The following is a 144,179-nucleotide window of genomic DNA, read 5'->3' on the forward strand; positions in this document are numbered from 1 at the left end:
CAAAAGGGTCTCGACCCACCGGTTGAGAGCCACAGCTTTAAAAGCTGACCTCCTTACAAACTAGCCTGGAAACTGGCCTCAAGGCAAAGCTGCACCTTGTTTTCTAAGGTTGCTTTGTTTTCTCAAAAGTTATGATTTGGGTTTTGAGAAAATAATTTAGACTCAAAATGAATGTCATCAAATGATGTCGGATATTAAGTGTGTGAGGGAGGCAGATTCTGGTTGGAGAGGTGAGCACAGGGTTGGGATGAGAAGACTGAAATCAGTTTCTGTGTCGCTGGGTCATTCTCCGACCCCCTGAAGTCTGTTTCGGAGGAGAGGCTTCAGTTCCTGCTTTTGTAAAACCAAGAAGATGGAAGTCCTCACCTACGTACCTCTCTTCGTTGCACTGAGGATCTGCTGAGGTAACAGACAGGAGGGCTGGCTGCCCATCCATCGCTCTGCAAACATTGCCCTGAGTGTGCGAGAGAGCAAGCCGCAGTTGGGGAATGGCCAAGATGGGGAAGAAAAGTATTTGACCTGGAAAGAAAAGAAAGAATGACTTTGTTTCTTGCCTGTCAGAAAGGCGCTTCGAGTCACGCCGTCACCGTTCATGTTGGTGGCCTGAGAAACCCCGTTTAAACTCATGACTCACTCATGGATGGATCCTATGGCTCTGGTAAGTAACTCAGACAGCAAGGAGTATCATCACAGACTCTGCCCACCTCGGGTCTTCTGTGCCTCTTATTTTTGGTTAAATAGTTGCTTAAAGAGAAGATGAATCATAAAAATGGTGTGGGTGACTGTTGAGTTAGCCTGTGCAGCACGGTGCATTCCTTTCCCATCTGGTAATAGTTTTCCTTTGCTGGAGAAAGTTCCTTTGCCGTGTTTTTACAGGTGATTCTGCTGATGGTTGTGTGTGTGTGTGTGTGTGTGTGTATTTTGGTTTTGTTTTGTTTGGCTTTTGGCTTTTGAAAGTCTTGCTATGTCTTTATTCTACCTTTGCGTTCTAAAGCTATGTTTGCAGGGTATAAAAGATGCTGCCTGCCTCACTGTCTTCTTGCACACATTGCTTCTAAAGAGAAATTTACTGACATTTGTTCTACTCTCTGTGGAACATCCCCACCCTCACCCCTGCCTTAGACAATTCAAACATTTATTTCATAGCACTGATTTTTGATCTGTTTGTTTATGATGTTCCTTAAGGATGACTTTGTGGTCTTCAGTGTTTCCATTGCCTGGAGTTTATTGAGGGCCTCAGATCTGTGTGTTTGTGGGTTTCACCATGTATGGAAATTCTTTAGCCATTATGTCTTTAAATATGTTTTCTATTCTCCCTGATTCCTTCTTCAGGCATCCTGTCTGGTAGGAAAAATAAGGATATATTTCCCATGGGGTAACTGAAATCATTCTTGGGAGATGGATTATGCAGGAGATGTGGCTAGAAGATTTGGTAGCTTATTTAATTTGGTACCGGAGGGACCAGAGGACGTCAAGGTTTGTGTCATGCCTGAGTGCCCAGGACAATAGTGGTTACAGAGGAAGATTACCTTGGAAGATCTAGAGTTCGCTGTTGAATGTGTTGAGTTGAAAGTGCTTTTGCAATCTTTAACTAGAGACTTCCAAATTCACAGATTCGGGAATCAGTAATATAGGGTAGTAGCTGAAGTCTACTAGTAGTAGATAACAGTTCTAATATAGTTGATACATTATAAATCAGGGAAACAGGAGCAAGCTGGAAAGATGGCTCAGCAGTTAAGAGTGCATACTGCTCTTGCGGAGAACGAGAGTTTAGTTCTCAGCATCTAAGTGAAGGCTCACAACCATCAGTCACTCCAGTTCAGAGGGACCAGATGCTCTCGTCTTTCCTTGGTGGGTACTAGATGTTCCTGAGGTACACACACACACACACACACACACACACACACACACACACACACTCACACATACCCATATGCATAAAATAAAAATAAATCTTAGCCAAGCATGGTGGCACATGCCTTTAGTCTCAGAACTTTGGAGGCAGAGGTAGGCCTATCTTTGTGAGTTCAAGGCTAGCCTGATCTATAGAGCTAGACTCAGGCTAGCCATAACCACACAAACCTTATCTCAAAAAAGCAAAACAATAACAAAAGCCAATACAGCAACATTAAAATAGATTTTTTTTAAAAAGAAAAGCCACCCATAATTTATTCCTTAGTCTTGGTTAAATAATTCGGTTTTTTTCCCCGCAGTTGCTCACAGGCATCTGTAAATCAGACCATTCATTATCTTGCTTTACCCAGGGGGAGCCTGGTGTGGCTGAAGAACGGGCACCTTGCTGGAGAAGGTCAAGGAAGGCTACTGTGGGGAGCTGATGCCCAACACACAGCAGTCTGTTGTCAGTCAGTGAAACAGAACACAGAAAAGCTTTCCTCTTAGAATGAGCGGGGCCAGGCTGTTTCTTCTGCAAACAGTCTACCGTGCCTGTTGACCACCCTGCCACAGTGATTCTAAACACCAGCCAGGTCTGGGAGCCTGTATCTTTCAATGTCTCAGTCCTTTCTTTGACCAAGAGCCTTCATGCAACATGGTTTATTTTCTGGAGCAACCATTCAGGCTTTGTCCTTGTGTTCCTGGTGCCTCAACTCAAGGAAGCCTCACAAGGCAAGGCACAAGTGGCCTCATCTCTTCATCTACTGCCTCTCTCCCTTGAGACACCCTGTTGGCTTTGAATTTGATTTGTAGTAGAGGATGACATTTAAACTTCCGGTCTTCCTGCTTCCGTAAGTGTTGGGATTACATCGCCCTGCCATGCTGTTTCATACGGTGCTGGGGATGAAACCCAGGACTTCATACATGCTAAGCAAATACTCTACTAACAGAGTTACATCCTCCGCCATTTATTTTTTTCCTTCATGCATGTGTTTATGTGCATGTTCATGTATGTAAGTAAATCATAGGTTTGTTACATCGTTGGGTGTGGAGGTCAAAGGACAACCTCCAGTGTGTTTCCTGACCATCAGTCCACTTGAGACAGGCTCTCTTTGTTGTCTGTGAATGTGTCCCACTAGTAGGAATGCTGGGGTTACAGACGTGTGCTAGTGAAGCCAGCTCTGTGTGAATTCTGGGCTTCAAAAATTCAGGTCCTTACACTTATGTGGCAAAACATCACCCACCAGAGCCATTTCCCCAGACCAACTCTTTTTACAAAACCACTAATGCCATCACGGCAATGTCTCCTCAAGACTTCTTTTAGGTATAATTATTTCCCAAATGCTCTACTCTTAAATACTATCAATACAGGACCTTGAGGATTAAGCTCTCAACTCTCAACTTGAAGAGTATATATTCAAACTACAGAAGTGTGTTCCTGTTATCGTGGGATCAGATCCCATAACTTCTTGTTTGGCAACACTGAAATCTCCTACCTGTTATACAGCTCCCACTGCCTACCTTCCCTGTCTCCCAGGAGGCACCATTCTACTGTTTCAGTGCAAACATGTTTTCACTACTTTAGATAACCCATGTGAACAGAATCATTTCCAACTTGCCTCCTTGTGACTGGCTTCTTTCACCTTGCAGCATGTCCTCCAGGTTCCTTTAGTATTAGAATTTCATGTTGGAAATTGAATTCATGTATGTACTCATATATGCAGTGTGCTGGTTAGTTTTATGTCAACTTGACACAAGCTAGAATCGTCAGAGGAGGGAGTGCCAATTGAGAAAATGCCTCTATAAGGTCTGGCAGTAGGCAGGTGTGTAGGACATTTTCTTAGTTGGTGAGTGTTGGCCCATTGTGGGTGGGGCCACTCCTGAGCTGGTAGTCCTGAGTTCTATGAGGAAACAGGCTGAGCAAGCCATGGTGAGTAAACCAGTATGCAGCATTCCTCCATGGTTTCTGCATCATCCCATGTCTCCTGGTTCCTGCCTTGAGTTCCTGTCCTGACTTCTTTCAATGAACAGTGATGTGGAAACACAAGCCATAAATAAACCCTTTCCTTCCCAAGTTGCTTTGTTCATGGTGTTTCATCAGAACAATTGTAACCCTAAGAAGTGAAGATACACATCTTCTGTGTGTCCATTCGTCCAGAGGGCACTGGATTACTTCTGTCTCTTGACTGTTGCACAATCTATAGGAGACATGTAGACATGTAGGTTACATTGTAGGTGGATGGTAGAAGGGCAACGGTCACTGGCAGAAAGACAGGATCGGATCTGTTGGGATTCACGCTCACTGCCTTGTTTGAAGACCAGGCTCATCCCTGTTCCCCTGCCTTTACAAGCCTTCCAATTTACCCAGGCCACTTTTCTAAGCCACCACTTCCCCTTAGCAGCACACACACCATCCATGCGTCTTCTCTCTCGCAGTGAGTTGGGGGGGGGCTCCCCTGAGCAGTTTCCTGCCCTGTGCTCATCTCTGTTTCAGAGAAGAAGCCGGTTGTAAAAGACAGGGTGTTCTTCCAGCAAACCGGAGGCTCTCTGGAGAAGTGTATGTTTGATTTACTATTCCTGGTACTATAAGTTCAAATGTTTATGGATACATTGAAACTGGGATGAAAGCATCCTATTCATGATGCTAGAATGTGTGAGCCCTTTCTTATTCGAAAAAAAAAAAGATGACTTTCTTGGCTGGAGAAAGGTGTGTTGTGTGAGACTCTTGCTCTTAACCGGGAGTCAGGCTCACCTGCAGGTGAGTGGGTACAGACCCCAGGCGTTTGTCAAATAGGACCTGGGAAACAGAACTGGCTAGCACAAGAGGGTGGAGCAGGCGGCCCCCTAACTCCAGCCGGGTTTTACAAGGAGGCAATCGGCCAGGAGGCGCCCAGTCAGGCCCACCGGACTAGGCGGGCGGTGACCACCGTGCCGCTGGCCGCCTAGCCCCAGACATTCCGCTCCTGCCACACTGGAATGCTCAGACAGAGCTTCTTGTTGGCCTTTGGCGGCTCCAGGGCCCGGGTGGCAGGGCCTTCCAGGGGGCGGAGTGGGGCGGAGCCTCAGAAGCGGGACCTTTAAATTGACTGCCAAAGTGCGGCCCCACGCCAGCGCCTGACCTTGTGTGCCCAGGCCACCTCCCGGCTCACAGACCCCGGCAGTTCTTCGAGCCCATCATGTTGCTCCCAGCACCCGCCTGCCACCTCCCGGGACTTCTGCTGCTGCTCTGGCCGCTGCTGCTGTTGCTGCCCGCCGCCGCTCCTGGACCTTTGGCCCGCGCGAGTGTCCGCCGACTGGGGACACGTTTCCCCGGGGGCAGCCCGGGGCATCTCCCTGCTCTGGCAACTCCCACCCGAGAACCTTATTCTGGGGCCCGCGGTGCAGGTATAGCAGGGCAGACGGGGTACCGCTTCGTAGGAGAGGGAGTCATAGCCCAAGCTGGAGGTGGGAAGAGAGGCGGGGATCCCCAGAACGCAGGCAGCATGTCATATTCACCGAATGTTTCTTCATTCTAGCACCCCAAATGGTGTGCTGAAGGAGGCATGCTCGCGGCAATCCTATGCAAAAACTAAGGATCCGATAGCCAAGGGGCGGGGGTAGGAGTTGGGGGTGTAAGGTCATGCGCATGACTACGATAGCATCTGGTATCCTGAAATTCAAACTTTCTTGTGAGCTGGGAAGGGAGCACGGCGCACACGTGGGAGCTCCAGTCAGGGAATAAGATGAGGGCTCCCAGCTCTACCTGGCCCGGATTTCTTGGGTAGGGAGAGCAAACCCTTCTTGACACCCTGTTTGTAGTTATTTGGAAATCTCCATCTATTTTGCATTTACTGTGTGAGCCTTTCTCCCTACGGGGGAGGGGGATGGTAAGGGGGGGGAGAAGAGTCTAGAAGGAAGGCAAGATCTGGAAGAAGGGAGACTTAGTGGAGGATGGGGGAGGACTAGGAAGGAAAATCAAACTGTCGTGTCCTGAAACTATATTGGTGCTTTACTCGGTTCTGCCCAAGACCCCAAGACCGAGTAATTTTGCTTACGCTTACTGGGCCCCCACTCCAACTCACGCTCTGCCAGATCACCAAAGACACAGTCAGATCTGGTCTTCAATGAGCAATTCCATTAATTTTGCTCTGAGGAGAGCAAATCTACACAGAGAAGCTGATAGGTGTCCTTCATGTATGTCCACAGCACATACAGGGACCCCTTAGCATGGTGAAATAACCCAGAATCAGCATCAGATCCCCTAGGGAAACTCGGAGCCCTAAGAAGACAAGCAAGGGCTCCTTCCACTTTATAGCTTGCCAGGATCTCCATAACATCTACAGAAGGTTGTCTCTTCCTTACCCTAAGATCCAGCTCTAGTCTGTCTGGTCTTGAAAGAGGCTGTAGCTAATCCTGCTCCAGGTAACCAGGCTCATCAGTGATGCTGTCAGACCAATTTTCATGGTTTGTCCCCGCCCGTGACTTGCTGGATATACCAAGAATTGGCTCAGGAAACTCTTCCATCATCCATGATTTGTAATTCCAGATTTAAAACAGCAAGAGCCAGCTATGTGGGGTCAAGCAGGGCTCATGAGGGTTAAGTTGAGCCAGGTGGTTAGCTGGTTGCTTCAGGCTGGGGTAGAGGAGAAAGACTTTTCTATGGAAATAAACATGACTTCTATTCTTCGCCCTGGGGGAATAGGACTGGGAGAAGGATGCTAGAATTTGCACATGGTGACTGACCATGGCCCTTTATAGTCTGGCCTGCAAACCTGATCTCAGACAGCAATCTCTTGATAAATGCCACATTCTACTCCTCCAAATCACTCTAGCAACCAGAAATTGGTAAGCTTTACTGTTGGCTTTTACTACTGACAAGACTGGCAAAGATGGGCGAAACTGTGGAATCTCTCCCTCTCTTTGTCTCTGTCTCTCTCTGTCTCTCTCTATCTCTGTCTCTATGTCTGTCTCTCTCTCTCCCTCTCTCCCTCTCTCCCCTCTGTCTTACATAGCCCAGGCTGGCCTCAAACTCACTATGTAACCAAGGATGACCTTGAACTTCTGCTGGGATTAGGGGAACGTACCACCTCACCGTTGGTTTGGAGGGACACCAACTTGGGTTGTAAGTGCTGAGTTACAAGGCTTGCACCATAGTGGAAAGAAAAAGTATACAGACCTATATTCAGTTAAGATTTTCCACACGGATCCTCTTCCTTGTTCTTGATCCCTCAAAATCTTGAAGGAAATTGTGGAGCTGCTTAAAAAAGAGATTTGTAATTCCTCTTGACTTAAACAAATACATGACATATGGCTTCTTTTGGGTGGTGGCTCAAAGTCAACATGCAAACGTTGGCTGGGCACATGAGATGATGTTGATTTTTGTGGTGGAAAACATTGCCTCAGTGGGAGCAGCTGCTATGTACTAGAAAGGCCTTGGGGCTAGGAGACAGGAGTCATGGAGGCCAGGCTTACTCCACTGCTTATCAGGGTTTGCTCCCCTAAACCTCCACCAGATGTGTATGACGAAACCGCTGCACTGCCCAGTTCACAGGATCCTGTGTTAGCATTCTACGATGCCTACAGGTCTTTCAAAATAGGGTGTAGTTTTTTAGCAGAGCACATACAGCAGATACAATTAAACCAAGAGGTTAAAATTCCCATTTCTGAAAACAAAACTGAAGGCTGTGTGTGGTGGTACATGCCTGTACTCCTAGGCACGTGGGAGGTGGAGACAGGAGGATCAAGGTCCTCCTTGGCTTTGTAGTGAGTTGGAGGCCAAACTCGGCTACTGGAGATCCTCTCGCAAAGAAACAATAAGTAAGTAGTTAGATAGATAGATGGATAGATAGACGGATGGATGGATAGATAGAAAGATAAATGGATAGAAAGATAGATAGATAGAAAGATAGAAAGAAAGAAAGATAGATGGATGGATGGATAGATGGATAGATAGACGGATAGATAGATAGATGATAGATAAATATGGATGGATAGATAGATAGATAGATAGATAGATAGATAGATAGATAGATAGATAGACGGATAGATACATAAATAACTGAGGGGCTGGGGATGTAGCTTGACAGCCGAGTATTGCCTAGTACACACAAGGTTCCAGGCTTGGTCTCCAGCCCTTAAAATGAAACAAATAAAGCCCACCAATGACAGAGGCAAAAATCCCTCTTCCAGACAATGCCTTTCCTCTTAGAAATGACTTAGTCTAAATACTTTATTTTTTAAAAATGTATTTCACTTGTTTTTCTGAGAGTACCTCACGGTATATCTTGAACTAGCCTTCCTCCTTAGCCCCTGAAGTGCTTTGACTACAGCTGACATCACCACTCACCGCTACTAATTTGTTTTGGAACTACATACTGCCGGAGCAAATAGCATTAATCTGTCCTTTTATTAGGAAAGGAGGAGCCGTGACGGACACCTCCTAAGGACCTCATTTCTACCTAGGGCTGTGGTGTGTGTGTGTGTGTGTGTGTGTGTGTGTGTGTATGTATATGTGTGTGTGTGCACACGTGCATGTTTGTGCGTGTGGATTGAAAGTGGAGAATGGACTGAAAAAGAGATGTGCTAACTGGATCCTCTCCCATCTAGTCCTGGCAGTGACCTGGCTTTGGGCGGCTAAGGGCTGTGCAAATCAGGTTAGAGGAAGCATTGTGAACTAGAAAAGAATAAATGACGGTGAACTTGTGTTGAGTGACTGGAGGGCACAAGATGCCTTTGTGTAGAAAGGATGTCGGAGCTTTGAAGGTGAGGGTTCTTCTTTCCTGCCATTGCAGCTGATGTGTAGCCAGCAACAAGTAAAAAGATGCAAAGAGAAGTGGCCGAGAGTCTAGGGGAGGAGGAGAGATGCCAGGTCATAATCTGCGATCCTTAAAACAAGATACACTCCCAAAGATGGAAGGGCAGTAGCTGTGTGTTGTTATCCCATTGTCTCAGCTGAGACTCACATTTCAATGTGAATTCTCACTAGGGGATTCTGAAGGCCCCGTGTTTTCAACACTCAGCACAAGGATGGCTTCTGGGAAGGAAGCAGGCAGTGATACTGCTGGGATTAGGGGATGCTACCAGACCTGGCTTCTCAGAATCCCAGCGTTCTCTGGGAGTGAGGTCTGTCCCGTTTCTGATCGTGGTCTGACTGCTGCTTAGCCTTTTGTGTTCCTCACACCCTTCCTTGCAGGTGTTTGCAAGAGCAGGCCTTTGGACTTGGTGTTTATCATTGATAGTTCTCGTAGTGTCCGGCCTCTGGAATTCACCAAAGTGAAGACCTTTGTGGCCCGCATCATTGACACCCTGGACATCGGGGCAGCTGATACGAGGGTGGCTGTGGTGAATTATGCCAGCACTGTGAAGATAGAGTTCCAGCTCAACACCTACTCAAACAAGCAGGCTCTGAAACAGGCTGTGGCCCGGATCACACCCTTGTCAACAGGCACTATGTCAGGGCTGGCTATCCAGACAGCGATGGAGGAAGCCTTCACTGTGGAGGCAGGAGCTCGGGGGCCCATGTCTAACATCCCCAAGGTAGCTATCATTGTGACGGATGGGAGGCCCCAGGACCAGGTGAATGAGGTGGCTGCCAGGGCCCGGGCATCTGGTATTGAACTGTATGCCGTGGGTGTGGACAGGGCAGATATGGAGTCCCTCAAGATGATGGCTAGCAAGCCCCTGGAAGATCATGTCTTCTATGTGGAGACCTACGGAGTCATCGAGAAGCTTTCCGCTAGATTCCAGGAGACTTTCTGTGGTAAGTTGGTAAGTCTTAGCTTCCAGCTAGCAAGGATGTTATAGTTCATACATTGTGTTCCTGGAAATTGGTTTGGAAGGATTTATTTGTTTTTAAGTTGTGCGTATGTGTGTGGGTATGTGCACATGAGGCAAGAAGCCTCAAATCCCCTGCAGTTGGAGGCAGTTAAAGTCACCCCAGATGGGCAATGGGCACCAAACTTGGGCTTTCTGCAAGGGAAGTATGTGCTCTTAACTGCTGAGCCAACGTTCCAGCCCCCTGGAAAATGCAGTATATTCATTTTTGGGGAGGGGGTAGAAATTTTATGGAAGAATTAAACACATGCAATGCTTTTTTGGGAGGTCTCACTCTCTTTTTTTAACCAACCTAAACACATGGTGTTGGTTTAGAAATACAAGGCTGTACTATATGTAACTCGGTTTGTTCATAAAACCTTCATGTTTGCATTAGACGTGGTAAGTTCTGGAAATAACCAGAATAAACAATCCCGCTGCTCCCTGATGGGGTCAGAAATAAAACCCCAAACCCAAAACCCAAACACTCAAACTCAAGACATCTCTTCAGTGCCCTCTTCTCCACCGTTAACACTCCTCCCCTCCCCTCCAAATGTTTGCCTTAGCTTGACATCTCCAGATTTAACCCTGCCTCTCTTGTTCTCCCGCAGAAGCCAGAGTGGTGTCTGCCCCTGGAAGGACCAGTGGGCTGGATCCCAATATCACTGTCCATGATTATGCAATGAAAGCTCATTTTCGGATTTGACTCTTTCTCTGCTTATTCTTTTGTGGAACAATTGGATTAGGGACAAGAAGGGTTGTGTTTTCTGATTCACTTAGATGCAAGGAACAGTTTAAAAACAAATCATTTTGTTCATCTTCTATTCTTCCTTTTGGATGGAGTTTGAATATGATCGTGCTAATTTTATTAGCATTTCTTTTTTGGCATGAATTAATCAAATGCAACTGTATGAATCTATTCCATGCTGGAAGCCTTTTTTTTTTTTTAAATCAGGATGTGACCTGGGCGTGATGGTATTGCCTGAAACCCCAGAATTTGAGAGGTGGGGTTCCAGGCCAGCTTCAGATATATCCCGAGTTTGAGGTCACCATGCACACGATGAGACCATGTCAAGAAAAAGAAAACAGAAATCTATTTTAAAAACTTTAAAAAAATAGAATTATGGTTTGTGGGTGTCACAATCTAAAAAATCATTTGGAGACGATCATTTGAAAGCCTCTGTGGGATGTTGAAATGAGTGTGGACACTTCCAATTTAGGTGAATTCCTAAAAACGACACTTTGTGCCATGCACATTCTGTATCTATTCATACTGACCACCACATACCAAGTCAAGGAAACTGCTCCCAGCCTTCAGATACTGTTATGGAGTTGGTGAAAAAGACAAGCAAGGGAGCCAATGGCTACAGTTGCAAACATCAATGAGACTCTATATCTAAACGAATGTGGAACTCAGCATCATCAGTGGGTCAGGAAATGGTACATGAAATCTTGGCCGCATTGCGGTCATTCCTGGCTGAGATCCCCTTGCCTTCTGTGTCCTGGGACACTAGGCTTTCACAAGACACCACTGGCTATGATGGCAACTACTTGGCATTTATTAGGCTCTAGAAAGAAAGTGCCTTTTTTTTCTCCTTTTTTCCCAGAAAACCCCCTTGACTGTGGGTGAGAGCTCTTCCGTTAGGGCTCTGGTCTGTGGCTAGGTTGGGTCTTAAAGTTAGCAACTAGGGGTGGGCTCCAAGGCTGTAAAGTGGGGAGTGAGTGGCAATCTTTCCCTCACTTACAAAAAGCCTGCTTGTTCTGGGGGCAGCAAGGCGGGGGGGGGGTGTCCTCTCTGGAAAAAACGGCTGAGGGACAGCTTGTTGTAGTCAACGGGCTGGAAAGATTATTGCATGAAAAGGCGCTCCTTGGGAAAATATTAGCCTTGTCCTATTGCCAAGGGCACTGGAGGCTGCGTTACCTGCTACAGGAGTGTTAGTCTCCTCTAACAGACCTTGGCTTTATAGAAATGACTAAATTCATTGATTCGTCTTTTAAAACACGTCACTGGGTGTATGTGTGTTGGGGGGTCATTCCAATGAGATATAAATGTTTCCAGGAGCAAGGAGGTGGAGATATGATTTAGCCAACGTAATCTTATACCTTTCTTTTTATCTCTTTGTGTTTATAATTTAAATCCATCATCTTTGAAGCTACTAAGAAGCCAAGTAGATGTCTGGGCATTGGCCATGTGATGGGCATGCAGAAGGAGGCTGTTGGCTGGATGGCCTTGCACCATTTGCGTGCTCAAGCAGATCCACTGCCCAAGTGTGAGTTAGTTCCAGGCTGATAGGCACACTTGTGTTCCAGTGCCCTTTAGGCACAAAATGTGGAACTGTTGCAAGCAAGGTCCCAGCTATGCAGGGTCCCATAGCTCATAGCACTCTTGAAGGTACGTTATTATTCTCCACAGCTCTTATGGTCGAGAGGCAGGAATCTGTCTCATGGGTATTCAATTTGGCCAAATAAAACATCAAGTTGCCTGATTGTTTGATTCCAGCAACTCCAAATTCAGAACGTCCTTTCTCTTTTGAGAGATGGTATGGCCAGATCTATAATTCTAAATTTACAGCATCTCAAATCAAATATTTAATGCTCCTCCATCCCCCGTTTTAAATAGTGAAGTCAAAATGGAGTCCGAAAGAAACCTAGAGAGGCAGAAGAAGTGACTAAAATGATCCTTTGGTATTGACGTAACTGCGGTGCCTGTTCTCTGCCTAGCTCTGGACCCGTGTGTGCTTGGCACACATCAGTGTCAGCACGTGTGCATCAGCGACGGTGACGGCAGGCACCATTGTGAGTGCAGCCAAGGGTACACCTTGAACGCCGACCGGAAAACATGTTCAGGTGAGGCTTCCTTAGGGTGCAGTGGTGGAACAGGAGCTCTCTGACGCCTCTTCTCCCGGGGTGGGGTCTGTCTGAGCCTTTGACTTCAACCTCCTTTTTCCTGGGTGCCTTCTGGCAGACTTAGCACCGCTCAGCAGCTTTTCTTGATAGAGAACATGATAGAAAAGTGAGAACCTACTCAGGGCAGTCTAGCCTAACACAGGCCTTGATACTATTTTCTTTCTTTCTTTCTTTCTTTTTTTCTTTCTTTCTTTCCTTCCTTCCTTCCTTCCTTCCTTCCTTCCTTCCTTCCTTCCTTCTTTCTTTCTTTCTTTCTTTCTTTCCTTCTTTCCTTCCTTCCTTCTTTCTTTCTCTTGTTTTTTGTTTTTTTTTTTGTTTTTTGAGACAAGGTTTCTCTGTGTAGCTTTGATTTCTGTCTTGGAACTAGCTCTTGTAAACCAGGCTGGCCTCAAACTCACAGAGATTCCCGTGCCTCTGCTTCCTGAGTGCTGGGATTCAAGGCATGTGCCAGCACCTCCCAGTTTGTTACTATTCTTTAAAAAAAAATTAAGCCAGGCAGTAGTGGCACATAACAGGGCTACACAGAGAAACCCTGTCTCGAAAAAAAACAAAAATCAAAACCAAACCAACCAGCTAAACAAACAAATAAATAAAATAAAATAAATTTAAATTATATTTGTGTCCTTATGTGGGTATGTGTGTGTGAGCGCAGGTACCCGAGGGTCTCCAGGAGCTGGAGTTACAGGTGGTGAGCCACTGCCTGTGCTGTTAGGAAGCAAACTTAGATTCTCTGCAAAAGCAGTATGCCTCCTTAAACACTGAGCTGTCTCTTCAGCCCCTTCTTTTTCTAAAAATTAATATTTTAGATTAGTATGCAGATAGGTTTTATCATGGCATTTTCATGTTTGTCATTATATTTTGCTTTCATTTCCCTCAGCACTGCCTCTCTCCCCAGTTTGCCTCCCTCCTTCTCCCATTTTAACACCCTTTCTCTTTCCCATTCCCCTCTCTGCTTCTCACCTCCCTCAAGATCTCTTCCTCTTCTCCCATGAACCCTTCGAGTTCTGTGATGTACAAACACACACATCCAATTTTAGTAGATTCCTCATGAGAGAAAAGATGTGATATCTTTTTGAATCTTTTTTTTTCTCTTGCTTGACATAGTAATTTCCAGTTGCATCCATTTTCCTGCAAAAATCCTGGTTTCAGTTTTCCTTACATCTGTGTAAGATCCCATTGTGCGTCTGCACCACATTTTCTTTATCTGTCCATCTGCTGATGAACATTTTGTGGTTCCATTTCCTGGCTTCTGTGAACAGCTGTGGATGTGTTGTGTTGACTTAAGGTCCTTACTCTGCTCGTTCTTTTCTTTGTTATCGGTCTTAAAGAAGACACCGATAAAAGGAATGGTGAGAAAAAAGGGATCCAAAACTCTTTAAATGTTTTCCTTTATTTTATTTCTTTTCGTTTTTTGAGATAGGGTTTCTTTATGTAACCCTGGCTGTCAAGGATTCACTTTGTAGACCAAGCTGGCCTCGAACTCACAGAGATCTGCCTGCCTCAACTTCCCAATCCTGGATTAAAGGCGTGCACAACCACCACCCTCTATTTTTCCAAATTTATATGCTAATTTATAAATTTATTTAAGTGTTACACACATAGACATAGGCATGCATGTACATCATCTTCATGCAGTGCCCATAGAGACCAGAAGAGGTTCGGGGTCTCTTGGTACTGGAGTTATAGACAGTTGTGAGCTGCCATTGGATGCTGGGAGTCGAACTTGGGTCCTTGGAAGCACAGCCAGTCTTCTTAGTCAGTGAACCAAGTCTTCAGCCCTGGGATCCAAAACTCTTGATACTTTTGGAGATTTGACACCTTTTCCTGGGTTTTATTTCATTAGACACAAGCATCCCAATTTTTCTCTAGGACAGTACACACTCATGGACGCTAGAAGTAGAGAGAAAGCCCGAAGGTCCTGCTCAGTGGTATCTAAGTACCACACAGAGTCAAGGAGGAACAGGAATTAGCCTTTTTACCCTTCTTTAATCGTAGGAGAATATTTGTGAAGAAAACAGACATCATTTAGTTCAAACTGCTAATTTTATAGTTAAGAAAATTGAGATGCAAAAAAGGGAAGAGGTATATGTATCAGTGGGTCTGTTGGCGAAGGAACAGGACCAGAGAGTAGGATCCAAATTCCATCAATGCCTGTGCTCACTCCCTCTGTTAGTGTGTGTGTGTGTGTGTGTGTGTGTGTGTGACAGTGTGACTGCTAAGGGTTTGCTCGCCTCATCCTTTCTTTGTGTCCACATCTGCCATACTCATCTCTTGACAGCTATCGATAAGTGTGCCCTCAACACTCACAGATGCGAACAGATCTGTGTGAACGACAGAAACGGCTCCTACCACTGCGAGTGCTACGAAGGTTACACCTTGAATGCAGACAGAGCCACGTGTGCAGGTGAGTGCGCTGTGCACACGTTCACCTGTCAGCGTGCCCAGTGTTGAAAGGGAAGCCTACGGCTGGAACTTGATCAGTTTTCCATTTTAGCCACCCTGGGGATTTTCTGTTTCTTTTCTTTTTTTCTTTTTCTGGTTTTTCCCAGGCTGGCCTGGAACTCAGATAACCACCTACCACCACTGCTCTGAAGGACTGGAATTTAAAGTGTACACCACCTCTGCCCAGATGTATAGTCTGTATAAAAAATTAGAAACGGAGGGAGGGAGGAAGAGAGAGAGAGAGAGAGAGAGAGAGAGAGAGAGAGAGAGAGAGAGAGAGAGAGAGAGAAACTCTGTAGTGGGGAACCTGGCCAATACCTTATCAAGTAATGAGAGATCAACATCACTAGAGATGACCTCATTGCTCTGGCAGTGAGGGCTGCTGATTCACGGAGTCAGGATGAGTTAACCAGGAAGCAGATTCTGGAGACCAGCATGGGGTGCAGATCTAGCTTGATTCGGAAGTTCACTTGCACATATACATATATCATCCAATCAGCTAAGGACACTCCGTGCTATTACCCAATGATCCTGAACATGCGTGTAGCCGGCATCATGGGAGGGTGTACATGAGAAACAGCGTGTCCTGGCAGTGTGTAGTGGACAATGGGCAGGAAGCAGGTGACACTCTGGGCTTGGTGCCATTCTGTGGGTCTTCAATGTGCCCGGATCCCATTATGTGTCCTCTAGGATACTAGAGACCCTGCTCAGAGCAGCAGGAACCGTTGGCACTTCTCAGGTTCCCTGTCTTTTAGAGACACCAGCTGGACAGCAACTGTTCCCTCCCTCCCTGACAGTCTCACCTGATGTGGCAGCACAATTGGTGTATTCTTGCTAAAACTTTAGAAGCATGAGGAAACCTCAGACAGACCCAAAGGGAGAGAGTCTTAGTCCACCATGTTTTCCGGTTCTTCTCAAATGTGTCAAAGTCATAAAAACAAAGGTAGACCAATAAAATATCTCAGTATATGACAACTTCATGTCATTTGGGATCTTGGATTGGATCCTGGACCAGAAAATGGACATTAGGAAAGAACTGGGAACATCTGAATATTGAGTGAAGATTAATCATCCTGTATTGGTGATTTTGGTTATCATAGTAGACTTATCTAGATTATTGGCATTTGGGAATAGAGGCAGTAAGTTTTTTTAAAAGCCTGAACTTGCCTTAAAAAATGAAATTTTAAAGGTCAAAATAATAGATTAAAGCGGAATATGTTAGCTCATGGCTATCACCCCAGCACTTGGGTAGCAGAGGCAGGAGGGTCACTGTAAGTCCAGGTCTTCTTGGGCTGTAGATGAGACTCTGTCTCAATCTTCCCCCACCAAAATAGTTTCAGATATGTCAATACAAGTCTCTTCCCTTCTTTCTGGGTGTCGTGATCAATGACAGCAATTCCAGTGTTCAAGAGGCTAAAGATTAGCCAGGTAGTGGTGGTGCATACCTTTGGTTCCAGCACTTGGGAGGCAGAGGCAGGCAGTGCTCTGTGAGTTTGAGGTCAGCCTGGTCTACTGAGCAAGCTCCAGGACAGTCTCCAAAGCCACACAGAGAAACCCTGTCTTGGGGAAAAAAAGCTGAAGATTTCGTGCCATAGTAAGACCCTGTTGCAAAAACAAAAAATGTACCTCTACTGTATACCTGCCTTTCTGTTGTATATCTCTATTTATCTGTATTTATTCTGTATGTGTATTCTGTATTTATTATTTACCTACCTACCTATTGCCTGTTCATCTAATTCTCACAGGTAAGTACACTGAATAAAGAATTGGGTCCCAGACTCTTATTCCACCCTAAATTAGTTGGTCTCCTGGGTCTCTTGTACCTTATTTATGACACAAATGTTAAAATAGAATTTCTCCAAACTCTAATTTTTCCCTACTCCTGGATCTAGTGCAATTAGCTGCATAAGTGACTGGTCTATTTCTGGGTTGGAATAAGTACAATAAACCTAAAAGGAATGCATTAAGTATTAATGAGATGCTTGGGTTATAAAAAACTCAACACTGATGATATTGAAAGAAGACCTGAGTATAACTTCGGAGACTAATTATCATGTGTGAAGGATCTTATTAACTCTGCTAATTTCTTGTTAGAGCAAACAATGCTGACAGTTTTGTCTCACTTCCAGCCAGCTTCCCTCTCCTATATTTCAAGCTGTTTTAAAGCAAGCATGTTTCTGTCTCTGGGTACTGAAAGACTCTTTGACTTTTAATTTTAAAATTCCCCTCTTGGACTCTCTACTGGCAGCTCAGGATAAATGTGCTTTGGGTACACACGGCTGCCAGCACATTTGTGTGAACGATGGAGCCGGGTCCCATCACTGTGAATGCTTTGAGGGCTACGCTCTGAATGCAGATAAGAAAACATGTTCAGGTAAGGTCCATTCCACAAACCCTTCCCTGCTTGACTCTTTCTATGGTGGTGAAATGAACCTGCAATTCGCAGGGAGAGAGGTTCTTGGGGGGAACTTAAAGACCCAGGCTCAGGCGTCTGGCCAGCTTACATGCTTAGAAGCATGTTGCCCCGGGGGGTTGGTGAGCTCATTGGCTTTTCCAAACATAATAACTTCAGAAAATTACTGGGAAATGGGTAGGGAATGGGGGATATGAGAAACGCTAATGATATATGAGGTCCCCATCCAGGAAAAAATTTAGAACTCTGTACACTGGGGCCTTTTTAAGCAAATAGAGGAAGTCAGCTGGACAGTGATTATTTGCTGTGATAGGCTGCACTGATCTTTTTCCAGTTGAAACTTGGCCCCAGGGACTCTACTGTAGCGTTGATCTTTAAGCTGGATTCTTTTAGCAAAGGAGACTTTGTGAAGGGTTGACTCAGACCCACACAGGCCTTCCAAGGTGTTGGAAGCGGGGACATTCTTGACTGTTTCTAGCTGATCAATCTTCAGTGACTCAGGCCTTGTGACTTGGCTAACGAGCCCCTGCCGGGACCATTAATCCTCATTAATTTGATTTAGGTTCGCTGGTGGAACAGGGCGGCATTTATACACATCAAAGCTGTCCATCTGGAGAGGCATTTCTTGCTCTCGAGGTGCTGCTGAGTTGGGCACATTAGCGCTTTCAAAACTGTTCCATCTGCTCCTCTTCCTCGGGGAACTAGATGTGGTGGGATCTTGTCAAGATAAATGAAGGGACGCGGCACATCGCTGGCTCTCTTGATTTTGTGCTTTTTTTTTCTTAATTTTTGCTTTTGTTTCTGTGAGACCGTGATTCCTGCATCCCCAGCTGACCTGAACCTCACTGTGAAGCCCAGTGTACCTTGATTTGCAGTAACCCTAAGTGCTGGGTTACCGTCTGTTGAGTGCATGGGTATCCCATGCCTGGTTCTTCCCCTCTTTAAGAAATGAAATCAGACATTGCTTCTAATCCCAGCCACTACGGAGATGGGAGCAGGAGGACTATGATCAATCAGTACAAGACAAGAAACAAGAAGAGGGCTTTGGCCCTTGTAACGGCAGAGAAAGAATCTGTGTCTGTCTGGAGTCTTTCTGGGTCCAATAAACTCTTTTCACTTGTCCTAGGCCATTGGACACAGGACCCACAGTGTGGTGTCTCCTCTGTTCCCCACTGAAGTTTGGGCATGCTACCTTTATCTCTGAAATGCTATTTATGTGATAAGCAGAGCACTTCAGGATTTAATTGAATATATCATCATTCATCTTATTAAGTTATTGTTTTTCTTTTTCCATATGAGAAAAAGAGAGAGAAAGGGAGGGAAGAAGATAGATAGATAGATAGATAGATAGATAGATAGATAGATAGATAGATAGATAGATAGATAGATAGACAGATAGATAAAATGAACATTAGTGTTCAGGTCACCAGTGACCAATGTTTTTTTTGTCCCACCTCGTAAGGTATCAGTGGTTGGTCTTTAGGCAATACAGTCCTTTGTGTGTGTGTGTGTGTGTGTGTGTGTGTGTGTGTGTGTAGCATCAAACTTAGCTCCACAGACAATGATGTCTGAATTAGTGACAAAATGCCCAGCCCAAGCACCTGAAGGCAGGCAGGCAGGCAGGCAGGCAGGCAGGAAGGAAGGAAGGAAGGAAGGAAGGAAGGAAGGAAGGGAGGGAGGGTTTATTCTCTCCACAGTTGGAGGGTGTAGTCTGTAATGTTGAGGAGGCCACAGCAGCTGGAGCTTGAAGCTGCTGGTCCCCCTGGAGCTGATAGTTAGGAAGCAGAGAGAGATGAAAGCCCAACCAGCCTTCTTTTTTTTTTTTCAGTTCAGTTCTGGACACCAGCCCATGGGAACGGTATCACCCATATCTCTAGTGACTCCTCTTATCTCAGTTAGCACTCTTTAGAAACTCCTTCACAGACGTGACCCCAGGGATTCTAGATTCAGTCAGGCTGACTCCCAGGGTTATCCACCACAGGCTTCCTAGTCGATTGTTTTTGATGATCATCTATAAACAGCATTGATAGGTTTCAGAAATGCCTATGGTAAGCTCTGTACTGCCATTGAGACTCAGTGCCCTCCAGTATATTGGGAAGGAGAGAAGAGGAGTCCCCTCAGACAGATGCCGGAGAGCGAAGGGGAAGGAACAGCCAGGCGTAGCATGGGGAGGAAAGCCGGTTTTTTCTTCCTGGAACGTGAATCCGGTGACGACTCAAGGCTCCACTCTCAGCGCTGACTGGGACCAACAAAGCTTTGTATTCCAGAAGTTTGTGTTTAGGGTTCTATTTAACTAACAGATAAACATTTTCTTTCCTGCATGGTTTGGGTCAGTCCGAGACAAGTGTGCGCTGGGCACTCATGGCTGCCAGCACATCTGTGTGAGCGATGGAGCGGCATCCTACCATTGTGATTGTTTCCCTGGCTACACCTTGAATGACGACAAGAAGACGTGCTCAGGTGAAGACCGGTCCTCTAAGTAGATTTCGTTTTAGGAAAAATCAATCTAGGAGGAACCACTTTTTTTTTTTTAATTTATCATATTGAGTTGCTGTCCTCTTCTGCTACACAGTCTATTTTCTATAATTTGATACCATTTTCTTCTCTCATTTTTCTTTCTAATTAATGTCTCAGCCTGGTTTTTATTGCTATTGTGGTAAATTATGCATAACAGCAAACTTATTAGTCTGACCGTTTTCAAGTGTTCCGTGTCAATGGTCGCCATGGTTCATCTTCAGAGTCTTTCACCCTCCTGTCTAATGCTCTGCAGTCACGGGAGAGTGACTGGGGACTTGCCGGTTTCCCCCAGTGCAGTGGGGGCTTTGATAGGCATCCTTAGATCAATTTAGGGGAGCACTGACTGCCCCTTTCACAGTCTTGCAGTGCCCTCAATACTGCCTTGAGTTCTTTCCGCTTGTTTACTTTGTCTTTAATTTCTTCCAACAGTGTTTTGTAATTTTCAGTGTACAAGCCATATACCTGAAAACATTCCTAAATGTTTCATCTTTTTTTATTTTATTGTGAACAGATCTCTGTTGGAGGAGTCCACTTGCTTGTTTACCAGCTGCTCAGCCCCAAAATAATCACACAGAAACTGTATTCATTAAACCACTGCTTGGCCCATTAGCTCTAGCTTCCTTTTTTTTTATTGAGAAAAGGAAAAAAAAAGTTTCCGCCTCCTCCCAGCCTCCCATTTCCCTCCCCCTCCTCCCACCCTTCTCTCCCTCCCCCCACTACTCTCCCCCTCCCTCTCCAGTCCAAAGAGCAGTCAGGGTTCCCTGCCCTGTGGAAAGTCCAAGGTCCTCCCCCCTCCGTCCATATCTAGGAAGGTGAACATCCAAACTGGCTAGGCTTCCACAAAGCCAGAACATGAAGTAGGATCAAAACCCAGTGCCATTGTCCTTGGCTTCTCATCAGCCCTCATTGTTTGCCATGTTCAGAGAGTCTGGTTTTATCCCATGCTTTTTCAGTCACAGTCCAGCTGGCCTTGGTGACTCCCAATAGATCAGCCCCACTGTCTCAGTGGGTGGGTGCACCCCTCATGGTCCTGACTTCCTTGCTCATGTTCTCCCTCCTTCTGCTCCTCATTGGGACCTTGGGAGCTCAGTCCGGTGCTACAGTGTGGGTCTCTGTCTCTATCTCCATCCATCACCAGATGAAGGTTCTATGGTGATATGCAAGATATTCGTCAGTATTGCTATAGGATAGGGTCATTTCAGGTTCCCTATCCTCAGCTGCCCAAGGAACTAACTGGGGACATCGCCTTGGGCACCTGGGAGCCACTCTAGGTTCAAGTCTCTTGCCAACCCTAAGGTGGCTCCCTTAACTAAGAATTGTGCTTCCGTGCTTCCCTATCCAACATTCCTTTATCCCAATCATCCTGTTTCCCCAAGTTCCCCCCATCCTCCCCTTCTCACTTTTCTCTCCCCATCTCCCCTTACCCCCATCCCGCCCCACCCCCAAGGACCCAATTTTCTCCCCGGCAATTTTGTCTACTTCCCATAGCCAAGAGGATAACTATATGTTTTTCCTTGGGTTCGCCTTCTTATTTTAGCTCTAGCTTCTTATTGGGTAACTCTTACATATTAATTTAACCAATTTTTGTTAATCTGTGTATCACCACGTGGCTGTGGCTTACTGGCTAAAGTTTCAGCATCTGTCTCCAGTGGGGCTACATGGCTTCTCTCTGTCTCCAGCTCCTTTCTCCCAGCATTCAGCTTAGTTCCTCCCCCCAGGTCTATTCCCCTATAGCTCTGCTATAGGCCCAAAGCAGTTCCTTTATTAACCAATGATATTCACAACATACAGAAGGGAATCCCACATCAGATCTCTCTGTCTCAACTTTCAATTTTGCTATACCAGTGCTCTGTAGTTTTCTAAGGGGTGTTTATAGTAAGAATATCCCATTGAGCATGTGGCTTCACAGATCTTAGTGTCTGTTAAGCAAGAACACTGGGCCAACTGTCCATCCTATACTCTGTACAGAGATGATTGGCTGATTTTGGCAGATGCTTTCTGGCCAGGTATGGGCAGGAGGATCAGTAGCTCAAGCCAGCGTGGGCTGTCTGAGCTGTCTGAGACTCTGCTTCAAAAATTAAACAGGAGGTGGCTGAGGGAAAGTGAAGATGTGGGTTCAGATCCCAGGCACCCACTAAAGAGGCAGGTGTGGAAGTACATGCCTGTAATCCCAGAATTCTGTGGGCTTGCTCACCAATCAGTGAACTCCAGGTTCAGTAAGAGCATCTGTCTCAAAATATGAGGGAGGCAGTGATAAAAGAAGACACTTGATCCCTGGCGCCCCCCCCCCCATGCGCACACACTTCAGGTTATCTAGGTTGGCCATCAATATAGTTCTGAATTGAATTTTAAGCTCCATAGTATGTAAGGATAAAAAAAAATTATACTTCTCAATTCAAATCATTTGATAGAATAGCAGTCCTTTGTAGGAAATCAGGAGTGACCTAGTTTTAATCTTTGAAGTATTTTGGTTGTATAGATAGATAACTGTTCTCATGTCCATGACATAAGAGAACCAGTAGGATAGGAAGACTGTCTTCTTTCTTTCTTTCTTTCTTTCTTTCTTTCTTTCTTTCTTTCTCTCTCTCTCTCTCTCTCTCTCTCTCTCTCTCTCTCTCTCTCCCTCCCTCCCTCCCTCCCTCCCTCCCTCCCTCCCTCCCTCCTTCCTTCCTTTCTTAGACAGGATTTCTCCATATAACCGCATTGGGTGTCCAGGAACTCACACTGTAGACCAGGTTGGCCTTGAACTCACAGAGATTCCCCTGTCTCTACCTCCTGAGTGCTGGGATTAAAGGCGTGCACCACTACCTTGTGACTGTCTTGTTTCTTTGTCTCTGGCTTCACCAACCACCTTTAAAAGCTTTGTATCACGGCTGATTTCAGACAATGACAAAAGCATGAAGAAAAATACAATGAACTCTCATATGAGCCTAACCCAGTTTTGACATATATAAACATTTCCCTAACGTTTCCTGAGTCTTCTATGGAATTAACTTTAGCAAATATTTTCTCTTTCTTATTTGCTTTTAGATGATTTTACGTCCTGAAAGATGCTTTTACATAGGTGGCAATGTTGAAGTGAATTATAGATTTCCTGATTTCTGTCATTCCTTTGTTTTGCCTCTCATGCTAGGCAGGTGTTCTCCACCCCCACCCCTAGTTTGTTGTAATCACTGGTTAACTGTAACATTTTGTGTGTTGTTATTGTCTTCAGACATTGAGGAAGCACGAAGCCTCATTTCCATAGAAGACGCTTGTGGCTGTGAAGCCACTCTGGCATTCCAGGAGAAGGTCAGCTCCCATCTCCAGAAGCTGAACACCAAACATATCCTTTCTGGAAGGTTTTCTTCCTCTTCCTCCTCCCCCTCTTCTTCATCCTCCCTTCCTCCTCCTCCTCTTCCTCCTCCTTCTTCTCCTTCTCCTCCGCCTCTTTCTCCTCCTCCTTTTTCTCCTTCTTCTCCTCTTCCTCCCTTTTCTCCTTCTCATTCTTCTCCTCCTTTTTCTCCTCCTCCTCCTTCTCCTTCCTCTTCCTTCTCCTCCTTCTCTTCTTCTTCCTCCTCCTTCTCCCCTTTCCCTTCTTCTTCTTTTTTTTTGAGACAAGGTCTCATATAGTCATGGATAGCTTCAAACTTGCGATGTAGATGAAGACAGCCTGAAACTTCTGGTCCTGCTAACTCCACCTCCCAAGTGCTGGGATTATAGGTGTGTACCACCATACCTGGTTTTATGAGGTACTGGGCGTTAAACCCACGATTCAGGCAGGCTAAGCAAGCACTCTCTCTTATCAACTATGCTACAACTCAGGTCCTGTCTTTGTTTAAATTTTTGTTTATAAATTTCGATTTCTGACTGATACATTAACTGTACTGCAATAGACATTGTGCTAATGCCATGGCTGTGACTTCTAGAAGCCAATGTAGATACTACAACTGAGCCAAACATTTTAGGATACTCTACCAGCAAGTATCTTATTCATTAGTGTAAGTTAAGCAATGGTAATGTATTTGAAAAGAATTCAAGCCAGGTAGTGGTGGCGCACACCTTTAATCCCGGCACTTGGGAGGCAGGCAAATCTCTGTGAGTTCGAGACCAGCCTGGTCTACAAGAACTAGTTCCATTCCAGGACAGGCCCCAAAGCCACAGAGAAATCCTGTCTTGAAAAAAAAAAGACAAAAAAAAAAAAAAGAATTCAGAGTTCTTTTTCAATGGCACAATAGATCATTTTTACTCATTCAACAGTTTTTTGTTTTTTTTTCTTTTTTATTATTACTTAAAAGAATACCAATCCAAATTCCCACACTCTTCCCTCCTTTCAGTCCCCTCCCTTTCCCAGCACAGACCCTCTCCCCACCCCTCCAACCCTGAGGGAGTGCCATGCACCCCACCCTGTGGAAAGTCCAAGGCCCTCCCTACTACATCTAGGTTGAGCAAGGTTTACATCCAAAGAGAATAGGATCCCACGAAGCTGCCATATGCAGTAGAGGCACATCCCAGTGTCACTATCAGTGGCCCGTCATCTGCCCCAGATGTCAACCCCCTTCAGAGAGGCTTGGTTGTTCCCATGCTCATTCACTCCCAGTCCAGGTGGAGTTGGTGAGCTCCCATTAGCTCAAGCAAACTGTCTCAGTAGATGACCCACTCGTGGTCTTGAATTCCTTGCTCATACTCTCACTCCTTCCACTCTTCAACTGTATTTTGGGAGCTCAGTCCGGTGCTCCAATGTGGGTGATTGCCTCTGTTCCCATCTGTTGTTGGACGAAGGTTCTATGGTGATATTTAAGATAATCATCAGTCTGGCTAGAGGGTAAGGTCAGTTCACACACCCTCTCCTCTATTGCTTAGAGTCTTATCTGGGGTCATCCCTGTAAGTTCTTGGGCATTTTTCTAGAGCCAGGTTTTTTGCTAACTCCATAATGGCTCCCTCAATCTCTTTCTTTTGATATAATCTCTTTCTTTTGATATAATTGAGATACGAGACAGATTGCTCTCATATCTGTCCTTCCTCCATCTTGACCATCCCATTCCCTCAAGTTCTCCTCAACCCCCCATTCTCCCCTCCCTTCTACTCCCTGACCCCTGCTCCCAAATTTTTGTCTGATTCTAATTTTCAGGTGGGTCTTGTATATGTTTTTCTTTGGGTTCACCTTATTACTTAGTTTCTCTAGGATCCTGAGGTATAGGCTCGTTGCCCTTTGTTTATGACTAGTATCCACTTATGAGTGAGTATATACCATATTCTTTTTTTTAGGGTCTGGGTTACCTCACTCAGGATAATGTTTTCAACATTTAAATGTAAAAAACTGCCTATTTCTTTCCCTAGTGCTATTTTTCCCCCAGGGTTTCCCATGTAGCAGTGTCAAACAACAGTCCTGGCTGTCCTGGAACTCACTCTGTAGATTAGGCTGGCCTTGAATTTATGCAGATCTGCCTGCCTCTGCCTTCCAAGTGCTGGGATTAAAGGCTTGTGCTACCACTGCCCAGCTCCCTAGTGCTTTTTAATAGCAATTTATGTGCCTAATTGAGCTCTTACATAAGAGAGCAACTAAGTATGATTCCTTAAAGTAACTTTTTTACTTTTTAATTTAATTTTTATTTCATGTGTGTTGGTGTTTTGCCTCTTTTTATATCTGTGTGAAGGTGCCAAATCCTCTGGAACTGGAGTTACAGACAGTTGTGAGCTGTTGTGTGGGTGCTGGGAATTGAACTTGGGTCCTCTGGAAGTGCAGCTAGTGCTCTTAATTGCAGAGCCATCTCTCCAGCCCATTTAAAAGTAACTCTTAGCTCAAAATCTTCCTATGTCCAGAAAAAAAAAATCAGTCGATCTATTGGATGTTGAACCTCAGACGACACATGGTTATACAATTTGGTAAGCCAAGATGTCAAGAAATGGTTTTCAAAACGTAACATGACACTGTCTCACAAATTTCAAAGTTAGTACTCTGAGTGCTAGCTCTGGAAAAGAACTTCATCTCAGCATCGCTCAACGTAACAACTCTATTCCCGTATACCGCAGAGGAATGGAATTCAGACAGGGGTAGGCACTTTGAAGGAGGTGTGGGCAGCATGGCGGAATCAGCTTCCAAACCTTGCACATGCGTACGATGGTGTTTGTCCTTAGCCAGCATTACTCTCCACTGAGAAATATTGTTCCAATTCAGTTTTGGGTGAGAAAAAAAGAACTGAAGATCTCTGCAGGAGTATAGTTTCGTGATGAATTTTTGAATTTTAGATTAGGCTTTTGATGAGGCAATCATTCTGTTCACTTATAGTGGGACATAATTTTCTTTTGTGTGGAAGTTTTTGAAAACATGCTTATATTTTCTAACGTGTTAAACATAAGTCACTTTGGCCTTAACGTCTAGCCACTTGACAACATTTTGAAGAAGCTGCAAGTTAACTGAATATGGACAAGTACATCGTCAGACTGCTCAGAAATTCTCGCCTGGAAATGGGGAGTGCTTAGTACCTGCAATATGTTTTCTTTAATACACTTTATGTTCGACGTTCCTGATAATAATCTGCCGCTATAAATGCTTGGCTGTTTTTCAGTAAACAGTATGAAGGTTTCCTGGAGGATCAGTTTTCAAGGCAATAAATGTGCAGACCTTTATAAAGAGCTTTAATGCCTCTAAGCTATGACTGTGAAATCATTAATAAGACGAAAAGTGAAAAATTCAATGTTTTGTTATTGACTGATTGAGGCTTATAAGTTTTAAATGTTTATATTAATAAGGTGAGCATATTCACAAAACCTCATCTCTTTTCTCTTGGTCATATTTATAATACAAACCAGCCTTACTATTGAGAGTGCAAATTTTATGAATATATAAAACATTCAAATAATTAAACTGAGATGAATATATTTAGAGTTGTTTAATACTTTTGTTTTTTGCTAAAATGTTATTGAAGGGATTATAATACAATAGATAATATAAAACAATCAAGGGATTATAATGCATGTATCTAAAAATAATTTACAGAGATTAAGTGAATGCTACATGACACTTTTAATTCATTAATGTCATAGAAATGAGCAACTAAAGAGAACTGGATATAAACTTACGGTGCTAAGATTTTTGCCAAGGAGGAAAAAAACCCTTGAATTCTATCATTTTGTTTTAGCATATAGATGACAAAATTAGGTATTTATAAAACTAGTGTAACAAGCATCAAGATCTAATATTATCTTTTAAAAAATGTTGGTAATAAGTCTAAGTTTTTTTTAACTCAGAATATACCTAATATGTGTACTTTTAGATGCAACTTGTAACTTTTGGAATAAAATAATTCTCTAAACGTTGGGCTATTTGATCTGTTTTGGTTTGTGTTGTTTTTAATATAATAAAGTTCCTATCCTTGTACACTGATGTCATGGCTGATTTCTTTTGGTGGCTCTTGTTATGATTTCTATTAAAAGTATGTGTGTTGAACTGAATTAGTAATTCTTGAATGTGTAACAGGTGAGAAACAGAAAGAACAAAATGAAGATACGCCCTCCATAATTTCATCTCACACTGTTTTGAGGCCTAAAATGGCAGCCAGTTCAGGGTAAATGGTAAGGAAGTTCCTAAAAAAACTCAGTGAAATATTTAAATGCAGTTTTGTGTGTTCCCTTGAGTGTGAGTGTGTGTGTCTGTGAGTGCACCTGTGCCGTGCCACACTGCACATGTGGAAGTCTGAGGACTAACATTTGAAATTGCTTCTCTCCTTCCAGCATCTGTGTCTGAAGAACCCAAGTCAGGTCATCAGGAGATGGGTGCCTTTCCCTGACGAGCCACCTTCGGCCAGCCCCTCACTGACAATTTTAGACACACATAGAATGAATGAACTTCGATCACACCCACCTCCATTTCCTGTTTCCACTCTTGTATTCTCCTTCTGCTCTTTCTCTTCCTTTTATCTAAAACTCACCTTACTATTTTCTGCCCCCCCAAACAAACGAGAGAAACCATGTGATACTTGTCTTCCTGACTTATTTTACTTAACATGATTTCCAGTTCTCTCTGTACTCCTGCAAATGATATTATCTTCTTGATGGCTGAATAATCATCCAGTGGGTATACATGCCACCTTTTTAATCCATTGATGGGCACCTAGTCTGACTGTGCCGCTTGTCGATTGTGAATGGTGATGTGTTAAATACGGATGTACAGGCATTTCTGTTGTGTGTTGTCTTGGATTTTTTGGATATGCACCCAATACTGTCATGGCTGGATAGTATGATGGATATATTTCTAGGGTTTTTTGTTTGTTTGTTTGTTTTTTTAAGGACAACCAGGACTCTTACATTGTAGATGTGGTGAGACAACAGTGTGGGGTCAAAGGCTTCAAAGGTTTTGTGCTCTGGATGGGGAAAGACTCCAATGGGGAAATTAACACTTCTGCGTAAAGCACATGCTATACAACATAAATCAATGTTGATAGCTGCAGATTAAGATAAAGAGAAAACCATAAATAATAAAAAGATAATGAGACCAAATAACTCTACAGGAGTGGTGGGGCTTTGTTAACATTCAGGTTTCCAAAAACGACAATGGGGGCATGGGAAATTGGCTCAGCGCATGAAGTGCTGGCTGCAGACATGAGGACCCGGGTTTGGATCTCTAGCAACTCCAAGAGCCTGGTTAGCTGTGGTTCAACTCCCAGGATTGGGAGTTAGGGGCAAATGGTCCTGGAGTGTATGGACTGGGAATGGTGAGTTCCAAGTTTATTGAGTGATGATCCCGCCTTAGGAGGGGGTTAGAAGATGGCACATGGTATGAATTTCTGATCTCCACATGTGTGCCTCCACCCCTACTCACCGTGAGACGACGTCTAAAAAAGTTAAAAATATACAAAAATCGCTCTCCGGACAGAAAAAGCCCGACAGCTCAAATATTTTAAGTGAGAGGGTATGCTCCAGTGCAATTATAGCGTTAATGGCTCACAGGTCCTTCACCCTCCTTTATAAGGGCTGTCGGGGTTTGTAAGGCGTTTTAGGTATTCTCTGCTGGCTAGTCTTATGGCAGCTTGACCCACTAACTAGAGTGATAGAAAAGGAGAGAACCTTAACTGAGAAAATGCCTCCATAAGATCCGGCTGTAAGGCAGTTTTTAGTGATTGATGTGGGTGGTGCCATCCCTAGGCCCACTGTGGGTGGTGCCCATCCCTAGGCTGGTGGTCCTGGGTCTGTAAAAAAAGCAGATTGAGCAAGCCATGGGAAGCAAGTCAGTAAGTAGCACCCATCCAAAGCCTCTGCATCAGCTCCAGTCTGCTGCCCAGTTTGAGTTCCTATCCTGACTTCCTTCAGTCATGGAGTACCATGTGGATGTGTAAGCCTAATAAACCCTTTCTTCTCCAACTTCCTTTTTGGTCACAGTGTTTCATCCTAGCAATAGAAACCCTAAGACAGATTCCAAAGCAAAATAAAATAGTACCTACTCCTAAATTGCTTCCGAGGGTTCATCAGGTCCCTCCCTCAAAGAAGGCAACCATCAAAATGCACATCTGCGCGGCCATTTATTTGTTCAATGGTGTAGCCTATCAAATGCAACAAAGCGACTTTTCTTTTCAAAGATGTTGGGCCGGGGTGGGAGTTGGGGGATGAGATTGAAAACACAGACTTCTCTCAAGACCTTTTGGGAAGGGGCTCCATTCTTTCGCCTATACTGACACCTGACGCGCGCTCCTGTCCAGGTGTAGCGTGGCGGTGTAGCATTGCTGCGCTGGTGATGGGGGTGAAGGCAGGGCGCTAAGCCGGTAGCTGGCCAAGAAGGTACAGACCCAACTGCAGTGCAGAACCCGCCGACCTCGCCCCAGACCGATTCCACAGTAATCCATCGCCCGCGCAGGCGCACGACAGCCAGCGCCAGGCTGGAGGGCCACACCGGATGTTCTCTTAGTGCCCCGGATGCGACTGGGTGGCGGCGGTTGCCAGGCGACGGGAGCTTCTCTGTGCCGCCGGTGCTCGCGAATGGAGGTGTAGAACTCGTTATACATTGCGGGCCTTGACCGCTGAGGGTCGTCTTCTCCGAGTTCCCACGATGTTCTTCTATCTGAGCAAGAAAGTGAGTTTCCTCGGGGCTCGCCGTCGCGCCACCTCCATCACCGCGGCCGCCGGTGCCCGCATCCTCCCGGGACTGCAGACAGCTGCCTCCTGGCTGAATCTCCATCTCTCTGTCATCTCTTCAAGTGGGTTTTTGAGCCCGATAGTCCTTGGCCGAGCTAGTTTTTTTAAGGATTCTTTCATATTCCTGTCCTGCCTAAACTCTTTTGAGTGACAGAACGTGACCACCAGTCGCTGGTGGGTTTTTCCTCGGCCACTTGTTGATCCAGATGATAGATGACCACAGGCTGCCCGCCAGAGGAAAGAAATTATAAGTGTTGTGTGGAGAGAAAGAGAGTCAGAGCAGTGATGCGGACTTAGGTCTCAGTTCCCGCATTTTTGAATCTGTGAGGTGGTTCCCTCCTCTCCTCCCCCCTTTGTTTTCTTGTCAGTCACTCTCCTTCCCTTATGTGCACTTCTTTACTGAATTCCAGAACCTGTGACTTTTGGGGGGGGGGAACACCCATTTTTATAATAGCTCATTCCCCCCTCCTCCCCAGGGAGTTACTCTTTCTCTCTCCTTTCATCCTCCCTTTTTGAGACAGAGTGTTGTGTAGCCCAGGCTGGCAAGTAACTTGAGATTCTCCTGCCTCGGTCTCCCAAGTGTTGGGATTGCCAGCGTGGGCCACAACAGGTTTATGCAGGTTTCTTCTTGGAAGAGATTCATCCGTCTACATCTCCTGGTTGGTGACCTTCCCAACTCCATCGTGAAAAAGCAACTAGGTCACTACGATTCTTGTTACAGATTGCTGTTCCCAACAACGTGAAGCTGAAATGCATATCCTGGAACAAGGACCAAGGGTTCATAGCTTGTGGTGGTGAGGATGGATTGCTCAAAGTGTTGAGATTAGAGACACAGACAGGTAAGTGATGGTCGCCAGTCCATGTGTGAAGCTGGTAGAAAAAAAATGGCTGGTGTTATTTCTTCCGTGATTTGTCATTATGAAGTTTTAACTCTTTTTGAAAAGAAACTCAAGTATTTGGTGGTGACTTTTTCCAGAGTACCTTTGCAATAAAGGGCAGAGAATGTGTAATGTAAATATCAGACAGTTTTTCCTGAAGCTGTCCTTTTCACGTTCTCTTTAATCACAGTTTTGCATTTCTTTTACCTCTCTAGGGTTGCTCTAGATTGGAAAAAAAACTTAAAAAGTTTATTATTTATTGTGAGTGTGATGTGTGTTGATAAGCATGCGCCACAGCCTGTGGGATAGAGGTCAGAAGACAACTTTCGATAGTTGGCTTTCCCCTTCCTCTGTGGGATCTGGGGATTGAATGCAGGTTGTCTGGCTTGTATGGCAAGTGCTTATAGCTGTTGAGCCATCTCGGTGGCTCTAGGTTGAGGATCTTGATAGTACTAATGTAGTTTGGGCATCAAGACGGAGAGACGCAAGGTGAAATGAATGTGTCACATGACTGGTGAATGACTTCCAGCAAGTTACTGATTGTCTTTGGATTTTCACTCTTCTGGAAAACGAGAGGGAGTAGGCTAAGCTACAATTTTAGGCTTGGTATGGCATCATCTCTCCAACTTCATCGGCCAGAAGGATTACGGAAGAGATAAGTACTGGGAAGACATAAAAATTTGATCTCTTGTAATGCTAGTGCTGTGTACTTTGTACTAGGAGCGCTGGCTTACAGCTCTTACTGTGGGATAAATCACATTTACTGGATATTTGCCATGTTTCCGGGTGGCAATTTGACGTTAAGTTGTTTTAAGAAGATGGTATTTGAGATGAGAAAATTGAAGCCCGGGTCAGTTAATAATTTGCTCAAGGTCTTGTGGCTAGTAAGTGACAGGAATCAGATTGGAAAGACGCTTGTCTCACTTTTCAGTCCTTGTTTTCCGCCTTTTGTATCAATGGCTTCTGGATAGACTTAACCAAAAGGAGAACGATAGCTTTGCTGTACTATATTTAATAAAAGGTAGATCCCCTAACTCCCTGCAGTTTCTCCTGGTGTACCCCTGGCTAGACCTTAAAATGTAGACCAGGCTGGCATTGAACTTCTTCTCCTGCTTATGATCAGCAAAAGGCAGAGGTCTATTTGGAAGATAGATGCTCAGTACTAGTTAAAGCTTGGCTTCTGACTCGTATTGGGACCTCCCAGTTCTTAGATTTTCTTAACTGTGTATGAAAAGAAAGTGCTTTTTCTGCCTGTTGTTTCTTAAATATATAAGTATGTAACTATGTGTGTATGCATTATTTACTCTGCTTAAAATATATAACACATTTTAGTTATATCAAGAAATGCATTCATTTTGTTTACCCTTAAAGGGTGATTATTATTTTGAGACAAAGTTTATGTTGCCCAGGTTGGCTTTGAACGCTTAGGCTCAAGCCATCTAAGCCGTCTTCTTGCTTCTATCTTCTAAGTAGCTGGGGACTGTATCTGCTTTGCAAGTTCATTTAGGGAAGGCTAAAAAGAAACAAAATTCTTTTCCTTTTTTTTTGTAAACCTAGCAGATAAGAGGCAGAGGCAGGAGGATTATAAGGTTAAGGTCAAATACAGAAGCAAGGCATTGCTTCAATGAAACACTATCACCACCGCCACCACCACCACCATCACCTTTGTTTTATGACTGAAGTTTTGATGAGCTGCAGTTAGCATGTGGGAACCAGAGCAATCCATGAACTTAGTGAGAAAGCTGGGAAGCAGATTCTTAGGAAGTTTGGGAATGAAGAAAAGTGTTGGTTTTGTAGTTTAATAATCATGGTGGATAGTGTTAAGAGACAGATATAAGAACTATGGTTGGGCGGTTGTAACTGTGCCATTGTATTAGAGTTAATAGTAACAGTAGACACCCACCAGACCCGCCTGTAGCATTCAGCAGATATTGCATATGTACTGTGTGCCAAGCTCTGAATTGTTCTGAAGTTGTGACTTTGTGATTATCGTGTCATAGCTCATCTGAAACAAAATATCTCACGGATCCATATCCTTCTCATAACCCACGATATGTTAAAATCTTGTAATCTTTTCCTTTTATATATTTAACTATAGGCTTTTTTGCTTGTTTGTTTTAGATGACTCAAAATTGAGGGGCCTAGCAGCCCCTAGCAACCTTTCCATGAACCAGAATCTTGAAGGGCATAGTGGTAAGTAATTTAACTTTTTAATTTTGTCATGTTTGAACAGCATTTAGACATTTATGTCATCATCTACTTAATGTATATGTTAAAATATATATTTAATCAAATGCTATTATTTGGACAATAATAGTATTGAAGTAATGATTTTTATTGAATCATGTTCCAGAATAACTCATTTTGACAGAAATTAAATATCATCTCTGATAAACCTGAAAAAAAAAACACCTGGCTCTTAGTTTATACATTACAAACTTGTGTTATTTATCTGTGGGTTTTTAAATGTATATTATTCTCTTGAAGGATCTGTTCTGTGATTCCAACTTAAAGGAGACTAAAAGAATATAATACCTGAAAAGCCTTGGAAGACCCTAGCGTGAGAAGGAAAGTCCTATTCAGGACAGTTTCTAGAGAGCTGATGATGTTTAAATGGGCTGTATTAGATGGTGTCTCTCCAGTGTTAATTTCTTAATTTGTAATGTGGGTTGTAAAGGGAATATCATTAGGAAATACACACTAAAGTGTTTAGGGATAAGAAAATGGAACCAGTCATTCATAGAACATAGAGCAGTGGTTCCCAATCTTCCTAGCACTGTAACCCTCTAATACAGTTCCTTATGTTGTGATGACCATGACCCCCAATCATAAGATTATTTTTGTTGCTACTTCATAGCTGCAATTTTGCTACTGTTATGAATTGTGATGTAAACATCTGATGTGCAGGATATCTGATATGTGACCCTGTGAAATGGTGTTTGACCTCTAAAGGGGTTGCCATCCACAGGCTGAAAACCACTGACACATATTGTAGGTGGAGCGGCGGGCTGTGTCCCGCCCTGGCGGCTGGCAGGCTGCTTGTCCTCCCAGCCACCCGGCTAGCTTATGCCCGAAATAATCACATGGAGATCTGTATTAATTAAATTGCTGCCTGGCCCATTAGCTCTAGCCTCTTATTGGCTAACTCTCACATCTTGATTCAACCCATTTCTAATGATCTGTATGTCACCACGAGGCTGTGGCTTACTGGGAAAGATTCAGCATGTCTGACCTGGCAGCTTCATGGCGGGCGGCTCTCTGCCTGCCTTCTTCCTCCCAGAATTCTGTTCTGTCTACTCCACCCACCTAAGGGCTGCCCTATCAAAAGGCCAAGGCAGCTTCTTTATTCAACCAATGAAATCAACACAAATGCAGAAGGACCTCTTAGATCAGACAGAGAGGCTGAAGCTGTACCCAGGAGTGTGGAACAGAATGGAAACTGGGATGGAAGGAAAAGAGAGAATAAAATATGGGACAGACCAACCAAGAGCAAACAAAATACCCCAAAGGACAGTTCGGCATCCTTATGACGTTTTATGCTTTTAGGCCAGTTTGGTGATGATGCCTCTATCTGCTCCACAGGAGCTCTATGGCAGCGCTGTCAGCTAGGAGAGAGGCCTTTGGAGGTGTGAGATGGGTACATATGAAAGAATATTTGCATTGTTGCAGACAGTAATATCAGCAACTGCAACACATGAATATTTTTATATTTATATCTTACTTAATACTAAAGACTGACTGTACGCTAATATATTGACATCCTCTTGGTTTTCATTTACACAAAGGTACAAACTTGAAATGAATTATAGACATTTTAGTTTCTGAATTGTTATTTTAATGTTCTAGGTGCTGTTCAAGTTGTAACATGGAATGAACAGTATCAGAAGTTGACTACCAGTGATCAGAATGGGCTTATCATTGTCTGGATGTTGTATAAAGGTATATTAGGAGAGATGCTTGAAAAATTATTTTACTGTTGTGTGTATGCACATTTGTGTGAGTGTATGCACGCTCGTGTTTGTGTGTATGCACACTTGTGTATGGTTACCCTTGGAGGTCAGAAGAGGATGTTAGATCCCCTGAAGCTGGAGTTACTGGCTGTTGTGAACTGCTTGCTGTGCATGCTGGGGACTGAACTCTGGTCCTCTGCAAGAGCAACAAACGCCCTTATCCACCGGGTCACATCTCTAGCCTGTGAGAGCTGCTTACGTTTTTTAAAATTACACTTTATGTCTCTCATTTGTGTATATGTGTGCGCATGCACATGTACCACACATGTGGCGCTTGGAGGACAATTTGTGGGAGTTGGTTCTCTTTACCATGTGGGACCCCAGCATTGAACTAAGGTCGCCAGCCTAGACAGCAAGCACTTTTACCCTCTGAGCCATCTCGCTGGCTCAGGAGGGCTGCTTTGATCGTTCACAAAGCAGAGTCTGAACAGCGTTTGGATGGGGAAATAATATCTCTGAAATAGACTTGTAACCAGCAGAAAGAGTTCATCCTGTTCCTTTGATCTGTGACCCTGTGTTAGGAAAATGAATCAGGTGACTGCTGACATCGCCACAATGAGCCGAGACACTTAGAATAGTTTCCATATGAAGCAATTCCTCCCCCTCGTTTCCAATAGGAGTTATGCCTGTGTGGTCAGCTGGAGTTAGTATTAGATAAAAACACATTTATGAAGAAGTCAAAGGCAAGACTGCCTTTATTGTATTTCCTGTATTGAGCCTGTTAGCTTTTTTTTTCTTTTGTGGATTCAATTCCTCTCATCTCTGATGAATGACTCACAGTTTCTGCCTCTTGTCTCAGAGAGAACTCCAGTGGAGGAGGATGGGGTGGGGCGCATGGAGGTTAGGGGTTAGGGGATGGGAGAGGAAGAGAAGGATTAACTTAGATGGGTCTCTATTACTGGAAAAACAGCTCAGTACTTATTCTTTTGGAGACTAGGAAAGGCTTAGTTAAATATGTACAGTTGTAAAAAGATTCAGGACATCCCTTCTATAAATTATTATTAAATATTTATTTTTAATTATGTGCACGTGTGCCCACTGGATGGGAGCGTGTGCTCGTGAGAGTAGTTGTCAGGTCCCTCTGGAGTTGCAGGTCTAGGCGGTTGTGAACTCCCTAGCATGGGTGCTGGGACTTGAACTTGGGTCCTCTAGAAGAGCAGCTGTACATGCTGTAACTGCTGAGTCATCTCGCCAGCCTCCCATTTACCAATTCATTACTACAGTAGCTTTTGCTTGAGCTTCACTTTGAATTGTGTGCCTCTACTTATGTGTGTGTGTGTATAGGCACAACATGATACAATGTATGTGCTGAGATAAAAGATAGCTTTCGAAAGTCACTCTGTCCTGCTGTGTGAATTCCAGGGATGGAACACTGGTCCTCAGCCTTGGTGGCAAGCACCCTTACCTGTTGAGCTATCTCTCTGAAGTCATGTGAAAACAATTTCAAAAGCAGGCCGGGCAGTGGTGGCGCACGCCTTTAATCCCAGTACTCGGAAGGCAGAGGCAGGCGGATCTCTGTGAGTTTGAGGCCAGCCTGGTCTTACAAGAGCTAGTTCCAGGACAGGCTCCAAACCTACAGAGAAACCCTGTCTTGAAAAACCAAAAAAAAAAAAAAAAAATCCCCCAACCCCCCCCAAAAAACCAAAAAACACAAACAAATAAAAAAACCAAAAGCCCAAAAGAAGGCTTAGAGTTTTAAAATAATAGTCTACATGTTTTAATGGAATATGCTTTTATTTTAATCATAATTAATGATGACTCATAGAGAGCTCATGCATATGTGTAAAGCTGTTATTGTTACTTTTTCCCTCACTGTCTGAAATTTATCATTCATGGGAAAATCTGAGCTTTCAAAAAATCAGCTATTTTAACCCTGAAAAAGCAAATGAAATTTCATTTTCTTTTTAAAAAATTATTTAGTTTATGTGCATAATTGTTTTTCCTGCATGTCTGTCTGTAAGGGGGTCGGATCCCCTGGAACTAAGGTTACAGGCAGTTGTGAGCTGCCATGTGGATGCTGGGGATTGAACCTGGGTCCTCTGAAAGAGCAATTAGTGCTCTTAACTGCTGAACCATCTCTCCAGACCCTGTAATTTCATTTTCTTAACTGACAAGAAGAGAGAAATAAAAATAAAAGATGTATATTTGTTGTATTTTCTATGATAATTTTGGAGTAATTAGGAAAAATACCTAATCAAACTTTTAGTTTTGTTCACGGTGGGTTTGAACACTTTAAAGTTAAATGCCTTACATTATAGACACCTTTACAATAATTTATCCAACAGTGAATTCTTAGAATGTTAGCAACTTTTTATTTTTTCTTTCTCAAACAGGGTCTTGCTATATGTAGCCCAACCTAGCCTCAAACTTTTGATCCTCCTGCCTCAGCCTCCGAAATTCTGGGATTAATGGTATACAGGATAATACTCAAAAAATATTATCAACCCTTAAGTACCAAATGAGAAATGTGAAAGTTTTTTTCTCCCTTTGATTTTTCAAGGCAGTGTTTCAAGACAGTGTAGCCCTGGCTGTCCTGAAACTTACTCTGTAGACCAGGCTGGCCTCAAACTCAGAAATCCTCCTGCCTCTCCCTCCCACATGCCAAGAGATGTGCGTCACCATGCCTGGCCCGCTAAGTGTGCAGGTTTTGACTTGTAGTTTTTTTTTTTTTTTGACTTGTCAACACAGGCTCTTGGTATGAGGAGATGATCAACAACCGCAATAAGTCGGTGGTTCGCAGTATGAGCTGGAACGCTGACGGCCAGAAGATCTGCATCGTGTATGAAGATGGAGCTGTGATAGTCGGCTCCGTGGACGGTAATGCAGCCACTGATTGGGAAATAGACTCTGAAGAAGAAAGCACCTGTTCTATTACCTGGTGACATTAGGAACTACCGTGTGGCTCTAACTACTCGCCTTGATTTTCAGGACAAGTTTATTGTTTCAGTGTCCTGCAGTGATATGGAAAGCAGGTGGATTAATTTCCCAGTATCATTTTAAATATGATCTTCAATCAGTTAGAGTGTATAGAAATGTAGATTCTGGTTTCAGAGGGATAAAATTACAGAAATCTCTCCTTTCAGCTGAACAGCATGCCGTTGGCATATTTTTTAGCCTTAGTGTCACTTCCTTTCAAATTATAGTACATACATAACACTGGGCCTTCTGTGAGCCTGCAACTTGGTTTTAATATAAAAAAATCCTTACGGAAATTGTTTTAAAATAATTTTCATTCATTTATTTATTTGTGTGTGGTTATTGGAGTAGTCCAATGCTGCTGAGCCTTGAAAGCAGTTGCTGTAGTTTGGGAATCAATGGCACAGCTGGGAGACGCATCCCTGACCTAGATCAGAAGTGATCATAGGAAAACAGGCAGTCACGTATCAGCGGTCAGCGCTACAACAGGGAGCATTCATGAACCTGTGGAAAATCACCCCACACAGATAGGGAGAGATCAGGGAGGGCTTCCTGGAGGAGGGGATGCATGCTGATGCATTCAGTAGCCACAGGTAGATGAGTAGAATGTCCCAAGGCTAAGGAATAGCTTGGAAAAACAATTTCACCCAACACACTGAAAATAGATGTCTCGGAGACAAAGGCCCATGGAAGTAAAGACTATCAAAAAGGAAGGGTGTGGTCCAAAAGACATGAAAAGCTTAGAATAAGACCCATTCATTGCCTGTTGGCTTCAGCAACAGGCAGTCATGGCCTCCTGTACTGGAGGCCTCAGTGGAGGTGTGGAGCAGAGGCAGACAGGGATGGCTAAGGGGTTGAGAGGACTCTTAGGAAGGAAATCTGGCGGTACTCCGTAAATAGTAAGCACTGTGGCTGGGAGGGGTTGGTAGGAATCGGGCCGTAGTAGAGAGGAAGTGGAGGGTTGAAGGAAGGGCTTTTTGCTTCATTCATTTTATGTGAGATAATTAATAGTTTGATGCACATTTAAAAATTTATAAGAAGGATCAGAGAGAAAATTGAAAGGAGAAGAGAGAAATGAGGGTAAACTAGAGGGAGATGTTTGTAAACCTGGGAAGGGTTGACGGCCCAGGTGGAAGGATTGGCCGCAGAAAAGCCCATCTAAGGAGCTCCCTTCTCATTGTGTCGGCACGAGCAGAAAGGTTGGGTTCACTTAGCTCTCAGTGCTTGGGGATGCAAGCCGATGAAGATGTGCTTTTGAAGACTTGCATTTCTGCCTAGAGTTCTGCCTAGCTGATTTCATAGCTAGGAGTTAGGCCCTCCCTGCCTGGGAGTTTAGAAGAGATGGCAGAGAGTTTGAAACACCGCTGCTGTCTAAGGTTTCGGTGGTATCTCGCTTTTAGAAGTGCCAATAAATATCCCTTGACCAAATAAATTGAACGGTTGCATGACTGACGGCTGTGAGGAAAATGAGAACTCCTTAAGGAAACCAAGATTCCAAAGTGGGGTTGGAAGATCACGGCTCTGAGCTTGCGGTAACCATGGCTGTGTTTTGTTGTAGGGAATCGGATTTGGGGAAAAGACCTGAAAGGTATACAGCTATGCCATGTGACCTGGTCTGCAGACAGTAAAATCTTACTTTTTGGAATGGCAAATGGAGAAATACATATTTATGATAATCAAGGAAATTTTATTGTAAGTATATATATTCATTATTCTATTAGTATAATTTTATATGGTTATTTTATGTCATTTATATATGCATGCTCTTACGATAGTTACAATATATAGAATTTTTCTTGTTTTAGTTTTCTAATCATTAAATAATTTTAAAAATTAAAAGACAAATCCTAGATTTTCTTGAGTGTGTGTGGTGCCGAGAAAGGGGCTGGCCCCCACAGACTCATCTGTTTGAATGCTTAGTCGCCAGGGAGTGGAACTCTTTGGGAAAGATCAGGAAATGTGGCCTTGTTGGAGGAGGTGTGTCACTGGGAATGAACTTTGAGGTTTCCAAGCCTAGTTTGTCTCCCTCTGCCTGGTGCCTAGGGATCAGGATGTAAAACTCTTAGCTCCAGTACCATGCCTATCTGCTTCCGGCCATGATGACCATAAGAGCTGCTTTGGTCGTGGTGCCTCCTCACAGCCATAGGACAGTGGCTAGGGCAGGGTGGGGCTAGTCGCTGTTGTTTTGAGAGGGTCTTACGTAGACCAGGTTGGGGTTTGTTGCATCGCTGAATTTTGGATTGTCCTGCCTCCACCTCCTGAGTTCTTGGGTTTATAGGAGCACCCTTCACCATGCTCAGTCTTTTGCAGACATTGGCTATAACACAAGGCTTCTTCTTTTTTTTTTTTTTTGGTTTTTTTCGAGACAGGGTTTCTCTGTAGCTTTTGGAGCCTGTCCTGGAACTAGCTCTGTAGACCAGGCTGGCCTCGAACTCTCAGAGATCCGCCTGCCTCTGCCTCCCGAGTGCTGGGATTAAAGGCGTGTGCCACCACCGCCCGGCAACACAAGGCTTCTTGAATGGTAAGTGGGCATTCTTTTCTACTAAGCTACATTCCTAGCCCAAGTGCAGTTCCTGTAAGGCGAATTAACATAGCAGAGTGTAGACTTTAGTCCTGATTTCCTGTGGCTGGATTGGACAAGATGACAGTGCATTGGTGCTGAGGGATAATGAGTAGGATGATACGCTGCGTTGTTAAGTTTTTTTTAAAAGGCTTCTGGTGCTTAAATCAATGTTTATATGCAGGATGTTGTAGGAGACTGTTTGTTCCCGGCTGCTCAGCCCTGAAATAACCATATAGAAACTGTATTAATTAAATTACCCCTTGGCCCATTAGCTCTAACTTCTTATTGGCTAACTCTTACATCTTAATTTAACCCATTTCTATTAATCTGTGTATCTCCATGTGGCTGTGGCTTCCCGACAAGGTTCTGGCGTCTGTCTCTGGTGGTGGCTCCATGGCTTCTCCTTACTCTGCCTTCTTTCTCTGAGCATTTAGTATAGTTTTCCCCTCTTAGCTCTGCTCTACCCTATCACAGGCCCAAAACAGCTTCTTTGTTAACTTTATTAATGGTATTCACATCATATAGAGGGGAATCCCACATCAGTAGGATACCACAGATATTTTTGTAGTAGCCAGAACCTGTTTGCTAAAAGAATGGTAACTGATTTACTGCATAAGGGATAAAAATCACTTTCTAGGAAGAAGGTAAAAGCAAGTTAGCTTTAGGTAAAATGGTTAGTGTGTGGAATCCATTCAGCTAATTAGCTGTTGCAGGACTGGCCCTTTGGGCATGGTCTGAGTTGCTACGTTCCAATGATAAGCTATAAGAGAAAGTGTGCTCACGCTGCTGTTCTGGCTCCCCTTCAGGGAACTGAACCCTGGTCTACGCAGACTACACCCAAAAGGCTGGTCCCCAAAAGCTAATTGGCCGAATGGAGTCCCACAATAGGTTAGTGTTGATTGTCAACCTGGAATGACCTAGATTCACATCGGAGACAAAGCTCAGGACATTCTGGAGAGGAATTACAGAGACTGAGGTTAGCCTTTGAGGGTGTCTGTGAGGGATTGGTTGTGTTCATTGATGTGGAATGGGCCATTCCTGGTGCTGGCTTCCATCCCTCTCTGTTGCCCCATTGTAGACTGTAGATGCTTCGCCTTTCTTCCCTCCCTTCCTCCCTCCCTCTGTCCTTCCCTCCCCTTTTCCTTCCTTCCTTCCTTCTCTCTCTCTCTCTCTCTCTCTCTCTCTCTCTCTCTCTCTCTCTCTCTCTCTCTCTCTCTTTCTCCTTTTCTTCCCCTCCCCTCCCCTCTCCTTTCCTTTTCTTTTTTTCTGTGACATGATCATCTCACTACATAGTCTCTGGTTTTGAACTCATGATCTTCTACTATCATTTTAATCTTATTAAAAAGCTTTAAATATTAGTGTAGATTTCTAAAAACATGTTTTGAGCTTAGGTCTCCTATATTATTGAGACTGACCTTGTATTTGCTATGTAGCCCAGGTTGACCTCAAATTTGAGATCTTTTCTGCCTCAGCCTCACCATGCTCATCTCTGTGTGTTTCTGTTCTTATTTTATGCATGGGAAAAAATGGAGAGTCAGGTGAGTAGTTTGTCTAGGTTTGGTGACCCAGTAAGTCACAAAGCTTGCATTTATAGCCAGATTTCACATCTTATTTTCATTGTTTTTCCTTCAATACTTCTGTAGATTAAATTACATATTTTAAAATGCAGTTATTAAGCCTAAGCTAACCACTTCTACCTAGATGAAAATGAAATTGAATTGTTTGGTGAATGTCACTGGAGCAATCAGTATTGCTGGGATTCACTGGTACCATGGCACAGAGGGCTATGTGGAGCCGGATTGCCCATGCCTGGCAATTTGTTTTGACAATGGGAGATGTCAAATAATGAGACACGAGAATGACCAAAGTAAGTAATTTTTTTTAAGCTGGAGAAGTTTAAAAATGTTTTTAAAAATTATTCTTATGATTCTAAAGTTTCCTAGGCTAAGTGTGACCCCAGTTGCCACATTTGTCCTTTATTTATCTTCTTTTTCTAGACCCGATTTTGATTGATACGGGCATGTATGTGGTTGGTATCCAGTGGAACCACATTGGCAGTGTGCTAGCTGTGGCAGGCTCTCAGAAAGTAGTCACGCAGGACAAGGACGTCAACATTGTGCAGTTTTACACGCCATTTGGTGAGGTAAATGTGCCTCAGACTTACCTTCCCATTTAAAACAGGTGCAGCAGTAAGTGGGGGAAATGAACAGAAAGTATAGCTTGCTATGCTTCCTTTTAGGGACTTTTGAGTGGCAGCCTCCAGATGTCAAGTATGTGTCTGAATAGTATCTTCTAAGTCTTTAATATAGTTACTATCTTATAATCTGTATGTTTAGAAACCTACATGTTTGATGTAGGAAATTGCCATGAAATAGCTAAATTAGAATATTCTCTTTGTGAGCCAAATAAATGTCTCTTTCTAATCATTGACTTTATTAGTATTTTAGATTCATAGTTTTAATTGAAAAGTTTTTGTTTTTGTTTTTGTTTGTTTGTTTTTTGTTTTTTGAGACAGGGCTTCAAATATGTAGCCCTGGCTATCCTGGAACTCGCTTTGTAGACCAGGCTAACTTCGAACAGAGATCCACCTGCCTTTGCCTTCTGAGTGCTAGGATTAAAGGCATACACCACTACATCTGGCATGATGATTTATTTGTTAAAAAAATCTATCTTAATAATAAGTCACAAATGATAAATACTAAAATGCCAGCATTGTTTTCATAAATATGTGTTATCCTTCTCAGTGGTGTTATTAATACATTTAATTTTTAGAATATTCTGTAGCCGCATTGGCACACTTGAGTAGTAATTTGTTCACTATAACTTTCCATTTTGTTTTTCACCAGCACCTGGGTACTTTGAAAGTCCCGGGAAAGCAGATGTGCTCGCTGTCCTGGGAAGGAGGCGGACTGAAGATTGCTCTAGCTGTTGACTCCTTTATATATTTTGCAAATATTCGACCTGACTATAAGGTATGAAAAGCACTTATAAAACTTTTTAAAAAGCTAAATCCATTGCAGCTTTTTAAGTAAGAAACTAGTAGAAAGGCGGCTTTTCTGACTGACTGAAGCTCTTAAAATTAGTAAATAACAACTTTTCCCGAATACCGCATACAGTTAAAATGACTTTAAGAATCAAGACCTCGGCTGGAAACAGTTGGCCACTCACAGCAGTAATTGAAAGGCTGATTTCAGGGTATGACCGAGATGAAAGGGAACAGCTAAGGAGATAAAGCAGAACCAGATGGTATCTCCATGGGCTCAGGGATCAATAGGGGAAGAGTGTTCCCGGAACCCATGAGCTGGGTCATTGCTGTCAGACAGGGACTGGGGACTAGACATTCCTCCTCTTCTCCTTTCTGGTGCCTTCTGATGGTCACCCCAAAGGGACCTTCCAGCAAGGGAGCCCACGTGATGGAGTTCACAATAATCACCCTCCAGGCCTGGAACGGAGTGGAGAAGGACAGAGTGGATCAGAGGAGAAAGTGAGATAAATAATATACCATCTAAAACAAGCTTGGGATAATTTATTTTATTTTTACTTTTTAAGGATTTATTTCTTTATTATGCATACAGTGTTCTGCTTGCTTGTATGTCTACAGGCCAACAGAGGGCACCAGATCTCATTATAGATGGTTATGAGCCACCATTTGGTTGCTGGGAATTGAACTTAAGACATCTGAAAGAACAGCCCGTGCTCTTAACCTCTGAGCCATCTCTCCAGCCCTTGGGATAATTTATTTTTTATGAAAAATATTAAGCAATATAGGTTCATGCCTATAATATCATCTGTTGGGAGATGCAGGAAGAGGAAGTGGGAGTTTGAAGGCAACCTGGGTTATATAGTGAGAGTCTATTAAAAACAAACCTCAAAGGTTCAGAGGTGATGAAAATGTGGCTTAGAGGGCAAGCATATGCATAAGACCTTGGGGTTTGATCAGTGTAGCACAGCACACAGAGCACACAACACGAGCACACACAGTACACAGTACACACAGCACACACAGCACACACAGTACACACAGCACACACAACACATATAGTAAACACAGCACACACAGCATACACAACACATACAGTACACACAGCACACACAGCACACACAGCACACACATCACAGCACAGTATACACAGCACACACATCACACAACACATATAGTACACACAGCACACACATCACACAACACATATAGTACACACAGCACACACAGCACACACAACACATACAACACACAATACACACAGCACACACAGTACACACAATACATACAGTACACACAGTACACACAGTACACACAACACATACAACACACAATACACACAGCACACACAGCACATACAACACATACAATACACACAACACACACAGCATATACAGCACACACAGCACATGCAGTACACACAGCACATACAGCACATACAGTACACACAGCACATACAACACATACAGTATACACAGTACACACAGCACACACAGGACACGCAGTACACACAGCACACACAGCACACGCAGTACACACAGCACATACAGCACATACAGTACACACAGCACATACAACACATACAGTACACACAGTACACACAGCACACACAGGACACGCAGTACACACAGCACACACAGCACACGCAGTACACACAGCACATACAGCACATACAGTACACACAGCACATACAACACATACAGTACACACAGTACACACAGTACACACAGCACACACAGCACACGCAGTACACATAGCACACACAGCACACGCAGCACACGCAGTACACACAGCACATACAGCATATACAGCACACACAGCACATACAGCACATACAGCACATACAGCACATACAGCACATACAGTACATACAGCACATACAGTACATACAGTACATACAGCACACAGAGCACATACAGCACATACAGCACATACAGTACATACAGTACATACAGCACACACAGCACACACAGCACACACAGCACATACAGCACACACAGCACACACAGCACATACAGCACATACAGCACATACAGCACATACAGTACATACAGTACATACAGCACACACAATACACACAGCACACACAGCACATACAGCACATACAGCACATACAGCACATACAGTACATACAGTACATACAGCACACACAGCACATACAGCACATACAGAACATACAGCACACACAGTACACACAGCACACACAGCACATACAGCACACACAGCATACACAGTACACACAGCACATACAGCACATACAGCACACACAGCACATACAGCACATACAGCACATACAGTACACACAGCACATACAGCACACACAGCACATACAGCACACACAGTACACACAGCACATACAGCACACACAGCACATACAGCACACACAGCACACACAGCACATACAGCACACACAGCACACACAGCACATACAGCACATACAGTACACACAGTACACACAGCACATACAGCACACACAGCACATACAGTACACACAGCACATACAGCACACACAGCACATACAGCACACACAGCACATACAGTACATACAGTACATACAGCACACACAGCACACACAGTACACACAGCACATACAGCACACACAGCACACACAGCACATACAGCACACACAGCACACACAGCACATACAGTACACACAGCACACACAGCACATACAGCACACACAGCACATACAGTACACACAGCACACACAGCACACACAGTACACACAGCACATACAGCACACACAGCACACACAGCACATACAGTACACACAGCACATACAGCACACACAGCACATACAGCACACACAGCACACACAGCACATACAGCACACATAGCACATACAGCACACACAGCACATACAGCACACACAGCACATACAGTACACACAGCACATACAGCACACACAGCACATACAGCACACACAGCACACACAGCTCACACAGCACACACAGCACATACAGCACACACAGCACATACAGCACACACAGCACATACAGCACACACAGCACATACAGCACACACAGCACATACAGCACACACAGCACATACAGCACATACAGTACACACAGCACACACAGGACACGCAGTACACACAGCACATACAGTACACACAGCACATACAGTACACACAGCACACACAGCACATACAGCACATACAGCACACACAGCACACACAGCACACACAGCACACACAGCACACACAGCACATACAGCACATACAGCACATACAGTACACACAGCACATACAGCACATACAGCACATACAGTACACACAGCACACACAGCACATACAGTACACACAGCACACACAGCACATACAGCACATACAGTACACACAGCACACACAGCACATACAGCACATACAGCACATACGGTACACACAGCACATACAGCACATACAGCACACACAGCACACACAGCACACAGCACATACAGCAATACAGTACACACAGCACACACAGCACATACAGCATATACAGCACATACAGCACATACAGTACACACAGCACACAGCACATACAGCACATACAGTACACACAGCACACACAGCACACACAGCACATACAGCACATACAGCACACACAGCACACACAGCACACAGCACATACAGCACATACAGTACACACAGCACACACAGCACATACAGCATATACAGCACACACAGCACATACAGCATATACAGCACATACAGCATATACAGCACATACAGCACATACAGCACACACAGCACATACAGTACACACAGCACATACAGCACATACAGCATATACAGCACACATAGCACATACAGCATATACAGCACACACAGCACATATAGCATATACAGCACACACAGCACACAGCACACAGCACATACAGTACACACAGCACACACAGCACATACAGCACATACAGCACATACAGCACACACAGCACACACAGCACATACAGCACACACAGCACACACAGCACACAGCACATACAGCACATACAGTACACACAGCACACACAGCACATACAGCACATACAGCACACACAGCACACACAGCACACAGCACATACAGCACATACAGTACACACAGCACACACAGCACATACAGCATATACAGCACATACAGCACATACAGCATATACAGCACATACAGCACATACAGCATATACAGCACATACAGTACACACAGCACACACAGCACATACAGCACACACAGCACACACAGCACACACAGCACATACAGCACATACAGTACACACAGCACACACAGCACATACAGCACATACAGCACACACAGCACACACAGCACATACAGCATATACAGCACACACAGCACACACAGCACATACAGTACATACAGTACACACAGCACACACAGCACACACAGCACACACAGCATATACAGCACACACAGCACATACAGCACACACAGCACATACAGCACACACAGCACACACAGCACACACAGCACACACAGCACATACAGCACATACAGCACACACAGCACATACAGCACACACAGCACACACAGCACATACAGCACACACAGCACATACAGTACACACAGCACATACAGCACACACAGCACATACAGCATATACAGTACACATAGCACATACAGCATATACAGTACACATAGCACATACAGCATATACAGCACACACAGCACATATAGCATATACAGCACACACAGCACACACAGCACACACAGCACATACAGCACACACAGCACACACAGCATATACAGCACATACAGCACACACAGCACATACAGCACATACAGTACACACAGCACATACAGTACATACAGCATATACAGCACACACAGCACATACAGCATATACAGCACACACAGCACATACAGCACATACAGTGCACACAGCACACACAGCACATACAGCACATACAGCACACACAGTACACACAGCACACGCAGTACACACAGCACATACAGCACATACAGTAGAACACACAGTACAGCACACAGAGCACACAACACCAGCACACACAGCACACGCAGTACACAGAGCACACAACACCAGCACACACAGCACACAAAGTACACACAGCACACACAGCACATACAGTACACACAGCACATACAGTACACACAGCACAGCACAGCAAAGTACACATAGCACATACAGCACATACAGTAGAACACACAGCACAGCACACAGAGCACACAACACCAGTACACACAGCACACAAAGTACACACAGCACATACAGCACATACAGTAGAACACACAGCACAGCACACAGAGCACACAACACCAGTACACACAGCACACAAAGTACACACAGCACATACAGTACACACAGCACACACAGCACACACAGTACACACAGCACACACAGCACACACAGTACACACAGCACACACAGCACATACAGTACACACAGCACACACAGCACACGCAGTACACACAGCACACACAGCACACACAGTACACACAGCACACACAGCACACACAGTACACACAGCACACACAGCACATACAGTACACACAGCACAGCACAGCAAAGTACACATAGCACAGAACAACACAGTGCAGTATGCCCAGTACACACAGTACACATAGCATAGCATATAGCACATACAGCACAGCACAGCACACACAACACAACATACACAGTACACACAGCACAACACAAACAGCACATACAGCACAGCACAGCACACACAGCACTGCACACACAGTACACACAGCACAGCACACACAGCACAGTGCACACAGCACACACAGTGCACACAGCCCCGTGTTTGAATAGAATAAATGGAAGAAAATAGATTTTTCTTACAGAAGTATTCCAGATTGCATACTGCCTCTCTTAGAGGTGGAGCCTCCCATCCTTAGAGCTTAGAAAAGGAAAAGAAGGGAGCTGTTCAGTGGCAAAGCCTGGGAAAGCACTCTCTGGCCAAGTGATGAGAGTTAACATCCTCAGTGATGTCATGGGGAGATCATAAACCTTCATGTGACACGAGAGGAGCAGGCATGTTTAGTTCTGGTCTTCCTACAAACCAGTAACTGTGTAAGCATGAGAAAATACCAGACAGACCCAAACTGATGGGCACTGGTTTCAGCTGAGATCATCAAATACAGGGGGACCGAGAAATCATCACAGTTCAAAGGATCCCAGGAGACATGACAGCGGAGTATAAAGTAGCCACCATGAGATTCTGGCATCTCAGAGGACACTAGGGAAAGCTAATGAAGAGTGTAAAGTCTAGTGATGCTGGGTTCTTAGCTCGGACAAATGTATCACAGCCGTGTATCATGCTAACGACAGGGAAAATATTTTAAGGCTTTTGGGAACTTTGTACCTTTTTAACTTTTTCGTAAATCTAAAGTCTTTTAAAGTCAAAGTTGATGTTAGTGAGTGGTATGAAAATTCTACATGGCCGAACTTTCAGTAATATAAGCAGAGTGTTGATGATGAGTATAATGTACCCAAGACTCCATATGAATGTTCAAGCATGTTAGACGGAGGGAAAGCTGTGCGTGCGCACCTTCTGTTCTCTGTGGGGACTGTGGTGCAAACATTCAATGAATGGTTGTAACTACAAGATCCGTACGTGGTTACTACTCAGAAAGCTGGGGCGGGGCTTCTGCGTTTTGTTTTGAATAAACAATGTAGAAGGATTGACTATAAAAACGTTCTGTAAAATACATGGATGGGGAAAAGACAAAGTGCCTACTTTCTGAGTTTTGTCTTGGAGACCCAGGATTCAAACTCTTGATAGCAGTTGATCACTTTCTGGGCCCATCCTTAAAGCAGGGATTAACTACTGAAAATTTTTAGCACTGAAGCTTAATATTTGCAAATTTTAAGGAAAGTTAGACAAGCTAAACTTATTTTTGTAGAACATTTTTAAAAAATGTCTTTTATTGTGATTTTTAGATTTTTTTGGTAATAAGAAAAGATCTATTTTTCAGTCCTGATACAGCAACTGTTACATTAATCTAAAGTAAAAATAAAATAATGGGACTTTCTCTCCCAAACTAAATAGTCTATCTTCCATTTCTTTCCTCCCCACTTCTGTTCCTTCCCTTCCTCCATTCCTAGTGGGGCTATTGTTCAAATACTGTGGTTTATGCGTATACCAGACCTGATCGTCCTGAGTACTGTGTTGTCTTTTGGGACACAAAAAACAATGAGAAATACATTAAATATGTGAAGAGTCTCATTTCCATCACCACTTGTGGCGATTTCTGCATTTTGGCTACGAAAGCTGATGAAAATCACCCTCAGGTAGGGACCCCTTGATCTTAAGATACAGATGTGTTCGCAATGGCAGAACTGCTCTCTAGCTACCCACCACCTCAAGTGTGGCACTGGCAAGGACAGAACATTAACTCTCTTGGCCACGTCTGTCTGAACCTGTCTTGGAGAGCTGGATCCATGTTTCTGTGTTCTCTGATTCCTTTTCCTAGCAGCCAGGCATTGGCAGGTCATGCTAACAGTTTCCATACTGGAGCTCCTGCCTCTGAAATATGTCACAAGTGAAAAATGAATATCCAGATGTCTAGTAGAAATACTGATGAAATTACAAAAGAGTTTGGGTAGCTTTTTGACTTTGATAAATCTATTCTTAGTTGGAGATACAGTTTATTTAAAACTAATATCATAACATAAAATAAAGAATATGTTATGTGTTTTTGTAAGCATGCCAACAATTTGAGAATTTTCAAAAGCATGTATTTGAAAAGACGACGATCAGTGTCTTTGACTGGGTTATGATTTAAAAGCTCAGAGATTTTATTAAAGGCAATTATTTGGACAGCTCCGTTTGGCTTTGTTTTCTCCTGACACACACTAGAACAGCAGTACAAGTGTTTTTCAAATAAGTATACCCATAGGGGTCAGAAAAGATAGGTGCTGACAACGAAGTGTGGAGATGGGAGAGTACGTGGACGAGGGGGGCGACTCTGACAGACCTAAGGACGCATTCTTGGGCTGTGGCTAGAGGCAACTGGTTAGAGAATGCTGAAGAAGCCTAGGACTTGAGGCGCCTTGTTGGGCAAATATAATCTGGGAGGACCAGAGATGATGTAAGAAACAAAACCTCCCCAAACCACAAAAAGACATAGGAATAGGCAAGTCTCCTGATCTCCTCTAGGCAGAGCCTACAGGCTGTGGTCTTGTTCCCATTTACCAGGAGTGAGGTTTGGTCATCAGGTGGACCAAAGTGAAAGTAAGGGCTGGAGGGACGGGCCAGTGGGTAAGCGCACTGGATGTTGTTCTGGAGGACCTGGGTTAGATTCTCAGCACCCACAAGGTAGCCAACAGTCTAATTCCAGTTCTAGGGGATCCGGTGCCCCCTTCTGGCTTCCATAGGTACTGCACAGACATACATGCAGACAAAGCATCCATACATGTAAAATAAACAAATAAATATGCATGCAATATAAGCATGCATAAAACAACAATTGATGAAAGTAAAGGCCAGGAATTTGAAAGCAAGCAGGGAAGGGGATATGGGAAGGTTTAGAGGGAAGGGAGAAATGATATAATCATCTCAAAAATAATAATAAATACAAACCTAAAAAAACATAACAGTTATAGAAAAAAATCTTTTTACATTTATTTGAGTGTGTTTGTGCTCTTGCCCTCCGTCACACTTTTGGAAGTCAGAGGACAAGTTTCAGGAGTCTGTTCTCTCTTTCCACCATGGAGGTTTAAAGAAGTGGACTTAGGTTATCAGTCTGGGCAGCAAGCCCTTCCACTTGCTGAGCCTTCTTACAAGCTACAAGCCCCAAGTAAATCTTAAAAAGGGATTTCTGTGCTGAATCCTCAGCATGGCTGATGGGGACAGACTCTGCTGAAAGTCAGACAGGTGTTAGCATTGTCCTGAAGCACTGCCCTCCTAGTCCCACCATGCTCTCCTGCATGGCTCCCAGAGCACAGGCAGCTGAGCTTCCAGCCTTGAGGGTTTCTGTGTAGCTGTAGAGCCTGTCTTGGAACTTGCTCTGTGGACCAGGCTGACATTGAACTCAGAGGGATCTGCGTGCCTCTGCCTGGGATTAAAGGTGTGCACCACCGCCGGGCTAGATTGAGAATCTCTTAAGACAGACCTGCCCAATCGTCTCACAGCAACATGATGGAGTAGGTACCACATAGAGTTTTAGCATCCTACTCCTACATATAGAAGATGGGAAGGCAGTATAGACATTGGGGATAATGTCCAAGGTAGTAAGCGATGCTAAATATAGACACAAATAGAGGGAGAAGAATTTGGGGTAAACAAAGACTAGGAGGGGAATAGTTCAGGTCATAGTTTGGGTTTTGTTTTTGTTTTGTTTTATTTTGTTTTGAGAGACAGGATCTCTTTATGTAGCCCTGGCTGTCCTAGAACTTGATATGTAGGCCAGGCTGGCCTTGAACTCACAGAGATACTCCTGCTTCTGCTTCCTGAGTGCTGGGATTAAAGGCACAAGCCACGATGCCCAGTCGTCATTTATTTATTTGTTTGTTTATTTATTCATGTGTGTGTCTGCTTGTCTGTGCAGCACATGAGTGCAGGGGCCCACAGAGTCCAGAAGAGGGTGTCTGAACCCCTGGAACTGGAATTATGGATGGGTATCGGGAACTGAACCCTGGCCCTCTGCAAGAACAATAACTTCTCCTAACCATTTAGCCATTGTTCTGGCCCAGGGAGAACAATTCAAAGGCACTGTTGACTCGTAAGAACGGTCATTGGTATCCTTACACAGTTCAGAGACATCCATCCATAAAACAAGAGAAGGATATGGAAATCACAAAGATGATAATCATATTGAAAAGTTTGCCAAGAAGGCTGAACAATGAAGTGAAGGAAACACACACACACACACACAAAAGCAAACAGACAAGGAAATGGAAAATAGTGTGGATGTTGTGAAGGTTTAACATTCGAATAATAGTGCTAAAAAGAGCGGACAGGCAAAATGGAGGACGGGGATGAGGGGCTGGCCCAGTGGATGAAACCTTGTGCAAGTGTGAGGGCTGGAGATTGGCTCCCTGACATCGACATAAAAGCTGGGTGCATGGTAAAAGCTGGGTGCATGGTAGTATACCTGTAGTCCCCTCACAGGGAAAGCTGAGACAGGAAGTCCCTGGGGCAAGTTGGCTGACTACACTTTGAAATCAATCAGCTGGGTTCAGCAAGCAATCCTGCCCTGTAAGTCAAGTGCAGCATGATGGGGAAGTCAACTTCTGCCCTCCACATGCGTGATCACAAACAGGCTCTCCCACGTGTGAGCACACATGCAGAGACTACCCCGACTGGAGCAGAGTTCCTTTGAGGCTTTCAATTAGGAGTAATCCGGTTCAGTGACTGACAGTGTCTCCACATCAAGGAATGCCGCTGTGAATTTCAGAGCACGTGGGATGAAACCGGCACAACACAGTAGTAGTAGATTTCACAAGGTGAAAGGTTAGGCTGGCATTCAGCTAGTTAACAGCAAAGCTTTGGAGAATCGCCCTCAAAATTCTGAGAGAAAATGAGTCCATGAGCAAACTCCCGTGTGAGGTGCAATACCGGTCTTCTTAAATGTGCAAGAGCGACAAAATTTTCCTCTCATGCTGATCTGTGTTAAGGAGATATTTTCTGGTAAAGGACACTAAAATGAGCTATAGAAACCAAGAAAGAGGAGGAAAACCAGAAGCCCAGCCCCTGTGGTAAAGAGTGTCTCAGCTGACCCAGGGCACACCCAGGGACTCCAGGCAGAGGCCAGGCTCCGAGGGAAGGTCAGGTGGATCAGCCACTACATCGCCTCGTGTCAAATCCATTGAGAGAAGATGTACTCAATCAGGCATAACTGGAGAGTCAAGCTAGTAATTAATACATTGAAAACTAAGCATAGAGAGAAAAACCAAAACAGTTCCCAAACCTGTTTTTCTTAACAAGGGCAGCAAAGTATTTCAATAGGGAAGTCATGATGTTCTGGAGCAATCAGCTGTCAGAGCTTTTGTGTGGTCGAAATGATGTGATCGTTGAGTTTTGCACTTCAGAAACTCCTACCCCAAATATTCAGTCTCGAATTTGGATCTAAAATCCTAAAAAGTTATGTTTAAAGCGGAAAGCTGTGGTGTGTGCGTGTGGGGCAGACCTTTGTGTTACCTGAGGCAACAGACAGCCTATCTTAAGTAGTAGAAGGGTAAAATTTTAGTCATTTATCATTTAATGTCTATAAAATTAAACAAGTTTTGAGATATTGATAGAAAAAAAACAAACAATGCAGAATTGATATGAAATTATTAAGCTGATTAGAAAACATTTAAGTAGAACAGTATTGTTAGTGCACAATATAGTAGCTAATAGTTAAGATGAAATTATCAACTTAGAACAGTATAATGTAAAGTGTACATCGTATTTTTCCTAATATGAGTTATGATGATTGTTTGGATATAAGCCATTATTCCTGAATTAATTGCATTTTTTAATTTCTCATACTGTTCATATATTGCTTCAAAGGAGGAGAATGAAATGGAGACCTTTGGTGCAACGGTAACAAATCACTCCTGTTCTGTGTGGTTGGATAGATGGGGCTGGTGAGAACGAGTTAGGCCACCGTCGTATCAGAAAGCTTAGCTGTAAATGACGGAGGCAGCTTCTCTCCACGTATGTCTAGAGTGTTCTCTGAAACCGTGGTGCTCTGTGGTGCCTGGCTGCTAGTTGGTCTTTTTTAATAGTCAGTGCTGAAGATGGTCTTTCTTTTTGTCTGTTCTTGTTTGTACTGACTGTTTTATCAAAGACTTGCCAGTTAGTGACGCTTGAAAGGATAAGCATGATTTATTCTTCATTGCTCACAAGCAGGAACTCTGATATTCTTGCAAGGATTCTGATACTTTTTTTCTTCTGTTTGTTCACAGTTTGTGTTAGTTCTTTGCAATTCTATTGGCACACCCTTGGACCCGAAATACATTGATTTGGGTAAGCAAATGTTAGCATTTACTTCCTTCCTGATCAGGTTTCGTTTGTAACACTAATTAAAAACATCCTAAAGGACTGGAGGTGTGACTCATTGTGTCGGAGTGTTTGCTGTCCTAGCAAGAAGACCCGAGTTCAAATCCCCTACCACCCACACAATCTGGGCATGACCACAAGTGCTTGTAACCCCCCAGCATTGGGGACTAAGAAAGGGGGATCCCAGGAACTCGCCGGTCCAACAACCTAACTGAAACAGCTTCTGGTTCAGTAAAAGACCCTGTCTCAGAAGGTAAGGTGGATAATGACAGAGAAGATAGACACACCACATCCTTCTTTGGCCTCTGCACACCCACACACCAGTGTGTCTTAGACCACACCTTCTACCCGTACTGGTGATATTCATTATACTGATATTCTCTGGTTGCCTTGGCTGTTCTCAGTGTCTCCCTTCACTGTAGAAGCATGATGGCGGATACAGGACCTGTAAGACTCCTGCGCCTAAAGCCCATAGTAATTCAGTAATCGCCACCATTTGTCGACAAGGGGATACAGTTGTAGAGGAATTGGTGTGCAATGCAAATTAGTACGTAATAAACAGGGTTATAGAAAGAATTTTGCTTTTAAAACACTTTTATTATTAATAAACTGCTTGTAAATACTTCTCTGCCATAAAAACACTTCAGCTGCTTATAAAATAAGCTTGATTTTTCCAGAGCTTTCTAATGAAGCCAGGCTATTGATAGAGAAAGTCTTAAAAATTTCCCTGTTACTTATTTCTGAGGACATTTGTTTACTTTAGCTTTACCCTTCCCTCTATCCAATAGATACAAAAAGTAACACTCTGCCTAGTTTCAAGTCTCATCCTAAGAAATTTATTAAAAGCCATTAAAATATTTTTTTGCAATTTCAACTTCCAAAATAAATATTTCTTTTATAAAATGTACTTTTATGTGTTGGAAGTGGTGTGACAAGAATAATTCGGTCCAAAAAATATGTTGAAAATCTATTGAGCTATTTTCTGACCCTGAGAAGCAGCCATTTATTTTCAGGTTAGATATTGGGTCTTAAAAAGCTCATCAGTGGGCTGGAGAGAGAACATGCATATGGAGGCCAGAGGACAACTTTCAGGGGTGATTTTCTCCTCCCACTCTATGGTTTTTGGGGATTGAACTTAGTTTCTTAGGCTCAATACTGTGAGTCCTTACCCACTGCGCCATCTCGCTGAAGCAAAGTATTATGCCTTTAAGATGTGAATTTTGCTAATCTTGAGATTGTATTTTTTTTCAATATCAAAAGTTTAAGTGTTGACTTTTTGTTGTTATAGGGTTAAACTCAAAGTAACTTTTAATGCCAGGTAGACTGTTTTAAAAACAAAACTAAATGTAAATCCTTCTGCTTCATAAAACGGTGAGTATTAGAGAATTTGACGATTTGTATTTCTGAGGTTTAAACTTTCCATCTTATAGTCTCACTGGATGAGACATTAACCAAGAGTTCATTCACTGACCTGCAGCAAGTGGCTGCAAAGATTCAACATTTTCTTCCGCTTGTATCCTACACAATTCCCTTTGAAAGTCTCTCCGAAGTTTCCATGCAGGTAGGACACGGAAACACACAATAGCCATGTCACGGGGCAGGCGCTCATCTAGAATGCATTGTTTTGGTTTGTTCTTTATTTTCCCTCTTGACAGTTTCTGTAGAAATCAAAGAACCTTGACATTATGCAAAGTCTGGTTGGCAGGGCTCGTCTGTGCTCAATATGAGGAGTGCAGGTCCCTCTTTGGGTGCTGTCCCATGGAGCTCTCATTATCACTGTGTGTACTCCTTCCAAGGTACTTCCCACCTGCCCTGTGCTTGCCGCTTTCTTTGTCTGACTTCTTAAAGATTTGTGTCTAGTTAACTCCCATATCCCCAGTCTCTAACAGCACTTGCCTTCACAAATGTATCTTGAGTGCATGGACAGTGTTCATGTCATGTAAACTAAAAGTGATTATTTAGCAAACCACCAAAAGTATACTGTTTCAGACACTGTAATAGTCCCTGGGGAAATGATTAAAGAAATTATGACTTCTCTTATGGGTTGTATAAATATATAAGGCTTGGTTAATCAGTTGAGCAACAGTTTACTGCTTCTGTCCTGTGTTCCATGTGCTAGATATTGTATTGATGACTGGGATAAACGAATGTTGGTGTGGAAGGATGGCATGTACATGCCAGGCCCTAGCACTCAGGAGGCAGAGGCAGATGGATCTCTGTGAGTTCAAGGCCAGCCTGGTCTATGGAGCAAGTTCCAGGACAGGCAGGGCGACACAGAGAAGCCCTGTCTGAGAGAGAGGGGGGGGGGGGAAGGAGAAGAAGATGCCTGTATTTCTTCAGCTGGCATTCTAAGAGGAAAGGATAGCATTGCGAGAAGGATAGAGGGACAGAGTGACCAGAGAGGATCCGCTGTGGGGCAGTCATTTTGGCAGGTTTCTAATGATGGCTCCCATGTATTCTGGAGAAAGTTAATTTGATGAAAACATTTCAGTTTACCAGCTCTTTAAAGTGCTAAGACACGAGTAAGTTGCAAAGTGGGAACAATTTTAGATGCAGGAATTTATTCAGCCCTCAGCATTAAAATATTACAAGCAAGTTTTTCTTATATGTGAATTCCTAAATTGTTTTAAATTACTTTACATCCTGACTTGGTTAATAATGACTGCCTATTACTGTTAAGGCTCGGTTGATAGAAGCATAATTTCTTAAAATTTTCCTTCAGTAATCTTTCTACGTATTTTGAAATTGTTGCATGTGTATGTGGGTGTTGTATATGCGCCTGTGTATATGCATGCTCATGTGTGTTGGCACACATGTATATATGCATGTTGAGGTTTGATAGCTCTACTTTTACTTATTGAGGCCAAGCCTTTTGTTAAACTTGGAGTTTGCTAATATTGACTAGTCTAACTAGCATCTTGCTCCAAGGATCCCATCTCTGCCTCTTGAATTTGGGGATTACGGGTGGCTGGTATGCCTGCCTGTCTTTTGTTACTGTGTGTTCTGGGGACATAAACTCAGTTCCTCATGCTTACATGGCATCTTAGCTTGTTGAGCCTTCTCTCTGGCACTGATATTTTGAATTGTTTTCACCCTAAGTCGACTTAAAAGGGGGATTGAGTATTTTTAGCTGAATAATGTTCCCCAGCCCTAAGAATTCTATCTCTTAAAAAATGATCTTAGGGCTTGAGAGGTGGCTCAACAGTTAAGAACACCGGATGCTCTTCCAGAGGACTTGGGTTCAGTTTCCGTCACCCACATGGCTGCTCACAACCATCTGTGATACCTGTTCCAGGAGGTCTTATGCCTTCTTTTGGCCTTCAGGGGCACCAGAAACATAATTGGTGCATAGACATACAAAAAGGCAAAAAACCATACACATAAAATAAAAATCAGTAAATCTTTATCAAAGTTGGCCTTCATTTTCTTCCTAATGTAATATTTAATTAACTCCTTGAGAATTTCATACAGTGTATTTTGATCAGATTTATTCTTCCCTAATGGATAGCTACACCCTAGCTCTCACTTCCTCCCAACTTCATGCCTTCTGTTTTTTGTTCGTTTTGTTTTTTAATAATCCACTAAGTCTAATTTTGCTGTCCATGTGCTCATTGGTGTGGAGCTATTCACTGTACTGAGTTGACCTGCCATGTTCTTTAAAATAATTGACTCAAGCATCACAGGCTCCTGAGCCTGGACCTCCACGCTAGTGTTGACTGGCTTGGTCTTGAGCGGGTCTTGTGCAGGCAGCCACAGCTGCTGTGAGTTCCCAGGCACAGTGGTCCTGTCATATCCTCTTCTGGCCTCTGGCTCTTGCCATCTTCCTGCCCCCTTCTCTGCTGGTCCCTGAACCTTGGTGCTGGGATACCTGTCCCATGTGTAGCTGAGCCCTCCATAGACACATTCTCTGTACTTTGATCAGCTGTGGATTTCTGTCCACTGCACAATGACATTTCTCTGATGAAGATGGAGAACGGTTCTAGTTTGTGAGCATGAAGATAAGTGAGTGTCCTATGGGTATGAATTTCGAGGGCAGTTTGATACCATGTCCATTTAGCAGGATAATAGCATCAGGTCTATCGCTAGGCTACAAACTCCCTAACCAGATTTGTAGTACCAGGCATGTGTTTCCTTCTGTGGATCAGGCATTAAATTCAACCAGGCAGCAGCTCGTTGTCCTTTTGACATTGGTGACACTGTTACATCCAGGATTATCTTGCCATGCCAGTCATTACTGTAGCATGCGGGGTTCACAGGTCTGTGCAGCACCTTCTAGTCCTGTGAAAACTTGCAAGAGTCAGGGGCTTCTTGGTCAGTACCAGTTGACTTTTTCCATGACTTGTGAGCAAACTCTGTGACACCTTTAGTAATATCAAATTGTGATGGGCCACCTCATCTTTGTTTTTTTAATATAAATTTAGTTGGGGTTTAATTAATCTTTTAATAAAAATCTATCAGAATTTACATAGATAGCATTGTGTTCCCATGTGAATTTACTGAAAGTACTACTATATTAATTGAAACTATGTTTCAGATATAGTTGCATTTGTTCTGAGTACTTGGTTATATTATAAAAATCCATGTAGAAAATAAACATAAAAAATGATGATAGCTACCATGCCTAATGTGTGGTAACGTTTATTGAGGGGCATTCTGCTTCAGCGACTAAGAGCACAGATTCAGGAGCAGTAGTTTACCTGGGTCTGTGTTCCACTTGCCCACTTCACACAGGCAACTTAAACTGTATCTGCTAAATGATGATAACAATGTTGGCCTTATACAGTGGCTGTGAGTTATACGCATAGTGTGTTTAGAAAAGTGCCTGACATGTTTTTAAACATGTAAATTAAAGTGTAAATTGGGCAGTGGCGGAGCATGCCTTTAATCCCAGCTCTCAGGAGGCAGAGGCAGGTGGATCCCTGAGTTCAAGGCCAGCCTGGTCTACAGGGCAAGTTCCAGGACACTAGAAACCCCGTCTTGAGAAACCAAGCCAAAACCAAATAAAAATTATTATTTACTTCAGGTACTGTGTTATCCTTTATTTTCTCTTTTAATCCTCAAAACAGCTCTATATGGCTGATATTGTTACCTTCAGTAGACAACAAGAAAACCGAGGTATGGAGAGAGGAAATAATTTATAACATTATAGTTATGAATGTTTGTGATTTGAATCCAAGAAGCCTGACTTGTCTTTTGAACCAATAACATTTTAATTTTGAATTAATTAGGATACTAATAAATTTTTATTTATGAAGTGCCAGGAATAAGCTACACAGAGGATGGGAAAGTATGGTCAGAATAAATTATGTGGGAAAAAGAATAAAAAGCATGAATGTAACTTTTAATTGTAATTAAACTTTGGTTGAGAAAATGCTTTTATTATATGTTTAGAAAAATTTATTTATATTTTTAACCAGTAAAGGTTTGTGAACCTCAAATCAGTGATAGCATAGTAATTACCAGAACTGGAATACTCACGGAGGATTTGCCGTGTTTATTAGAATTTAGTAAAAGGAGTCAGTGAGAGAGTGCACCCCGGTGGAGGCTTAGCTGCCTTTCCCCGGGGCCATGGTTTTGTGCCAGGCAATGAAGGCTTTGCGCTCCCTCTAGAGGTCATTAATAATATATCTTTTGTTTTGAATAGAAAAACCGTTATGGCCAGAATTTAAAACAAAAACAAAAAACTGACTCCACTGAAATACTTAGCATATAAAAAATCTAGAATTTAAATTCTCGAGCTGTTTATCCAGTCAGTTAGCACCACACTGCCAGGCCTTTTTTACCTTGTGATACTGAGGATTGAATCCATGGCTTCTCACATGCTAGGCAAGTGCTCTTCCATCGATGTACAGCAACCGCTCTTAGTCCTAAGTGTTCTCTAAAAGGTTTGGAGGTTTTAGCTCTTGGTCCATTAGATGGCAGATTCATTTTACTTAGTATTTTTGTATGATCCTAATACTTCAGATTCTTTTCTGATTTGAGAGACTGCGTGTGTATTTGGAGACTGTGGGCTTATTATTTCTAAAATGAGGAGCTAGCCTCAGGGATGCTGAAGTCCTTTGAAGTGCATTCTGTGTAACCATAGACTAATTGTCTTTTGTTTCTTTTGAATAGTACCACTATTTGTTGCCATGACCAAAACCCATGTGATAGCAGCTTCAAAAGAAGCCTTTTATACCTGGCAATATCGTGTGGCAAAAAAGCTCACAGCATTGGAGATTAATCAGATTACACGGTCACGAAAAGAAGGGAGAGAAAGGTATGTATTTTGATATATATATATATATATATATATATATATATATATATATGTAACACAACAATATCACATTGAAGTCAGACATACCTAATTATTCATTGCCGTTCTTGAGAAATACACATAGCCTAGATTAATAGAAATACTTTTAATTAATCTGAATATCTTTTAGATGGATCTGTTTAAATTTGCTAAAGTCAAAGAAAGTTGGCATGGTGGAAAGAAAACAAAGACACTTATTGGAAAGGGCTAGAAATTGGTGGGGATATATTTGGTCAGGAAATGGCTATGTGAGACCCACTCCACATATTAGTGTTCAACTGAAATCATTCAGTTAAGATCCGAGTGTCTAACTGAAGCTTCATTCCCATAGGTTAGTAGCGTGGATCTTTCTAGGAAGTGATCCTAGCATCTATCACCAGGGCAGATGCAGGTCCTTAGACACGGGTATAGAAAAGGGCTTTAGGTGGCTTCTTTCCCTGGTCCCAGATTCTAGGCAGTCTGAATTGGAGTGGTTTCTGGTAAGTGGGAGTGAAGAGCAAGCAAGCATGCACGCAGGCAGGCAGGCAGGCAAGCAGGCAGTCAGGCAGGCAAGCAGACAGACAGGCAGGCAGGCAGACAGGAGGCAGGCAGACAGGCAGACAGGCAGACAGACAGACAGGCAGGCAGGCATGCAGACAGGCAGACAGGCAGGCATGCAGACAGACAGGCAGGCAGACAGACAGACAGGCAGGCAGTCAGGCAGGCAGGCAGACAGGCAGGCAGGCAGACAGACAGACAGGCAGGCAGGCAGACAGGCAGACAGGCAGGCAGGCAGGCAGGCAGGCAGGCAGGCAGGCAGGCATGCAGACAAGCAAGCACTCCGGATGAATGAATAGCTAGGCAAACTATCTCACAGCTCAACACACGTTATTGGGAATGCCTGAGTTGAGTGCTCACAGTGGGGCATGACGTTGCTGACAGATCACGTAGATAACTGGTAAACAGTTGATGAATACTTTCTGCTTTTATGAGATTCAGCTGTATCAAGAACTTTTTAAACAATCAGAGTTTTTCTATTAAATAATAATGCTCATTGTTCTGAATTGCAAAGATTATGAAATAATGCAATCCTCACTTTCTTCAAAATTCTGATTTTTTAAAACAGAATTTATCATGTTGACGATGTTCCTTCTGGATCTGTGGATGGGGTGTTTGATTACAGCAAAGCCATTCAAGTAGGTGCTTTGATTTTGTCTGTGAGTGGTAGTGTCTGTAGGTAAGGAAACACTGCCATTAACAGACAGCCGAACAAGAGCTTGTTTCTAGTGATAGGACATCAGTTTAACAGTTCCCTAAACACTGCCACACCTGCTTTTACACAGTTGCCGAGGATTAAATGCAGGTCCTACTGCTTATGTAGTAGGCACTTCACCTACTGAGCCCTCTTCGCAGTTCCAAACTCTTAATGTTTCAACTAAGTTTATGGCTTCTCTTGGGCCACACATGTGACTTGTGGGCCACAGAACAGACATGTCTGTTAGTTGTGTTGACTGTAGAGTTTGTAAACTGTTACATAGTTTTTTCACTAGAAAGGAAGTTTCTCCAAGGTCTTTCATTTCTTATCTGTTCCCCAGCCTAGAGGACTGTCCCTGGCAGGTCTCCAGGTAGATGAGTTCTGTGTGATTGGTTTCTCAGTGATTACGTATAAGTATGGTGTAACCTATGTGGATGGGCTTTTCTCGCTGAGCACAATGCCTCTTAGATAGATCTATCCAGGTGGTTGAAGGGCTCTCCTGTTTTACCCTTCTAGTGACATATGCTGGCCCCTCTGATCTCAGTTTGTCTTTAAGAGCTAAGTTTAGGCTTTTGCCTATCTAGTCTAAATCAGATTTTGAAATAATCGCTTGGGGCTCAGGATTGAAGTATCTTTAGTATTTCCTTCAAAGGTTGACACATAATAGGTATTGTAACTAAAATTGTTACGTTAACAAATGTTTTATTATATATTTTTAGTAATTGCATTCTAGTTTGGACCTCCTTTGTCATTAAATAAATATTACATAAAATGATTGATTAATTTTAGGGTACAAGGGATCCAATTTGTGCCATTACTGCATCTGATAAGACATTAATTGTGGTAAGCTGAAAGAAACTTATTTTATGGATAATAACTGTTTAAATTTTACACTCAGGGTAAAGCAAGACTTTTGGATTTAGGTTATCATCTTGTGGGTGTCCAAAGTTTTCCCACGTCTGATAGGAGAAATGAGAAAATTCTCAGGCTGGAAGTGTGCCTCGGTGTATGGGGGGGGGAGAAGTGGGGAGGCTAGGGGGTCGGGGGGAGTTGGGGTGGCTTGTCTCTTAAAAGGACAGAGCAGACCATTACAGCGTGGGCACATCTTATTAATCATTTGCAAAAATGTGAACTATTTATAAAACCAGTAGGGTGCTGGGACGCGCCCGTGGAGTTGGCCCTGAGCTGAAAGGCCCACAAGAGTTAGTAGATGCAGAGACTGTCCGGAAAGCGCTGGACGCAGGATCTTCCCCGTGTGTAGCTTGCTTTCTATCCTGGCTCTGGTCGCACCACTTTCCCGAAACTTAGAATGAAGTGTTGCACTTTCCGGCCAGCGAAGCGGAAGAGTCCCTGGCAATATTTTGCTAATGTTTTTTTTCCTTGAGCTTAGACATTTGAAACATCAACTTCAGAAGTGACTGTGTGGTCCAGAGGCTTAACTGTTTCCAGTTCAGTTCTCCAGCGGTCAGCTCATTTTGTGGGAAAGCGCTCCCGAGACCCTCCTGTCGTATGACTCTCCCACCTTTCTCTTAGGCCCCACTTGAGCCTCGTGCTGAGGAAGCCTTGCTCTCTCTAAAAGGCAGGAGGTGAAGATGGACTATGAGAGCTTCTTCCCTTGCCCATCACCCCATGCAGCTCAGGCGCAGAAGAGCTTCAAAGTCAGCCGCAGCACCCTCCCCTCTGCTGCACACCATCATGCTTGTCCAGAAAATGCATTTCCGGTGTCAGCTTTTAAATATCCCCTTGTTAAAAGCTAGTGCTGTAGGATAAAGGCTGTAGGGTGGAGGCCAGGCTTCCAGTAACAGCCATTTCTCATCTTGGCCTCTCATTTCATGCATGTAGAATGTAATTACTTTGGTAACCTTTAGTCCACGCTAAATATTAACCTAGACAAGTAGAAGCAGCCTTAGAATTTTTTTCTTGTCAGATAAGAATTTGTGTATTACCGAAGACCTAGGGACTTGACTTCTTTCTTGAATATTCTATGAGGAAAAATTAGACCACCAAGAGTTTCTATTAAAAGACTTAAACTAGGTGATAAACATGTACTTAATAACATGGTTCAAACTAGGTGATAAACATGTACTTAATAACATGGTTCAGCAGCAGAATTAGGAACTTGCTAGGACAGTGTCACTTTGGTTTTAAAAACATGGACATATAGAGACCTATATTTACAGCTTGATGCTCTTATGGTAAATATGCTGTAGTAACCTAAGACCATTTCTTTAGGGGCGTGAATCTGGCATCATCCAGAGGTACAGCTTTCCCAATGTTGCTCTGATTCAAAAATATTCTCTGGATTGCCGAGCCTGCCAGTTATCCTTGAACTGCAACTCTAGGTAAGCCCAAGGCTCCTCCTGGGTGTGTCCTAAGGCTTCTCCTGGGGGGGGGTTGTACCCTGAGGCTCCTCCTCCTTTGGGGTATGGCCTGAGGCTCCTCCTGGGGGTATGTCCTAAGGCTCCTCCTCTGGGGTGTGTGTGCCCTAAGGCTCCTCCTCCTGGGGGGGGTGTGCCCTGAGGCTCTTCCTCCTGGGGTGTGCCCAAAGGCTCCTCCTCCTGGAGTGTGCCCTGAGGTTCCTTCTGAGGATGTACCCTAAGGCTCCTCCTCTGGGGTGTGTATCCCAAGGCTTCTCTGGGGGGGGTGTCTTGAGGCTCCTCCTCTGGGGTATGGCCTAAGGCTCCTCCTCCTAGAGGTGTAGCCTGAGGTTCCTCCTCTTGGCTATGCCCTAAAGCTCCTCCTCTGGGATGTGGCCTGAGGCTCCTCCTCTGGGGGTGTGTGCCCTGAGACTCCTCCTCTGGGGGTGTGTGCCCTGAGACTCCTCCTCTGGGGGTGTGTGCCCTGAGACTCCTCCTCTGAGGGGTGTTCCTGAGTCTCCTCCTCTTGGGTGTGGCCTGAGGCTCCTCCTCTGGGATATGGCCTGAGGCTTCTCTTCTTGGGTGTGGCCCGAAGCTCCTCCTCTGGGGTGTGGCCTGAGACACCTCGGGAGTATATGGTTAGGTAATAAATTTGTTGACAAATATGTTTATTATGAACTTGTTCAGGATAGTTTTGCCTTATTGTATTTTGTTTAAATGGAAATCCTGGTACTTTTTTTTAACTCTTGAAGCTTGATTAACTGTTTTATGTTTTGATACTAGCTGGTTTTGGATATGTTTTCCTTACAAGGTAGCAAAGTGAAGAGTAGGTTCTATATTTATTTATTTATTTATTTATTTATTTATTTATTTATTTATTTATTATGTACACAGTGTTCAGCTTCCATGTATGCCTGCATGCCAGAAGAGGGCACCAGATCTCATTACAGATGGTTGTGAGCAATCATGTGGTTGCTGGGAATTGAACTCAGGACCTCCGGAAGAGCAGTCAGTGCTCTTAACCTCTAAGCCATCTCTTCAGCCCGTAGTTTCTATTTTCTGTTAAATTTGTTTAAAAAGTTTTAAAGGTGAGAAACTTTGTCTCCAAAAAAAAAAAAACAAAAAAAAAACAAAAAACAAACAAAACAAAACAAAACAAAAAAAAAAACCAAAAAAGTTTTAGAGTCAGTTCCACCACATTCCAGGTTTCTGTTAAAGGGGTCTTGAAGAACAGTGGTAGGCAATTCGACTTTGTGACCACTGATAGTATTTTGCAATTTTCCCTTCTTCAATTGTATGACTTCTAGTCGTCTTGCTATCATCGACATCGCGGGAGTCTTGACTTTCTTTGACTTGGATACTCGGGTGACAGACAGTACAGGGCAGCAAGTAGTTGGCGAACTGTTAAAATTGGAGCGCAAAGATGTCTGGGATATGAAGTGGGCCAAGGATAATCCTGATTTGTTTGCAATGATGGAGAAGACAAGGATGTATGTCTTCAGAAACTTGGATCCTGAGGTACAAACAAGAAATGAATGTTAACTTCATAATGAGCCAAATTTAAAACCTGGATGTTCTTCTGTGGTTTCTTTGAAAAATTTATTGACATTACTGCATACATTTGTGAAAATAAATTTAAAAATTTCTGTAGGGCTTAAAAATATTTGTTTCATAACAGGAATGATGCCTTTGAAATACCTTCGCTTTCTCTGAAAGGCACATCCCAGCTGCTTAGTCTCTTAAAATATCGACTCATAGCTGGGCATGGAGGCATATGCCTGTAATCCTGGGACCTGAGAGGCGGAGGGAAGAGAACCATAATTTTTGAGGCCAACTTGGGTTATCTAGGAAGTTCCAGGCCAACTTGGACCATGTAGTGAGATCCTACCTGAAACCAAAACCAAGCTCACCGACATGGAATCATGGCCACTCAGTAGTCTTGGTTTTTCTCTTTCTTATCAAAGTTCAAACAGGAATAAAGAAAATCACCAGGTTTATTTGACAAAATTTCTTGAAGCATTCTAAATATGTATGTTTGGGATTGCCTCATCTTTTTATTCTCTTGTGTTTATGTAACTAGTTTATGCTTACCTCATGTTTCTTTTTTGCCTTTATTATTTTTTAATTCTATTTTATTTAATTAACATTTTCTCACTTATTTTACATACCCAACCACAGTTTCCCATCCTTCCTTTCTTCCGTTCCCCATTCCCCATCCTGCCCCATCTACCCCATTGCCCATCCAACCATCGAGTCCTCCTCTGTCTCCTTTCAGAAAGGGGTAGGCCCCCTATGGACTTGAACAAAGCAGAGCATATCAAATTGAGGGATGATTGAGCTCTTTCCCCTGCAGCAAGGCTGGGTGAGGTAATCCAGCACAGGGAACAGGTTCTCAAAAGTCAACTAAGCCATGGGGACAGGTTCTGATCTCACTGCCAGAAACATTAGAAATAGACCAAGCTACACAATGGTCATTCACATGCAGAGGGCCTAAGTTGGTCCCATGCAGGCTCCCTAACTGTTGGTCAAGAGTCCATGAGTTCAGGTCACAGCTGTCTCTATGGGTTCCCTGTCAAGACCTTGACCTCCCTAATTGTACAGTTCCTGCTCCCTTTCTTCAGGAGGACTCTGGAGTTTGGCCCAGTGCTTGGCTGAGGATCTCTGCATCTGTTCCCATCAGTTATTGTTGTCCAGGTTCCCTGATGAAAATTAGTCACCAATCTGATTACAGGAGCAGGCCAGTTCAGGCACCCTCCCCACCATTGCTAGGAGTCTGAGTTGGTCATCCTTGTGGATTCCTGGAATTTCCCTGGCACCAAGTTTCTCCCTAACCCCCAAATGGTCCCTCTATCAAGACTTCTTTTTCCTTACTCTTCTCCTCTGTCCTGCCCCCAGCCCGCCTCCTATATCCAGTTTGCCCAACCCTCTCCCTCAAGTTCCCACCCCCTAAGTCCCCCCACTCCACCCCCAGTTTACCCCAGAAATCTCCTTTTTCCCCCTCCCAGGGAAATCCATACACCCCCGTTTGAACTCTCTTTGTTATCCAACCTCTCTGGGTCTGTGGATTATAGGTTGATTATCCTGTATTTTACTCCTAATATCCACTTATGAGTGAGTACATGCCATGATGGTCTTTCTGGGTCTGGATAACCTCACTCAGAATGATTTTTCCTAGTTCCATCCATTTGCCTGTAAATTTCATGAGGTCACTGTTTTTTACAGCTGAGTAATATTCCATTGTGTAAATGTACCACATTTTCCTTATCTGTTCTTTGGTTTAGGGGCATCGAGGCTGTTTCCAGGTTCTGGCTATTGTGAATAATGCTACAATGAACATAGTTGACCTAGTGTCTTTGTGGTATGATTGAGCATCCTTTGGATTTATGCCCAAGAGTGATATAACTGGGTCTTGTGGTAGATTGATTCACACTTTTCTGAGAAACTGCCATACTGATATCCAAAGCGGCTGTACAAGTTTGCACTCCCACCAGTAATGGAGGAGTGTTCTCCTTACTCTGCATCCTCTCCAGTATAAGCTGTCATCAGTGTTTTTGATCTTAGTCATTCTGACAGGTGTAAGATGGCATCTTAGAGTCATTTTGATTTGCATTTTCCTGATGACTAAATATGCTGAACAATTCTGTAAGTGTATCTCAGCCATTTGAAAGTCTTATGTTGAGAATTATCTGTTTAAATCTGTAACCCATTTTTAATTGGATTATTTAGTATTTTGATGTATAGTTTCTTGAGTTCTTTATATATTTTGGGAGTCAGCCCTGTGTCAGATATGGGGTTGGTAAAGATCTGGTCCCATTCTGTAGGTTGCCATTTTGTCTTATTGACAGTGTCCTTTGCCTTATAGAAGCTTTTCAGTTTTAGGAAGTCCCATTTATTATTTATTGGTCTTAGTATCTGTGCTACTGGTGTTGTGTTCAGGGAGTAGTGTCAAGCCTGTTGTGAGGAATCATAAAATTAAAGGAATGGTTTACATTTTTATACTTTATTTTTCCACGGTGGTAGTATATTGTTTTAATCCATAGATTATCTTTGTTGAGTTCACCTTTTAACTACTTGCTTTGGTGTAGTATCTAATTGAAATTATTTCTAGTGATAAACAGGTTTATGCAAGTATATTGGGTTTATATGATAGTATCAAAATAATCAAAACATAAAACGACCCAATGAGAAATGTCATTACATATTCTTTTTTTCCAAATTAAATTTTGATTCTGAGTGTGCACAGATGTGGATGTGGTGGTGTTTCCAGGGACAGAGTCATGTTGTGTCACACAAGCCTGCCTCTTAACCTATAACCGTTTTTTTTTTTTTTTTTTGGATTTTTGAGACAGGGTTTCTGTTGAAGGAGCTGCGGGCCTCTTCCCACAGCCCGGCTCCTGGCCACCTGGCTAGCTTATGCCCTGAAATAACAACACACAAACTGTATTCATTTAAACACTGCCTGGCCCATTTCTATTAATGTGTGTAGTACCGAGGTGCGCTTACCGGGAAGATTCTAGCCTACGTCCATCCTGGGTCAGAGCTTTCTTGCATCTGCCCAGGAGAGGGGAGCATGGCGTCTGAGCTCACTTCCTCTTTCTCCCAGCATTCTGTTCTGTTTACTCTGCCTACCTAATTTTCTCCTATCAGGGCCAAGGCAGTTTATTTAACCAATGACCTTCCTCCTTCAGGTTTCTCTGTAGCTTTTTGGTTCCTGTCCTGGAACTAGCTCTTGTAGACCAGGCTGGCCTCGGACTCACAGAGATCTGCCTGCCTCTGCCTCCCGAGTGCTGGGATTAAAGGCGTGCGCCACCACTGCCCGGTTCTGCCTCTTAACCTTCCTACTTCCACATCCTGTGTGCTGGGATTACAGGTGTGACTGCGTTCCTGGCTCTGTTTATGTGAGCTTGTTACTCATGAAAATATATTATCTGCCCTATGTAATAAATCACCTTTTTAAAGGTAACCAAACCTTTCTCATATTATTTGATTTAACTAACAACTCATGATTTTTCAACGAAAAGATATTTGAAACCCCATTTGATACATCTACTGTGCATATAAGAGCCTCAATCTAGGCAGACTGAACCCAAACTGTGAATTTTTACCTTTAATTTTCTTCATTTGGCATCTTTCTTTTATCATTATTATGTAATTGTATAATTGTATTACATGTATTACAAAAATGTAATTTTGTTGATTCTATTACTAGCAGCTATTATCTATTTCTTCTATAGTATTCTTGGAGGTTTTAAGTAGATTAGCAGTTTATCTATTTTGTCTTATGTAATATTATATCTATTGTTTTCTGCTAAGAATGTAGGACAACTGCTTTACCTTACAATATGTAGGGCCTATACTTTTTTCCTTACAACTACTATCTATAGGATAAGAGACATTCATGTAACATCCATATATTTACATGTTGACAAATAAAATCTTATATAAGAAGTATATCAGATGCAAAGAGCGCAGGCTTCAGTTTGCTGTGGGATTTGTATGTTAAGATGCACTTAATTAGATCCAAATACAGAGTTGTTGGAGGAGGTTGCTTGTTTGTTTCCTGGCTACCCAGACTCCTGAAATAATCACACAAAACTGTATTAATTGCACTACGGTTAGGCAAATAGCTTAAGCATATTTATGTCTAATTCTTATATCTTAAATGATCTCATTTCTATTAATCTGTGAATTGCCATGTGGCTGTGGCTTACTGCAAGGTTTTGGTGTGACTGTCTCCTGCAGGTGGCTACATGGCTTCTCCTCTGACTCTGCCTACTCTCTCCCAGCATTCAGTTTAGTTTTCCTGCCTAGCTCTATTCTGCTCTATCACAGGCCAAAGCAGCTTCTTTATTCATTAACCAATAAAAGCAACACATATACAGAAGGACTTCCCACACCATTTCCCCTTTTCTGTTCTGAATGAAAAGGAAGGTCTTAATTTTAACATAGTAAAGTTATATATAACAAAACAGGTATCAAGCAAGAATTACTACTTTATCTTTCATTATAACTAAGACAAACTATAATTATAATTATCTATTCTTCAACTCCATCAAAGACTCCAGAAGGATATAATATTACTTAAGTAAACAGGAAGTGCATTGTCAGCAACTTCCAAAACTCTAGAAATGACAGAGACATCTTGCTACCTGGACAGTCACCCAAAGTTCTTCTGTAACATTGGGACATCCAGTCTTCAGCCTACAGGCCCATAGCATCCAGCAAGCTTTTCCATGAAGCAGGAAATTTGAAGATCTGTTATGCCATGTAACATGGCAAAGTCCATCAGTTGTTTTCTTCTGTATCCTGCAGAATGTCTGGCAAACTCTTTCATGAAACAGGAACCCCAAAGGACTGTCTCACCTTTTTTTAGGCAACTTCAGCAATCATTTCTCTGTGGGTCCTGCATGTCCAGTTTATATAGCATACCATCGAGCAGTCTAGGCAAGAGCAGTTTCTTGCCCAAATGTCTAACAAACTCCATGAGGGGCCTCTTTGAGGCCCATTTTCCTCTTGAAGTAATTGGTGTGCCAGGAGCAGATGTGACACATTGCCACGAGAAGTCTAAGTTTTTAAAAGATTTCAAATACCATATTCTGTAGTCTTTGAAAGATTTGAAGAATACCTATCTAACTGAAATATATCTCTATATATCTAGTAAATCAAACTAACATGACTACGAGCTTGACTATTATAGATAGATCTATTGATATATATTTTTAATTATACATTACATTTTAAAATGAACTACACAGTCACAATACCTTAATAAAGAGCAGAAATACACATATAACAAAATTGACCTAAAGTTTCTATCAATAGACCAAGATCCATACCAATGCAAATCTCTATAGCATATTCCCATTTAAATGTACACAAACATTTATAAACAATATTTGGGGATTTGGGCATAGTTCTCTCCAAACTGCTTCCTCCTTTTTGTTGGATGAAGTAATTTTGGGGGGAGTTCATGACAATCTTTTAGGGGGTGTTGTTTCATCAAACCACATTAGTCTGGAAGGAATCCACAGGTTTTTATCCTCTGTGGAAACAAAAGAAGAACCTCTTTTCCAAAACAACAAATCCTTAGACCCAAAATTTGAAGTCAAGATACCTTTAAAATATGTATGTTGGTTTAGCTTAGCAGCCCATACAATGAAATGTCTGTCTGTATTTAGTTCCTTTACAGTAAAAAAATTTAAAGGAAACACAATAATATGCATAATTCAAATTCTGTGTATATTTCATCTTTTTAAAAAATATTTATTTTATTTATTATGTATACAATAGTCTATCTGTGTGTTTGTCTACAGGCCAGAAGAGGGCACCAGACCTCTTTACAGATGGTTGTGAGCCACCATGTGGTTGCTGGGAATTGAACTCAGGACCTTTGGAAGAGCAGGCAATGCTCTTAACCACTGAGCCATCTTTCTAGCCCTGTATATTCCATCTTTACATGGCTTATTTTTCTTATTCTATTACTTTTTCTACAAGTTTATTCCTTTAATCTATGACTGTAACTGTCTGTACTCTTTTATATTATAATTGTCTATACAGTTTTCTTTCTCTCTCCAAGCCTACATACATTTGTCCAACACTGTGACCCATTCAGAGGTTTATTTCTGTCTGACTCTGTCTTTATTGCATATCTGTAATCCTTTTCTGACCAGGAGCACTTTTATTAAAACAGTAAGCAGCTTGGTCACATGGGGCCCTGGATGCTGGCTCCACCTCTCTTCAGGCTTTCAATATGGTGGAGGTAGTTCACCATCTGCTCTGGGACTGCTGGGTGGGAGCCATCCTCACTACCTCAACTCTGGGCATGCAGTACATAAACCCTTTTTATCTGAGTAAAAACTTGTTGTAATATGAGCGGCGGGGTTGTGTCCCCAGCACCCCGGCCGCCTACTAGCTTATGCCCGAAATAACAACATACAAACTGTATTCATTTAAACACTGCTTGGCCCATTTCTATCTAGCCTCTTCTAGGCTAATTCTCACATATTAATTTAGTCCATTTCTTATCATCTGTGTAGCACCGCTAGGTGCGTTTACTGGGAAGATTCTAGCCTATGTCCATCCTGGGTCGGAGCTTCATCATGTGTGCCCAGGAGAGGGGAGCATGGCGTCTCTGATCTCACTTCCTCTGACTCCCAGCATTCTGTTCTGTTTACTCCTCCCACCTATGTTTTAACCTATCAGGGCCAAGCAGTTTCTTTATTGCTTAACCAATGAAATCAACAGACTGATATATGACACTCCCACATCAAAAACCAAATCTGCCATGCAATGCACTGCATGCCATCTCTGTCTATGGCAGCAGGAATCTGCCATGATCTCCTCCTGCCTGTATACTCCTAGTAGACCTGATTTCACCACTTTCCCAGGTAGGGAGCGCTGAGTCATGGGCATGGTCTCAGCTATATTCCTCCTTACCCTGAGGGGGCACAAAAGCATCTGGACCCGAAGTGGGTGGTGGGCATCAATCCCAAATATTTCAGACCATGTTGGTTCGCCAATTTGTTGACGGAGGCTGCTCATTCATTCCTGGCTGCCCAGACCCAAAATAATCAATCAGAAACTATATCATTTGCAATACTGTTTGACCAATAACTTAAGCATATTTCTAGCTAGCTCTTATATCTTAAATTAACCCATTTCTATTATTTTATATTTTACCACAAGGCTTGTGGCCTACCAGCAAAGTTATGGCAGGCTCCAGTGGAGGCGTCTGTCTCTGGCATTGGCTACATGGCTTCTCATAGACTCCACCTACTCTCTTTATATATCTTTTCCAGCCTGGCTATATTCTCTTAAGCCATTGGCTGAAAGCAGCTTCTTTGTTAATTAACCAATAAAAGCAACACATATACAGAAGACTTCCTATACCACAATGTTTATCATATTTACTAGGAATTCAATTCATAATATGGTCTGGTAAGAAAGCATCCTTTCTTTTAGAGAAATGTACAGAATTCTAGAGGTGAAATGTGGTACCAGCTAGAAATTCAGTGGTGTGTATGCAGGGGAATGTTAACTATTTAGGCGTTGGGTATATGACACTACTGACATTCTATTTTTTTCTTAATTGAAATTTTGACAATACAGTTTTAAATCAGGATTCCTTAGGGCTGTTTTATATGACATAACATTCGCTTTTGTCTTTAAAGGAACCCATTCAGACCTCTGGATATATTTGCAACTTTGAAGATTTGGAAATTAAGTCTGTTCTGTTGGATGAGATTCTAAAGGTGACTAGCAACAGAATTGTACCTGGGGAAAAAAAGGAGCTGAGAGAAACCTCGGGGACCATTTCTGCCATTGTCTACACCTCTGTGTAGGAAGCCTGACTGCCTGTGGAGAACCCTGTTTGTCTGTTTTCCAAAGAGCCCTTAAGATCCAAATATGGCGATTTCTTTTTCTTTGTTTTGCTCACAATATGATACTACTTTGTTTCATTTTATTGTTATTTTTAATTATAAGCAAGAAGTATACCCTACAGGCATCCTTTTGAATTCCTTTGTTTCATCTCCACTTTCAGAATCCAGACCACCCTAGCAAGGATTATATAATGAACTTTGAGATCCGGTCCCTGCGAGACAGTCGAGCATTGATTGAGAAGGTTGGAATTGAAGATGCGTCTCAGTTCATAGAGGACAATCCTCATCCCCGACTTTGGTATTTTAAAAATCCCCAACATTCCCCAAAGTCAGTATGCTTTTAAAGTCCCAACTCTGTCACCCCCTGTTCTCACACTAGTCTCCTACTGGAATCTCTTCTTTTTAAACATGTTATATGAAAAATGTTTGCATGTGCTAACACAATCATTTTCATCAGGATCTACCAGAATTTTTTAAACCATGCTTCACCAATTGATTTCTGATGCAAGACTTGTTTATTAGTGATATACAGTAGATTTTCTGTTTCTTTTTAAAATCAAGGCGCTTATTGGCTGAGGCGGCCCTCCAGAAGCTGGACTTGTACATGGCACAGCAAGCATTTGTGCGCTGCAAGGATTACCAAGGCATCAAGTTTGTGAAGCGCCTGGGGAATCTGCAGAGTGAGTCAATGAAGCAGGCCGAAATTATTGCCTACTTTGGCAGGTTTGAAGAAGCTGAAGGAATGTATCTAGCCATGGACAGAAGGTAAATTAATGAAGGCAGCCTTCTCCAAGTATTCTTCAGTTCATAGTGTTGTACAAATAGGGAATATAAATATATAAAGTAGACTAAATATAGCGAACCATTTCTTTTAGAAAATAATTTTCATTTTGGAATACCATTGGGCATTTCACATGCCCCATTAACTTATATTATATAATTTGGGAGCAGCTTTCTTCTCTGATTTTATTTATTGTTTTTCAAAATTTTTTTTGTGTTTGTGTGTGTGTGTGTGTGGTGTACATGTGTTTGCACACGTGCGCATTTGTGGAGGCCGTAGGTAAATGTTGGGTGCCTTCCACTTCCATTTTCCTCCTTATTGAGACAGGGTTTTTCACTGAACCTGGAAACTGACATTTTGGCTCCATTACCTGGCAGGCAAGTCCCTGGGCCTGTCTGTCTTCTCAGTGCTGGGGTCGCAGATGCAGTGGCCACGCCAGGCTTTCACGTGGTGCTAAGGATCTGATCAGGTCTTCATGCTGTACCACTGAGCCAGTTCTCAGCCCTTTGCTCTGTTTACATATGTGTTCATACATGACTGTGGAGGTGTTGTTCATTGGTAAAGAAACTGAGAAGTCTGTAGAGACTGGAGACTTGTCTTTTTGGTTTTTTGAGACAGGGTTTCTCTGTGTAGTCTGGCTATCCTGGAACTTACTCTTTAGACCAGACTGGCCTTGATCTTGGAGATCCACCTGCCTGTGCCTCCACAGTGCAGGGATTAAAGGCTTGTACCACTACCACCCAGCAAGACTGGAGACTTTTATTATTTATTACATAGGTCATAATTTGAGTTTTGATGGTTGAAGTCATTATTTAATTTTCTTCTCTCAGGAATCATAAAAATCAAAAGGGAAATTGTCTTATGGCTTACATTTAGCTTTTCTTTATAGAATGTATGAACTTCATTTCAGCAATAAGCATGTAATTTAATTTTCCCTAATTGGTATTTTACTCTCAGAAGTTTAAACCCTGAGAACAAATGCAAAACCAAGCATTTATACAGTATGTTTCATTCTGAAATAAGCCTTTTTTTGTCTAAGAAATAAATGAAAATACGTAATTATTACTTACATAATTCATTTGCTTAGTAAGTTGGAGATCTAGGAAAAGAAGACTAGAAACACGTTTTTACTCCAGCGTCTTTTCTGTTTGTACCGCTGTGACGGAAGTGCCCAGACTGGGTAATTTATAAAGGACAGAAGGTCGTTCCTCACAGTTCTGGAAGCTGAAGAATCCAAGGCCAAGGGTCTAGCAGATGTGATACCTGATAGGAACGCAATCTATGTTTCCAGGATGGTGCCTTGGATTTTCACATGGTGAAGCAGAAGGACAAAGGGACGTCAGCTTTCTCTGGTGCCCTTTCATGAAGGCTTTTATCATCTCACAAGAGAGGCTTCATGGCTTCCCCAAACATACCCTGCCTCCATGCTATCACAACTGGGATTAAGTTTCAACAAGTGGTTTCTGCGAGGACACCCTTTGAAGCCATAGCTTTTGTCCCCTCTCAGTTGCCTCAGTTGGCCAGGCTGTGTCCGGGGAGTGTTTGGAGATAATCTAAGTTCCCGGAACTGTGTCTAGGACAGAGCAGACAACTGACAAATGTTTTAGAGTGGATTAGTGAATGAATGAGTGAGTGAATAAATGATTTTTTTTTTCCTGTAGAGACCTCGCTATTGGTCTGAGGCTGAAATTGGGGGATTGGTTCAGAGTCCTGCACCTCCTGAAGACTGGGTCTGGGGACGCAGACGACAGCCTCCTGGAACAAGCCCACAATGCCATTGGAGACTACTTTGCTGATCGCCAAAAGTGGTGAGTGGACGACCTGAAAGACCTAATGGGCCTGATGCATTCCTGTGTGCCTAGCGTTAACATGTCATCTAGACTAGCTTCCCAGAAAACAGCGCCCTCAGAGAGAAGGCCTTCTCCTAAATCCTGAAATTCGGATGGCCCAAGGCACTTGCTCTCCCGATGCACACTGGAGATCAAGCCATCCTTGAGCTGAGAGATGGGCATGGTGTAATTTTGCCATCTGTACACATGAGTCTTATACTTAGCTTCAGAAAGCATTCCACTGTTTGGAGATTCAACTGTTTTGTATGATTTATTTGTAAACATAGTAAAAACAAAAGTATGCTTACTTGTTTTGTTACAGATTGTTTTCAGAAAGCATCATTTTATTCTTAAGTTTTCATTGGGATCAATATGCTTATTTATGTCAATGATGTGAGTACTTCTATGATACTGTAAGTTAAAACAACGTAAGAGCATTCAAAGAATATTACAAGGAGAATACGCTACATTGTCTTTAGATTCATAAATAATTTGTGTTCTTTAAAGCTATTGTGTAGCTAGAGATGATGAAGTAATACAAACACTAGTAATCCCAATGAAAGACTACTTTGGGGGAAGTTCCTGCTTATCTGGAGACTCACAGACTGATTCTGAAGGTTTTCCTTTTTGTCCACAGGCTGAATGCTGTGCAGTATTATGTAAAAGGCAGGAATCAGGAACGCCTAGCCGAATGCTATTATATGCTAGAAGATTATGAGGGGTTAGAGAATCTTGCCAATTCGCTTCCAGAAAACCACAAGTTACTTCCAGTAGGTATTCCAATTTTTAATTTTTGGTGTTGGTTTTTTTTTAATAAAACATTGATTTTTAGTCACAAAATAACCTCTGCAACATTGAAAACTGAAAGTTAATCTATAATGTCATAGTTTCTTAGACATGGAACGATGCTTTGATATTATTTTAGAGTCAGTATGTTAGTATTACAGAGTTCTTGAGCAAAGAGAAATAACTGAGATCCTTAGTACTTCACCAGAGCGCAGCCTGTGTGGTTCCTCTGCCAGAGCGCAGCCTGTGTGGTTCCTCTGCCAGAGTACAGCCTGTGTGGTTTCTCTGCCAGAGCACAACCTGTGTGGTACCTTAAGTTCTTAAAATTGCTTACAAGACTCAGCTGAGTGCCTGGAACATTTCTGGTTATGTGCTGTCAGGGATTTTCTTCAGAAGAGTCCATGATCATTCAGAATTTGCTTCTCATTAAATTTGAAAGGTCAGCTCAACAGTGAAGTTCAACATTAAAAGACAGGCTAAAAGCTATGTGTCCCTTCCTTGACTGTTACTTTTAGCCTCTGAGTTGATTGTCGGGTGCTGTTAGTGTCTGTATTTTATTTGTTTAGTGTGTGACTCAGTACCTGTGGAGTTAGCCACTCCCAGCCACAGGGGCCATACACATATGGGTTGAGGGTTCCATACTAAAAACTCTTTGTTAATTAATAGACAAGTCTAGAATTCTGGCAGTTGAGGTCCCTTGTGAAGGGGCAGCTGGCTCCCCTCATCATCATGGTTCCATTTGCCCTTCTTTACAACCCTGTGTGTTCCCTTAAGTCGGAGAGAAACTGGGACTTCTTAGAACCCCAGGTATGAGAACAGTAGAACCTCTGCTAGTGTCATCTCTGGTGAAGCAGAAAAAAAAGGCCGTATGGGATCCAGAGCAATAAATTACCCAGTACACAGCACTTACAACTGGCCTGGCAGCAAATACAGTGAGCTGTGCTCTGAAGTCAGAGGCCTTTGTAACGTGTGATGATGTGCACAAGGCATGGTGGGAAATGAAGACTATGACATGTGGTACACGGTCACAGTATACACACACGCATATGCGCGGGGGCTGACACAGAGGCTGGGAAACGGCTAGAGTATTGAGAGATTGGTTTCTTACAGGTCACAAAATTTTGAGCAATCCTACTTTTTGTGCTTTTTAGCTTTTTGATAAATTAGAATGTACTTATAAGGCACTATTTTTAAAATATTGTTGGATATAAAGTATGTATTTATATATCCAAAATTATTTGTTACATGTGTGGATGTTTTGCCTGCATGTAATGACTGTTCCACATGCATGCATTGCTCTCAGAGGCCAGAAGAGGGTAGATCCCGTGTCTGGAGTTAAAGATGGTTGTGAGTCTCCATGTGGGTACTGGGAATCAAAACTCAAAACTCGGATCAGCTGGGAGAGCAACCAGTGCTCTTAACCACTGAGCCATCTCGCTAGCACCCCATCCCTGGCCCCAGAGTATTTCTGAAGTGATGGGTGGGGTGAGAAAAACTCTTAGCTAGTAATGAAAGAAACCAAAGCACAGCAGTAAGGTTTGTGGTAGTGGTTGATGCACTGGCCTCCTGCCTCCCTAGGAGGAAGTTGTTTTGGGTTTGGCTTCTAAAACTGACGAAGGGGTTTATTTTTTTTCCTTTTTTATTTTATCCACCCACCCACCCATCTATCTATCTATCTATCTATCTATCTATCTATCTATCTATCTATCTATCTATCTAGTTATTTTATTTTGAGAGGGATCTTGCTTTATTGTTGAGGGCATCAACTCCTGGCCCCAGCTGATCCGTGTGTAATTGTGGTTAGAGATGTGGACCACAGGGGTGACATGAGGTATTCCTTAGATTAGATGTAGCCAGGGGTGACTTTTGATGCTGCTACCTCTAGACTCTGTGTACTGGGAATGCACCACCATGCCACTTATGTGGTACTGGGGACCAAACCCAGGGCTTTGTGCTTGCCAATCAACATTCTACCAACTGAGATTCACCTCCCCCCCACCCCCAGGTCCTGGGATACATTTAAAAAAAATATTTATTTATTTATTTATTATGCATACAGTATTCTGTTTGTGTGTATGCCTGCAGGCCAGAAGAGGGCATCAGACCCCATTACAGGTGGTTGTGAGCCACCATGTGGTTGCTGGGAATTGAACTCAGGACCTTTGGAAGAGCAGGCAATGCTTTTAATCTCTGAGCCATCTCTCCAGTCCCCTGGGGTACTTTTAATATGGTTGAGAGCTTGAACGTAGTAACACATCAGTTGCTTTACAGGTTATTATTATGTTTAACACTGCCCAGTAGGATGTATGCTTCGTTTTTCCTTGTTAGTTTCTTTTCTGAGACAGTCTTACTGTATATCTCAGGCTGGTCTTGAACTTACGGCAATGCTCCTGGCCTCACGCTGCCGATCTAAAGGAAGGCAGGCCAGTGTCGTCAGGGAACTACTAATTCTGTGGAAGTAGTCACTGTGGCACCCATCCTGTCATGTGGCCTCTGCCTCAGTCAGAAAGAAAAATCACTCTAACCATCGATATCCCCACCAGGTTGTTGTTCATGCATCCCGGTGGAGTTTTGATAAATTAAGATCTAAATGATTTCCCGGGTCTGTGAAATCTGGTAATAGTGTTTGATACTTACAGGAAATAGCACAGATGTTTGTGAGAGTTGGAATGTGTGAACAAGCCGTGAGCGCATTCTTGAAGTGTAACCAGCCGAAGGCTGCGGTGGACACCTGCGTACACCTCAACCAAGTAAGGAGCGGACAGTGGCCATTAAGGGAGATTGTTGTCTTAGGGATTAAGTGAAAGTCACTGAAGTGGTCTCCATGTGAGACGTGGAGGGCTAGGCATGGCTTTGGGGAAAGAAGCCTAGCTCGTGGGCATTTGCACTTAACCTCTTGTGTTACCACAAGGATGACCTGCTCACAACTTAGCTAACCAAGGAACACAGAACAGACCTGTGCTTTCAAGTCTTTGTCTGGAAGTAATTTCACAGTTTCCTGCGTTTTGTTAGGGCTGGGTTTTGTTTCCAGGAAAGGACCAGGTCAATGGTTGCTGAAGGACAGACCTGAGCACTTGAGCAATATTTGTTTTGGCAAATCTATTTCCTTTCTCTTTTATAGAAAACATGCATTTGATATTTTTTAAAATCCTGAAATTTAACTAAAATAGGTACAGAATTATTACAGAAACTGTTGGCTATCAGTGCATTCCTTTAAGCATTTCTTTGAAGTGTTTTTATAAAGATCTATTTGCCTTATAATCATAATCTGTAAATGTTAAATCTAATATGATTCTTCTTAAATGGAACTGTATATTTATTTTACTTTGAAAACTAAAAAATGGGTTCTTTTTCTGGCTTATAATATGTACAAAAATAGAACTATAAGATTAATGTGATTATAAAATTTGAGACTTTCATTTTCAAATGCACTTCTCCAAGAAATCCATCTTAGATGGTTCAGTTATTTTGAAACGTTTGCTTGTATAACTTATGCTTGCTCTGATTGCAGATCCCTTCTAGACTATGTACTGGTTTTGCTCTATTTTGAAGTAGTGTTAGCGTTCATTACAAGCTTCGGAGCTTGTTGTGGGACTTTTAGGAGGTAGCTATTGGAATATTGGGTGACCGAGTGGTATAATGCTTTCCCAGTGGAACAAAGCTGTTGAATTGGCTAAAAGTCACAGCATGAAGGAAATCGGATCTCTGCTGGCTAGGTATGCAGCGCATCTGCTGGAGAAGAACAAGACCCTGGATGCCATAGAGCTCTACAGGAAAGCCAGCTACTTTTTTGAAGCGGCCAAACTGATGTATAAGGTAATGCACAGTCCTGCTGGACATTTGTTTTGTTCCAGTCACGGCTTGTTTTAACTTTAAACCTTATTACTAAAAAATTGCAAATAAACGACACGTACCAAAATCAAGCAGCCCCAAAGCCTTCCATCTTGGTGGACTTCTGTCCAGTTAGAATAGCCATTCAAGTATATTTTTATGCACTCACATACCACCACACTGGAGAAATCCACGGCAGAATTGGAACTAGAACAATTAGCTTTATATCTTCTTTTATAGCTTGACAAAAAAGCATTCTCTGTTTTCTTTGTAAACTAGTGTTTGTCACAGCAAAATCACTGCAAGTCTGCCTGTTGCTGCCATCTGCTAACAAGGGTAGTTATGGATACCAGCAACTTGTCAGCTCGTAAACACCTGTGCATTTGGTACAGAAGCTAACCAAGAATTTAAGAATTTTCTGGGATGGCAAAAACAAACTCTTTTAACTGGAATTAAATCCTATTGATAAGAAAGTTATAAGTCCTTGTAAAAATGTACACATTTTAAAACAACATATTTCTTTAATATCCATTATACAGTATACACAATTTTTACACTGTTATCCTCTTTCCTTGCATGACTTCATAAAAAGAGAACATTTTCCTCAAAATCATTTAAATAAACTTCTGAAGGACACACCATTCTTTCCACTCTGATTTAGTTATTTAATGGATGTTATTTTTAAGGTTGTTAGTTTCTATTCAAGTGACTGAATACTGAAGAAAAAACAATGGCTTTTCAAGTCTAACACATAGTTGCATTTGTATTCCACCCTACCACTCTCTCTCATCTTTTAAGAATCAAATTTCAGTTAACTTTGGAAATGACCCTGTTTGTACAAATATACAGCAGGAAGTTTGTGTCCCAATTTTTTGAAATGTTTAAAGATTGCCGATGAAGAGGCCAAGAAGAGGACGAAGCCTTTGCGTGTGAAGAAGCTCTACGTGTTGTCGGCCCTGCTCATCGAGCAGTATCATGAGCAGATGAAAAACGCCCAGCGAGGGAAAGTCAAAGGGAAGAACTCGGAGGTAACGGAGAACATTTCCGTGCTTAAATAGCAACAATGCCAGGTCCTCTCCCGCTTCTCTCCCTGGACAAGCGCTTCCCTTTGTAGGATTGTTCAGTTCTTTAAGGAGCTTAGAGAATAGCAATGCTGCATTTAGAGTAAGTATGCAGGCTGAGACAGTTCTCTTTAGAGATGTGGAGAACCATTTTTCTTTAAGACTATCTTGTTAGATGCTTTAATTTACTTTTGTTAAAGTGTTTTTAATCAGAGAATTAAAAAACTTAGAATATTCTATTTTTACTGTAAATGAATCTTATTACATTAAGTAAATTTCACATTGGCTTAAAGTTTAATCAGGTCTATTTTAAGCTTTGATCTTAATTTAGAAAGCTGTGGGTTGTGATAGAGAACTCGAACCCGTGACGGCAGGAGAGATGCCGACATCTCCCGGGGAGCTATGTTGATGTCTTAGTTTCAGACCTCACCTCCATAGTAATAGCTCTCTTGTGCTATGAGGGCTGAGACTGTGTTTGGACTGACCCAGTGCGCTGGCTTCCCTCCCAGGCCACTTCTGCCTTGGCTGGGTTGCTAGAAGAGGAAGTTCTCTCCACAAGCAGTCGGTTCACTGATAACGCTTGGAGAGGAGCTGAGGCTTACCACTTCTTCATACTCGCCCAGCGGCAGCTCTACGAGGGATACGTGGACACAGCCTTGAAGACAGGTGGGCACCTCACATAATGTGTGGAGGACATCCTAAACTTTTTTAAAACTTGTTTTTATTGAGCTATATATTTTTTTCCACTCCCCTCACTTCCTCTCCCCTCCCCTTCTCTACCCTCTCCATGGTCCCCATGCTCCCAGTTTACTCAGGAGATCTTGTCCTTTTCTACTTCCCATGTATTTAGATCCATGTACGTCTCTCTCTTAGTGTACTCGTTGTTGTCTAGGTTCTCTGGGATTATGAATTGTAGGTTGGTTTTTCTTTGCTTTATGTCTAAAAGCCACTTATGAGTGAGTACATATGATAATTGTCTTTCTGGGTCTGGGTTACTTCACTCAATATATTTTCTAGATCCATCCATTTGCCTGCAAATTTCAAGATGACATTATTTTTTTCTGCTGTGTAGTACTTCACTGTGTAAATTCCACATTTTTCCTGATCTATACTTCAGTCGAGGGACATTTAGGTTGTTTCCAGGTTCTGGCTATGACAAACAATGCTGCTATGAACATAGTTGAGCACATGTCCTTGTGGTGTGAATGAGCATCCTTTGGGTATATACCCAAAAGTGGTATTGCTGGGTCTTGAGGTAGATTGTTTCCTACTTTTCTGAGAAAGCGCCAAGTGACCTCTGTGGGAGCAGGCCCAGACAACCTCCTGAACTGAGCACCATCCTGAACTGAGCAGGAAGAGCTAGCATCTCTGTGTGTTTTTATATTAATTTTACTCTTTCCTCCTCTGCTTTTAGCTATACGTGTCAAAATTGTGTATTTAGTTTATTTAGTGAATTCTTCTTTTTGAAGTCCCCCCCACTTTAAAAACACAGTGCACAGTGTCCACAGAAATATCATATGCCTTAGATAACATGCAGACACATGTGTGGTGTTCATGTCTTCTGTTCAAAAGCCAGACACTTGGCTGCCCAACCCATAGGACTGTAGAGACAGACACTGTGCCTGTGCGGAGGAGCTCTCTCCTCTCTCACAGTGTGGGGGGAGCTTGAACAGGCCCGCTTCTGTGTGCCGTAGCAATGCTTGAAGATATTTTCATGACATACATATTTCTATAGTATTTATCCTTTTTATAAAGTGACTCTTGTTTGGTAACTTAACCAAAATAGAGAAATACAAAAAGACAAAAATAATGGCATAAAAGAACTTTATAGCTCAGAGATAACTGTTGTGAACATTTGAGTAACGTTTTTTTTTTCTTTTTAATTAGAAAAATCACAGTTATTCAGTTAGGTTGTTGTTGTTGTTGTTGTTGTTGTTGTTGTTGTTGTTGTTGTTGTTGTTGGTGTGTGTGTGTGTGTGTGTGTGTGTGGTGGCCTGTGTGTGGAGGTCAGAGGACACCTGTGAGAGCTGGCTCTCTCCTTCCACCATGTGGATACAGGGAATCCGACTCAGGTCATCAGGCCTGATGGCATCATTTCTGTGAATTTCTTATGAGACATTTTTCCACATCAGAACTTAATTTTCCTTCTCAGGAGTATGTTAGGGTTGCTCCCCCATTGCCCTCCGCAGGAGTGTGTTAGGAGTCTTTTCCTCATTTCTAAACATTCTCTGACAGTTCTGACAGCTACATCACAGTCTATGGCTTTTATGGACCGTCACTCATACATTATTTACATACAGTATAAATGTACATTCCTTCTGGATTCTGAGGGCTTAGATATTTCTTTGTATTTACTAACTCCAGTGAGTGTAGTTTGTAAACTAAAGCATGTGCCTGCTTGCCTGACTGACCCACGACTGCACAGCCACCATTTACCCCACGCCTTTGCCTTTTCAAGCTCCTGGTTTATAGTGTGTACATGGGAGATGAGCTTCCCTGCCTCCTAGAGATGATCTCGTGGTGGATTCTGTGAGCCTTTGCTGAGAGGGAGGTTTACTGTAGCCTCTGTAAGCAGCAGCCGTGAGGAAGGAATTGCTGGCTGTGCCCTCAGTCTTCTCAGTCTTTTTCTTTGTTCTTTTTAACACAGTGGAGTAATGCAGTGTCTTTAAACTATTTATTTAAAATGTAGCCTTGGGGCTGGAAAGATGGCTCAGCAGTAAGAACACTTGCTGCTCTGTTCTGAGGACCAGAGTTCTGACCCTAGCACCCACATCTGGTAGCTAACAGATGCTTTTAACTCCAGCTCTAGGGTGTCCAACAGCTTCCTTTGGCCTCCTCAGGCCTGCACACTCATATACATGTCCTTACCCCCCATACACACGCAAATACAATAAAATTTTTAAAATGTATTTTCCCCTCACAGCTCGGAAATTCTATCTTTGTGTGTGTGTGTGTGTGTGTGTGATGAGACAGAACTTGCTGTCCTCTTGTCTCTGCCTGCCAAGTGCTGTAATTAGAGGCATGACCACCACCGTGGTTCAGCAGACACACTCTTCATTCTTCCCCAGCACTGTCCTCTTCCTACCTGTAATTGTTTATCATTATGATTATGATGATGATGATGTCTGTGTGATCGTATGCCATTTCTGTGCGAGAGCCAGAGGCCAAAAGAGGGCGTCAGATTCCTGGAGCTGAGGTTATGTACTCTGCTTCCTCCTGCTGGTGTTCCTGGCCCTCAGGAATTTTTATTCTTTAACATTTGTCAAAGCTCATGTAGGTTGTGGTAGAAGAGCATCCATGGATCCTGTCCCACACGTGTTGATACTGTGCTTCTCTTTGCCGATGCTCATTGCCCATCTTTTGTAGCTCTTCATCTGAGAGACTATGAAGACATCATTCCCTCGGTTGAGATCTACTCGTTACTAGCACTCTGTGCTTGCGCGAGCAGAGCTTTTGGTACCTGTTCCAAAGCTTTTATTAAACTGGAATCATTGGAGACACTCAGTGCAGAACAGAAACAGCAGTATGAAGACCTGGCTCTGGAAATCTTCACCAAACACACACCAAAGGACAACAGGAAGTCGGAGTTGAACAGCCTTCTTGAAGGGTACGTGCGTCGTAATTAGATGCCATTTACCTGATTAGAAGCTTGGATATAATAAAGCACTGGATTTTGAAGGAGTTTATGTTAATATTTAAATCAATTTTATCCTAGAAGGGTATAGTAATGCTGTATTTTTTTCATTTAGAGAAAAGGTTTTATTAAAAAAACTGAGATGAGGTATTTTATTTGAAGTTTGTCTTGGAATGTTTTTCATTCTTGAGTATTTAAAGTATATTAGATAGTTTACTAATCACATATTTTAAAGTCTAATTGTTTTCTCTCTTACTCTTTGCAGTGGAGAAGGAAAACTGCCAACATGCATTGCCACTGGAAGCCCAATCATCGAGTATCAGTTCTGGGTGTGCAAAGTGTGCAAGCACTACGTTCTTGCTCAGGAAATCAGTAACTATAACTTCTGTCCTTTATGCCACAGTTCGGTAGAATAAAGGCAAGAACCTTGTTAATTGTAAAATACATGAGATATATGTACTTATCCGCACATGTATATGAAATAATGCTTGATTTCCTTAGGTTTCATATGAAAATTAATTTTATCATCTTGTAGTTGTATTTTTGTATAAAAGATATATCAAACAATGAAATGAGGGCTGGAATGTAGCTCAGTGGTAGGGTGCTTTCCAAGCATGCACAAGGCCCTGGGTCCATTGTCAGTACAGGAAAAAAAAAAGATAATTCATGCATCACAGTTCAACTGTGAGATAATTTGACTAATTTTCACATAATACCTACAGATGTGAAGTTTATTTTTTCTATATTTCCTGTCTGTCCATTTATCATTTATATAGCTTTTAGTTTGTGGCAAGTTACCAGGGAAATATCTCCACCAGGAATATTTTTATCATTGTCAAGGCTACTAGCTCATTAGAGAACCCTCAAGAGGTAATGGAGGAGGCAGGGGAGGGCAAACCTGAAGTAGAGAGTTGACAGAGTCTGTATTTCAGGGAGGTTGAACAGCTCTTGTATGAAATGAGCTCTGTTTCTATCTAAGGATTAAACTCTTCTATATTTTATTTTCATAAACGAGGAGATGGCATTTTAAGACTTTTTATTATTTGAAGTTTTAAAAAATATTTTATCCTCATTCAAGAAGAGTGATTTGGCAGCAATTTTTCTTGTAATAAACATGAATGAACTGATTTTGAGTAATGCTGTTGTTCCTTATCATCAAACGTATTCTCAGTTATGCTATGGTTCCAAGTACTCTGGAGGCCGAGGTGCTGGAATGTGGAACCAGCAGGTAAGGCCACGCAAGCGAGCAGTGAGCCTGAGTGCACATTCTGACCTTCAGTCATGATACGAAGGTCGTTATATTTTGCTAAAATGAACTTTAAAATAACCTTTCTGTATTTTCAGAGTTCAGATCTTAGGTTTTTATGAGATTTTATTTGAAATAAACACAAAAACTATCAATTCTGAAGGAAAAAATGGCATGTTTACTCCCATGTTTTCCTTTGCTATCATGTATAAAAATGTACGTGTGTTGTCTTTGTTTAGATATTTTGGTGGGGGCACACACACACACACACACAAAACACACACACACACACACACACACACACACACACACACACACACTCACATCAATCACATTTGTTATCACATGGGAGACAAACCTAACAGTTTTTAGACAAATTCCCGGTGAAGTTTTAGGCAAATTGTCTGTGGCAGAGAATTGTGATAATTGTGCCCTCAGAGATCACACAAATTTCACATTCAGAGACAAGTTAAAAATGGTTACAAAGACAACTTTGTTGACATAGCTTCATACTCTCATTCTGGAAATGCAAAATGAAGACAGCAATATTATGTTGCCCTCTGCTGTCTATTTCTATAATTATTTTCTCAATGTTTTTAAGAAAGTATTTTTAACTATGAAAGTAATATGCTCATAGTATTAATTTTTGGAAATATGTAAGAATATAGGTGAGAAAGTAAAAATAGCCTTAACTTTTTAAGAAATAGTGTTCATTTATATTTCAGTTGAATTTCAAGAAAGAGGTGAAGTTGAGAAATGTGTATATTACAAACAAGTGTTTCACAAGACATTTAGACATTTCTCTAAAATTAAAAATACATCAAAAGACTAAGCTTATTTAAGCACTTTCTTATATGGTACACATTAAATATCTGGTTAGTAAAATTTAGAGAAATTTGAGCCTGGTAAGATAGAAGTCGGGTTCTCAGTACCTACATAAAAACAGGTGTTAGTAGCCTGCCTGTTACCCCAGCAGTTGGGAGGTTCATGTGGGATCTCCTGGGCAAGCTGGTTAGCAAGCACTGGGGTTCAGCATGAGACCCTGTCCCAGGAAAGTGCAGAGCAGCCGAGGGAGATGCTCATCAAGCTCTGGTCTCATATCCATGAACATGTGCACACACATGCGCAAAGAGACACACAGATCCGTTAAAAAAATAAAATATAGACCCGTTAAGAAATAAAAGCGGAAGTGAAAAGGGTGAGAAGAGCTATGCCACATGAGAGTGGTCAGGGCAAGAAAGCCCATATGGACTCACTAATAGCAGTTACAGTAAAAAGGGTTTCATTTTGCACACAGTTTTTCTTCTTTCATTCTGCTAAAGTGGGATGTTACACTGGTTAGTTTTCACGGGCTGAGTTATTCTTGTATTTCAGGAGTAATTCCCATTTGGTTCCAGTCTATAATTCTTTCACTGTATTGCTGTATTTGATATGGTAGTCTTTTGTTGAGTTTTCTATTGACGCAGGCTGGAGAAATGGTTCAGCCATTAAAGGATAGGCTCACAACCAAAATGTCAAATTTGGCATTAATGTACTCACAGAGGATAAGGTCTGTAGTTTTCTTCTACTGAAATGGTTCTCAGTCTGTGGGTTGCAACACTTTTGGAGTTGCCTAGGACCACAAGAAACACAGATATTTACATTATTATTCCTTACAGTAGCAAAATTACAGTGATGAAGTAGCCACAAAAATGATTTTATGGTTGGGGGTCACAACATGAGGACCTGTATTAAAGGGTCACAGCGTTAGGATGACTGAGAACCAGTGCTCTATTATCTGCTAAGTATTGATATTGCAATTCCAAGCATTGCTCTACAAAATGATGTATGATGTGTTTTTTTTTTCCTGTTGTTTTTAGAATTAAAGGGCTGGCGTTGACTCTTCCTTAAATGCTTATAATCACCGGGGTAGCCAGCAGATCTAAAACATCAGTCTCTCCCAGTTAGAGGTCTGTTGGTTTTCCTAGTTCTTCAGGAGTCAACATTGATTTCTATTGACTTTCCCAGCCAACCTTTACAGAAAAAAAAACATGATACTAACCATCATCTAACTTAAAAAGACTTTGGTGCCAGGCAGTGGTGGTGCACACCTTTAATCCCAGCACTCAGGATCAGAGGCAGGCAGATCTCTGAGTTGGAGGCCAGCCTGCTCTACAGAGTGAGTTCCAGGACATCCAGGGCTACAAAGAGAAATCCTATCTCAAAAGAAACTAAAAAAACCCTACACCAAACAAAAAACTAAAAAGACTTTGCTTTCCTGCTAAGCTGCAAGGTTCTGAGGACAAAAAGCTTTGTTCACTGTATTAATCCCACTTTTAAAATCTGTGTGCACCACACTGTAGACTTAATATACACTTGTTCAGCAGGAAGTTCTATGTTAATAAGATTACAATTATTTTATGTCCTTCTTCTCTGACCTTTGCTTTTATACCCAATTTCACCAAATGCCTCATAATATCTATTTTGTGTCACTGTCACCATGTTAGTCTGGGTCACTTAAAAATGAATTCATTCGATTCAGTTTTGGGGGCTGAGGAGTCCATGTATGTATAGGCCTTCTTGCCTCACCATAGCATAGTACACGCCATACAAAGAACAGGTGTGGAGCAGTGTGCCTTTTAAATGACTGGCACTAGTGTATTCCTGAGGGTGGAGCCCCCTGTACTGGGCCGCGCATCAGCACACTGTTCCGCTCGGGCGGGGTGGACATGCAAGCAAGCTACCGCACACCTTTTCCACTTAACTGCATTCTTTTTATTTTTGGAACTTACTGTTTTAAATATGTAGCTTTTAATTCACCCAGAATCAGCACATAAGCACCGTATGTTAAGTGCTTTCTTAAAAACCTCTCTAGAACAATAGGAACTGACTCCAGGGCCAATCTCCTCCCTTCCTGGCATCAGGCTCCTCAAATAAATATATATGCACATAACTATATCTAATCTCTATCGTCTACCTACCTACCTACTTAATCATCTACCTACCCGCCCATCCAACTAGTATGTACGTATGCATGTACGTATGTATGTACATATACACGCATCACTGAGATTTTAATTCTCTTAATTTCCCGCCAGCTTCGCCAGGTGCTGGCAGATATCTCGCGATATGACGGGTCCTCAAACAGGACAAACTTCCTCATTCTTTAGTGGGCCCTTCCGTTGGCCAATGAAGTCCGGTGTGCGGGCCGCTGTGGTTCCGCTTCCACCCGAGCGAGGCGGCCATGGCTGAGCCGCCGGACCGGGAGAGCCGGGAGACGCCGGCCGCCCTGGCGCTGGCCCAGGATCGCTTCGCCAGGGGCGAATTTGCCGAGGCGCAGGCGCTGTACTCGGCGTTCATTGGCCAGTGCGCGAGTCGCGGGAGGTAACTATCGCGAGACGCGGACCGCGCGGGGTGGTCCTCGCACGGACGCGGTCTTCGGAGCCGGGACCGCGCATCCAGGGGCCGTGAGACGCTGGTCTCCCCAACGGCCAGGGGAGGCCGCGTCCCCGGGCCGGGAAGGTGGCCCTGCTGCACCGTCATCCTAATGATCCCGGGGAGAGCTTTGCGAAGGTTCCAGTTCAGAAGCTAAGGCTTCTTAATAAGACAGCCTATAGCACCCCAAGATAACTTTCTACGGAATTTCCGTCGGTGGCATTTTTATTGACCAGTAAAGCTCTCTGTCATTTGGATGTTTGGGTTTGAGAAGTTTATCAAGATACACATCTGAGCGCCTGAATTGAGCCAGATGTCTGTGAAAGTCCGGCTACTAAGGTTTTGACATCTAGGGGGTCTTGACTAGGTTCCTGTTGTCTGCCAGTTAAAGAATTAAGAGGCAGTAAAAATCTCAAGGAATGAGGAGACATGGGGCAAGCAGAGCGGAGGGGGATTTCAGGAATCCCCAAATTCAGTGTTCTGGGGGATTTAAGGGACTGAGGTTGGTTAGCTTAAACAGTGGGTGGCTGAAAAAGCCTTCAACTTTGTCCTAAACACGTCCTGACCCAGCTTTGAACTTGTGTAGAAGGGCAGATCTATCAGCAGGGGGCCCTGCTGCTGGGAGAAGGGAGAAAAGTCTCACCAGGCCTCCTTTTTAGGCTGCCAGGTTTTTGTTTCAGGTCAGCAGGGTAAGGAAGAAGCCGGCCAGCTTGTCCAGGCTCCTTTCCTGCTCTATCTACCTGTCAGGGAATTCTTAACTCCCAGTCCCTCTCTCTGTGTTGGTTGTGAATTGGTCGTTAAATCTGGAGGCTTGATCCAACTCAGGAGAAACTTTCTGTCTGCCGGTTCACACTTCCCCTGTAAGCACTTGAAGTCTGGTTTTACTCTTTGTGATGTTAGCAGGCGCGTTAGCTTCTCTGCTGATGCCTGGGTCTGTAGCATTACTATGTCAAACTTAGCCTTTGTTGTGCTTGTGGATGGTGTGACGTGAACACAGAGAAATAGGTTGGGCAATTTTTCGATTCTTGTGTGACCTGAAACATCACACTTCTCTTGGAAGGTTTTTTTTTGTTTGTTTGTTTTTGAGACAAGGTTTCCCTGTGTAGTCCTGGCTATCCTGGAACTCTCTCTGTATACCAGGCTGGCCCTGAATTCAGAGATCCACCTGTCTCTGCCTCTCACAGTGCTGGGATTAAAAGCGTGCGCCACTATGCCTGGCTCATCCTAGAAGATTTCTCAATAGAATTCAAAGTTGTCTTTTGTGTGAGATCTAATACTGAAGGCGGCATTCTTATTTGTTTCTAAGACTCACGGGGCATTAAGCCAGAAAGCTAAAATTGCTTTCTTATTTTAGTACTTTATTAACAGGATATCTAATAGAAATGTCTTTTTTTTCTTTTTTATTGAGAAAAGGAAAAATAATGTTTCCGCCTCCTCCCAGCCTCCCATTTCCCTCCCCCTCCTCCCACCCTTCTCCCCCTCCCTCCACTCCTCTCCCCCTCCCTCTCCAGTCCAAAGAGCAGTCAGGGTTCCCTGCCCTGTGGAAAGTCCAAGGTCCTCCCCCCTCTGTCCATGTCTAGGAAGGTGAACATCCAAACTGGCTAGGCACCCACAAAGCCAGAACATGAAGTAGGATCAAAACCCAGTGCCATTGTCCTTGGCTTCTCATCAGCCCTCATTGTTTGCCATGTTCAGAGAGTCCGGTTTTATCCCATGCTTTTTCAGTCACAGTCCAACTGGCCTTGGTGAGCTCCCAATAGATCAGCCCCACTGTCTCAGTGGGTGGGTGCACCCCTCATGGTCCTGACTTCCTTGCTCATGTTCTCCCTCCTTCCGCTCCTCATTGGGACCTTGGGAGCTCAGTCCAGTGCTCCAGTGTGGGTCTCTGTCTCTATCTCCATCCATCACCAGATGAAGGTTCTATGGTGATATGCAAGATATTCGTCAATATTGCTAGAGGATAGGGTCATTTCAGGTTCCCTATCCTCAGCTGCCCAAGGAACTAACTGGGGACATCGCCTTGCGCTCTCTTGCCAACCCTAAGGTGGCTCCCTTAACTAAGAATTTTGCTTCCCTGCTCCCCTATCCAACCTTCCTTTATCCCAATCATCCTGTTTCCTCAAGTTCCCCCCATCCTACCCTTCTCACTTTTATCTCCCCATCTCCCCTTACCCCCATCCCACCCCACCCCCAAGATCCCAATTTTCTCCCCAGCAATTTTGTCTACTTCCTATAGCCAAGAGGATAACTATATGTTTTTCCTTGGGTTCACCTTCTTATTTAGCTTCTTTAGGTTCACCAATTGTAGACTCCGTGACCCTTATTTATGGCTAGAAACCAATTATGAGTGAGTACATCCCATGTTCATCTTTTTGGGTCTGGGTTACCTCACTCAGGATAGTGTTTTCTATTTCCATCCATTTGCATGCAAAATTCGCGAAGTCATTGATTTTTACCGCAGCGTAGTACTCTAATGTGTATATATTCCACACTTTCTTCATCCATCCTTCCATTGAAGGGCATCTAGGTTGTTTCCAGGTTCTGGCTATTACAAATAATACTGCTATGAACATAGTTGAACAAATGCTTTTGTCATATGATAGGGCATCTCCTGGGTATATTCCCAAGAATGGTATTGCTGGGTCTAGGGGTAGGTTGATTCCAAATTTCCTGAGAAACCGAAACACTTATTTCCAAAGTGGTTGCACAAGATTGCATTCCCACCAGTAATAGCCAGAAATGTCTTTAAAAATTACAGTATTTTTATTAATTCTTTGAGAATTTCATACAATGTATTCTGATAATCTTCACCCCCCCCCAATCTTAACTCCACTGAGCTCTGCTCATACTTCTTCACCTTTTTTGGGGGAAGGGGTAAACAGGTCCCATTTTGTGCTGCCCATCTACTCCAGTATGTGGGCTATGGTCCACCTAGCAGGGGCCATACCCTTAAAGAAAACTCACCCTCCCTCCCTCCCTCCCTCTCTCCCTCCCTCCCTCCCTCCCTCCCTCCCTCCCTCCCTCCCTCCCTCCCTCCCTCTTCCTCTCTGATTCCCTTAGGGCTCTATATCTCTTCTGGGGTAGGGACTGTGCCCCCTGCTCCGTGCTGGAGTGTTAACCGTCTTGATGGTGTGCAGACAACCACAGCTTGTCTGAGTGAGTCGGGTGCAGTGGCCCTGCCATGCGCAGAAATCACAGTTTCGCTGTTTCAACCCCAGGCTCTTGCAGTTTTTCTGACTCTCTTCCCCATCCCACACCAGCCTTGGGGGAAAGGGTTATGAATGTAAGCAGAGCACTCCACTGACACTTTATTAACACAGAGATGCTAAAATGATGTTAGTATTCCTCTTTCACCCCCCCCCCCCCCCCCCGCACACACACTGAAAAAGGCTGGCCAACACAGGGGACTTGGTTTCTATTGTTGTCCTCAGGAAGTTTAAGAAGCAGCAACAGGTATGTTGGCACTACTTGGGCTCATTATTCTTCCCCCTTTGCAGGTTTCAGCCCAAGAACCCATGTCTGCCTGGTGTAGGTAGGAGCTCAGCATGCTCACGTTCTAGTCTCAGCACCACTGTATTGCTGGCACTTTTTCTCTGGCCAGTTTCTCGTCTGTAAAATCAGTTTCCTTAGAGTTCAAAACTTGAAGTCTGTCAGTTCAACTTGTGCCCTTAAATATGCCTTTGGAAAGTTAAATTTATTTTTTAAAACATTGGGTGGCTGAATCATTTTTGAAATAGTGTTTATAATCCTTGACTGCTTTTCACTGTGACTTGTCATTTTTTTAATAGCCAAGGTGCAGCTTTAGCCGTAATTTAACTTTTCAAATAATTATCTTGTCCAATGTTATCGCATATAAAATTCCATATTTAGATTAGGTAGATGCAGTATAGATAATACTGTCCTGGATATCAGTGTGTAAAGGTGCTTGCCATACAAACCTGAGTCCCACCCTGGAATGCCTGTGAAGCTGGAAGGAGACCCACTCTGCAGGACCCCTACAGATACACGATGGCGTGTGTCCTCCCACCACACACACAATAAATAAATTCCCCAAAGAAATACTGTCTTTAAAAAATATCAGTATTATAACAATAAAAGTCAATGTGTTGGTCCATCTCCCACTCTCTTTAAAAAATGATTTCTTATAAATCATATGGGTCTTTTGCCTACATATGTGTCTGTGTATCAGGTACATGCAGTATCCACAGAGGCCAGGAGAGGTCATTAGATTCTCTGGCACTGAAGTTACAGATGGTTGTGAGCCACCATGTGTGTAGTAGGAGCTGCGGGTTGCATTCCTGCCGCCCTGCTCCCAGCCACCTGGCTAGCTTATGCCCTGAAATAACAACACACAAACTGTATTCATTTTAACACTGCCTGGCCCATTTCTATTAATGTGTGTAGCACCGAGGTGCGCTTACTGGGAAGATTCTAGCCTACGTCCATCCTGGGTCGGAGCTTAATCACATCTGCCTCAGAGAGCAGAGCTATGGGATCTGTCTGAGGCATCTTACCTCACTTCCTCTTCCTCCCAGCATTCTGTTCCGTTTACTCCACCCACCTATGTTCTAACCTATCAGGGCCAAGCAGTTTCTTTATTAATTAACCAATGACCTTTTTCCATCACATGTGGGCTGCTGGGATTCGAACCTGGGTCCTCTGGAAGAGCAACAAGTGCTCTTAACTGTTGAGACAACTCTTCAGCCCCTGCCCATGTCTTTAAGACTGCAAACAAAATGTTTGCTTTCATGAAAAGTAGGATTTTAGAATTGGCTTTAATGAAATTTAACTTTCTGCAATTATCTGAGGATTAGAATTTATAACAAAGCTTTGGGACCTCAAATGAATAATGAAAATTTTACCAAAGTCCCAAGGTGGCATTTTTTTTTCTGAAGTGTGGGAGCATCAGGTCAGCTAGTGACCTAATAGATAGAGGACACACCGTTCTGTCCTTTATCCTTTAAGGGTGGTGTTAGTGGCCATCAGAGGCATCCTTGTGTCCCTCAGACTTTCTCAGGCAGAGCTGACAGAACAAAGTCTCTTAAGTTGCCACAGCTCCTCCCACTGTTAGGAAGTCTGCACTGCAGGACCATGTGGGCCTGGTGGGACATCTTTGCACTAGGGAGGCGGAGACCAGCCGCCTCAACAAAGTGAATTCCAGGCTGAAAAACCAAAACAGTCAAACAAAATAAACTGCAAGGACCCCTGTGTGTTGCAGTAGCCACTTCCTCAGGGATTGATATGTCATGAGAAACAGCAGATGGGCCAGCGATACGGCTCATCAGGTATATGTGCTTGCTGTGCCAGCCTGGAAACTGAGTTCGATTCCTGGAGCCCATGTAAAGGTGGAGAGAGAGAGAACTGATGTCACAGAGGATTTACTTCTTTCCATGTGCCTGCTTCACACACATATAATATGTGTTATATACACATTTTATTTTTCAGGAAAAAAAACTAAATGACTACGGTTAACAATATTTCTGAGGACTATACTTTGTACCAGCAAGTATAACAGAAGATGGGTTGATGTGTAGTTCCTCTGTTTGGTTCAAATTTGACAGTCAACTTTGGGCAAAAAAGAGAAAAGGAAGGAAGGAAGGGAGGGAGGGAGGAAGGAAGGAAGGAAGGAAGGAAGGAAGGAAGGAAGGCAGGCAGGCAGACAGAAATGAAGACAGAAATACCCCTGACTCAGAGCAGTGAAGATAGCTTGTTGTAGGTAGTGTGGGGGAGGCTTTGACCTGATGGCTGCTCCTACAGGTCCACACCAGCTGCTGGGTGTCTGGGCTCTCATGGGAAGGACAGAACTGTGGAATATTCCACTAACGGTTAGCCACTGCTTAACCAGTGTTTCGTTACTGGGAGAAAATGATTTCAGATCTCATTGTTTGAAGACCACTTACATTTTTGAGTAAATTAAAACTGACTGTGATACGTTTGTAGCACTCTGCTACCTTGGCGCGCTTTCCTCGATAGGATGTATCTATTCCCTCCAGTGTGGGCTCTAAAAATGTTCAACAATCATTTTAGTATTGGGCAAATGTAGGCAATGACCAGGGGCTTTGAAGACTCTGAAATGCATGGACTTCAAATCCACGTTGTGCTGTAGCCACAGGAGAGTCACCCGTGGCTCTAAACAGGAATGGATTTCCGTTTCTCAAGCGCCTTTTGCTTCTTCAGCTTGGCGGTTCAGCTTTTCCACAGTGTGTTGTAGGCTATGGAGTTTGACAGTGCCCTAAAGAACATGGGAGTGGAAGTGAAGGGAGTTGAACAATGTGTTTTTAATGTGGACTTTTTGTTTAAAGCAAATGCAGCCCCGAGGATTTGGCCACCGCATATAACAACAGGGGGCAAACCAAGTACTTCAGCGTTGATTTTTATGAAGCCATGGACGACTACACATCTGCTATAGAAATCCTGCCCAACTTTGAAGTGCCGTATTACAACAGGGGCTTGATACGCTACAGGCTGGGTAAGGTTTGTTTGTTTGTTTCTCCCCCCTCCCCTCTTTTTTCTTTTTCTTTTCTTTTCGCATGGACTGTATTCCGTTGCTTCAGAGTGATCAATTCTTGTGAAGGAATCAAGTTTGACAGTTAGGTGAAATTTAGGTTTAGAGCTAAGGAATGAGGGAAGCGTTCCTGAGGGTTTTTGGTTTTGTTTTGTTTTAGGCATTTCCTAGACATTATAGACCACAGCAGAGCCCTGCTGTGGAAATGGGACCTGGACGCAGGAGCAAGGGTGACCCTGTTACTCTGCGCCTGCGTATTCCCAGCCTCAAAAATTAGGGTAATGCTGAAGTGTGCCTGTGATTCTTTGTGGTTGAAAGGCAGGGGGCAGTCCAAAGTGAAATTCTTAAAAACCAATTTAACGGGGCTTTGGATATTGTTTCCCATTGAAAAGAAAAAGAAAAAAATCTATTTCTCAGTTTTACTGCAGCTACGTAAAACGGGTGATATAATTTTGTGGAAATTTTATGATGGTTTATATGCTGCCCACCTATGAAGTCTGGTAGAAGCCATCGCTAATTTTCTGTGGTTTTGGTGTTTTGTTTTGTTAGAGGTTGAACCCAGGGCCTCATGTTTGTTAGATGAGTGCTGAGCACCCTTCCCTACCCTCCAGCGCTGATTTTAGACTCCCTTGTTCAGAAGGGCACACATTACTGTGACAGACCACCTTAGAGCACTTGAGAGAGGCAGCTTCCTTTCAGAGGCAATTTTAAAAGCTCATAAATGTGAAAATCTGTATATCCAAACTTGACTGTACAGTTGTGGAAATCCTCAACTTTTCTTTCTCTTGTTTGTCTCTGGGATTCTGACATAGGGTACTTTGATGAAGCTCTGGAAGATTTCAAGAAGGCACTGGACCTCAATCCTGAGTTTCAAGATGCTGTTTTGAGCTTCAAACAGACTATTTTAGACAAAGAAGAAAAACAAAGAAGAAATGCTGAGAAAAATACTGAAACTTTTAATTTATTGAAATTTTAACTCATAATCCTTAAACCTCAACTAAGATACACGTGGAACACTTTTGATTATATGTAAGAGGCTGCATTTTAGAAGTGAAAGTAAAATAATATGTTTAATCAAAGTTATTCATTTCAAGGAGAGACCATGTTGGATAGACCTTTTAATAGAGTAAATAAATAATATCAATGTACATTATTATAGTAAAATATTTAAATCAATATGTATTATTTTTACTAAAGGTTTTATTTTTACCACATGTTTGTATTCCCAACTTTTAATTTTTTTTCCTACCCAGAGAAAGGTTGCTGGTAAGAATACAGTCCAGACACAAATGCCTCACATAGGTTCACCAGTGAATGTACTACATTTGCTTTTTCTGTGTAGCTAAAACCAAAACCTTTCACTTCAAAGTCTGAGGCAGGAGGATTGCTGTGAGTTCGAGGCCAGCCTGGGCTATTGGAGCCCTCAAACAAAACTCAACAAAATAAGACAAAACCGAGACAGATTTTTTTGCTGACCCACTTGAGAATGAGATACTGACGTCACAGTTCTTCACCCCTAAACAGTTCCTCCCTCATTTTCGTAAGGACAATCCTTCACGGCCACACGCCACTGTAACACCTAGTAAAAATAATACTCTAGTGTGCTCCATATCCAGGCCATGTTCACATTTTCCCCGTGACTTCAGATAATTGCATCCCGTTCTCCTGTCTCAGTTCTTTTCCTCTGGGGTCATCCCTGCTCATTTTCTCTCCACACCTCTTTGAGAACTCACTCCCTTTACATATGGTAATGGGTCGAGAGACAGGACTCCTGGGCTTCAAAATAAGCACTCGCTTATGAGAGAGCAGTTGGAAACAATTCTTCTGCGCTTGATTTTTTTTTAATAAAAATTATTAGAAAGATGGGCAAAAGTTTAAGTATCAAATATAGTTTCTGTCTCTGGATGACTATAATAATTGACACCAGCGCGTTTCTCGAATACTTAGTACAAGCTAAATCCTGCTCAAAGTCTTCATGAAATGAGCAGGGTGGAGAGGGAGACGACAGAGACCAAAGCACACGTTAACGCAAAGCTTCAAGATTCTGTTCTGGGTTCTGCCAACAAACAGCAGGGCTCCCAGGACCTGGGAAGAGCCCGGAGGAAGCCAGCCAAAGCCAGCCTGTCCCTTCCACAGCTTTGTTTTTATTGTTGTGGTTTGGCATCCAAGATACAGACCCTCAACTTGAGGTCTCCCAAACTGGTTTATTGCTGCTGTGGGAAAGCTGCTCTGGGCGGAAATTGCCCCCATTGGAGAGAGACATTTGCCTGGCGTTGCAGCCGGCAGAACTCCCTTGGTTTCAGATGCCATCATTATCATTACCCTTAACTGGATTTTTTTTTCTTTTTCTTCTCTTTGTTTCGAAGTGGTCTCATGAAGGAGAGACAGCAAATCCCCTCTTCGTCTTTCGTAAATAACATCCGGCGAAATCCTCGGAGAATCCGCAGGTGAATGAGTACGCAGGGAAATTAGGTGCGGAGGCCAGAAATGAAAAGTTTTATTTTGGTAATCGCTCACATTTTCCAAAATGATTTATTTCTGTTGGGAAGGGCATTAAAAGAATTTATAATGTTGTATGAAAGCAGAAAGCTCGCTTTTAAAACGGCTTTTCTGTTAAAAAATAAAAATAAAGGAACGCAAGCTATCCTGACCTTGGGACAGCTAAACACAGTTCCACCCAGAGAATCAAGTAATACTTAAACAATTTTATTTTCTCTTGGCTCATGCTCTCTCTCTTTTTTACCCACGACTGGAATCAGATGTAGTATGAAAACGAAAACTTGTTAAAACATTTTCATTTGCTTTGCTACATTTTATCACTCAAAGTTTCTTCATTTCTCAGAAAAACATTTAGGATCAGCCCTCGCCTCCACTTCGTCTCCCTTGTTTTAAACTGGACGTAGCTAAACATTTTACCACTTTTATCTTCTCCAGAATTAGGCCTCTCACATCCACGGCCCATTTCTCATTGGCCGAGCGATACCTGGGGTGTTTAAATGTTGTTTATTCTCATGATTGTTCCAGTACCCCCAAATCCAGTTCACTGCTGCTAGAAAAATGCCTAAACTATTACCTGGCATTCCCCCCTCTGCAAAAAAACAAAACAAAACCAAACAAATAGAAAGGACTTGCAGTTCATTATACAAATTGTTTCACAAAGGATAGTAAAATGGAATAAGTGGATTTCAGTTGCTTTCAAGTCTAGAAAGTTATTTGTAACCCTGGCTGAGAAACATGGATCAGTTTTTCTCTTCCAAGGCTGGAACTGAATGAAGCCCCTGGACTGATCTGACAATAGCAAACTACAGGGAGAGAGCAAGCTAGATCCCAGTCAGCCCCATCACCATCTGATTGTTCCTTCTGGGTGGTCCTGGGCTCCCTGGCATTCGCTGGCATCTCTACCCTACAGGGTTACCGGTATGCCATTTTAGATGTTGGAAATATTTTGGGGGGCATCATATACTTTATTCCCATCACTAAGGGCAAACCACTTCACTATTTATACTGTGCTAAGACTCAAAGTCTTTTCTGCCGAGGCTAGATGCTTTGAAACTTTAACTGGAAGTCTCACATAGTTAAATCCTTCTCTTACTTAAGGACTTCAGTTTGTCAACTAAAATGCTTCTGAGTGAAAGCTATTAGCAATGAAGAAAACGTTTCTGTTATGTTTAATTGGAAATTTATACATTCTATTTTATCCCACCTTTCTTTTTTTTTGTTCTTTTTGTTTTTCAAGCTAGTTTGTGTGTATGTGTGTGTGTGTAGCCCTGGTTGTCTTGGAACTTGCTTTGTAGACCAGGCTGGCCTCGAGCTCAGAGATCTGCCTTCTTCTGTCTCCCAAGTGTGGGAACTAAGCTGTCTGTATACCACTGTACCCGGCTCAATGTCACAAATAGAAAAATAAATCAGTGACAAGTGTCTAAAACAATGTAAACCAGTAGTTTGTGTATAAACTTATAGAATCAATGTTTACTTTTTTCCTGAATTATTATGAAACAGTCTTATTAGGATATAATTTACATATTCAACTTGTCCATTTGAAGTTATAGTTAGGAGGTTTGAATTATATTCTGAGTTTCTGCACTAGTTTTTATAAATCTTTTTCAGGCTTTGTTGGGATATCTCATGCTTTTGTCTGCGAAGAATACTTAGTGTAGAAAAACCCCTTTAGCTGAATTTTAAAGACTAACCACAAGCATGCTTCAAGTAGCACATACACAAGACAGGTCAAAGGCGCTGCCTCTCCTGGCCCCCTCTAAACATACCACACGGTTTAAGCCTTTTTAATCGTCTGTGGCTAGAAACCTGAGTTGAGAAAACGGCTATATCTGCCTGGAACAATAATGTTAGATTTACTTGGGTTGTTTGAGTTAACAAATGATTGTTTTGAGAAATTAGTTGTTGGGGCTGGAGTGATGTCTTAGGTGTTAGGAGCATTGGGTGCTCTTCCAGAGGACCCTGGTTTAATTGCCAGCCCACATGGTGGCTCACAGTAACTCCACTTCCAGGGGATCCAGTTCCACCTTCTGGCCTCCTCTGGCTCTTCATGCATTTGGTACTCAGACATATACATATGAAATAATAACATTAAATCAGTGGTCAAGATGTGTGATGGGAGAACCCAGTGCAGTGATGGAGAGCTGCTGCTGTGGGCACCTTGTACAGTTTTAGTGTCTGTGCAGGGTTAGATCTTGGTGTTTTCGGTATTTCTAAAAAAAATGCCAGTTAATCAGGGAAATGGCATTCCAATTTGAAATGGCAATAGAGCAAAGAGGGGAGAGGGTTACAGCATTTTAAGCCAGTGTTAGGGGACCTCAAAAGACTCTTCTCTCCATGAAGATGAAAGGATAATAAATACAGTTATGATTTTTTCCATGTAAGGTTTTTCTTAGTAACCTTAAAAAGCAGCTCATGCTTTTTAAAATGATAGGAAAACAAAAACACAAACTCAAGGGTGAGAGACGAATGATGGAAACCAATACGTGAGAAACCAGAAGGCTGGGCCTGGGGTGTGCAGATGGCGGTGAACAGAGAGCGGCTGTGTCCCACGTCCGTGATGCCAGTGTGTATGGTGGAGCTGCGGCCAAGACAGGAACTTCCCAAGTCCATATGGACATCCGCAACCACAGTTAGGACCAAGACAGGAACTTCCCAAGTCCATACGGACATCCGCAACCACAGTTAGGATCAAGACAGGAACTTCCCAAGTCCATACGGACATCTGCAACCACAGTTAGGATCAATTAAGTTTTGTTCTGAAGCTGGCATCAATTCAAAGTAGGTATGTAGATTTTTTTGTCCCAATTAAAAACAAATTGCTTAGAAAATGTTTTAGTGCCCATCAACGTGAATATCCATACAATGTTACATTTATTTTTCCTTTTTATGACAGAGCAGTATTGCAAGGCCACAGTTTGCTTGTGGCTCCTTTTCACTCCTGATTGAAAACAGACACAGGAGATGGTGAAAAGCAGATTAATATTAAGAGCAAACTCGACTTGGAAACTTGAAAGCCGCTGCTGCCAATATGTAGATCTGTGTCTTATGTTAAGAAAAGGCGTCCAACACTTAGAAAGAGCGAACCAGACGAGTACGTGCTGTTTCGGCATACGGGCAGCCCAGCCGAACAGACCCACCCAAGGGCTATTGCATTCTGTTGACTGAGACCCAGGCTGCCGCTACAGGGACTTGTCTGGCTTTGTCCAGAGGGCATGCAAATAAATCGTCTGGTAGGCAAGATAACGCCAAAGGTTCTGGTTTTATTGCCCTCCAGAGAACAACCAATTTTGCATCTAAGAGGGCTTTGTGAGTTCTTCATCTGCCTTCTCCCTGCTTGGCCTGCCAATCTTCATTTCCTCTCAGCACCTCAGGGTTCTTTCCTTGAAGCCTTGATTTCATTCGTATTCTTATGGAGTCCTATTGAACTTATATTAAAAAATTAACACCTTAGATAGAACTTCTCATTATTCATCCCTGTTATTTCTAGCAGGAACAGGGTGACTAGGGTCCCACCCTGTCACTTTTCCTCTTGTCACTTGTGCAGAGGTTTAATTGTGCACTGGCTGAAGCAATGTACAGAGAGAGCTTCCACCGTAAGACACACAGGCAGAAAAGTCCCAACTCCATTAGAACATCTGCAAAATGCAAGGGCTCCCCATGGCTTCCCCCTGTCCTGTAGGTACCACCACTTAGTTCCCATCTCCCAGGTGGTTTCCTTTGCACAAACCCATGGCCTCTCTCACACATACATCTCCAAGCAAAGAATCACGTTGTACACGTCAGCATTAAGCAGCTCAAGTCTTTTTAATATCGTGGCCATGTTTACCTAGAGGAATATAAACCACCTTAAAAATGATTGTTTCTCATTTGTTATGAAGTCAGTGCAGGACACTACAGGAGCTGTACATGAAGCGAAGATGCCACCTGCACATGCCCTTTACCAGGCAGTAACTTTGAATCACTGTAACTAGAAATCAAGGCTTCAAAATACCTCTGTTCTTGCTGCTCATGTCTTCAGAAAAGGCCTTTAGTTCTGGTTGGGTGTGGTGGTGCATGCCTGTGACCCCAGTGTTTAGGAGATGGGTCATCCTTGGCTACATGGTGAGTTCAAGGCTAGCCTGGACTACGTAAGACCTTCTCTCTCGACAAGAATTACTTTTGGTTCTGTTGGTATCTTAGTGGCTGTTCTTTCTGGACAGTTCTGGACGGTATTGTACCAAGAATGCTACTGAAAGTGTTCTTCAGAACGTATTTCCACTTGGTGAAAAGGTCTTTGGAGGATTACTGAGTCGAGGAGGTACACACTTCCCTTGGCCCACACTGATGTCTGGGTCCCGCTCCATGGCCGACTGACTACTGCTGTGTTTCCACCCCTGCCTCCATCCTGCTCACCTCCCGTGGATCCAGGTTCCCGTGGTTTTCATCTCAGCGCTGGTAGCTGCGTGCCAAAATCCATCCCCTGCCTGTGCGCCTGTGTAGTACGAGTGTCCCACGTGACCCTCACCCAAAGTGTGTTTCCACACGGCTGTAGAGTGGGCTCCTCCGTGTGTGATGGTTCCGCCACGGGGAAAGCAGTTTTCACAGAGGCCAGCACTGCAGGGCATTGTCGTCACTGCCCCTCTGGGGACCCCTCACTCCCTAGCTTTGCCTTGCCCTTTCGGCCGCCACCTGCTGAAAAGCAGAAATCTCACTCACCCCTCCATGCCTTATATTCTGTCTACATATACCATGTTTTATTTACTTTTATTTCTGCTCCTTCCGGCAGGTGAGTTCTGGGGGCAGTGATCTGTGTCTGTTTTGTTCACTGCTATACATACCCACAATCCCTAGAACTGCCATGGGTCTCAACTGTGTGGAATGGATTAAGGAGCCAATCTTCATATTCTGCTCATACACCTGCTGTTTAGATTAACCCCTGGCTAATAGGGATGGGATGGACCAATGCTGGTCCTCCTTGGCTGACCTTGGAAGCTGGGCATCTAACAATGATGTTTTCATTTTACCTAAAGCAATCGACTCTTGTGGTTGGATTTAGAAAAAGAAAGCCCTGGGAGCCAGTTAATCTCAGTGGCCAGTGCTGCTTTCGTTTTAATACAACTTCCTAGCACATGCCTGGGATGGATTGAACTGTACCTTTGTGAAAGAAGGAGGAAGGCTTAATTACAGACTCCTTGCCTGTGACCTTGTTTGGGGCTGTGGAGGGTGCATATCTAATTAGTTAAGACAGGCTAGGCCGGGTCCTTAAGCCTCTGACTGACTCGTCACAGGGAACACCACTTTAGAGTAAGAAGACATTTGTACAAAGACTCAAGGCAGGGCACTTGAGAGGCTTTTGTGAGTTAAGGTCCACAAGCCCAGGGTTGGCTGGGGCTGCCAGAAACTGAAGGAGGCCAGGAGAATCCTTTCCTGGAGGCTTTGGGAGGATCAGGACCCTGTCTACACCTTGGCTTTGGACTTCCAATCTCCAAAGTGTAAGAATACACAAGTTAGCACTACTTTGTCACAGCAAACATTGTGAAAATCTGAACACACCCAATAAGTATGAGTTCAGTTTTCAAGGGACAGGATTTTGGCACAAATGCCTTTGTGTTTTTGTGCCCTTGGATGTAGCCTTGTTGAAGAGATGGTGTGCCTGTTGTTGGAGCAATCTTCCAAACAAAAGATTTCCAAGACAGGAAGGAGAGAGAAAGGGCACATCTCTTTCTTTGATCGTGACCTTGACTGAGGAACCTTTGACTAAGCTTTGTACAAAACATGCTGGTTTGCTCTGGCTGCCTGCTGAGAGACTCGTAACCACCCTGTGTGGTTTCGAGACACTCCAGTCTTGGAGAGCCGAGGCCCTTCTGACTCGAGATTGGAAGAGTGGGAGTCACCCCAGGCTGCCAAAAACAAAGCCTCACTAGCAAGCCAGGTGAAAAAATATCCAAGTTGGCTGACAGGCAGGACTTGGGAGCTGTCAGTCTGGGGCTCGCAGAACGATAATTCTTTCCATCACAACCAGCTGCCGGTAGACTCGTTGGAACTGGACCAGCCTCTTGAACCGGGAGGTGCTTGCCTGTGGTACCCCAGCCTCCATCTGTCACTCCAGCGTGTGTGGTTGCTAGTGGTCTCCTCGTCCCCCACTTCCTGCTTTTCTCAGTGTTCCGCCCAATGAATACCGTCTTTCTCTTTTACTTAAATCTTTGCTTATCCTTCAAAACCCAACTTAACACCTACTATTAAATCTTTCCCGTCAGTATCACGCCCGCCCCGCCCCAGCTCACTCCTCAGTTTCCAGATCCCACGGCTCTAATGGTCTAACCAGAGGCCTTCTGCTACTGAGCATGTGCTCAGAGAGTAGCCTGGTGTGACCTGGGCTCTGCTAGAATGGCAGACTCTTGGAGCTGGAGGTATAGCTCTGTGTTTAGCATGCGTGGGCCTCTGAGGATGAAGAGGATGGAGGGAGGCAAGGGGATAAAGGAAGGCAGGAAGAAAGGTTAGCTAAGAGGAAGTGAAGGAAATGTAGGTTCCTAACAGGCTGCCGGTGACTGTAATTTGCGCTGGATTGTCTTAATCCGTAGGTGGTTCTGACGGGAAACTAAAGGTCAGGCCGTCTGCTCTGCAGCTATGTCCAGACCAGCGGTTCCGGTGACACCCAGAAACTCAGGAGAGATGATGAGGTGGGTTTAGATCCCACCTCAAAGCAGTTGAATTCGACTTCCTAGAACGTAGGACCTGGCCAGCTAAGCAAGCTCCGTGGAGTTTCTCCTGCGCCCTGGAGTCTGAGAACCATGGATCTGATTAGCATCTGATCATGCATTTTCATTCCATGTTTGTCTCTTCCACAAGATGGGGCTGAGCTCAAGAGACAAGGTGGCTGTGTCTGGACGCTGACCCTCTTCTAAGCATGGGAAGATAGACATCCTAGGATCACCTGTGAGTTTCTCCTCCTCCACCCAACTCTGAACAAGCTTGTGGGTGCTGCGCAGGAGGGGTGGGCAGCTGGAGGAGCTGGGTCTCTGGTTAGTCTTGAGGGGAGGTGTGTTCCCACTCTTAAATCAGAGGTCATCTTTATCATATAATTTTGTTATCTTGTCTCAGCCTGACTTGATCCAGAACTGTCTCCAAAAGTGGCTTTTTTTTTTTGTGGGTTTCCTCCCAGGGAAAAAAGTCATTTTTATTTGCTATTAAAATAAGCAATGCTGGCTCCCCTTGCTTTTTCTGGATCAATAAGTCCTTCATCTGGGCAGTGGCTGAGCTGGCTCCTAGGCCCACAATATCACTGAGAAGGAATCTCAGACATGACTAATGTATAGTCCTCCTCGGCTTCCTACCCATGAGCCCTCATAAATCGCTGCTGTGTTCCATCAGCCTCAATTACCCGCCACAGCAGCATCCCAGGCTGGAGAGCAGCCTGTCCCTGCCCCAAGTGCTCTTCCTTCTCCGCCTGTCTGCTAGCTTTCTGATTGCCAGACTAATTCCTTTTGAATTGCTTAATGGGTGCACAATTTTCATCAGGAGTCTTCGGATGCTGGAGCTGGAAGAAACTGAAGAAATCGTCTGCTTATTTATTCAGCAGGTAGACAGAGGGGAGGGTAAATTCTGCGTTAAAGGTTACGCTGTTGGTTAACAACACACTGAGGGTCAGATTGAGCCCTTTAGCAGTAATGGTTTCTGTTGAGTGAAGGTCCTCGTTTTACACTGCACCCATTAATTTTGACACCAAAACCTTAGTTTGCCCCAGCATCCAGTTTTCCTCTCAGGACCGTTCTCCAGGGTAACTGCTTCTATCTGATGTACTGGTATTTTCCCATTACTACGGCCAAATTATTCAACATAGACAACTCAAGGGAGCAAAGATTTCTTTTGGCTCACAGTTCAGTGGGCTTAGTCCATACTTGTTTGGTTCCATGTGCTTGGGCTGAACTTCATGGTAGCAGGAGTACAGGGCAGAACACGGATGTTCCCATCACAGGTAGACAGGAAGCAGAGCCGGAAAGGAAGTACCAGAGGTGATGTGCTCCCAAAGACCTTTCCCAAGTGACCCACATCCTTGAGCTAAGACCCACCTCCCAGGACCCTAGAACCTCCCAAGATAGTGCCACCAGCTGAGAACCTAGCATTAAAATAGGAGCCTATGGGGGGACATTCCAGAATCTAACCCAGGCCACTGGCACTCAAGTCAGGTTCTGAAGGTAGGCAGGAGGCCCACAGGGCAGAGCTGCGTTCTGGGGTGCACATCCCAAACCAAAGATCACAACACAAGACGCTGGCGTGAAGAATGCTGGGAGGAGGGGCTTCGAGACCCCACTGCATTCCCACATACTGGAAAAAGCCTGGAGTGACAGATGGAGGCTGGGGTACCACAGGCAAGCACCTCCCAGTTCCTCCTCCTCCTCCTCCTCCTGTACTTAAGCTCCTTCAAAGGATACCAGCTTGCTCTGGTTGGCCCATCCCCTTTTTATTCCAGACTCAGCCTTCTCTTTTGCCACACAGGCAACAAGAGTTCTTGCCAGGAGCCACCCCGGCTTCATGGTCCTGAAGTAAAACTGAGGTCCTGTTTTACTGAGCTGATGGGCAGCTGGTGCCTGGGTAGACTGCTGTCTCTGCAGCGTAGTGTGTATGTGTGTGTGTGTGGGGGGGGGTAAAGTGCACAGTCCTGGGGCTGGTTGTACCTTCGCCAGCTGCTGCCATGGTTGGCTGTACTGTGGAGTGTTGGTCACCACCAGGAACATGTGGCCTGCCTTCTTCTACTTCACTTCACAGCTTCAAGAAGTTAAACACGAGGGAAGAATCAGGAAGATAAGTGAGCCACCCTTAGGGGAGCCAACTCTTGCTACTTCTGCTTTGGGATACATTTAGCAGTAAGGTTCAAAAACTTAGAAGCAAGGCAAAAGGAATGCATGTCGCCAGGAAGTGAGTTGCTTTGTGAGCAGGGGTAGAGAACAGAGAATAGGAGCGCCCACCCAGGGTCCTGCAAGGCTCAGCAGGGCTGGGGTTCTGAAGGCCTTTGAGCCACTTGGCTTTCCCGGGAGAAGGACCGGGTAGGAGGCTGTAGTTTAGAAGGGGCTGCTCGCCCAACAATAGAGCTTCAGAACTAGGGCATGATCTGGAACTGGGATGGGGCCAGGGATGGGACAGGCATTGCCACAGTGACCTTGGGGTGGGGGTGGGGACACACTGCCCTCCTCTCAGGCGAGGAGAATAAGAGCTGCTAGTTAGGGTCCTTTGTAACTTTTAGATAGATGACACAGAAGTCCTATCTCTTTAGTGCTCCTTTTAAGGAAGACCTCTCCCTAAACCACCCCCTCTGCATGTAAACTTCAGCACTCTGCTCAATGTTCTAATTAATTTTTTTTTTCCAAATCTCAATATGGAACTGGGTCCTCAGCAGGGGAGAATCCAGCATCTTGATGCTTTTAGGGCCCAGGAGAGATTTAGGCAGCCAGGGTTCTTCAATCCCAAGGAAAGCAGGCCCTCAACCCCCTTCAGCTAGCCAATACCTGATGCTCAGCTAGGTTAACAAGATGGACCACCCATTTTTACAGGGAGAAACATGGCCCTTTTGAGACGTTGCCTGGGCCAGGAAAAGAGTGTGGGCTGAGCTGAGGGCTCCGTCCATTACAACATGATCAGGAATGGGGGCCAGCTTGGTAACTGGGCTCCAGGGGAACATTCTTACGACCTCCTTCAAGGCTTGCTTCAAGACCTGGCCAGCGAGGGCTCCAAATGAGAAGGCTGCGTTAAAGCCCTTAGCTCGCCTAAGTCATACGGTCTCGTGTGAACCCTCAGAGCTGAGATAAACACTGACCCCTGAGGCGAAGATGGCTGGTACTGGGAAAGAGTCCTGGGGAAGCTATACAAGCAATACCAACTAGGGCAGCAGTGTGTCCCTAAGAAGATTGGCAGGTCGGATAGAAAGGGTAAGGGACTAAGAGATCACAGGGAGAGGGGAGTTCCCCAGCAGCCCAGAGAACTAGATTGGTGCCCTCAGGGCTGGGATGATCTCCACTGAACTCTTCTGGGGATGGGCTGACTGTCTCAGGGCTGTGGTAGTCCTTCAATTCTAGAATGATTCTCTCTTCTCTGAGCTCCCTTGCGTTGGGATGGTCCTCTCTGGACAAGGCTGATCCCTGGAGGGCTGGACTGACTCTCTTAGTGTCACACTGATGCCCTAAGGACTAAGGACGTTCCCACGGGGCCTGGGCCAATCTCCTTGGGCGGGGGCCTCCAGGGCAGTCTTCTTCTCTACTTAATGACTCCAAATGGAATTATAGCACTTGCAATGTTTCTTTCTTGCTGGTATGTCAGTCCGTACCATGATAGTTACATAGTGTCCCCGGGTCAATCACTTCGTTTTACTGAACCAATTATGAGCCAGTAGGGGCTTAAGGACCTCTGTGGAGCTCAATGACTGAGAGTTTTCCTAACTGGGGAAGGCCAAGGACTATGAAGCAGAATTCTGTCGATAAGAAACTGGGGGTTTGTAGGTGATAGAGGTGGGGGCAGAATGTGTGCTTGGTTAAACATGTTTCTTACATCTGTGAGATTTTGTATCTTCACAGGATGGCTTACAGTTCAGTTCCTCCTGGATGGACCTCACACAGGCTATCACTGTGATTAGGGAGATGGCCAGACTGGGCTACAGGTTTTTCCTTTCCCCCTACCAGGAAGGAAAATGACAGAATTTCCAGGTAGAAGGGAGATCAAGCAACAGGCTTACTTCAGAGTTCCCACCAAGGACCCGAACTTTTGTGGGCACATAGCCCCCATTGTCCCTGGAAGCCAGGTTGGGAGACCTAGAAAAACATTTCCCTGGCTCGAGTTTAAGGTGAGCTCAGGGTGAGGGCATTGTAGAAGGGGCGAGACTAGGGCATGTGCACACATGAGCCTTTGTCCAGGACTTCTTCTAGGAGGCTAATCAGACTCGCTCAGTGTTCATAAAACGCCTGGAAACTAGCATAGCCAGACACTAGACAAGTTTGATGGGTGAGGGCCAGACGTTTCTGGCCACAGAACCTTTAGTACTCACCCAGCTCATCATACGAGGTCTCAAGCAAGAGTTCCTAGGGCAGAAGGAACAGACCGGGCCAAGTGACACACAGCTGAGCCCCAGGGAGCTGCTGAAGGCTCTAGGCAGAGAAGGCAGGGTGTTGTCTGGTCACCACTCAGTGTTCCGGGTGTGGGTGGGGACAGCTTTAGTCTACCCTGGGAGGCAAAGGCAGAGGAGCAGATTTCTGCAGTCGTGGTGACTGACAGCTTGTGTCAAACTGATACAGCATAGGCTGAAGAAAAAAGTGCTGGCTCCCTAAAGTTCTCAGTTTTGAAGGTGGCTCTGTCTCTCTGTCTCTGTGTCTGTCTGTCTCTGGCTTGGGTGTCGGAGGCCTGCTTCTTGGGGGCATGTTAGAACCTGCCTTACCTGGCTGAATACATGGCATCAGGCCAGAGCATAGGATTCTATAGAATTTTTTTTGGGGGGGAGCTTGAGACAGGGTTTTTCTGTGTAGCCCTGACTCTCTTGGAACTCACTCTGTAGACCAGGTTGATCTTGAACTCAGAGATCTGCCTGCCTCTGCCTCCCCAGTGCTAGGATTAAAGGTGTGCACCATCATTACCTGGCTGGGTCTTAAATTTTTTAAAGTTACATTTGTGTTGATTGATTGATAGTGTGTGTGTGTGTGTGTGTGTGTGTGTGTGTGTGTGTGTGTGTGTGTGTATGGTGAATGGGTAGGGGTGAGAAGACAACCCTCCTTCCCCTGAGTTGTTCACAGTGATCATCAGATTGGTGGCAAGTGTCTTTACCTACTGAGCCATCTGGCCAGCCCTTCAGGGTCTTCAGACAAAACGTAGCCACAGGGGGAGATCAGAAGGGGTGCTGGCAGACCCTCGAGAAGAGACACAGGATCACCTGTGACATCAGGTCAAGGCTGCCTCATAGGTGTGACGTGGGCATGGCACATGGAGGAATAATGAATCCCCAAGGGCAGGCCCCCAGGCTGCACCAGGGCCCCTCAAATTTCTGACTACCTTTCCTCATCCCCAGGTCTTTTCCAGACTTGCTGGGTTACAAGGATATTGTCCTGGGCACACTGGGCCAATGAAATGTCACAAAAGTCTTTTATTGCTACCCACAAGCTGGGGACAGGCTGAAGAGCCGTGTGTGTGTGTGTGTGTGTGTGTGTGTGTGTGTGTGAACCTCATCCCTCAGACCACAGGGGCAGTTGCTCTGTACCCCCAGTTCCTTAGGGGATGATCCATTAGAAAAGGCAGGGCCTGATCTCCCACCACCCTTGTAAGAACTTCGCTCCAACTCTTCGAATAGCACAGCTGTGGGCACTTTGTAATAAATCTCTACTGACCTGGGAGAGCAGGGTCTCTTGGACACCTTCAGCCAGGCCCAGGGTCAGGGCAGGCCCATGGGGGAAAGTGCAGGGGAAGCAAGGAGAACCCTTAGACAGAGTGGATACACAGGCAAGGAAGATGGGTAGGGCAGTCAAGTCATCTAGGCCTACTGGGCAGTGCTGGGCGTGCGTGCCTTCCTGTGGGGCTTTAGGCTATGCCCTACCCAGGTGTCAGCAGCTGGCACTTAGCTCTAGGAGACTATCCCCAGTTATGTAGGGCAACCACCATTGGTGACACACTGAGAGGCAGGAACAAGCTGTAAGCGACTGGGGGCTTCGCTCGTGTGACTGTTGAACATTTAAAATCTTGCTAGTGCTAACAAAAAACCTGAATTGCTAATTTTTATATTTAAATGTAAAAAAGTCTAAATCAGGGGCTAGGGAGATGACTCCATCCAAAACCAAATGTTCATTATGCAGACAGGGGTTGCTGGGCACCCAAAACAGTATCCAGGTAAAAGCTGGGTGGGATGTAGCTATCACCTCAGTGCTGGGGGCTGGGGTGGAGCCAGGCAAGTCTCCCAAGTGCCCCGGCCAGTTAGCCCAGCCAAATGGGTGGTTTCCAGGTTCAGCGTATGCAAGGATAATAGCAACCGAGGACTGGCACTGACTTCTGCTTTTTTGCATGCGTGTGTTTGCATGTACACATACCACATGTGTCTGCATGCACACATGCATTTACACGTGGACACGCACCCAGGCCTGCGCCACACACACACACACACACACACACACACACACACACACACACACACACACACTTCTAATTCAGCTGAACTAGGAATTGTTAAAGTGCGTTTGGAACAACAAATTCACGTTTCAAGTTTGTGCAGCCCGTGCGAGCTGAATCAAATATTTCTGATGAAAGCGTCATGTTCACTGTAAGTGTTAAATAAATACCAGATTGTGGAGGCGCTGTTAAAAAAGAAGAATGCAAACCATCTCTAACATTTTTATATTGATTATGTGTTGAAATGATAATATTTTGGATACATCGGATCAAATAAAATCATATTAAACTTAATGTCACTGGCTCCCGTCACTTTTCTAACTCTGTGGTTTGGGCAGTTTTTCCCAAACTCTCTAGGCTTCAATTTCACCTTATCTACAGTTACAGAGGGAAAAGACCCTCCAGGATCGTCGCAGATGGGGTTGGCTGAAGACGAGGACACTTGGAGGGAGGAGGTCTTTAGCCACACAGTGAGGCTGGCCTTGGGAGGGTCAGAGCTCCTAGGCAGGCAGGAAGCCTGGTTCAGGAAGGACCCAGAAGAGGTTGCCCAGGCCTCAGGATTAGTGGGACATCCTGCTACAGTCTAAGAGGTCTATTCTGCCCTGGCTGGTCGACCCCTGCTAATGGACGCATCTTGGCACTTTCTTTCTTTTTTTTTTTCAAGACAGGGTTTCTCTGTGGCTTTGGAGCCTGTCCTGGAACTAGCTCTGTAGACCAGGCTGGTCTCGAACTCACAGAGATCCGCCTGCCTCTGCCTCCCGAGTGCTGGGATTAAAGGCATGCGCCACCATCGCCCGGCTCATCTTGGCACTTTCTAGAAAGCCTCCCGGCCGAGTGCTCCTCACCTGGATACCTTCCCATTCTTGTTCCTGCACCTTAGCTTCAGGCTCTACTTTGGGCTAGGCTCAGGGAGGAGAGAGCAGAGGGAGGGCTGCCCTTTCTTCTCTAGCTGGTTCTAGTCTTTTCCAGGTGGCTGCAGCGGTTGGGAGGAAGGCTGTGGTGGATAGGAGTTCCTAGGAAGGGCTTATTGTGGTGTGTGTGTGTGTGTGTGTGTGTGTGTGTGTGTGAGAGAGAGAGAGAGAGAGAGAGAGAGAGAGGTGTCTCCCTCCCTCCTGCTTCTCCCACTTCCCTCTCCTGCTCTCTTTGCACACAGGTCTTATGTCTGCCAGTCTGGGGAAGGGCCAAGACTTCATGGCCCTTCATTTCCTTTGGTTGGCACCTCCACATACCTGTGGCCATCTCGGATCCATTAAGACATTTATTTAAAGGACCTGCAGTAAGATGGTCCCTTGCGTGGGCGTTTCACAGCATATCATTATATCTTCGAATTATCCAAGAAGGGGCAAAGGGCACATAGACGCTCAGTGGCCTGTTTGAGGCCACTGAACCGGGCGGGATGGGCAGAGGCAGGATTTCAACCGCTTTTGTTTGACAGTAAGAATCAGGGTCTTGAACATTGTTTACTGAGTCTCAGAGCTGCAGAGGCCCTGGAGGTGGTTTCTTAGAACCCTGTCTCTTGTACAGCCATTCCCCTGAGTGACAACACTCCACCTACAGGCAGGAGGCAGAGTCCCAGGCCCAGGAAGCAAGGAAACTGATCAGATGCAGGAACTCAGAAAGTTGCAAGATTCACAAGCACCCCCACTCCAACCCCTCCCGGTCCCATAACCCTAAAACAGCCTCTGGCAGAGGAGACCCTCTTTGGGGGAACTGCCTTCAAGCTGGGCAGGAGGTTCCAGGGACTCTGCTGAGTCTGTCACTCACGGGCAGGTGGACTTTTTAGTGGTGCTGCAGACACCATGGACCGGAACAAAACCCCACCCACTCTCCTGTAAGTAAACCCAATAAACTCACTGGGTCACCAAGGCAGACTTGGGTGGAATTATTTCTCTGGTCTGAGCTTGGTTCTGTCTCCTTGGGACAGGACCACACCTTTTTTCCTCTCCTCCACTGCAGGGTTAAGGAACATGAGTCCAGTGTGGGATAAAGCTTGTTTTAGGGTTCTAGGGCACAGCTCCAACCTAAGGCTCTGGTGGGCACAGAGTTCTTATTTCTTCCCTGCCTGGAGACCTGAAATAAGTGATTTCAGGAGGGAGGAAGCCTGTTGGTGGGTTAGCCAGGTTCACACTCTCACACAAGTGTATGTGTGTTAAAGATTACTTAGGCGTATGTCTATGTACCAAGCACTAGCAGCGTCCATGGAGACCAGAAGAGGCACTGGATTCCTCTAGAACTGGAGTTTCAGACTGTCGTGAGCCACCTTGTGGGTGCTGGGATTTGAACATGGGTCCCCTCCTGCATTGTCTCTCCAGCCCTGTAAGGTATGTTCTTGAGATAGCTGTGCGTGTGGATGGATATCCCTAAGTGTGAGGAGACTTTTCTGTCCCCTTAGGGTCTGGGGAGACAAGAAGGAGTGCTGCTCACATCTGGCATAGCTTCCAACACATACATGACTGAAGTTGTCAGAAGGTGGACTCCTGTTTCATAGATCCGCCTGCTACCCTGGGAGTGTCATTTCCCAGACGACCACTAGGTGTCACCACCACACCATGAGTGGGCCTTTGTTAGCCCCCACGTAAGAGAGACCTGTGTAGGACAGGGACAGGTGTGAGCCCCCAGTCCAGGCTTTATTCTGAAGGCAGTGGGTCTATTTGATCGGGTCGCAGCGCTGCTGCCGTTTATAACTGGGACTTTAGATGGTCTGTTTTCCCGTGGAGACCCTCAAGACTTACCCGCTGGATCCTGAGCCTTATCTTTGTACCTTGCAATGCCTAGGCACAGCACCCTTAGGTACCAACTGGAAGGCTGGTAACCATAGCCTTACTTGAGACTTATTTAAATCTCTGAGGCTGTGAGATCTGGATATTGCTGACACCTTTGGAAAAACCAGCTGCCTGGATCCTACACCCCACAGATATGGGTCTGGCCTTTCGACCTGCTGGCACGTAGGGAGGCAGGTGGAAAAAGTCCCCCCTCACTATACCCCCATGCGGTCCATCCATGGATAGGCTACTGGAGATGACAGGGGACTGATATATTATTTTTGAAATTATAGTTGCAACCTTTCTCTTTTCCTTTTCCTCCCTCCAAGCTCTCCTATATCACCCACCCCACAAGCTCTCCTTCAAACTCATGGCCTCTTTTCCCCCCACTGTTATTGAATGTAATATATATATACACACACACATATGTACACACACATATGTACACACATATACACACACATATACACACTGAATATAACCTACTCAGTTCATATACTGTTACTTGTATGCATGTTTTCGGGGTTGACCATTTGACAGTAGGCCACCAGTTGGTGTGCTCTTCCCTGGAAAAGACCACCTCGGAGAGGGATGTTTTAAAAGCTCACCCGGTCAAGGCAGAGCTCCGTGGTCCTTAGTTCATCCCGTTGTCGCACCCTTTACAGAAGGCAAAACCGTGTCCCCCAGGTCTGTATGTATTGAAGTCCTGACCCTCCTCCTCCAAGTGAGACTTGATTCAGAAGAGGAAGCCAGTCATATTGGCTAGAGCAGGCCCATGATCGAATGGCAGCTGTCCTTATACAAGGATGGCATTTACACACAGACAGCCCCAGGGGATGCTAGGTGAACACTAGGCCAGACTGGGTGATTCCAAAGAGGGCTCTGGGCCCCCAGCAGCCAGAGAGACTGGGTCAGAGGGAAGCGTCTGAGGACACCTTGACTGTCACCTTCTAGGTTCCCAGGCTGAGGCTGTAACCTCTGCTGCTTAGGGTCCTTGGCTTGTGGCTCCCTGTGTATCAGCCTGGCAAACAGGGCCGGTGCCCAGCTCTGAGGAGCTGCTTCAGCTGATTGGTCCTCACTCCCTCCTGGACCTCAGCTGTGATCAGCCAGTTCTTTGTCTCCTTATTTGGCTCTCTGACTGAACGATTCTTCTTGATTTCTCGTTCTTGTGAGTCTCATACTATACTCTCTGCCCCGCCCTTTATGGATTCAAACGGAATCCTCTCTCTCAGAGATCTGAATTTCACCAGCTGGCAAGCAATCTTCACTAAACTGGTTTACACCAAAGGGCGAATGACTAACTCACAGGTGGCAGGGTTCCAGGGGAGTTCCCCCTTGACTCTTTCAAGGGCAACTTACCTGTTCCAAAAGGTGTTTATTAACACCAACCTTTTGTTGGAGGAAGGATGATCTTGTAATATGAACGTGTATGCCCTTAGTAATCTGTTAGGTGTCTTGACACATCTTCCAAATGAGGGCCGGAGCCCTGGAGTCTTGTGCCTGGGCTGGGCTAGAGGCCCACAGTGGGTCAGGCTTTGAAGCTGAGGGCCCTCTGTGTAGGTCAACCCTGCCCCCAAACCAGTGGCGTCTAGGCCAGGCTTCCCTCTCTGGCCAGTTCTCGGCCTCTTCCCTGGCTCCACATGGCTCCATGCTCGCCTTGTAAAAGGGTGACTGCTTGCTGGGGTTGGCTTTTTTTCAGCCTTTCTGACCAGACAGGTTGCCCTCAGGGATGGATGGTGCTGGCTGCCAGGCCCAGTTGGCCCCAGGGGAACAATGCTGGCTGAAAGTGGTGGTGCCCAGAATGAACTGGCACAGGGCAGGACTCATGTCTGGTTCTAATGAGCCATGACCTGTGACCTTCAGTTGTGTGTGGGGGTACTATGGAGGCTCTGCAGAGTGGCCTAGGAGGGGATAGATGTGGAAGGCAGGGCTGTCATCTAAACAAGATGCCTGGACCTTAGCCAGGGACCTTGAGGAAAGGCCTGGCAGTGCAAGGGCCCGGGCACCAAGAGTGGGAAGGACTGTTTGGCTGTGGAATGGATAAGGGATGGGCTGTCCCGCTCCCGGGTCAGTCTCCCTGAGGTTCAGCTGGCCTCTCCACGAGTCCTCACAGGCTGGAGCCTAAGTGAAATTCACAGAGCAATGTATGGTCCCGCTTCCAGTGTCTCTCTAGTACTCTGCGTGGTCCTAAACCCGTGTCTGTCTCCAGCTGGCCCTGAACCATCCTGGCCAGGTAGGAGCAGCAGTGACTATGCCGTGGACGTTGGAGGGAAAAAAGCTGTCACTTGCTAGGGGAATCCCAGAGATGCTTTCTGGAGAATGTGAAGGCTGGATGGGGTATCCTGGACCAGCCCCAGGCAGCAGGCAGCTGCTCTAGCAACCCTCCTAACAGCAGTGGGGGATCGCACAGCAGCCTCCCACTCCTCCCTACAGCCACACATGGTCTTTTCGCTTCCAAAGATCCATAGCTGTCCCTCGGCTCTCCACATCCTACCGTGGACCTTTGCTCTTGAGGGTGCGGGGGTGGGGTGGAGTGTCTCTGTTCCTGTAGCTCTCCCTGCCAAGGCTAGCTCAGGGCTCAGAAATCCCACCATCACATCGTGTTGCCCTCTACCTGCCCTTCACAATGCACAGTTCCCTTCTGCGCCTCCCTAAACCAGCGTCCCTGAATCTCCTCTGCTTGCCGATCAGCAGGCAGAATGAGCCTCCAGCTTGCTGGGGACCACACCATAATCCGCAAGGTGTCTGGGGACAGCCAAGGTCCAGAGTGAGGTCCACGCCAGCCACTTGAGAATCCCGAGTGTGTACTGAGTCCTTGGCTGTCTATTCCAGTGTCCCCAAGGTATTTGACCTTCTTGCCAGGGACTGGGCAGGGACAGGATGCCTGTTTTCCAAGAATAGTCAGCACATCCATCTTGCGTGGGTCTATTCCTGTCGTTTCTTGAGGCATTAGCCACTCAGGCCGTCGGTGAGGGCCTTATTTGGAGAGCCTGGCTTCCTGCTTGAAGCTTCGGTTAAAGCAGTCATGGCCTGCTGGTCCAGGGACAACGCTGTCAGAAACAAACCCTCATTCTATTTCACCACAAGCACTGGGAATTGAAGTATGTGCGGAAATACGATTCATAAATTGATGGACGTTGTTTGCACTGTCCCCCGGCTTTAATTTCCAGAAACAAAATGTCAGTGTTATGGCTGAAGTCCTCTTAGTTTTAGGAAACACATCATAACCCAGAGCTGTTTATGCATAGTTCATATATTATATGACAAGAGTGGGCTTGGGAGTAATGACGGGTCACGGCACTGCGGTTACATCGAAATAGGAAGATCTGAGTGTGGGATCCATCCCCTCCTTGTTTATATTGCGAGCTCTGCCCTATGCTCCCTCCTAGAAAAATAGAAGGGAGTAATGTTTCTTCTGGAAGCTGGGGCTATGGGTAACCAGCTGCCAGGATGCTCAAGGGTTTGCTCTGTGTGTGTGTGTGTGTGTGTGTGTTTGCGCGCGCGCGCGTGCACAGAGATATAAACGCATGTGAGTGAAATCTTTGTGGTCAGTGAGAAGCAAACCCAGCTGAGATGGGAGAAGCAGGCTCAGATTCTGTCTGTCCCCTCCAGCCAGAAGGACTTCCTGCCACAGACTCCTTATCTGTGACAAGGGCCTGCTAAGCCATCATCAAAGTCAACTTGACCTTCCCTAGTCTGTGTGGAGTAAAGGAGACCTGGTTCCAGGGCAATCTGGGATTCTGAAATGCATTCTGGGACTCCAGGTGGGCTAGATTCTGAGCTGAGGTCGTGCTTCAAATGGAACATTGGTTCTGGGGTCACTCGGGTCCTGGTGGCTTTCCCCCTCCTTTCCTTCCTCCAGGTTGTGGAGATACTGCTAGCAGGTATCGCAGCTGGGTGGGAAGGTGCGGATTCCTGGCCGAGACTCCAGAGAATAGCTTCTTCAGGGCTTTTACAACCTTGTTTACAAGAGAACAGGAGTCTGATCCTGTCTCTTGATAGGCTGCTCCAAAAGTAAAAGCAAAACTTTCCCGTATTCACTTTCAGTAGCTATGCAGGGTCACTGGGTGTGCTTCATAAGGAGGGGGAAGGCAACCAATCTAAAATGTCCCATCAGGCCCTTCTGGCCTGGGTTGGAAAGCTTGGGTAGGGTCTGGGCCTGGGTGCACCGTGCTTTGCTGGGGAAAGAGGCTGAGCTGGACTCCCTGGGGGGTAGGACTCACTTTTCCCAGATGCTGGGCCCTTATTTTTCCTGTTCACACTAGAATCTACTCTTAAACCTTAGTGGGGCTTCTCAAAATGGAGTCACAACTGGAAATGGTCAAGAGTGACCTGCAGACCACGTGACTTAGGGCTTGCTTCAACTAGAGTGACCTGCAGACCACGTGACTTAGAGTTTAATCCCACCAGAGTGACCTGCAGACCATGTGACTTAGAGTTTAATCCCATCAGAGTGACCTGCAGACCATGTGACTTAGAGTTTAATCCCATCAGAGTGACCTGCAGACCATGTGACTTAGAGTTTAATCCCACCAGAGTGACCTGCAGACCACGTGACTTAGAGCATGCTCCCACTAGAGTAACCTGCAGACCACGTGATTTAGAGGTTGCTCCCACTTAGGACCTGGAGGCTGCCTTCCTCAGGGGGGTCTTTGCTCATGGGAGAAGCTACATACAGGGAGCTACATTGGGAAGACAGGGTACATGCGTCCAGAAGATATAAAAGTTGCCTAAAGTTTATTTTACCCCTTCCCCCCCCCCATTCACTACAGCGTAGGGGACTTAACACTGGAGTGGAGACCTCACTATGGTAAGAACCTGTATGACACCCTGACAGGTGTTGTGGGTAGGCTTGGGTGGTACGCTATGCTCCTTCTAGAGTCTTTTTCCATGCCCTAGATCCATGCCCATCTTTTGAGCCACAAGTTTTACAGATGGGAAGGGTAAGGACAACTCAATTATTCTTTCCAAGAGTCTTCTCTGCTAACCATATGTTAGGAAGATCCTACCTTGAGCCCTTTCATCTCCAGATATACTGGACTTGAGACGGAGGAACAGAGGAAGGGGACTCTGACGTCACGAGAGGTGACGAGTGGGTCATGATGAAGAACTCATTCTGTTGCCTAGGCTTGCCTTGCTGTCCCATTGCAATCTCTGCAGCAGCTGAGATCACAGGACCCACAGCCAGACCAGACTCTTGTTAGCCATCTTTCAGGCTGTCTGGGAGCCCAGGGCAGAAGATGGCGTGATGACCAGGCACTGACATGGAGCTTAGCTTGGGCACTTGGTGGTGATGTAGCCTCTGCCTTCCTGGTGCTGTTCTCATGGGACTTGCTCTTGTAAACACGAGAACAGGGAGAGAGAGCAGGGATGTTGGGGGGGGGCACATCTGTGTTCTCTGAAGGCTGACCCTGAGTGGTCCCCATGCAGCAAGCTCTACCAGGGCAGTTGGTAGTGGGAGCTGAGCACGTACATTTGAGTCACTGGAACCTGTCCAGGGGCCACAGGTGAACTGAATTGGGTCACACACTCCTCTCCTCAGTGGGACTGTGTGGACCGAGGGCCGTGAGTATTGGAATGTCTGCCGCAGGAGCCAACTTTTAAAAAGCTAAGAAGAAGAGAGGAGACAGATGAAGAAAAGATCCCCCTCCCTTGTTTTTCCTTAAAAGGTAATTTGAAAAAAGAAAATACAAAAAAAATCACCCTTTGAAATGTTGCCAGTGGAGAATGAGTGAGGAGTGGAGTTCAGGAGAGCCCTACTCTGGTTTCAAGAAAGTTGCTTAACGATTCTTTCCCATCATTCAGCAGGAACACATATCCTCGCTGTGTCTCCAAATTTGATTTTGTTCTCTATTTCGGGGCAGGGGCAGGGGCAGGGGCAGGGATGTTGTGAACACTCTTGGCCTGGTTTCCCTGGCTGGCCACGGCAATTTCTCAGTAAACCGACGCATCAAGTTGGATTTTCAAGCTGCCTTCAGAGAGGCCATGTGTCCCCACAGCATGTGGGAGCTGCCCACGGTGTGGGCTTCTGGGGCCGGGGTCTAGGAGGAACTGTATAGAAGTTGGATCTAAATATAATCGATATTTAAATTTCTCCCTGGAAATTTAAAGATTTTGATAGTTTATATCTCTCCTTAATAGCATATTAAATCATTTTATAAGCCTTAACAACTGTTTAATCTTTTCATTGTTGAAAAATGAGGTAATTGATCTAAATCATGCTGGGATATGCCAGGAAAAACTTATTTAATATGCCACCCTCGACATGCGTTACGGGCATCCAGGGGGCCCATCTCTCCTGCAGGGGGCTCTCACATGGAGCCTGCGATTGTGGGCTGCCGGGGGTAGGTAATAGGGTGAAGACTGGAGCCTGGGATTTGGCCCTGGGATTTGGTACTGTCGCCATTTGGGTTTTGGCTTCTAATTGGGCACTGTTGAAAGCAAGCTCATCTGGCTGGTGGCAAGTTCTATGGTTTCTTACTCTCGGGCAAGGTCGTCTGTGCGCCATTTCAGCCCTCAGTGCTCACGGCTGGGAAAGAGAGCTAGAGCGAGGAAGATAGGGAAGAGAGCGAGGGAAAGGGAAGGAGGGAGCTTTGTTCTTCCAAAAAAACAAGTATGCCTTCTTCTTGGGCATGACACCAGAGAATATCTTCTCAATGAAGTATGCTTCCCTTCAGAGATTACAGCACAGTTGATCAAAGTCCCCTGGAAATAGCTTCTGGCAGCTCTGAGGTTTTCTGGAACTCTTATTCTGCTCAAGCAGGGCAGTCTTGTCCCCAGAGCAGCCACAAACTGGCTTGGGAGGCTGGAGGAGCCAGGGGTAGGGACAGATAGGTGTCCCATGTGTCCACAACAGCGTTGCGACCACTGTAGCCTTGCATGGGCTTGGGGTACTGGGAGCAACTTCATTTCTCTGGAGAAGGTTGATTGTGGATCATAGCCTGGTATCTTCTGTCCACGTAACACAATGCCGGCATCTTCTAAACTTAAACAAGGTTTTGGCAATCTTGGTGAAATGGATTGTCCTCAGCTACGTGTCCTGATATCCTCTGTAGAATTGAGAAATGCTTGGATCTTGCGCCCCGATCCCTTTCTGGTTTAAGTTTAGTGAAAGTCTAAGCAATCTAACTGTCTACCTGGCAGCAGGGACGAATGAACCCCTTCATGTTAATTACTGCAAAGTTAAACTGTCTCCTTCCAAGCCCTATATACAGCCCTACACATTTGTATACATTTTATATGGTCTATTTCCATTATAAATTGCCCATAAATTAAATACAGATTTTTCTCTGAACATCTTGAAAAAAGGGAACAATTTGTGTGATGCATATTTCTAGTATTGGAGGTGACGTGAATTGCAAAAGGGAGGGGAGAGCGGCTCCGCACACCGACTGCCCAACATGGAGGTCATGTGTCTGGGTGAAGGCAACTCGAGTTGTGTGTGAGCGGACGTGAGGCGTGCCTTCTTCCTTTACGTTGGAAGCTGCGCGTCATTGTTTAACAAAGGATGGAGACTGATCTGCGTAGGCAATCCGGAATGGCGCCAGAGGAGGACTAGAAGGACAGGGAGGAGCGCAAGTGGGTCCTTGGTCTGGGGATGGCGGCGCTGGTCTCTGGGATGGTGCAAGGGCTGTTTCCCCGTGAGGCATACCGTCAGTGTTGTGAATGAGAAAATAGCATGAACTTCAGGGGGACGCTGAAGCAGATCCCGGTGCAGTCCTGTGTTGCTGTGAATGGACAGCTGTGGGCACAGTTGCACTTCACAGAACTGCCAGAATTGACCTGGCTGTGCTCCTCCAAGGACTTTCTGCTCCTGCTTGCCTCACTCTTTCCCCAGGCATCGGCATAGCTTCCTACTTTCCGCTTAGGTCTTTATTCAATTTACTGATGCCCCCTTGACACTCTGATCAGGTATCCCACATACTCCCCTGTCTCTTCCCTGCTTTGTTTGCTCTTTAAATTTATTACTTATTCTGTAATGTCATCATTGCAAACAGTAACCAACACAGGGCTCATGAGGTCTTTGCCATCTGTTTCATGCTCTGCCCTGTTCTAGTGCATGGTACTTAGGTGATCCTCAGTTTAATCTGTCAAGTGAATATGTGAGTGAATGCCCGGGGCGGTGCATGCAGAGGCCCTCAGTTACTCATTGCAGGAGAGAAGCATGTTGCAAAAATCTGCTTGAAGTTGGACATGGTGGCACACGCCTGTGATCCCAGCACTCTCGGGAGGCAGAGCCAGGTGGCTCTCGGTGAGTTTGAAGCCAGTCTGGTCTGTGTAGCAAGTTCTAGGCCAGTCATGATTGTATTGTGAGGCTGACTATCAAAAGCACAGACAGCAAAAAACAAAAGGATTTTAAGACACAAATGTTGAACCAAGTAACAAGAATGACCAAAGGTAAAACAACAGAACCAATAGCAAAATGACTTTTTTTCTTAAAAATTGATTTTTATTGAGTTCTACATTTTCTCTGGTCCCCTCCCTGCCTCTCCCTTCCCCTTAAACCCTCTCCCAAGATATCTATGCTCCCAATTTACTCAGGAGATCTTGTATTTTTCTACTTCCCATGTAGATTAGATCTATGTACGTCTCTCTTAGGGTCCTTGTTGTTGTCTAGGTTCTCTGGGATTGTGACTTGTAGGCTCATTTTCTTTGCTTTATGTCTAAAAGTCACTTATGAGTGAGTACATATGATATTTGTCTTTCTGGGTCTGGGTTACCTCACTCAAAATGATGTTTTCTAGCTCCATCCATTTTCCTGCACAATTCAAGATGTTGTTATTTTTTTCTGCTGTGTAGTACTCCATTGTGTAAATATACCACATTTTCCTTATCCATTCTTTGGTTGAGGGGCATTTAGGTTGTTTCCAGTTTTTGGCTATGACAAACAATGCTGCTATGAACATAATTGAGCACATGTCCTTGTGGTACGATTGAGCAATCTTTGGATATATGCCCAAAAGTAGTATTACTGGGTCTTGAGGAAGGTTGTTTTCTAATTTTCTGAGAAATTACCACACTGACATCCAAAGGGGCTGTACCAGCTTGCATTTCCACCATTAAAGCAGAAGTGTTCCCTTTACTTCACAACCTCTCCAGCATAAGTTGTCATCAGTGTTTTTGATCTTGGACATTCTTACAGGTGTAAGATGGAATCTCAGAGTTGCTTTGATTTGCATTTCTCTGATGACTAAGGATGTTGAGCATTTCCTTAAGTGTCTTTCAGCCAGCAAAAATGAATCTTTAAAGAAATATTTAAAACTGAAACTGACGTTCTTATTTTTATTATTATTTTTCTTCTTTTTTATTTTATTTTTATTATTTCTTTTTTAGTTTTCCTTTGGGGGAACTACATACATACAAGGTTGATGGGGGCGGATGCTGAGGGAGATGGGTGGGATTGGGGTGCACCATGTAAAATACCAGAAGAATAAAAGAAAAGAACAAAAAATTCCATCCAAAGAAGGCACTGCTGTCAGGGAAGTAGGCGGCTGGGAAAAGTGTGATGTAAGGGAGGGCACCATCTTGGCAAGGGGCCAAGATGAACCACTTCCTGCCTTGGGATGTGGAGAGTTTTAGCCTCACGCCCACTCTCCCCTTGCTTGTGGGTCTGTTTAAAGTCTTAAACTGTTCTGATTTGGGCTCTTGACAATTCAGTGCCCAGGTCAGTAAGATAGCTCAGTGGGTAAAGGTGCCTGCTGCCTGCTGCCAAGCCTGACGACCTGAGTTCATTCCTGGAGCCCACATGGTGGAAGTTGAGAATTTACCTGTACAAGTTGTCTTATGACCTCCACAGGTGCTGTGGTGCATGCGTGCAGTACACACACACACACACACACACACACACACACACACACCACGCGCACACACTCACACATACACACCACACTCACGTGCACACATGCACACACACGCACACACACATACGTGCGTAGTACACACATACATGCACAATACACACACACACACACGAACTAAGTAAGTAAAATTAAAAAGTTAAATATTTTAATGCCTTATAATCTGGTGTTCTTGGTGGCTGGAATATTCCAGGACTTGGATCACACAGCTCTCAGTGGAGGCAGAGAGACAGCACATTTCTTGTTCAGAATGTGAGCCTTCAGCACACCATCGCTATACTGACATAGGACAGCTGCTCTGCCTCTAGTCCCGAGGGTCCCCACCCTGTGATTTCCAGGCACCCCTTCTCAGATACTACCGCTTGTTTTCTCCAGGGACCTGCAGTGCTCTGATTTTAGCTCATCCACACAGGAGGCCCACATCTGTTTTTCTCCCAACACAGGCCGTCCTGTCATGCTCTGCTCTGTCCTCCAGTCTGCGCTGGTGGAAGGGCAGGGACCCCATCTCTTCCTGGGGGTTGGCCTATGTGTTTGCTACTCCATCCTAGCTTTCTAACCCTGTTCACACCATTACAAGGAGGGCTCTTGACGGTCACTTGCAAAGACCCTCATGATGATCGGGAAGCCCATGCCTGGCCTCTGTGGGTTAAGAACCTCTGGGATGAATGGCACACTTCCTAGTCTGACTTGACTGGGGAGCCTGGGGAAACTGTCACCTTGGGGTAATTACTCTCTTTATGTAGAGCTAGGGCTTTGAGTCTATTGGTGGAGATGACATTTAATGTTGGACTCTGGTACATAGGGAAAGCCAGAGTTACCTCCATCTTCACCTTTCTTTGGGGTGAGCAGGGTGTCAGGATTTGTTTAGAGCTTGGGACTTGAGCTGTTACACTATGGTCCATTTGTTGCTAGGATACATAATGCAGACTAGCTGAGTGATCTTGGACTAGCCACCTGACCTCTTTTCCTGTATCTTTCTTGTCTAAAACACAGTGGTTAGACTCTCTCTTGGGACATCTTTTACTGCTCCCCAGAAGACATTTTCTACTCATTGAATAGCTTTTTGTGCTGTTTGATATTTGAAATTCTATGTAGTAATCACTTTGATTATAATGTGGAATAAGAAGTCTAGAGAGATAGCTCAGTTGGTGAAGGGTTTGTCACATAAGCAGGAGGCCCTGAGTTTGATCTTCAGAATCCATGTTAAAAAAAAAAGCTTGGCATGGCAGCATGCGTTTGCAATTCCAGATCTGGTAAGGCAGAGACAGGTGCATTCCTAGGGCTTACTAAGCTAGCCAGCTTAGCCTAATCAGCAAGCCTCAGGTCTGAGCGAGAGACCCTGATTCAGAAAGCAAGAAGGTGATACTTGAGATATAACACCAGAGGTGGATATCTGGTCTCCACACAGATGCTCAGGTCTGCATCTCACTCCCCCCCAGACATGGAAGCACGCACACATGCACACATGCATGCATGCACACATGCACATATGCACAGGTTCACGCATGCATGTACTCACACATACACTCATACTCAGACACAGATAGACACACACACACACACCACACACATGTGCCTATGTGTGTGCGCACACACATAGATGATGTAATTGAGAAAAGTTTGCAAAAGGCTATGTTATAATCAGTGTCTGGGGATGGCGATGGTGATTGAAGGTACATGGTATTGGGGGTTCTGTGTCTCTGCCCAAACCCTCCACCTGAGACTTGCACCCAGCCTGGGCAGAGTAGAATCCTCCTGTCTGGGCTGGAGGTGGAAGGACAATGCAGCGAGCTCTGCTTTGCCAGGCCTGAGGTGGCAGGCGGCTGGGAGGAGGAGCAGATGAGATCTTCCCCACTTGGGCTTTATAAACAGTTCAGTGGGGTTCATTAGATCTGGGTGGAGAGTAAGAGAGTAATTTTTATTGACAATTTACACAAAACTTTTGTTCAAGACCCCACCCAGTGCCAGCTGGACTGTAGGCTGCAAGCTGCTCCCAGGGCCAAGCTCTGGTCTGGAACAGGCCAGACTATGTGCGATTACACCCAGCCGTGGGGTGCTCACTGCAACTTGGGGCCTGGAATGGGTGTCTCAAGACACCACAGGGAGTCCTACTCCCAGGAGTCCCAAGAAGAAAAGAAATTGTAGCACACTGTCTCTCTCTGCTCCATGAGGACTTGGAATTCAGTTTCCTGAGGCTGATGTGCTCTGTATTTGAAGGAAAGTCATGGTTTGGGGGTGCTGTTTTGGACCTTATTTGGGAAGAACAAGGCTCCAAGAGAGAATCGTCTCTGAAGACCAACCATAGTTGGTCAGAGCGGGGCTGAGACCGGACCTTTCTCCTTACTGTCTGCTGCTGCTTTAGACCAAGGTCAGGAGGAGTCAGGATTGGGAGACCCTGGTTTTAGAAATGTACATCTTTGTCCCCAGGAACCCTGTGGTTGCAGGGACAAGGTCTTCTCCCTACGTATTGTATCTGGGCCATCAGTGATCTCCATAGCCCATGAATTACCTGCAGCCACCTCTGCCACACTGAGCCACCCTCGTATTACTGAGATGCCCTGGTACTGCCTCTGTGGTGCCTGGCATTGCTCTGGGGCTGCTGGAGAGTCAGCCCTTGTGGCCTCTTTCTCAGTGTATTGTGTGTTCTAGCTGCTGAATCAGAACACACAGGCTGGGTAATGATAAACAACAGGAGGTCATTGGTTTATAGTCTGGAGACCAGAAGTTCAAGGCCAAGGACCACGTTTGGGATGGTCCTCTTGCTGGATTATTATACGGAAGCAGGCATATGGTAAGAGTCTCTCTCTCTCTCTCTTTCTCTCTCTCTCGTGTGTGTATGTGTATGTGTGTGTGTGTGTGTGTGTGTGTGTGTGAGAGAGAGAGAGAGAGAGAGAGAGAGAGAGAGAGAGAGAGAGAGAGAGAATCCAAACCCAGAGATAAGAATCTCATCAAATCCCACCTCAGAAACTATCTCCCAAGAGAGTACCATCAATCAGTTCATCATGAGGGCAGAGTCCTCATGACTTAATTCCCCTATCAAGACTCCCCCCCCCCTTCTCAACACCACTGCACTGGGGACTCAGTTTCCTACCCACAAGCTTTGGAGGATGGATACCTGTGAGGATAGATCCCCACAGCAGTGTGTAGGTTGTTCCATCTTCTCACACATTTTACCAGTGAAAAGGGGGATGTTGGGTCTGAGACTCCTCTGGACTCCCTGGGCACCAGAGGGTAGCACTTACTGCTTCAGATTGCCTAGTGTCCGACAACATGGTGTGAGGTACCTGGCTTGAAAAGGCCTGTTTTACTGGCTGTACAACCTTGAGAAAAGTCCTAGGAACCCCTGTTTCTTTCCCCCTGGGGCGCTGAGGTGTCAGCAGAGCGAGTCAGAGAACCCTTGCAGGGCTCTGCTTCTCCTGTGCTATTGCTTTGCTGCCGTGCCCGGAAGAAGAATTCTCCGAATTCTTGATCAGTTTTAAAAACAGGACACACACTCTGACACTTTCCATGGGGCGCCTCCAATTGTGTGGCTGGCCCAGACCTCCGTCTGACTGGGAACAGAGGAGGTGTTAATCTCACGATGATAAAGTTGCTCTGCTGGTTGAAAGGAGACAAAATGGCGTTAGCATCCAGAGCCTGCACTTTCGGCAAAGCTTCACTGGACAACCGCTAGGCCCCTCCTTTCTGTTGTTCTCTCCCTTTCTCTCCATCTAGGCTTTCCACTTGGGGGACAGTTTTGTGGTATTGATCACTAGAGTGATCAGAAGAGGCTTGGTCAGTCAACAAGTTACTGCAGTAATTTCAGTAGTTTGAGGAAACGTTGAATCCCTTACTTGCGAGGAAGAGAGAGAGAGGAGGGAGGGAGGGAGGGAGGAAGAGAGAGAGAGAGAGAGAGAGAGAGAGAGAGAGAGAGAGAGAGAGAGAGAGAGAGAGGAGAGAGAGAGAGGAGGAGGAGGAGGAGAACAAAGGAAGGACTCCAAGTGCCCTTTAATGTTATCTCTTAGAAACGACACATATCTCTTCTGCTTGTCGTCTATAGTTGGAGCTGGCTGTAAGGACATATCTAACAAGAAGTGTCTCAGTGGGGTCTTGGATCCCCAGGGAAAAGGGAAGCGGCAAATGTTGTTGACCTTGGAATGTCTAACCTGTGTACCCTAGATATTTAAAGGTGAATACATGCAGAGGAGGTGTGGAGTGCTCACACACGTTCAGCTAAGGAGAGGGGTATTTGTTTTTGACTTTGGAGTATTGCAGGGTTTCCTGATAAACCACCAAAAGCAAAGCCCTCCGGTGGGTCCCCAGTTTCCCTCCAGGTGGCGAAGACTCTTTTTACCCCCTCTCCCATACCGAGGGCCAATAAACTGGGCCTTCCCAGAGTGGGTCCGGGAACTGCTGCAGTAAAGTGCATTACAGTGCAGCACAGACGAGGACGGAGCTTAGTCAATGATGGCGTGCCAAGATGGCTGGCTTTGAGTCTGGCGAAGGTAAAAGTTGTGTGATTAGTATGGGTTTGACGCCCGCCACTTTGCTGTGAGTCCTGTTACTTTTGTTTTCATGAGTCACATCTACCTTGGTCCCCAGCCATCCGGAATGTTCTCTCACGCTGCCCTCTCTATTGTTATTGTGTTGTCTCTCATTTCTGTAGAGTTAGACAGGGGATGTTCGCCTTCTTCCGTTTCTCCTTACCCAGGTCATGTGGCCAGTTCAAAAATGGTAAAATCACTGGCACTCACAAGACAATGACCCCCAGTGCCCAGCACCACAGTATCCATGAGACAAGCCCTTCCACTTCCCTCTAGTTTCGGAAACTCAAGCCTCTGGAACTGTGGGTCACTCACTTGGAGGGCTTGCCTGTCTGTCTGTCTCTAGCCACCAGCTTGCCTCAGTGCAGCCAGTGACTCTGCGGGTTACCTCATCTCGTCCGCACTTACATGGCCAAAGCCCATCACAGACAAAACACCAATAAAACGCTGGGCCTGGGAAACGGCTGCCGAGCAGGGAAATAGGGTTGTTCTCATGCTCCAAAATTTGTGTGTTTTTTTCTTTTTTTCTGGCAAAAGAGAAAACGAAATGTTTAAAAACAATGTACAGTCCACAGTTGATGGCTGTAGAATATGTACGGCCTTCAGCTGTTTCCAACATATTATTCACCATCTCTTTGAGCACTAGCTAGACGCTTACGCCACGTCTCCGCAAAGTGACTCACCCCACCTGGGGCTCTGCCTGGAGCCTGCTGGCCTGGGACCTCTGAAGGATTCCATACCTGAGCGTATGTGGAATGTATAGTCACTGTCCCAAAGGATGACCTACCTCTGTGCTCATTCCACGGATGGGCTCTGAAAGAGGAACGTTACCAAGCCTGCTCCTTCTTGGGAGCAATCTAGTGCAGGTACCACCAGCCCCTGTCTCAGGCACTCTAGGCAAACCTGGCCTGCCTGTGGTTTCATCCAGGGAGGAATCCTGTGTCCTTGCAGTTCTTAGCTTCCCTGTCAGGGAGCACTTGCCTTGTATTTTGGCCCTACTCCCCACCTTTCACCTTCTGTTCTCCTGGGTAGAAGTGTTTGGTTTTTTGTTTGTTTGTTTGTTTTTTCTTTCTTGCATTCTAGAAGGTTGGTCTAGGTAGTCATGGGGTTCCTGCTGATTCTTTTCTCCCTAGCACGTGACTTTGTTTGTCTCTTTGCAAACTGCATATGAGAATTGCCAGTAGGGACTTCCTTTACACAAAACGCTCCATCTACACATAGATAAACTTAAAACAAATCACTCTTTTAAAATGTTTCCACTTCTATTGAAAATAGTTTCTTCTCTTATATATAGTTTACCCCCATTCCTCCCAGTTCTTCCCAACCTTGCCTTCTTTCTGGATTCATTCCCCTTGTGTTTCTCATTAGAAAAGAGTAAGTTTCTAATATATAAATCCCCCTTGAGAAGGGGAAATAGACAATACCTCCTGAGAAAATTGGGGGCATGAGGTAGGGGGGAGAAGGGAGGGCAGAAGTGGAGGAGGAGGAGGGTAGAAGGGGAGGGGGGAGGAGAACTTGAGGGGATGGGATAGTCAAGATGGGGGAAGGCCAGAGATGAGAGCAAAGAAAGAGATATCTTGATTGAGGGAGCCATTATGGGGCTAGCAAAAACCTGACTCTAGAGAAATTCTCAGGAATCCACAAGGTTGACCCCAACTAAGACCCTAAGCAATAGTAGAAAGGGTGCCTGAAGTGGCCTTGCCCTGTAGTCAGATTGATGACGATCTTAAATGTCACTATAGAACCTTCAACCAGCAACTGATGGAAACAGAGGCAGAGACCCACAACCGAGCACTGGGCTGAGTTCCCCAAGTCCAGTCAAAGAGTGGGAGGAGTGAGAATATGAGCAAAGAGGTCAAGACCATGATGGGGACACCCACTGAAACAGCTTACCTGAGCTAATGGGAGTTTACCAACTCTTGTCAGACAGGGAAGGAACGAGCATAGGATCAAACTAGTCCCTCTGAATGTGGGTGACAGGTGTATGGCTGGGGCAGACTGCAGGGCCACTGGCAGTGGCACCAGGATTTATCCCTACTGCTTGTACTGGCTTTTTTGGAACCCATTCTCTTTGGAGGGATACCCTGCTCAGCCTAGCTATAGTAGGGAGGGCCTTGGACCTTCCCCAAAACAATGTGCCTTACCCTTTCTGAGGAGTCGATGGGGGGAGATGGAGGGAACAGGAAGAGGGGACAGAGTGGGAACTGGGATTGGTATGTAAAATGAAAAAAGATAGTTTTTTTTCAAAAAAAAAAACACATTTCTAAGAAATAACAACCAAATATGGCAAAATAAAATAACAAGATAAAGCAAAATCCATCATGTTGAAATTAGGGATGATGGTGCTTTGTTTCGTTTCCTACTGCTTTCATAAAACACCTCAGCAAGAACACCTTGAAGGAAAGAGGGTTGGTTTATTTGGCTCCCGAGTCTAGGTTATAATCCATTGCTGCGGGGAAGACACCATGGCAGGAGCTGGAGGCAGCTAGTCATGCTTCATCCACAGTCACATGCGAAAGGCAGAGAATCAATGCATGCCTTTTTAGTAAAGCTCAGCCTACTTTCTCCACTCCATATATAGTCTAGGATATCCTGCCTAAGGAATGATGCCACGCATAGTGGTTATGTTGTCCAAAATCAATGAACCTCGTCAGGTACTCCCCAGCCCACAACGTGCCATTAGGCTACCCTGATCTCTCCACATTGTGTGAAGTTAAAAATACAAACTAACCATCATAGGTGGATCAGGGAGAACATGGCTAATGTCTTTTCTGCTTGATTCTGTAAGCCACTCCGCCAGTACTTCTTAAAGGGCTCTCTGCTGCCCAACAAGCATAGCTGGAAAAAGTACCAAGGAGGCTTGACTCTAAGAAAATGGCAGCTGTGGGAATTTTGATGCTGTCATACAGATCTCAAAAAATCAAAACCAAAACCAAAAATTCAACAACACAACAAAACAAAACATCAGCATAAAACCAAGAAGGCAATAGAATGTTCATGCATAAAATGTAAGAAAGCAGGCAGGGGGATGGATAATCTTCCTTGGAATATCCTCTTTCTTCTGTTCAATACAATGCGCTGTGTGTTGACAACTTGGCTGCTTGCATCCCCTGACTTTCCTCAATAGTCAGGCAGTTTATTCAGGCCTGCAGAAGGCACACCTTCTTTGGGTCACCATTCCAGGGAACCGAGGTAACCATGGGAGCTAGGAGAGCCTTGGTTTCAATGATTTCATGACAGAACCACTTTGTGGATGAGTTAGCAAGAACGTCTTTCTCTCTGGAGAGATCTCTAAACCCCTACCACAGAGATGGCTGATCCAGGGAAATGGAAGCGGGGCAGCGAGGAGCTGCTGGCAGCTGGTTCCCAGCAAGGTTTGGTAGTTCTCTGCAAATTCTAGGTTTATTGAACGGTGGTCATTGTCTGATTAGTTCAAACTAGCTGACTAAGAGGCGTTTGTGGAGATAATTGGAAGGTTGGTGGATAAAATAGGAAAGAAGATGTCCACACAATGGAAGACTATCGCTAAATGAGCAATTTACAAATCCTAGCTATTGACAATACTGGCTTGGTGCTCCCTGGTTTCTGCTACCCAGGGGCTGATGATGTGATACTTTGGGTAGGGCTTAGACTAGAATGTCCTCCGCTTTCACCTCCTTGTATGACCTTAGCATGTGCTCATCTCTGACCCTGGCATAAAGGTGTCAGACTCTAGAGAAGAAAGATGCCCCACTTTCGTTCTGAGGGGTTCCCCAGAAAAGCAACTTTCTTTGTTTTCGGAGAGCTACCTTCTTCCTGCCCAGTGAACCTGCCGAGGATCAGTCTGGGGAAATCTCTGCTGTTAATGGTGTGGAGATGGATTGGACAGAGATGTGTGCACCCTGGGAGGCCCAACCCGAATGCTTCACTTGCAGGCACCAATTGCAGGTGCCCCCTGCGGGTGGCCTAGTTTCCTCAGTGGGTCAGTGCTGTGGAGCCTGCCTGTGGGGTTCACAGTGGGAGTGAGTTTCCATTTCTGGGTTGGGGAGGGAGACCAGGTGTTTTTAGCTTGACTTTTCCTAGTGGAGAGATACAGCCAAGCTTTTGTTTTGTTTTGTTTTTGATTATGGGGAATGGATGAAATTCACACTTGGTTCAAAGAAAGGACCCCCACAAAAATGCCAAGACTCGAGTGTGTGATGGTAAAGGGTTATCTGTTTAGTGTCTGCCTGGTGGACTTGCAAACACTTGGGCCTAGAAGCCTTTCATTCTTCCCCGCCACAGCAATCTGTTATTTCTATCCACTGCTAGGATCTGACTTGAAATCACAGCCTCCTGAGCTAACTCACTCTGCACTCAGAAGCATCTACTTGAAATATGGTGTAGGTATGATATTATGATACCCCTAGAACCTCCCGAGAGCTTGTACTGCCCCCAGTCCTGACTGTCCAGGGTATCCTTTCGGGACTACAAACAGTGGAGGACCTTCCTAGTCCCCCCTCAATCACATCTGGTGCCCCATGATGCTGTGAACCAGGATACTTCTGCTCCCTCCTCAGGCAGGGCCAGGACATATATTAGATGAAGAGGAATCTCCCATTGGTGCTGCTGTCTTGACAGGGTCAGGTCTGCTGGGGAAGATCAAGTAGGTTTTGATTTCTGCTGGTGGTTATGAGTCTCCTTGCAGTCCCTGGCATGTTGGGTTTCATGGGAGCCAGGGGTCCCCCACAACACACTCACAGTCTCTGGATGGTCATTCAATTGAAGGCAGAATTCCAAAGATCCAACCGGGCCATGGATCTAGAAGCAGCAAAGGCTATGCACGGAGCGGCAGAAGAGGATGGGAGTGAAAGGGGCAGAGATGCGTTTGTGAGGCTCCCATTCATGTTAGATTCTTTTATGTAGTGTCTCATTTGATTCTCCTTTAGACACATGGGCTGTGGACTTTTTATTTTACCAGTAAGGTCTCTAGTCATAGAAAAGTCTCTGTAGACTTTTGGCGCGGTGGACTTTGGGTTGGAATCAAAACTGCCAGTCTCCTGAGCTATGTTCTTTGTTGCTGGACCAGACGAGCATTGCATTGGACATGTCTTCTGCTCTTTGAACCTTCACTTCCCACTTGAAAAATGAGGTATTGAACGCCATGCCTTATAGAGCATTCTCTGGTGACTCTCGCCCTGGGGAGTCCTGGAAGTGATTATGGCTGGGAGATGATCAGGGAAAGAGCAAGCCCGTCCCCCCACTTGGGACAGCAATATATTCTAGAATTTACTGGTTTGTGTGTGTGGGAACAGGAACTTGGTTTGACTTTTGGTGCTATCATCACTGATACGCTTTCCAATAAGAAAATGCACTCTGTCTTGCCTGTTGGCACAGTGCCCTTTCCCTGAGCAAAGTTTCTTCCAGGGATGCTCTACCGGGTTCCCCTTTAGTGCTCATACTGGGTCTCCCAGGTTTACAATATGGGAGTGAGACTCTGGGAGTCTCTAGGGAGTCCAGCAATGCCCTTTCCATCAGCCACACTGCATCCCTAGGACAGTCACTGAGCTGACTGAGAGTGTGCTAGGCTGGGCATCTGGGGTGAGGGGCTCCTGGCGAGAGCAGAGACTCATTGTTCTGTCGAAAGGTAGATAATGGCCTCTGATGGATTGATGGGAAAAGATGTCAGTCGGCCGACACTGTGTGGGGAAATGTGTCTCAGTGCTGGGCTCTGCTGGTTTCTGCCTTTGCTGTCCTTCTAAGAGTGTCTGAAAAGTGCCACTGGGTAGGAGATTGCCAGCTATTGGGCCCCAACCGCTTTCGGATCACAGAGTTAATTTCTCATCCACTAGTCAGTCCCTGAGAGAAATTTCTGGGGCCCTCAAGGGACTTTACACCCTCTCCGTGTGTCCGAGGGCTTTGATTTCATAGCACATGCCTGGTATATAGACATACATATGGTGCATATGTGCCCGCTTCAAACTCCATCACAGTGCAGGGTCTCTGCGGGCTCAGACTGTCCCCAGCAAACAGATGTGCCGTGGTGAGCAGGCGCCATTGCTTTCACTCTGTATTTGCGCTGGGAACAGGAAGGATATTACTTTTTAGCATAAATGTTTATTTAATGATGACAGACCCTAAGAGAAAGTGAGAATGTGTGTGTGTGTGACATAATCAGGCTGTCCACGTTGTCATCTATACCTTTGGTCACACACGCATGCCCATCAGTCCTGAGTCGAGTACGAGGCTTCCATTTGGACTTTGGCTGAAAGTGTTGCCCATCACCACACCTGTCACGTGGGTCTTCTGTGGGAGATGGGACTAAGCCCAAAGAGCTGCTCCACGGCGCCTCTCCTGGCCTCTTGCCAGCCCGGAATCGAAGGGACAGGCCTTTGGAAAGGCTCTCACCCGGCTATCCAGGTTGTCTAAAAGGGCACCGGTAAATCAAAACCATGTGGCAGCTCCCCCTTGAGAAGCTCCCATTCGATGCAATTGGAGGGAAGGAAGCAAGGCTGGCAATTAGCCCCGATGCATCTCTTACCTCTCTCTGCTCCTTGATCGTCATCCCTCACATCACAGGGAGGCAGACAATTTAATTTAACTATGACTCTAACGGCAAGAACATTTCTTTTCATCAATGGGAAGTAGAGTTATCCCTTGAGTGAGAAATGGAAGATTCAGTCTCCTGAGGACTGGGTCATAGGTCAGAGAAAAGATGATATTTAAAAATCTTTTTTGTGCTTTTAAAATTTAATGTGTGTGTGTGTGTGTGTGTGTGTGTGTGTGTGTATACCAGGCTGTGTATATGGAAGACAGTGTACAACTTACAGGAGTCGGTTCCGTTTTTCTGCTATGTAGCTTCTGGACATGAATTCAGGTCTTCAGGCTTGGTAGCAAGCACCATTACCCACTGAGTTATCTTTCTAGCCCCAGGACCATTTTTATGCTTGCAGTGACTCATGATGTGAACCTTGGGATGAGCTCCTGAAACCCAGAAAAGCAGGAAAACTCAGCCTTCCTGCCTACCAACTCAGTCCTCCAGAGGAGGTTCCTGAGCCCGAGCCACCAACTTTCGAATGGGGCTCCTTTATTGAACAGTCTGAGATGTGATCCATTGTTGGATCAAGTTTAGTTTAAAGAATATTGATCTTAAGGAAAGAGAGGAAAACCATACTATAGAACTAAGCAAGGGAATTCTGGGATAATGGGAGTGGCAGAAATAAACTTTTCTTTTTCTCTTTTCTTTTCTTCTCCTCTCTCTCTTTTCTCTCCTTCCTTCCTTCCTTCCTTCCTTCCTTCCTTCCTTCCTTCCTTCCTTCCTTCCTTCCTTCCTTCCTTCCTTCCTTTCAAAACAAGATCTCTATGTTTAGCCCGAGTAGTCCTGGAACTCATGTTTCAGGCTGGCTTTGAACTAATAGAGATTCTCTTGCCTCTGCTTCCTGAGTGCTGGGATTAAATGTGTGCACCACTATACCCATAATCTTGATTATTAATCGATGAAAAAAATACAGTACTCTATGAGAGGAATAGGCTTAAAGACATAAAAAAATCATAGAATCTTGGTTCCAGAGGTTGATGTATGTATGAGTCAGGAAGTATATGAGTCTAAGCTTATGACTTGGTACCTGGGACACCAAGACTACATTTAAACCCTATAGCATGGCTAGTTCCTTCATTGCGAAGGAAGGCTGCAGTGGTGTAAAAGCCCTATTCTATGCCAGTTCATATCTCAGCAACACTTGGAATCGAGTGCTAATGTCGGGGCCATGAATGTTAATGCACAGATCTTGCCTCTTCACCCTTGTCTCAAAGCACAGTCAAACTTGAGAGTGCAGAGCTGGCATCGTGAACTTATAAACACATCCGACTTTTCTACACTGTACCCAGTTCTCTAACAAAGGAAGTAGAGTAGCAGGGGAAGCACCCCGGACTTCTGAGTTTGAGTTTGAACCCTGGAACTTCCTCGCCATTGACCATGGATGCATTTTTTCTCCTCAGCAGCCTTCACCTCATCAGTTGGCAGCAGCAGCACTGCCACGCTGCCTGCGTACCCATGGAAACCTCCTCTGTCTTGATTTCCCAGCTTGCTCTCTCCGCTTTTTTCCCTGAGGTTTTTACTATTTTCTTCTCTCCACACAGGTTTCTCTGTGTAGCCCTGGCTGTCCTGGAACTTGCACTGTAGACCAAGCTGGCCTCAGACTCACAGAGGTCCACCTGCCTCTGCCTTCAGAGTACTGGGATTAAAGGCGTACACCACTACTGTTTGGCTGACGTCTACTGGTTAAGGGTTTGACTTCTCCTTGGTGTCAATCTTGTGGTCCTGGAGGATATTGCCAATGAAACTCACTTTGCTCCCACCCCTATAATCATAATGAGGTCAATTCACTTATTCTACTCCTATGGCCATTTTTTATAATCATTTTTCAAGAAGGTGTTGTGTATGAGCAAGATGAGAATTCTACTCAGTCATGTGGAGGACATCACCCTTGCTGTGGGATAATGCTCTTGTGCACTGTAAAGATTTGACACTCATATCAGTTTAATAAAGTGATGATTGGCCAGTAGCCAGGCAGGAAGTATAGGTGGGACAACCAGACTAGGAGAATTTTGGGAAGAGGAAAGGCAGAGACACAGTTGCAAGCCAGACAAAGAGGAAGCAAGATGAGAATGCCTTACTGAGAAAAGGTACCAAGGCATGTCACTAAACATAGGTAAGAATTATGGGTTGATTTAAGTTGTAAGAGCTAGTTAGTAATAAGCCTAATCAATAGGCCAAACAGTTTATAATTAATATAAGCCTCTGTGTGTTTCTTTGGGGACTGAATGACTGTGGACCAGGCGGTACAACAACTTCTATCTACACACCCTTATCAGTCTTAATTGTCAACTTGTCAACCTAGAATCACTGGGAGAAGCTGTCATGTCTGTGGTCTTGTCTTAATTATTGAGCTTAATTATTGAACTCACAGAGATCTGCCTGCCTCTGCCTCCTGAGTGCTGGGATTAAGGGTATGAGCCACCACTGCCCAGTTTTATGTGAATTATTAACTGATGAAAGTAGAGTGCACTGTGAGTGGCAGGTGTTCCTGGACTGTCTAAGAGAGCTAGCTATGTATGAATCAGGGAGTGAGCTAGTGAGTGGGCCACCTAGCTGGCAGTGTCCCCCATTGTTCTTGCTTGTCCTTGTCTGTGGGTAAGTTCCCTAACCAGAGATAATGCTACATAGAATCAATCCTGGCTTGGGGTTCCTCCCATGAGTTCTTGTCCTGACTTCTTCCAACAATGGACCGAGACCTAGAAGTGTAAGCCAAATTGCATCTCCACCACAAATCACTTTTGGTCACAGCATTTTCTCAGAGCAGCAGAAAGACACTAGAGCAACACCCAAGGCTCTCAACAATGATGTAAGTAAATTCTTCAAAGAAATAACCAAAGGAGAATTTGAAGGATGCCGAGTCTCTGTGAGCCCTTGGTCAGTGTGATCAGGTGTCTGCCCCCACCTGCTGAGGCTGGAGAGGGTATTGACATAACTGGAGTTGTATTCACTACAGACACACTTAGTTCTCCAATGGCAGGATCTCAGACCAAATTAGCACAAGCAGAGAAGGAATTGACCACGCGTCTTTTCTGGGAAGGCAGACTTTGAGCTGGTTGAAGGCTTCCCTTTGTAAAGACTTCACTTGTCACTGTTACAGAGGTCCAGCACATATCTGACTGTCTGTATAAGTTACTTTTCTGTTTCTGTGAGATGGCAGCATGACCAAAGGCAACTCAAGGAAGAGGGGGTTTATTTTGGCTTACAATGACATGGAGAGTCGGTCATGGTGGGAGCAGGAAGCTGAAGGTGCACATCTTCAAATGCAAGAACAAAGCAGACAACAAGAAATACAAACACACAAGGCTTTAAATTCTCAAAACCTGTTTCAGACAGGAGTCTGTTAGGGACCTAAAATGTTAATATTCCCTGAGCTATGAGTCTGGCAGGACACAGCAGCCGTCTCTTTCCTAGATACTTTAGCCAATGTCTCATTGCCTCATTAGTTTAGACTTGGTTTCATCTCTGTCTCCAAATGTCGTTTTCATCGTAGTCAGGAGACTGGGATGTGATGATATCATTGGTTTAGACTTGCATTACAGGCTACAGTGCTGAGTATTGAGTGAAGACCCACTGGTGCTCAGGATCAAGGGGACAAGCTGGTTATCAGAAGGCTCAGTCAATGCCAGGTGGCAGGAGTTGCAGTGTCTCAACTACTGACCTTTAGTGTCTGATAGGTTGCCTAGTGCCCGGCACTCGGGTCTGTCCTCATGTTCTCTAGTCATCACTGTGGGCACTGGAACTACCGTGAGGTGGTTAAAAATTGGCTCATATCTAAAAAAATGACTACTAAAGAATATCGAAAGCTATTGGTGGGGTTGGATGAGTAGGAAAACTCGAGTGGGTTAAGAAATGAGTGCTCTTAGAACCTTTGGACGACCTACAAGATGGGATGGTAATATCAGCAGAGTCATGGAAATGAACTCACCATGAATTCTATAGAGTCAACATGGAAATGAACTCACCATGAATTCTATAGAGTCAACATGGAAATGAACTCACCATGAATTCTATAGAGTCAACATGGAAATGAACTCACCATGAATTCTATAGAGTCAACATGGAAATGAACTCACCATGAATTCTACAGAGTCAACATGGAAATGAACTCATCATGAATTCTATAGAGTCAACATGGAAATGAACTCACCATGAATTCTACAGAGTCAACATGGAAATGAACTCACCATGAATTCTATAGAGTCAACATGGAAATGAACTCACTGTGTATTCTATAGAGTCAACATGGAAATGAACTCACCATGAATTCTACAGAGTCAACATGGAAATGAACTCATCATGAATTCTATAGAGTCAACATGGAAATGAACTCACCATGAATTCTACAGAGTCAACATGGAAATGAACTCACCATGAATTCTATAGAGTCAACATGGAAACGAACTCACTGTGTATTCTATAGAGTCAACATGGAAATGAACTCACCATGAATTCTATAGAGTCAACATGGAAATGAACTCACCATGAATTCTACAGAGTCAACATGGAAATGAACTCACCATGAATTCTATAGAGTCAACATGGAAATGAACTCACTGTGTATTCTATAGAGTCAACATGGAAATGAACTCACCATGAATTCTATAGAGTCAACATGGAAATGAACTCACCATGAATTCTATGGAGTCAACATGGTAATGAACTCACCATGAATTCTATAGAGTCAACATGGAAATGAACTCACCATGAATTCTATAGAGTCAACATGGAAATGAACTCACCATGAATTCTATAGAGTCAACATGGAAATGAACTCACCATGAATTCTATGGAGTCAACATGGTAATGAACTCACCATGAATTCTATGGAGTCAACATGGAAATGAACTCACCATGAATTCTATAGAGTCAACATGGAAATGAACTCACCATGAATTCTATAGAGTCAACATGGAAATGAACTCACCATGAATTCTATAGAGTCAACATGGTAATGAACTCACCATGTATTCTATAGAGTCAACATGGAAATGAACTAATCATGTATTCTATAGTCAATATGTAAATGAATTCACCATGGATTCTATAGAGTTAGCACATAAATGAACTCAGTTCTATAGAAATGAACTCACCATGTGTTCTATAGGGAAACAAGACAGGGTATTTCCAGTACAATTTTCATAACTTCTCTAAATAGTTCGGAAGGGCTCACTGTATGGAACAGAGTTAATGGAAAAGTTCTAAATGAGCCCGAGGGTTAGAAGAAAGCCATTATCCAGTTACAAACAACCATGTTCTTGACTCGGGTTTGCAAACACCTAAGAATGCATCTTCTGTGGAAGCTATGGGTCCACCCTTCTTCCTGCCAAAGCAGCCTGGCTGTCACACAGGGCTATAATGGACTGCTATTTGTTCGTGCCCAACATTCATCCATACTTCTGCATCATCTGGAAAAATTCCTCCTTGCTCAGCCTTAGTTCATGTGAAGGTGGTGGCTGGTAGCTAGCTCCCATACCATCCACCTGGAGGCCCCAGGAGTAAGCATGTGAAGGAATGGTTGGCTTGCTTATTCCATTTCCCTGGCCGCAGGAACTGTGGGGCCATCCATTGGAGACATTAGGGTGCTAAGCTGGTAGACTGCTAACTCGGAGCCACTGGTGACTACATTGCTGCTTCAGATAGTGTCTGAGGTGAGGACAACATAGAATTTATTAGAGCCAGAGAGAAATATGATTTTGATCACAACATCTTTTTGAGTGCATTAAACAAGGCTTTGCCTGAATATAAACTTAGGATTTTTAGTTTATTGCAATAATTTTTGTGTGGAGTAGTGGGTTTTCCTTCTCTTCTTCTACCACCTCTTCCTCTTCCTCTTCCTCCTCCTCCTCCTCCTCCTCCTCCTCCTCCTCCTCCTCCTCCTCATCCTTCTTGTCCTACCTCCTCTTCTCTGCTAGACTCAGGGGCTTCTGCAAGACTTTATAGAGAAAATAATGCTGCCACACAAGTGATCAAAATTCACCCCAGTTGTAGCTTGGGATGAATTGTTGGTAATTAAGAATGACAATTATTAAGAAAATACGCTTGTAAAAGCAAGAATAATTTTGTCCTGGGACCTATAAAAGACCTGCTAAGAAAATATGGTCTTTATTAGAAGATTAAAGACAAATCCTGGGGCGTTTGGACAATTAGTGTTAATTCTCAACATGACAGGATCAGTAAACACATAGGAGACAACCCTCTGGACACACCTATAAAGGACTACGTAGGTCTGGTTGGCCTCTGGGTGTGCCTGTGGGGGATTTTCTTGATCAGGTTAATTGAGGTGAAAAGACATGCCCATGGTGGGTGGAACTACTCCCTAAGTTGGTCCTGGACCTGCACAAGGCAGGGAAAGCTAGCTTTCTGCTTTCTGATTGTGAATATGATATAAACAGCTGCTTCAACCTTCTGCCAGCTTGGTTTCCTGCCACAATAAACGGTATCCTTGAACCGTGAGCCTTAGGGAATATTTTCTCCACTAAACTTCTTTTGTGAGAGATTTTATCACAGTAACCCAAGAGACAAAGCCAGGTGTAGAAGTCAGAGCGTTGGCTTGAGTGCAGAGGAGGTGAGTATCACCATCACACGGAAGGCCATGGATGTAGACCTGACTAGGTTTCCCTTGGAGATGTTGAGGTCTCCTAATGACTCAGATTGGTGAAGATCATTCTTAGCTAGTTATTGACCTGTGCGAGGAGTGAAGAGAATATTCAGGAGGTTGGTGGATGGTAGTGTTACTGAAGGTGTGTATCTCAGAGAGTTGGGTTAACACAAATGAGGGGAAGTATGGGTCTAAAGAGTAGATAAGGCCAGTGACACATTTTGATCCTCTCAGCCGTGTCTTCAGGAGACAGCAGGTGGAGCACTGCTCCTGGGACTAGAGAACCATGTTCCTGGTGACTGTTCCCAGATGATCACAGCCCTGGGACTAGACACACTTTTTGGATAGCAAGTCTCGCCAAGTGTGGTCAGCCCTTTGAACATTTGCCATGGGTACGCTGTTCCCAGCACCTGCCTGACATCTCTTCTGTGCTTGAGCCAATAGCCAGGCCCCCAAAAGTCTCTGCATAATGTTACTACATGTTTGATGTCCCTGAAAAAAAGAGGGAACACATAATCACGATTTAAAAATAAACAGCAGAAGACAAAGTATTTTGGTTCTTGGCTTTACCCGC

General features: G+C 44.4%; 3 protein-coding genes across 4 annotated transcripts; all 3 read left to right on the forward strand.

Annotated features, from left to right (window-relative positions):
• The first annotated feature begins 5,069 nt into the window (after window positions 1–5,069).
• Window positions 5,070–26,991, forward strand: Matn3 (matrilin 3). Its single transcript, XM_075982079.1, has 8 exons — window positions 5,070–5,277; window positions 9,065–9,631; window positions 12,406–12,531; window positions 14,870–14,995; window positions 17,282–17,407; window positions 19,781–19,906; window positions 23,178–23,288; window positions 26,330–26,991. The coding sequence occupies exons 1-8, from the start codon at window positions 5,070–5,072 to the stop codon at window positions 26,362–26,364; spliced, it is 1,425 nt and encodes a 474-aa protein (XP_075838194.1). The 3' UTR covers window positions 26,365–26,991.
• Window positions 26,992–29,849: 2,858 nt separating this feature from the next.
• Window positions 29,850–87,668, forward strand: Wdr35 (WD repeat domain 35). 2 transcript variants are annotated; one of them, XM_075984002.1, is made up of 28 exons: window positions 29,850–30,009; window positions 30,793–30,910; window positions 33,071–33,142; window positions 34,796–34,888; window positions 37,648–37,776; window positions 39,434–39,567; window positions 42,140–42,305; window positions 42,436–42,581; window positions 43,285–43,410; window positions 50,463–50,648; window positions 54,853–54,885; window positions 55,251–55,311; window positions 61,459–61,603; window positions 62,748–62,817; window positions 63,666–63,719; window positions 65,109–65,218; window positions 66,541–66,751; window positions 74,404–74,484; window positions 74,775–74,911; window positions 75,175–75,378; window positions 77,056–77,202; window positions 77,861–77,993; window positions 80,649–80,759; window positions 81,661–81,825; window positions 82,728–82,868; window positions 83,411–83,567; window positions 86,268–86,508; window positions 86,801–87,668. In XM_075984002.1, the coding sequence occupies exons 1-28, from the start codon at window positions 29,986–29,988 to the stop codon at window positions 86,949–86,951; spliced, it is 3,546 nt and encodes a 1,181-aa protein (XP_075840117.1). In that variant the 5' UTR covers window positions 29,850–29,985; the 3' UTR covers window positions 86,952–87,668. The 2 variants fall into 2 exon arrangements, with proteins under 2 accessions (XP_075840117.1, XP_075840118.1); XM_075984003.1 differs by lacking the exon at window positions 54,853–54,885 and having other exon boundaries at window positions 29,867–30,009.
• Window positions 87,669–90,939: 3,271 nt separating this feature from the next.
• Ttc32 (tetratricopeptide repeat domain 32) lies at window positions 90,940–101,628 on the forward strand. Its single transcript, XM_075984004.1, has 3 exons — window positions 90,940–91,144; window positions 97,498–97,664; window positions 98,513–101,628. Exons 1-3 carry the CDS (start codon window positions 91,005–91,007, stop codon window positions 98,674–98,676), a joined length of 471 nt encoding a protein of 156 aa, XP_075840119.1. The 5' UTR covers window positions 90,940–91,004; the 3' UTR covers window positions 98,677–101,628.
• The last annotated feature ends 42,551 nt before the right edge of the window (window positions 101,629–144,179 follow it).

This window comes from Microtus pennsylvanicus, chromosome 8, assembly GCF_037038515.1.
Source record: "Microtus pennsylvanicus isolate mMicPen1 chromosome 8, mMicPen1.hap1, whole genome shotgun sequence".
Taxonomy (NCBI): Eukaryota; Metazoa; Chordata; class Mammalia; order Rodentia; family Cricetidae; genus Microtus; species Microtus pennsylvanicus.

Excerpts from the sequence above, each read along its gene's own strand:
- Matn3 (XM_075982079.1), top strand. The coding sequence starts at position 5,070 with ATGTTGCTCCCAGCACCCGCCTGCCACCTCCCGGGACTTCTGCTGCTG. Across the intron at positions 12,532-14,869 it reads CGACCGGAAAACATGTTCAG|CTATCGATAAGTGTGCCCTC; the intron begins GTGAGGCTTCCT and ends ATCTCTTGACAG. Across the intron at positions 14,996-17,281 it reads AGACAGAGCCACGTGTGCAG|CTCAGGATAAATGTGCTTTG; the intron begins GTGAGTGCGCTG and ends CTCTACTGGCAG.
- Wdr35 (XM_075984002.1), top strand. The coding sequence starts at position 29,986 with ATGTTCTTCTATCTGAGCAAGAAA. Across the intron at positions 42,306-42,435 it reads GAGACACGAGAATGACCAAA|ACCCGATTTTGATTGATACG; the intron begins GTAAGTAATTTT and ends TTCTTTTTCTAG. Across the intron at positions 61,604-62,747 it reads CGAAAAGAAGGGAGAGAAAG|AATTTATCATGTTGACGATG; the intron begins GTATGTATTTTG and ends TTTTTAAAACAG.
- Ttc32 (XM_075984004.1), top strand. The coding sequence starts at position 91,005 with ATGGCTGAGCCGCCGGACCGGGAGAGCCGGGAGACGCCGGCCGCCCTG. Across the intron at positions 91,145-97,497 it reads CAGTGCGCGAGTCGCGGGAG|CAAATGCAGCCCCGAGGATT; the intron begins GTAACTATCGCG and ends TTTTGTTTAAAG. Across the intron at positions 97,665-98,512 it reads CTTGATACGCTACAGGCTGG|GGTACTTTGATGAAGCTCTG; the intron begins GTAAGGTTTGTT and ends ATTCTGACATAG.